Genomic DNA, 134,787 nt, shown 5'->3' on the forward strand with positions numbered 1-134,787 from the left:
CAGCTATATGAAGGGGTGTATCTCCATTTTGATCTCTTAAACAAACATTGGAGCCTCTATCAATAAGTCTTTTCACTAAGTCTAATTGGTTTGACAGCATAGCATAGTGCAAAATCGATTTTCCATCTGGACCAAATTTGTTTAGTTCAACATTAGAGATCACAAACTTTTCTACCACTTCCCATTTTTTTCTTGCACCTGCAAGGAGAAGTGGTGTGTTTCTAGTTTTGGTTTCAGCGTTTTTGTCCACTTCAGTGTTTTCCAAGAGCCAAAGAGCCACTTCCTCGCTGCATTCCGCGTCATCAATCGCCAGGTGAAGACAGCTTTCTCCATTGTTGGTTTCTTGGTCCGCTAGCTTGCTGTTCTTTTCGTGCACCATCTTGACCATTTCAAGGTGCCGCAAAGCGAAGTGCAAAGCGTTTTTGCCGTCTTCATCTTTTAATGAGAGATCAGGGTTCAGCAGCTCGAACATTTGTCTCAAATTCTCGCGGCAAATTTGGCTGACTAATTTCAAAGGGTTGGTAAATTTAGCAAATTCCTCAAAAGCCTTTGCGTAGGTGGCGTCCTTCCCCTTCTCCGTAGAAAAGAAAAGGTCAACGAACTTTCTGCACTGAACCAATTCATCATCAAACAGGGGTACCTCTTCAGGTCCTGGGTTTTTTAAACCGTATAAAAACTTTTGTGCAGTAAGAAATTCTGCAAACACTTGGTGAGTGAAATTTACTCTGCCATTGCAATATGTCACTACTCCAAAAGCGTTGATCTTCTCTAAATCTTCCTTTGTTACACTGCCTTGGTCGATCTTCACTCCTCTTACGAAACGGAAGGCCACCAATTGGATGAACTTCAATTTTTTGTCAACCCTCTCCTTTGCCACATATCTGCCTCCATTTTCTCTCACCAAACAAATTTCAACTTTGCGCCGCACTATTTTGTCAAAGATATCGTACAAGTTTCCATCACCTTTGTACTCGGCCAACAAGGTGAGATAGAGTGGGTTTCCCAGAATGTCTTGGTCTTTGAATAAATTCATCAATTGTTCGATTTCTTCCTGTTTCTTTTGGGCAACGATCTGCAAAAACTCGATCTGCTTTGCTTCATCAAGGGGTTCAATCTCAACTATCGTCGAGTTTTTTATCCTATCTTGAATGTGGTGCACTTCGTGGGGCCTGGTCCCGACAAAGAGTGGGACTCTTGCATTATTTAATGCAATCACAACTTTTAGGATTTTTTCTCTGAAATCTGGGCACACTTCGTCAAATCCGTCGAGGCAAACAACGACTTCTCCCTTTTTAATCCAGTTGTTGATGTCGTCATGTGAATTGCGAGTTGTCTTCGCGAGAAATTCTATTTCATTTACTTTTAATGCAGGCATGTCAAATATATATTGATAATATTTTTTTAGAGGAATTAGTAGTATTTTAAACCCTCCATCATTTTTGGTAAGTTGGTACCTCATTTCTTTGAGAACGGTCGATTTGCCTGCTCCAGCAACTGAATTAAACAACCAAACAATGCTCGCGTCAACTGAATCTTTCAGTGCAGAAATATCTTCTACGTTTTTTACTTGATGCGACTTTATCGAATATTCAGCATCGCTTGAAAATTTATTTTTCACCGTCTGAAGCTGACTCTCTATCGAATTTTTGTGTCTCTTACAATTAGTCAATCGGTAGGTCTTTTCCGTTGAAGCATTAAAATCTATGTTTGCCTCAATAGGAGATTTCGTTGAAATGTTGAAACCATCTATTTCGTCTTCGGTAATTTTTGTATTTTTCAGCTCAATTTCGGGCTTGACAAATGCTTGTGACCACTTTTGAAATTTCATGGAGTACTGCAAGGTAGAAACCAAGGGATTCACATCATCTCCATTGGACTCACGAGTTGGCAGAAGAGTATTATCGTCTTGCAGGCTATTCTCACAGATTTTTCCAAAGCGCTCAATCCCAAATGCAAACGATTTTTTGTTTTTCTCAATCAATTGTGTGGCATTTTTCAAGAACGTATCAAAATCCATCTTTTCCTCATCAGCAAATTTTGTTGAAATTTTAAAACTAACCATGTGATCAGGGGGGATTTTTGTATTTTTTAGCTTGAATTCTGGTTTAACAAACGTTCTTGGGAAAATAGGAAATTTGATGAGATACTGCAAAGTGGAATTGAGAAGAACCGCATCCTCTCTATTGGACTCACGAGTTAGCAGAGGCTCCAGAAGTTCTTGCAGGCTTTTCTCACCGATGTTTCCAATTAGTTCAATCAACTTCTCTAATTCGTCTGTGAAAACGTGTTTTAGTTATGCACACCTTTTAATAAAATACGTTATTTTGAAACTTACCTTCATATTTTAAAATCAAAACTAGCCAGCCACTGTGGTTTGTAGCAGAAACTTGCAAATCTTTTATGTCCACAGGGAACTAAAAATTTTAAGATGTGTATCAAATTCATATTTAGCATCGATTCGATTAGAGCTTACACTGTGCGTTTGAGGTACCTCCACGTTAACAACAAACAGAATTTTCGGCTTTCCTATCAATTTTTCGTTTTTAGGACCAACCAAGCTGTGCAGGATGTCAGTGACCCGAATCTCTCGATCCTTTTGCACGCGCACGCAAACCTCTTTCTGTTCGTTTTCACACACAGGGCCAAATATGCAGGTCAAAACGCAGCCCACGTCTGGTTCCAACTTAAACACTGCAAAACCATAATTAATTCATAAATTTAATTTAATTCATTTTATACTTACCTTCCTTCTTTTTTTTATCAGAATCATCGTCGTGACCTTTCAGTTCTGTAAGATTCATGTATGCAACTTCGAAGCCTAGGCTCTGAAGGACTGCTTTCATTTTTCGCTCTTGATCGCTTTTGACTAGAGATAAAATGAATCCGCTGCGACCCCTGATTTGATTTTTATCATCCGATTCCCAGGAGAAATATGGATCATCTTTGATCATGCCAGCAATATCATCAGTACTGCCACTAAGTTTTTCTGTGATGTTTGGCCTGAAAAAAATCGGTTGTATGAAGTGTTATACTGTTTGCTAACTTCTTAAGATTTATGTTTAGACAAATAGGATTGATTTTATAGAAATCTGTTCAATATAATGCTACTCACTTTGAGATTATGAATTTTCTGTCCTGTGTAAACATTTTGATTTCTGGTGTCTGCCCAAAAATATTGTACTTCTTGTTCCAGTAATGGAGAAGCGTTTCATGCCTTCGATTTTGAACAATGGTGAAGAATTTCAACAAGGTCTCATCATTTTTCAAGTAGTTCAAACACGTGCAGATATCTCGAACAAACCATGAACTCTTAGCTGCATCCCCGCGTGCCAATGTCGCTGATTAAGTTTTAAAAGAATTAGTAATACGAAAGGAGCAATCGTTGCCGTTAAAATTACTTTCAACTGTCGAATAGAACACGACAAAGTTGTGCATTCCTGGGCGAGTGGTAATTCTGCATGCATTCCTGTTTTCGTAGTTTTTGTACGATTTATTACTGTCGTACTTTGAATCCTCCAACTCCCCGCGACATGGCTGAAACATAAAAAATATTTTGATATTACTGGTCATTTTAAAAATTTTCCAGGTAAGGTTTATAATTGTGTTTGTAAAACTCACCGCAAAATTCACTATTTTCAGACAATTTTGGAATCTCTGTAGCCTCTGTAATGAGTCAAATACCTCATCTGTTGTGAAATATTCATCTTTGTTGGTCTTTATCTCTCCGTCTATTTTCCCATGGGCGAGAATAAAAAGCACGAAAGCAGAGGGCACGTCATCTGAAATTATGAAGTGATCATGAGTTAAGATAAATTTTAATTTGAATGTAATACCCTTTAAGTTGAAAAAATCCATAAGCTTTTGTTGATCGCCGAGGAGTTCGAGCAAAGTCCGTTTGTTCGGTGAATAATCACGGAAATTGCAATTTCGGTTTTTCTCGAAGATAGTCCTAAGGTCCTCTACGTCACAGGCGTTTCCATTTTTGATACATTTATCACGATCTTGGCACAGGTAGTTAATAACCAGGACACAAACACTAGAAAAGGCGAAATTATAGTTTCTAATTAGATGTAATTTCGGGGGAAATTACTTGTCTGCGTTTTGTCTGATGACACGTCCATCTATTTTAGATTCGAAATATCCTAGATTCGCTTTCCCTTTAGGTATATTGTATGTGTAGCCTGAAATAAACGAAATGATATTAAATTTCTGTAACTCTTAATGTCGGACGGGAATCTTTGTAGAAAATACGCGCATCAAAGAGAAGTGACTGTCTCTAAAGTTCGATGTCAATAAGACATAAAATATTTGCACACCTCCTTGAGATGTTGTTTTAGAGTTTGTCTCCTCCAAGCTTTTCAAGGCCGTTGAGCTATCTTGATTACTCGTTTGCTGATTGGATTCGATGCTCCTAAATTGGTCGTTATCCTGAAACATTGTCGTAGAAAATTTGTTTGTATCATTTTCTGAGTTTTGGATTCTAGACGTCATGATCAAATTAGAACCTATAATAATATAGTTTTCATAGAGAAAAATCTTGATGTACCTGCTGCGGCTCGTCGTGTTGTTGACTTCCTGAAGCGACAGTAAAATCCAAACGTCGGTATTTATTTGGAACTTCGATGTTGCTGTCTTTAATGTGCTTTTGAAGTTCTTGAACGGAGGAAGCAGTTGCTAAAACGACACATTCTTTATGCTCTGCCTCGGTGAGCAAGTGCTCGAAATCTTCGTCAGTCTTGGGTTTTTTGTCCAGGAAGGATCCATCGTCAGGGTCTACCTCCAAAGACTCGTGCCATGCTGATTGGAACACAGCTCCCCAGAAATGTTTTCCAAGAGTGTCCGAGGCAACTCCTGGGTTCAAATGTCTTGCTTTTGGTCTTGGATTCAAATATTTTGATGGTACAATGAAGTAATTTTTTCTGGTAGTTTTGTCCAAACAGTAAGCGAAATAATTTCCTTCTGTTGCCATCTTACTGGGATGACTACTACGCCGTTTTCACAAGCCGTTTGGTTTGCATTTCATTACGAAAACTGTAATCAAAGATAGTAACACACTGAGAGAATGTTCAAGTCCATCTTTGACGAAATTGTCGTGTAAACCAATCAATTCCTGAAGTTCCAATTCGGTTAGGTGACTGTTGTGACACTCTTTGGCCTGTTACTGACCTTAGAGGTGCCATGACCAGGCGCAAATATCGACAGTCAAGAGCACCGTATATTTTACAGGATTGGCATTTATTTTGGAAGCGTGAGACGAGCATTGTTTAACTTAAACGTGATTTTCGCGCCCTCAGCGCACGATTTGTCTGAACCAACCACTAGCTGACGCGTAAACTGGCAGCCAAATGCACCCTCCCCCGAGTGATCGGAGAGGCTGCATTTGGGCTTCCTCTGAGATGGTTTTCCGACCTCTGCCGAGCAACACCTAGCGTACGCGCCAGCCAGCCACAGTAATAAGTAAGCATTTTTGTCCAAGTCTCGTCTGCGTTTTAATAATTCACGTAACGGTAAATATGGCCAACATCGCGATTGAAAGCCTTTTTATAGAGTCACTTACGTTCCAATAAAACAAACCACATCATAAATCATTGTTAGACAGCAGTTAAATGGCGGTGTATAATTTCTACTTTTTCACTTGATAAATACAGAGAATTCCAAGATAATAACGTAATTAATAAAAAGAAGATTAATTTCAGTCAATCAGTTTGCAATTTTCACGGTTTACTAATTTTTGGAGAAACTGGACTATTTATTTGAGTTTAGAAGTTGCTGAGAATATTTAGTCGCGCGCTCTTGCCAGACCAGCAAGACGCAGATTTTATTCTAAGGATTTCGGACTGCTCACAAGCAGTGAGGCAATTAATATTTCTAAAGTCTCATAAATTATAATTTTCAGGAAAATTGTAGAGTCAATCAAAATTTCACTAGTGGAACTCAAATATCTAGCTCATTATTTAGAAATTTGGTAACATAAAGATTATAAATAGACGCTTGATTTGTGATGCATTTTATGAAATTTAAACAACGTTAAATGGGAATTAGAGGGTGCCTAATTTTCAGGATAGACATGTATTTACTCGATTTGCATGCTATGGATATCACTATTTGTTCTGTTCAACTCAGATGTACCATTATGAACCCCAGGAGATTTGCAAATGTAGATTTTGTGGCGAACAGTGTGGAAAATATCATATTTTGAAATTTTTAGTAAATAGAATTAGTTTAAGAGAAGAAGCAAAGACTTGTAAGAATTGATTGTATAGGATTAGTGTCGCACGCGTATGCGTTTAATAATAAATTCATTTCATATTAATTTCCACGCGAAGAATTCAAAGAATGGAGATCAAACTTTGACAGCGTAGCTCGTTCTCTCAGCCGAGCACTTTTGTGACTCGTTTATAGCCGGATAGATAAATTATTGGCCGGTATTGAAAGAAAAACGCTTTTGAATATTAATAAGCTTTTCTCAGATTTAAAATTATTTGATTGTAATTAACTTTACTACCCCTCTCGAAACGGTTGAAAACAAGAAACAGTTGAGCCGCGAATAAAATGTAGGCTTGGAGTCTATATTTGCCACGCCCCTTTTTTAATCGCGACGCGATATTAACATGCGCAAATATTAGACTTTGCCGCGGTGACGCCAATATGGCCGACAATGTTGCCGAGGCCAGCTCACGCCGCACACTTCCTGTCACCCTTCTTATCAGCCCAGCATTTTTATAGCAGTTTAGACTTTTCTTGCAATTTCAATAAATTCCAATGGTGATAATTCAACAATTTACATTTTCCATAAAATGTAGACAATTTTGATGAATATTAGACCGTAAGAGAGACTTTTCACCTTTTGTAAAAAGTCTATCTTCGGTAGGTTCATCGGTGATATATACATATAATAAATTGGCTGCGAGAACTTTTAAAATTATAATTTCCGAGATTAAATTACTTTTGTAAAATAAAACGCTACAATAAGACTTGGCAAATAGAGTAGGGCCAAATTGTTGTTTTTGTTTTTTTTTTGTTTTTTTGGACCCTACTTATATAATACTCATCGACAGGGGGGGCGGAGTTAAGGGGCGGGGAGGGGGGCCGAGGGGGGTCCGGGCCCGAGAGGTTTTTGGTCGCCGCCCCATAGGGGCCCGAGGAGCCCCCTCGAAGCAGGAGGCCTCCCTATGCTTCTGGGAAAAATCGCCAAAATGGGGCCGATCGGGCCGAAACTCGCGTGGTCGACGTAGGGTCGCCAACAAACGCATAAACAACGGAGAAACCCGCGATTCCTCCCATAGGCGAATTTAAAAAAAAAATAAAACCAAAATGGCCTTTTTGGGGGGGATGTGGGGTCGAAATTGGCGCCAACGTCCGCAGAATTTAACGGTGGATTTAACGAACACCGGTTTTGGCCCGCAACTCCCATAGGGGCCGAGATATAAAATTCTAAAGGCGCAAAAACGTGGTTTGGACAAGAATTATTTTTTTTGAGGAGCCCCCGCGAAGGCCTGCGACGTTCGACGGCCCGCCACGACCACTCATTCGAAAGAGGCTGCAATTAGCTTCATTTTGACGGGTAGCACCGCCATCCTACTTAAACCGCGCGGAAGGTGGAAGGGCCGAAAGGGTTAAAAACAGGCAAAAGTCGAAACTCCCATAAGATTAACACGGGAGCCCACATTGTTTGGGATCGAAATTCCAAGATAGCCAAAATTTAAGTTTGCCCAAAAAACTAAGGCACAGCGAGTATGAAATCCGGGTGACCTCCTCAGGGTCAACGGTGACCCTTCAAAGTTCGAAAACGCGATTTTTCGGTACTCGCGGCCCCCCCGCGAGATCCCTATGGACCCCAGCGCCCCCAAACTCGAGATTCGAGCAGGCGACCAGTGGACAAAGGCAACAGTGTGCGGAAAAGATTTTTTCGCCCCATAGCGAAAAAGTTATTAACCTGGAAAATTTTGCCCATTTTCCATTCCGTACCTTTCGGCAGGCATATCTTCGGACCTGGGCAAAAAAATGAAAAAAATGGCTAGATCATCGATGCGCAATTTATCTGCGAATATTTTAAGACCAAATTCGACCTGATCGGACCAGGATCCCCGGAGGAGTAGTCTTTGGCGCGCGGTGCGGAACGGTTTTCGCCGCCCATAAGCTTAACATGGGAATTTGGAATTCGGATTTCGGGCAGAAAAAAAAATCTTTTGGCCGCGACTGCTGTACCATACTCTTCCGCCCGGCCAACAGTCCCTGCAAACCGATTTTGGCGGAAATCCGGGCCATAGGCGAATTACGGCGGAGCATTGAAAAACCGCGTTTTGCCGTGCAGCATTACGCGAACATCCAGGCTGAAAATACGCGCGGCGCCGCAGCGGAGCCGCCGGGCATTTAATCTCGAATTTGACCATCGCATACCCACGACTGAGTGCGCGGGGGTCTGAAACCAAATTGTGACCATTGTAGCTCTCCCAAAATTCATTTTATAGGCGATTTTCGGTTTTTGGTGTGCAAATCTCGTGCACGCGGCAGAAGGATCGTGCGGTGCGGCACCGAGCCACACAGTTTTATTTTTGCCAAAATTCGAGTTTTCGCCGCAGCATCGACCGCGACCCCTCATTCGAAAGCGCCCGCCGAGCGCTTCAACCTGGCGTGCCCAAACGACCTTCCTCAGGGTCCCCCGACCTGAGACCCTTCCGCAGGCCGAATTTAATCGCGATTTCGGCGTTTTCAAGCAAGTTTGACGCTGCGTTGCGTTAACTAGCCGCACTTCAAACCACCAACCTTCCTCAGGTAGTCCACCCTGAGCACTTTTACTGCGCGATTCAGCCGGCCGCAACGACTCATTTCGCTTCCTTCGTCGCATTTAGAGTGCGTAAAAGTGCTTTTCGTATTCGCGAAAGCGGCGCAGCGTGCACCGCAGGCGCATTTCGCCCGCCGGAAAGACACATTCTAAATAATTTTTTTGCCAAAATTAGAGCGTTTGCCGCAGCGTCGACCGCGACCCCTGATTCGAAAGTGCCCGCCGAGATCTTCAACCCGCCGCTACCGGCCGACCTGAAAACCTCGGACGGTGCACCACGGTCTTCGTCGCCCGACGACCGGACCGGCGGAGCGATTTTCGCGCGCGAACCCTCCCCGGAGGCGTCTCGCCGGCGCGCGTACCCCCCAACCACCCCGCCGACCTTTCTCAGGATGGCCGCTCCGAAATCTCTCAGATAGCCGGCATTCTCGGCGTTTCCGGCGCCCCCGCCCGGAGTCGCCGCCCGCTCTGGGGCGACTCCGAGTTGGCTCCCGCCCCTAGTTAATAGGCAATCGAAGCTCAAATGCGAAGCGCTTGTTTTTGGTTCGAATATTGCAGGAAAGCACTATTTAAAAAAATCAATCCTATTGGTGCTTTCTGGCTCTGGGCGTAATTAAAAATAATCCAGATCCAAAACTGCTGGTTGGGAAAGGTGTAGCGCATCCACCCTTCACCCTTCCTTCAGGTTCGGCTCTCCCTCTCGACTCATAATTGCGCCTGCCACCTGTATTCTCTCGCTCTATGCGAAGAGTGAGACTTTTCATCGTTACGCCTGCGTTTATCCGCATCAATTAGGCTGCGCGTCAGTTTGTGGGAGGTAACCGCAGCTTGCTTCCCTCTCTCGGCGCCGCGATATTTTTAAAAAAACAAGCGCCGCCGAATCGTGCAATCTTAGCCGAACGCGACCTCTCATTGTCATAAACCAACTCATCCGCTCGACTTAAAAATACTCAAAAATTTGGGAGGCTCATTGTGGCTAGAACTTATAAACATTTTTTATCCACCCCCCAATCCCCGACAGTTCCTTTTTTTATTTATTCCGCTGTGACTTTCCTGACGATCTCTATTTAAAAGAACTTAACCCTTTGTTCACCATGGCGCACGTCCCAATTAGGCAAACAAAACCCTTCTGCATGCAAACTATGCTTCTAATTGAAAAATATTAAGCCATATTAAATGGTGAAAACAATTTTTTTATTAAAGGTCCGAATTGATGCGTTTAAATTCCCGTTTCTCGTCTTTTTCTTGTTGAAAAGCAGTTGCACATCCGCCGAATGTGCCTATCAAGACTAAATTTGCTTTTCCTTCGCTCGCACGACCTCAGTTCTGGACGCTTTTACAAACTCAAATGCCGGATGTGATTGTTGATTGGCCTTTTAATTGTTGCAGTCGGATTGCAGATGCTAAGAATATCGCAACGATAAAATGTGCTCTCCTGTATAGGCGTCGAAAGCCAGCAACGATGCGGAAAGTGATTTATAGTCACGCTTAAAATTAATTAGACAAGCGCAAATATTGCGAGGAAGGCGACACGAATTGCAAAGACAAAAAACTCTCCCTGTGGAAGCGAACAGCTGCGGCTTCGCGATAATTTCTCCGCGAAGGAGCTGCAGGAGAGCCGACCAGCCGGAAACCGAGACCAATTCGGCGCGAGCCAATAAATCAGACAAACGTAGAGTTGCTTTATTTCTTTCTAAATTTGCCAGCCCTCCCAGTTTGCAATTAATAATTTGGGAAGAGTTTGCACGCAAGCCAAAAATATTCTCGAGTTAATTTGAAGCAGAATTTCCTTGGGCAGAGGCAAACAAATGTCGTGAAAAAACAGAAGTGCTGGTGCAACTCGGCGAGCCGTATATTATTCCTTGGGGCCCCGCCTTGATTACTTTATAGAAATTGGTAATTTGGGCGAAAAGTGTATTTATTGTCGGCGCATAGATCACCGCAATCGGCCTTTTTAGAAGCCGACGGCAAAATCGTTTACGTATATTATTTGTTCAATTCAATTCAATTCGTTTTTATTTCTCCAAACAAGTCATTTTATGTTACAAACATTTAAAGTCATGAAAATTTGTTATCAACATTACAAATAATTTAAATTAACTGCACAATAATTGTGAAAAATATTTTTTTCCATCCCCGATTTAAAGTAATTTAATTGTAACTGTATACTACCCCTCTCGAAATTGTTGCAAAAACAAGAATCAGTACATTTTTGCTGCACGAATTGAGCCGAAAATCAAATGAATGCTTTTGTGGCCTATTTGCTGTGGCTCTTTTTCAAACGCGCGCCGCATCTAAAAGTTAGACTTTTCTGCGGTGACGACACGGCCCTAGGGGAACCCAGACAGCTTTTTCATCCCGTGTCCCTATCCCTTTTTTCTCTCGGGTTCGTCCTTGCTTAGTCCCGCCCTCGACCCCTTATCAGATTCGTAATTTTTAAAATCAGCCAATTTTTTTCAGTTAATAACAATTGGCGAATAACCAGCCCGTTGGCTCGCATTGTTCAGCGGCATTTCTCATGAGTGTCATGCAGCAATGAGAGGTATTTGAGCAATTCGGAGTTCTAATACTGGCCACCCAATGTCAGAGATGGCAAAAAAGTGGTTAGTTTAGTGACTCGAAATGCTCAAATTGCTCAACGGGCTGGTTTGCACCTTTCCAGCATGCGTGAATTAGCTTCACGGGACGAATGTCTAGCGTTTCAAAAAAAGTCCTCGGTGCAAGTGGCCCTTCAATGGGCTGGGTCCCTGCGTGCGGCCTCGTACGCTAATAATGTCCATTTGCGGTGTTATTGGCACTCGGAATTCAGCATTCGTGCCAGAGTGCAGTGCGCGCTCTTCCCGCTATGAGGACACGGATAAAAAGAGCAAAAAAAATATATGCAAATTGTAAACCTCGCAAGAGTGCTCACTTTTAAAAATAGGTCGGCCGAGACAGTAGCTTTTTACTATTAATTCTTCCTGGGTTTGCAAAAACCAGAATTTTGCCGGAAAACCTTGTTTTTTTGCGGATTTTTCTGCAAATTTTTTCTGCCAACACTTTCATTTCTACGGAAGGTAAAAATTCTCATGATGGATGACCAAAAATAGGAATTTTACAATAACGGAATAGCTGCCACTGGTTCAGTGTTCACCAATTTTGCAATGCGCAGCTGTTTTTTTGTGCACAAAAAAACACCAGTCTTAGGGTTTTTTATTGCTTTTTTCCGAATTCAGCTCTGAAAAAATCATATATTTCGGACAAATTATATTACTCTGTCGGAGTTAAATTCTGAAAAACGCGGATAAAACCAAAACTAGTGTTTTTTCCACCTGATTTTCGCGCAAAAAACCAGTGGTGAATTTTGCGTCATGCAAAATTAGCTTCCTTTCCTCCTTGAACCGACAAATTGAGAATCTTAAGGCTTTTAATGCTGTCCCAAAACACAAAATTCGTCCCGTCCCTGAGGGACGTCCCGTAATCCCTGTCCCTGGTCCCCTTTCTCCTTTCTCGGTCCGATAATGTTTTCAAGAGCAGCCCTCTAACAGCTGAGAAATTTTGTAAGTTGGACTTTTCTCGATATGAAAAGTCCACCGACAATTTCCGTTGGTAACAAATCAATAATTTACATCTTGAGTAGAGTGTATTTCAAGAACGAGACGAAAAAACAACACACCGCGCATTTCCGGTATTGTTCTTGTTTTGCCGGATTGTTTTTTCAAAATTAAATGCCAGAACAATACCAATCAATACTGGAAAAGGCAATACAAGAATATTGTTTTTTCCTCAATTCTTTATGGTGGTAGAGAAATTTTCATTGAAAAGTTCTGCTAAAGCAGTCAAGCATAAATATTAATCTTTTCGCGACAAGGAAATTTTGGTTGTTGAAACCTGCGCGATTTTTCCGGAATTAGGACGATGTATTGCTTTTAGGTTTCCCAAACAATATAATTAAAAAAAACTGCATTGTGAAAGACTTTTTCTGAAATTTTGTGCATTTTTCCGAAAAACGTGTAATTTTATGAAAGATATAAGATTTTTATAACGATGACCAAAAAGAGGGATTTTACAAAATCAGCATAAAAGCCACTCGTTCAGGGTTCGCCAATTTTGCAATACGCAAAAATGCATCACTTGGTTTTTTGCGCAAAAAATCAGTTGGAAAAACCGAATAGTTTTGGGTTATTTTACATTTCTCAAAAAGTCTACATTTCGCGTTAAAAAAGTCAGCTATTTTGGAACATTTCCGGTTGTCTCACTTTTAATGAAACAGTGGCGTTTTTACCGATTTTTAAAAATCCTTATTTTTGGTTGTTCATCCTGTGAAATTTTTACTGTCAATAAAAACTGCAGGAAAACCAGCAAAAAACGTTCGTTGCAATGCCGTGGGTTTTCCAAAATAATGCGGGGTTTTCGCAAACCCTGCACTGTTTCCACCAAGAAATAAAAAAATCTAAACGCCAATCGTAACTATCCAAAGTTTTTAACTTTTTGGCACGAAATATATTGTGACTTTTCTGGGGTTAAATTTGGAAAAATGCGGACAAAACCAAAACTAGTGAAATGTTGCCATTGTTGCGGATAAAACTGTCCCTCGTCCCGCTACAGTTTGTCCCTGTCCCGGCCCGTCCCTGTCCCGAAATTCAAAGTTCGTCCCGTCCCTGATTCCCTCTCTACATTGGAGCTGTACTCCTTTCGATATAGCTGAGAATATGCGGAATGAATCCATATTTTTTTTCAGCCGCGAATCAAATGCCTGTTAGCTGGGCCTCTCTTTTCAACGCACGCAGCAACTCCCAAAAAATGTTAGACTTTCCTGCGGCGATATCATTGGCCCTATTTTTCCTATTTTTATACAAGGTCGGCACGCGCTGCTTTTTCTATCTGCCTAGCAATTTTGTAAGTTGGACTTTCCTGGAAATGATTCCCATGGTAATAATTACAATTTTCGCAGGGAAATAAAAATTTAGACAGTTCAGATGAAAATTAGAGAATGCGAGACTTTTGTTCAGTTATGTTAATCGGTGATTAAATAAATTATTGGCCACAATGGATTTTCGAGTTGTAATTTATGATTTATAAAATTCCTATTTAATAACGCAACGCTTCTAAATAAATCGCATGGCCATGGCTTCTCGGCAGATAAATTTGGGCCAAAAGCGTCAAGGTGAGACTTTTTTATAAGCAGAAAACGTCTTGGTTCGAATACAACTCGACTGTAATCGAAATTAAGTTTTCCTTTCGACGCGAATGGAATCGGGATAATTAACAGACTGGCTTCAATTTTGCTCCTCTAGGTTAAAAATGCGATTAATTTGTGTTTTCTCGCTAACTTTGGATCGCGGCAGCGGCATCCAATCGCTAATTTCAGTGTCTGGCTGCTCGCGGGATTAACAGTGGGACTTTTTCGCTGTGAGGTGACGTCAGCGGACTTTTTTATTGTATTTTTATTTTGAGTGGTATTCGCTCAAATAAGGATCTACCAATCGAAGCAATATATTTTCAAATTATTCTTTAGATAAATAAAATGACAAGGTTTGTGAATTTTAGGAAATTTTCCATTTTTTTTAATGTTCGAATCATAGCGTGACCATCAAATGAGCACGAATCATGCAATTTTATGCCGTTTGAACTTTTTTGTGGTTAAGTTTCTCGAAAAATAATAAATATTTCTTTGCCTTAAACTTTGTAAATAATAGAGGCGACGCGCCGAGAAAATAGGAATTTTTCCAATTTCGTCATTTTTGCAACTCCAAATCTCGTGTTCTAATTATCAGATTTGAAAACACTAACCACCGTTGGACTTGCCTCGACCAGCCCTGGCCAGCTGAATGGTTGAGGGGGTGCTTACTCTCCACCCCTAAGGTGTTTTACTCTTATCGAGGAGGTTGAAGTATAGCAACTAAGTGGTGGAGGGTAAGCACCCTCTCAGCTCGTCAGGGCAGGGCGAGGCGGGTAGTTTTTTTTAATTTCTGATAGTTAGAACCAAAGACAATATTTGCAAAAAATAAATGTAATTTTCCATTAAATTTCAGCATGGTAATAAACAGTCGAAAATAGAAATAAACACTATCGTCCGAAACCGTCTAAATTTATCTAAAAATTCATCTAAATATACTATCGATTATTTTCCCGAAAATAACCGTTTTAAATTAACAGCCCTAAATGTGACACGGCTTCGGAAAATAAATTTGTGCCGAAATTTTGTTTAAGTTGCAGGCATAATAAATACTGTTTGAAAATCAATCATTTCGGCGCTTTCTGACTGGGCGTAATAAAAAATAATTCAGGTCCGGCAAGGAGATGCGAGAGCTGGAAAACTTACCAAAACTGCTGGTTGTGAGTGAGGAAGGTGGGAAAGGTGAAGCGCATCCGCCCTTCCTTCTGCTTTGGGTCTCCCTCTCGGCCTCCTTTCTTCTCTCGCGCGTCTCTCTGCGAAGAGTGACACTTTTCAGCGTTCATCCGCATCAGTTAGGCTATGCGCGTCAGTTTGTCGGAGGTAACCGCAGCTTGCTTCCCTCTCTCGGCGCCGCGATATTATTAAAAACGCAAGTGCCGGATCGTGCAATCGCAGCCGAACGCGACCTCTCATTTCCAAAAATCAACTCAACTTAAAAATATTCGAACATTTGGTAGGCTTATTGTGGCTAAAAATTTTTATTCATCCCCATGAGTTTTAATTATTCCGCTCTGACGGTCCTGCGACGACCTCTATTTAACCCTTTGTTCACCATGGCGCACGTCCCAATTAAGCAAATAAATACTTCTGCATTCAAACTATGCTTATTTTAATAGGAAAATACAAACAGTCACATATTTTCACGAATAAATTTTTTTAAAGGTCCGAATTGATGCATATTTTCCCGTTTCTCTTTAATTTTCTTGTTGAAAAACAGTTGCACATACGCCGAATGTGTCTATCGGGATTAAATTTGCTTTTGCTTCGCTCGCACGACCTCAGTTCTGGACGCTTTTAAAAACTCAAAATGCCGATTGTGATTGTTGCAGTCGGATTTTGGGGGATTGCAGGTGATAAGAAAAGAATATCACAACGATAAAATAAAATGTGCTCTCCTCTAAAGCCGTCGAAAGCCAGTTAGCAACGATTCGGAAAGTGATTTATAGTCACGCTTAAAATTAATTAGACAAGTGCAAATATTGCGAGGAAGGCGACAAGAATTGCAAAGACAAAAAACTCTCCATGTGGAAGCGAGCAGCTGCGGCTTCGCAATAATTTCTCCGCGAAGGAGCTGCAGGAGAGCCGACGGGCCGGAAACCGAGACCAATTCGGCGCGAGCCAATAAATAGACAAACGTAGAGTTGCTTTATTTCTTTCTAAATTTGCCAGCCCTCCCAGTGAACACCAGTTTGTAATTAATAATTTGTGAGGAGTTTGCACAGGCCAAAAACATTCACGAGTTGGTTTGAGGCAGGATTTCCTTGGACAGAGGCGGAAAAATGCGTCGTGAATAACAGAAGTGTTGGTGCAACTCGGCCAGCCTAATTATTTCTCTTATAGTTTGGTAATTTGGGCGATAATTGTATTTATTGTCGGCATGATCACCGCAAACGGCTTTTTTAATTGTTAGGTAAGTACTATCCCTCTCGAAATCGTTGCAAAAACAAGAATCAGACCATTTTTGCTGCATAAATTGAGCCGAAAATAAAAAAATGAATGCTTGCAGCCTATTTGCTGTGCCTCGATCTTTTCAAATAACTTCATCTAAAAGTGAGACATTCATTTGGTCACGTCGCGGCCCCAGGGAAACCCACTGCATTGAAAAAGAACTGTTTTTTGTGCCTTTTTCAACCATTTTACGCGGAACACATGCATTTTTATGGAAGATAAAAATTCCCATGATGGATGAACAAAAAAGGGATTTTACAAAATCCGCATAAAAGCCACTGGTTCAGGCTTCGTCAATTTTGCAATGTTCAAAAATGCACCTCTGTTTTTTGCGCAAAAAGACAGCAGGAAAAAAATACTAGTTTTGAGTTTTTCTACATTTTTCCGAATTTAACCCTGAAAAGTTCACATTTCGCGCTAAAAAAAGTCAGAAATTGTGGAAAATTGCGGTTTGTGTTACAATTGTCTGTCTTTTAGTGAAACCATACTTGCTATATATTAAACTGATTTTTAAAAATCCCTATTTTTGGTCATCCATCCTGTGAATTTATATAAATTTTAATTAAAATGCATGTGGTTCAGAAAAACCCGAGAAAAAATGATCGCTTATAATTTTTCAGGATTAAATTCGGAAAAAAATGCAGATAAAACCGAAACTAATGGTTTTCTAGTTGTTTTTCGCGTGGAAAACGAGTAGTGCATTTTTGCGCATTGCGAAATCGGCTTCCTTCCCTCCTCGCACCGACAAACTGAGAATCTTTGGGCTTTTAATGCTGCCGATTGTCCCTGTCCGAAAACACAAAATTTCCCTGGTCCATTTTCTAGGCCCTATAATTAATGTTTCCAAGGCAGCGCTTCTCGCGCCGCTATTTCTCTCAGCCGAGCGAGTTTGCGAGTCCGAAAAAAGTCTAACTATTTCCGGTGGTGATACACATTACAATTAAAAATTTGGATAAATTAGAATGGGAGACTTTTTCGCCGCAATAATTAAAGGGCCGCAAGAACCTTTCAAATTATAATTTCTGAAATTAAATAAACGTTTTTAAAAATAAATAATTTTTTTTCAATAATCGCTTCAAATTAAATTTTTTTAGTATATATTCTGGTTGTGCGTAATTAAAAATAATGCAGATTCGGCAAGTAGTTTCGAGTGCTGGATAACTGACCAAAATTGCTGGTTGTGAGTGAGAAAGGTGGGAAAGGTGAAGCTCGTCCGTCTCTCCTTCAGGTTTGGCTGTCGCTCTCGGCTGAAGGGCGTCTTCCTCCTTTTCCCTCTGGCTCTCAGCGAAGAGGGAAAACTCTTTCCCCAAGAAGAGACCTTTTTCACAATTAAAAAATGAGCTGGATGAGACCAGAAACGTTTGCACGTTGATCAGCTGACCAGCCAAACTTGGTGCAAAATCTTGAATAAAAAGAGATTCCATGCATTTTTTCCTGGAATTTTAGATCTGCGATTAAAAAACCACGCCGTCCTCACTACTGAACACAGGAAAAAGCTGTTTTAAAATAATTTTGCTGCACCTTTTCTGCTGCGAAATGGTTAAAAGCACCTCAATATCGAACGAAAAACACTAAATTAATTAAGCTGAGATAATTACGCTCTTTCAATAGGATTTGATAAGATTCATCATAACATATGTTTTTAAAATAATCTCTTTGCAAAATACTGCCTTCGAAACCGGCTCTAATCTTTTTGAAAATCGTCTGAAACCAACATTTAAATCGTAAAAATCATCACAAATTAAAAAAGTTAACTATTTAATTTTCTGAAAAATGATTCTCATCTGATTAAAAAATTTGCGTGGTGCAACACGCGACGTTTTATCTAATTATTTTTTATGGCTTCCGCTGCTCTGCACTTTTCTTTTTTATTTAATGACGCAATCCAAACACAGCTGCCCCCTCTTCCACAGAACAAAACGTGGTTTTTGCCAAGCTGCAGATAACTCTGGCAGTTGCTACCAGGGTTCGCAAAAACCCGCATTTTTCCGGAAAAACCCACTGCATTGCAAAAAACTGTTTTTTGCGAGTTTTTCTGCAATTTTGCGTATTTTTCCGAAACACAACATGCATTCTTATGAAAAAAAAATATTCTCATGATGGATGACTCAAAAATAGGTATTTTTCAAAATCACCAAAATCAGTATTAGAGCCACTGGTTACACCAAGAAACTGAAAATTTTAACTCTCAACGTAATTGTTCTGAAATTAGTAAACTTCTGAAGGTTAAACGGCACAGGGTAATATATTTTTTACTTATATATAATATCTGAATTAAAATTCCTTTTTAATAAAAAAAATCCCTTTCAGGAAGAGAAATAAATTTAGGCGACTTTGTTATTTTCCCACCGCGCTCATTGCGTTCTCACTGAAAGAACTTGAAAGGAAATTAATTAGAAAGGTAAATTCATCCTTTTTTCCCTCAGGTTTTGGACTAATTTGCGCCAGAGACAATTAAGCATAGGGCTTTTTATCGCTGCTGTGACGTCAAAAGGAGCAATAGTTAATATTGCTGCCGTTCGCCGTTCCCGCGCTTTACGATTCTCCTGCCACCTATCGGTTAATCAGCGAAATATAATCTCATGAAATTATATAGCTTTTCTTGTCGAGGCATTCTTGTCTACGACCATATCACGTTGAAAACACCGGTTCTCGTCCGATCACCGAAGTTAAGCAACATTGAGTGCAGTCAGTACTTGGATGGGTGACCGCCTGGGAACACTGCATGTTGTAGACGCATTTCACTTTTTGCTAATCGGCATTTTGTTAAAATTTAATTTCCATCTTAAAAATTCGTTTTATTTATTTTTAGGTAAAAGCTCTCAAGTCATCAAACTGAATTATTTATCAAATAGCGAGATTTATTTTTTCTCCTCAAGCACAAAAGACACTCACGCAGTCACTCTCGGACAAAGAAAAATAAATAAAATTTTCACAATTCCTCTTGGCTAGCGGGTCGCGTTTGTTTCGCTTTGAGCGCCTTGCTCATCGACGCAACGATTCCGTCCGGCGTCGGGTAAAAGTGCTTGTAGTTGGGGTTGCCCTGCTCGTTCTTGATCCCCTCAATCACCGCCCCTTCGGAGTCTGCAAATTCAAGATTTTTGTTGATTATCGGACATTTTAAAACACGAAAATCGAAAAAAAATAGCAAGAATTTCGGGGTCCAGATATATGCGATAAAATTGGTTCGCACTGCGCAGATCCAAGATGGCGTGCGAATGTGGGAAACAAAAAGCTCTCTTTGGAATGCCGTACGAATGTCAAGAGTTTGTTTTTACGATCCGAAAGACACAAATTATACGTCACAATATTGACCAAAACTTGTTTCTTTGCATTTTTCGCGCCATACTCCACCGGACGCCATATCTGCGCGTCGCACGAATCTGGCCCCCGCTGGTCAGTGTTAATAAACATCTTAAGTCGCTTTGGTGATTCAAATCTCACCCAAGAAGTAAATTCTAGGAACGTATTTTCCGTCCTCGGCGAATTTGGGGTCGGCCGGCTCGTCGTCGTCGCCGGCGATGATCATGACGAATTGCTGACTCAGCTTTTCAATGGCCGACGACGCGGCGAACTGCGGCTTAAGGGCTGTAAAGTAATAAAAATGTCAGCCAGAGATAAATAATCGTTTTATCTCTAGTTTAACCTTTGCAAGCGCCGCACCAGCTCTTGTGGATGAGCACCATGGCCGGCTTGCCAGAGTCCCTGGCTGCCAAGAGGCCGTCGTCCAAACTGTGCCACAAATACTTGCTGCCGAATCCTGCGGACCAACCACAAATAAATTAGTAAAATTAATTCCCCTTGATCGGAGTAGAGCTAAAAACCTGCATCGTCGACTTTTGCCGCCGCGAAAACCGCCAGCAGCGCCAAAAGCAGAAGCGTCGCTGATAAGGACGCCGTTCGCAGCATTTTCGCCAAAATTAGAGATCAAAATAACATCATCCACCGTGTTTTGACAGCTTTACTCCTGCCAGCGGTGCCGGTTTTCGCTTCCAACCGGTTAAATTCTCATTCACCTGGAATAAAAATCGTTTCTTTTCAAACCGGTAGGGGGCTGCATGAAAGAAAGTGATGTGGCGACTGCTCCCACACTGGATAGTAAGTTAAGGAGTAGTAGAGTATCAGCTCTGATGCCATTGTCGCCTGCTAGTATCTAATCTCTTTTCCTTACACTCTAGGGGGCCTGGAGAGCTGGCGCACCTGATTGGTCGCGACTCTAGAGTGTAAGGAAAGGAGAGTAGATACTAGCAGGTGACAATGGCATCAGAGCTGATACTCTACTACTCCTTAACTTTTACTTTTCTCCGTGGAGTGATGCTCGCTAGGGGGCCTAGAGAGTTGACGCATCTGATTGGTCGCTGGTTACGCCCACTTTTTCAGTCACAACACAACAACAAAATTCCGCATAACAAACAAAATTTGTTAACCTACGAGCCATTTAGTATTGATTAAAAAAGTGGGCGTGGCCAGCAACCAATCAACACGCTCGCCTTTTGAAGCTGAAGAGCAAGAAATCAACTCACTGAATTCTCGAACCTTTTAATTTTATTAATAAAAAATTCAATGAGGAAAACACAATTTTAAATGCAACCAAGTCCTACAATTAAATTTATTAATTTAAACACACAGATCACGAATTGGTCATCTTCTGGTAGTTGTTCTGTTTGCCGGAAAACAGGGCGATGAGGGCCTGCAGTTTTTGGCTTATCACAGCTGAAAATAAAAAATTAATCATAATCCTCCTCTATTTTTATTTTTAATTTTGATTCTACTACCAGAAGTGGCGAAGACGCCACCGACGACGGAGCACAGCTTGGCGAGCAGCTGGATCCACGAGTCGCGCTCCTCCGAGATGCTGACCCTGAGGGCGCTGCTGTCGTACTTGAAGTAGACGCCTGGCGTGCCGTGCGAGCCTTTGTCGTGCGAGATGACGCGCGCCACCTCGCGCACTGAGTACTGGTACGTCTGCACGTGCCGCCCGCGCACCCGCACCTCCGTAGGTACCACTGTAATGAAGTACTGGTACTGCATGTCCTCTGAAATCAAAGGCAGATATATATCATGGTTTTTGGCATGCGCAGATAGGTTTAGATGCGTTAAAACCATGCGCAGTGGGTGTGATTGGCTTAGAAATATGTTAAACTGAAGATTTAAATCAACTGCGCATGTGTAATGTGTTTACTTTTCTTCTGCGCATGCGTACAATGCGCACAAATTTCCTGCGCTAGGTCAGATTATTAAACTATTCGGCGATCTTTAATTAATTGCAAGTTAATTGGTTTAAGTAAACATTTTTTATAAATGTTGCTTGACTAGGAGCATGCGCAGTAGGTTTAGGTGTGTAAGCGCCATGCGCAGTGGGTGTTATTGGCTTGAAAATATGTTTGACTGAAGAATTAAACCAACTGCGCATGTGTGGTTCGTAAACATGCCTCTCGCGCATGCGTACAATGCGCACAAACTTTATGCGCAGGGACTAAAGATTGAAGCATCTGCAATCTTTAACCTTAATGATTGTCACCTAATTGATTCTAAACAACAATATAGTGTATATATGTAGCTTGACAAGGAGCATGCGCAGTATGTTCCAGAGTGTAATGCACATGCGCAATGGATTTTGAAAGCAGGAAAGAAGATTTTTCTGCGTTTTTCTGCCTCCGGTGCATGAGTTAGAAGCAAAATAATCATTCACCATGCACAGTGGAATTCTACTTGCTTCTGAGCATGCGCAATAGGCTTCTATGAGTCTCACGCATGCGCAGTAAAGCCATATTCTCTCCTTCATTATACCTTAAGTTTTATCAATTACATGCGCAGAATCAGTACGTTAACCTGCAATTTAAACATGCGCAGTGAGGAAAACATTACTTAAGACATGCATTTAAATCATAAATCATGTACTGCGCATGCGCAGTGAGCACACAGACCTATTGTGCATCTCCTTTTCAAAGGAAACGCGAGTGAAATTAAAGAAATCTCACCTTGCTGGGCGACCTTCTCGTCTCCCTCAAGAGGGTGGACGACGCCGTGGTCAGGTGGGCCGAACGAGAAGCGCGTGACCCTGTGCGAGAAGTTGAGGTTGTGCCGCATGGTGGCCAGGTGGACGTGTCCGCCGGGCAGCGGCAGGGTCTGTCCGGCGGCCACGTGCAGGTTCCCGGCAACCTTCGTCAGCTCGAGCGAGCCCCTGATGCGGCAGGCGTCGAAGGGTCGGCCGCCGCGGTCCGTAGCCTCTGGAAGGTCGTAGGTGCGGCTCAGGGCAGCCTTCCACAGGACTTGCTGCAGGGCGTGCGCCTCCTCGCGCAGGTACTCGTTGACGTACTTCAGGGAGGAGAAAAAGTCTCGCTGTCCTGCATCCAACTCGAACCTGAAAGGTGACTCCGGTAATGCGTGGGGGGTACAGTGTGCGGTTGGTTACGCACCAGGTGTCCTGGTACTCGAGCTGTCCGAACGAGGTGACGCCCTGTCCGGTGGAGTCGACGACGTCGGCCCCGATGGAGCGGCAGGGCATCGCCACGGTGACGTCCAGGTTGACGGCCATCTTTTCGTCCATCAACTCGTCCGGACTGAGCTGGAAGCTGAGCTTCGAGTCCCAGAAAAAGGCGAATTCCGAGTAGAAGAGCCACATAATCAGCACCACGCTCGCCACGGACACTGCAAAATGGTTCAAAAAATGTCCGAATTTATTTTTAGGGACACGTACTGCAGCCGCCGACGGCGCTGGGCTTGACGGACGCCTCCCTCAGCTTGGGGAAGGCGTCCAGCTGCGCCACCCGCTCCACCGGCGTCTTCGTCTTGCCGCGGAACCGCAGCTGCGGACCGCCGGACGCCATCTCCGTCCACGGGACACTCGTCAGCAACCAGCGGCGGACCAGGAACGCACCGGCATCGGAAAATGAAAACGAAAACACAGCTGATGGGGGTTTACCGGTTTTTTTGGGCAGTCAGAAATTCACCGAGTTTTAAGAGTTTGCATTTCAGCCCGACAGGTGGCAGGCCAGTACGGGAACAAGAATTTTTAGTGAAATAAAAGCGGTTTTTCTGTACGGGGATTAGAAGCGTTACCGGTTTTTTCATCTTTTCGTAAACTGAAATTCAGTGAGAATTCTTCAGATTTAACGGTTAAAGATGATTTGAAAGAGTAATTCTCCGATTGAACCAACAGGTGGCAGGCCAGAACGCGGGAACAAGAATTCTTAGTGAAATAACCGGTTTTTCTGCGCGTTGGATTGTTATGGGAATTAGAAGCGTTACCGGTTCTTTATCAGGGATTAAAATTCTTTCCTTAAGCGGAAATTCGGTGAGAATTCTTCAGATTTGGAATGAAAGATGCATGATTTAACGGTTACAGCTGATTCCAGTCATATTGAATGATTAATTCTCGGATTGAACCGACAGATGGTACCGGTTTTAGTGGCGGAATAATCGAAAGGCGATCGGCGGGAAGGAAAAGGCGCGAAAAGCACATTGCGCAAGGAGTGGCGTACATTACTGATTCACCGTTATTATAAATCACCACAATTTAGAGGTTTTGTCCGTGAGGACCAGTTAATCTAGCGGAGGATCGGCTTTGCTCGGCCGATCGGCTGATTAGCAATTCAAATGGACGCAATTATTTGTTGCGGAGTGAACTCGAGTGCGGTTCAAGGCTCGTCGGCGGCCGCGTCACCAAGAACAGCAGCTCTGATTCATTGCATTCCTAGATTTGTCCATTATTTCTTCATCGCAATGTGTCAGCCGTGCTAAAATGCATTTATTCCTCGAAGAAGAAGAAAAAATAAATAATAAATAATCGAACGGTGCGAAACTAGTGTTTAGGATTGGGAGTGTCGAGCGTTTGCCTCGAGGCACCGACGAATTATCTTTTCATTGCCACATATGTCTAGCTCTCCGCGAAATTCGAACCGAGTGACGCGTATTATTAAATCATCAGTTGGCCGCCTGCTCAATTACACGTTTTGCGTAGCGGTGTTTTTTATTTTTTATTAACTGACTGGAAATTCCTGTTGCTCTCTTTCTGTGTGCGTCGGATTAATTCGCACAATCTCTGCTGCTCTGCTCTTTAGGAATTCGCCAATCAAAGCGCGTGGCAATTAAAAGAGCAATAAACGGAGCGATCGACGCCGTCGATTGTTAAACTCGATCGTGCGCAACAAAACGCCAATTAGTCTCCAGAGCGGCTGGCATTGGAGCAGACGAAATGTTGCCTAATTTATTGCGCGCTCTAACTAAGCAAATTTTACTATGCATAATTGTGTCCGCTGGGTTTATGGTAGGCTTTAATTTGCTCCTTATGCAAATTTCGGTTCTGGAAACTAGAGAAGGAGAATTGTTACGATTTTTAGCGAATTTTATCGTTTGCTTACGGTTCAAGGGCGATTTTATGTGTCTCTAAAGTCATAAAATTATGATTACTTTCATGGGACCATCAAATCATGACGATTTTCGATTAAAACCAGATAATTGTTGATGCCCAGATTTAATTTTGGGTAGATTTTTATTAATTTCAGAGAGTTGCAATCGCAGTGAAAAAGTTTATGAAAACGTTTTTTATCGTTTTGCAATGCACAGGGTGGAAGGGGATGAGGGTTGACCACCCAAAAAACCATTCAGCTGGCTAGGGGAGGTTGAGACGAGTTGATTGGTGGGTATTTCATGCAATTCTGACTGTTAGAACTCGAGATTTGGTGATTACAATATTACCAAAAAATGAAATTTTCGATTTTTTTTTAATATTGCCAACGCTTAATCTCAGGTTCTAACTGTCAGAATTGCAAAAACTGGACACCGTTCGACTTGTCTCAACCTTCCCTAGAAAGCCGAATGGTTTAGGGGGTGATTTGATACCCACCAACCCCAATAAGCCTTTCTTCCCCCTCTTTAAAAATGCGATGAAATTTTTAATTTTTTTAAAATTTTATTTCTAACCTGTTCGCATTTAATTAAGGGTAAGAAGGGGTAGTTTGGGGGTGGATTTTTATAAATTTGTCTATTACTGAGTAAGTTTGCCGATAAAATCACATCAAGGCGATTTTTATCGATATTTCAATGCGTAGGGTTGAAGGGGGATGAGGGTTGATCACCCTGAAATTCAATTGGCTGTCTAGGGGAGGTTGAGACGAGTTGATTGGTGGGTATTTCATGCAATTCTGATAGTTAAAACTTGAGATATGGTGGCTACAATGTTATCAAAAAATGAATTTTATCGATTTTTTTTTAATATTGCCATCCCTTAATCTCGGGTTCTAACTATCAGAATTACAAAAACTACACACCTTTCGACTCGTATTAACCTCCCCTAGATAGCCAATGTAATTTAGGGGTGATAAATTTCTGAAAATTCTAAGCGACGCGATTTTTTTCGTTAATTTAATGCTTAAGGTGGAAGAGGGATGAGGGTTGACCACCCTTAAAATTAATTTTCTGTCTAGGGGAGGTTAAGACGAGTTGATTGGTGGGTATTTCATGCAATTCTGACAGTTACAACCCGAGATTTGGTGTTCACAAAATGGGCAAAAACGTCTTTCGTCGCTTATTAAAAAAATCTAAATTTTCATTTTTGCAAAAAAAGGTGGATTCTGAGCTGACGAAACGAGGTGGAAGCCGCGGCGTTTGGCATTGATCTTGATGAGAGAAAACGCGCTGCTCGCGTGTCACCGCGCGCGACTTTGAGGAATTTTTGGCGAGGCAAAGGTCGCTTGGGCAACGGCGAAAGCGGCCTCGGCTTCTTGCGTGGCCCGTGGGCCTCCGGCGGGCCGACCTTTTGCCAGCGTGCTCGTGGCCTCGGCTGACCGCCGGCCAGGCAAGAGGCCAGCCGACCGGCCGGCCGGCCGCTCTCATTCATTCATTCACTCTCGGCCGACATGACGCCCTGGACGCACGCGCTCACCCTCGCGCTCTTCGCCACCGCCACCGCCCACGCCTTCTCGGTCAGTTCACTCACACACTTTCTTTTATTTTGATTTAAACAATGGTGATTTTTAAATTTATTTTAGAAAATTTTAAAAATTAAGACCGCACGATATTTTACTTAAATTTAAAATGAAATGAAAATGAACATTCGTACAGTGGTTTTTTACCAGGAAAATTTTTAAATTTTAAAAGAATAATAAATTTAAATGAACCTGATTTTATTCCCAGCGTCAGATTTTGCGGACCAGGTAATTAAATGGCAAATTGTACAGAAATGCGACCGTCAGAATGTGTCCTTGAAACCGGTTAAGATGCCCGTAAAAATAAATTAATTATTATACGGCACCCATTTTTTTATTTATTTTAATTTTGCAGTCGTCGTTCGTTAAATTTCATCATCTCAAATCCGTAATTAATTCAAAGGCACGTCTGATTGTGAGTAATTGCTTTATTATTAGAACTGCGGCGATAGCATTGAACCCGGCGCGAGAGTGATATTGTCGTGGGAGCTGGCGATCTTATTTGCGCTGCCTACGCGCCAGATGGACTGAAATAATATAAATATGCACGTGCCTCGTCACCGCCGCTCGCATTTCGGTGCGTAATTCGATCTCGCTCGCTCGCTGCCGACTGCTTAATAACTGTAAAGCGCAAACCGCAAAATGCTCGCTCCCGACAAGTTCGTGCTCTCCGAAAATGATTTTTTATGTGGTTTGAAATAAACACTGCGCTGGCATTGCTCCTCGGATCTAGACGAAATTTTCTGAAGGGATTGCCCTGGTGGTTTTCTGCTAAACCTGAAAATTTTGGGCCGAAATTTGAAAAATTGCCTAATTTACAGGGGCTCAAAATTGGCGGTTTATTCAAAAAGTGATTTTTTTCAGATTGAGGTAAATTAATAAATTTGGTGTCAAAAACGTTATAAATTTAATTTCAAACAAGTTTTCCTGCGGAACCAAATTCGTAGGTCAAAGGACAAGGTCACGAAAATCAGGTTGAATTTTTCAAAAAATTCTGGTATTTTTTGTATTTAAAAATTTGAAATTCCAAAATAGCCGAAATGTGGTCTATGCACGTGGTAACAACATATTAAAATTTGGTTCAATTATTTAAAACGGTTTTTGAGAAAATAAAAATCAAAGTCGAAAAAACGTGTTTTTTCGCACCCTAAAAATCTAAAATATTTTTAAAATGAGGGATTTTAATTAAAATTATTTAAAAAAATATTAATATTTACTTCTGGAGGTCTTGGTATAGGGGTTGAAAGTTTAAACCCACCCCCTACCCCGGGGGTGAATTTTTTTACAAAATTTTTTAGAACTGGGCGTTCATGGGTGTCATTTCATATGTTTTCTGGCTCGGAAAACCCAATTCCGGACTTAATTTAATCATATCTCACTCCCTAAAGACTCTATATTTAACATTTTAATTTTTAGCGTCGGCAGATGCAGATTCCGAAGGGATTGCCGTTTCCGTGCGCGCACGCGGATCATTTCCGGTCGAAGGAGCGTCCGCAGTCGGTGCACCAGCTGATGCCCGGCGACATCGACGTGGTGGCAGCCATCGGCGACAGCCTGACCGCCGGCGTCGGCGCCCTGGCCGAGGACGTCTACAGCGTCATCCTGGTGGAGAACCGCGGCATGTCCTGGTCGATCGGTCAGGGCGTTTTTAAAAAAAATTCATGCAGGCGTTCAAGTCTCCACTCGGTTATCTAGGTGGGCAGGGGACGTGGCGCGAGTACCTGACCCTGCCGAACATCCTGAAGCAGTTCAACCGCAACCTGACGGGCTTTTCGGTCGGCGACGGACACTCGGAGAGCCGCAGCTCGCGCTTCAACGTCGCCGTCAACGGCGCCATGGACCAGGACGTCGAGTTCGCCGCCGCCACCCTCGTCAGGCGCATGCACGCCGACCACTCCATCGACTTCCAAAATGACTGGAAGGTCAGAATAAAATTTTATTAATTAAAAATAAAAACTTGGAGTTTTAAGACATTTTGGGCAAATCAGGGCGGTCAGGAAGCGCCCTGATGGCTTCTTAAGGGTTTAATTCTACATGTTCTGGAAGGTCTCGACTTGGTGGTTCTAAAGGTGTGCAGATTTTACATTTGGAACCATTACAGAGCCCGTCAGATGCCGTTAAATTTGCTAAAAATGCGAATTGAAGAATTTTAGGGCTGCCCTGACGTCAGGGTTCGATTTCTAAACCATCCTAATGGTGTTTTCTGACCTTCAGGGATGACCCAAAGCATGTTCCTAGGGCAGAAATGCAATTTTTAAAATTTTTTATTTTTTCACCTGAGCTCGAAAACGCCCGTTTTTTAACCTTTGTCCCTCTGTATCTTAAAAACTAAAGGTTAGACCGTCCTGAAAATTTCCATGCATGTTACATACATTTAGAGAAACATTTCTTCCAATTTTTAGAAAAATGTACCGTGCCGTTTTTTAATTATAAAAATAATAAAATAAATTGTTCCATGGGCCGATTGTCGGCTGTCAATTTTAATAACGATGATGCAATTTAATAAATTCATAACTCACTCTGGCTCAATTCAGATTATGCGGCGCGTGCAAAATTCTCATCTCGCGTCAGGGCAAACGGCTTTTTTGCCGATTTGGTCGCTAATTGGCCGCTGCCGGCTCTCGGAGGCTCTCGTTTCAATAATCGGAATGTCTCTCTCGCGAGTAAAAAGCGTGGGTTGCGCGCTGCAGCAGGTTCAGTGACATGTCCAGTGCGCGCAAAAAGTAAACACACACACACTGCGCTCTCTCGTCAGCACCGTTAATTCCTTTTGTAATTTATGCTCACAAATTTCTTTTTCACATCGATCGCCGCTTGCTTGACAACGCGCGCGAAATCGAAGGCCTTTCCGCCTTCGATCGCCTCTAATTAATTGCTCTCTCCGCAGCTTCCTCGATGTCTTTGTACTCGTCGAGGGTTGCATTTTTTTCGTTTCTTTCTAGAATGCTCTCGCTGCAAATCGTAATTTAAACTTGATACTAAAATGGTAAATTTTCTTTCACAGATGATCAACGTGTGGGTGGGCACGAACGACATCTGCAGCGACTTTTGCTACGACGCGAACCAGGGTCCCACCCAGCACTACCTCAACCTGCAGAAAACCCTGGATTACCTGCACCAGCACGTGCCCCGTGCCTTTGTCAACCTTGTTTCCGCACCCTGTGAGTCTTAAATACCTTATCAAACTGGGAATAAGGTCCTTTATTAAATGATATACACAGTAAAATAAATTAGGGGGGAAATTTTACCCTGAGTAAGGGGAAATTATTTGAAATTAACTGTGTAACGTTGAAAATTTAATATAAAATATGTTTTGTACGATATTTTAAACTATTTTCAGAATTTTTATAGAATGAGGGGAAATATTTTTACCCTGAGTAGAGTTAAGATGAATTTACCTTGATTTTTAATGTGGTTTTCACAATCTTTTAATCGAATGAAGGTTTAAATGTTTTAATTAAAATTATCAAGTGGCTTAAAATTTCGCGAATTTTTATCCTGAGTAAGGAGAGTGAATTTCAGGTCGAATTTATTTTTAAAAGAAATTAAATTAGCTCAACTCTAGATTTTTATGTCCTGAAAATTGGAATGATTCAACTTCGATGGGGTTAAAGCCGTGCACCGATTTTACCAACCATTCCAAAACAAATAAGGGGTAAAATGTTACCCTAAGTAAGGGGAAATTATTTCAAATTTACAGCAAAATGTTTAAAATCGAATATAGAACGTCTTCTTTTACATTACTTCAGCTATTCTTAATTAAATAAGAGGGGAAATTTTTACCCTGGGCAAGGGGAGTTAATTTCAGGTCGAATTAATTTTTCAAAATAGCTCTTTTCTCGATTTTAAATATTTTAAAGCCAGAATATCCTTCAAGAGAGGGGAAACTTACGTACCCTGAATAAGGGGAAATTTACTTTCCTTTCGAAATTCTCAGTTATTCCGGCGTACGCGCAGATGCGAGGGGACGAGCCGAGCACGTGCCTGACGATGCTGCCGTTCATGTGCTCGTGCCTGTTCGGAGGAAACCACGCCGAGAAGCTGAAAAACGTGACCAAGGCAACCCGCTACTTCCAGTTGGCCGAAGAGGCCCTGGTGCGTCCACCCTTTGCCCTATTTAGACTATTTTTTTGTTAATTTTGGTCATCGCAGGTGGAGAGCGGGCGGTACGACACGAGGCCGGACTTCACCGTGCAGTTTCAGCCGACCTTCAAGCACCTGAGCTTCCCGACGATGCGCGACGCCGCCACCAACGCCGAAGTCACCGACTACAGCTACCTCGCCTTCGACTGCTTCCACTACTCGCAGAAGTTCCACGCAGTCGGTAAGCAACACAGCAAAAACGTGTGTTTCAAACACGTTACAATAAAATCGCAAGACTGCAAAAATGACTGGTTTAACACACTCGGGTTTTATTTTAAAATAATTGAAACTCTGGAATTGTTGTGTACTAGTTATTCAGTTGGTTTATTTGCCAGTTTTACAAGATCCATGGTGTTGTTTGTGTAATGCAGCGGGAATGCACGCTCACTGTTTCAGCGGCGAACGCGTTTTGGAACAATTTGCTGGAGGCGCCGGGGCAGAAGAAGAGCAGCCTCGGCGCCGTGTTTGAGCATTTCGAGTGTCCCACGAAGCGGCGGCCATTCCTCGCCACGCACCTCAACATGTCGTGACATTTCCATCAGAGAGCTGCTTCTTTAAATCCTACTAATTTATCTATTTATTGATTCACCGTGAGCCCAAATCAAAATAAAGTTGTAGTGCCAAAATTTTCCTTTGTTTTTCTCTCCAATTGCGCTCGCGGGGAGGGGAATTTGAGCCTGTTGCAGGCCGTCTCGTGCTATGGTAACTAATTCGGGGCCTGCAGAGGTAGCGTTTTTCGTCCAATGGCACTCGTTCATTCGGGAGGGAGGGAGGGAGGGGAAGGGGGCAGGGGAGGGGTGGGGGTCCGAGTCGAGGGCCTCACGGCCCCCGCGGGCGGCCGAGCTGCGCGCCGGGGGCCGTCAGGGTCGAGTCGAGCCGCCGCCGCCGCTTTTCAGTTGAGGTTCTTCTGGATCCAGGGCAGGAAGCTCGTGACGCGCGTGTACACGCCAGGGTACTGGCCCTTTCCGCAGCCGATGCCCCAGCTGACCACGCCCACCTGCGTCCACCGCCCGGAGTTGACCATCAGCGGGCCGCCGCTGTCACCCTGCGCGAATAAAATAATTTTTGTAATATACATTTAAACACACTGTAAAAAATTCTACTCACGCTGCACGAGTCCTTGCCGGCCTGTCCTGCGCAGATGAAGTGGTCCACGATGCCTCCGGGCGCGGCGTTTCCGTACTTGGTGCGGCACTCGGAGTTGGTCCAAACGGGGATGCTGACTTCCTGCAACACCGAAGGTTGAGGGCCGCTCTCGCGAAGACTGCCCCAGCCAACCACAGTCGCGGTCTTGCCGTTGAACTGCTCGCCGCCGGAGGGCAGGCAGATCGGCCGGATCATCGAGTTGAACGTCACTGGCGAGTCCAGCGTCAAAATGGCGATGTCATTGTACTGGGAAAAGAGGTAAGAGTTTAAATGCGGCTGCGCAGTGGGTTTAAAATGGCTTCAAGCATGCGCAGTGGGTCTTGATAAAGTCAGGAGGATCAAAGGATTAAGATTCCATGCAGTGCGCAGGATTTCATTAACTGCGCATGCGTTCGATCCATGGAATGGAACTGCGCACGATAGTGTCTAAGTTTTAGCTTTGATGGCTGCGCAGAAGATTCCAGGCATGCGCGCTGCAATTAAATTTTAAAAATGTGGTCTGAGGAATACATTTTTACGAAGTGCGCACGCGTCAGTCAATGAGGAAGCTTCTGCGCAGCTTGGTTGCCACACATTATGCAATCAAACAGCGTCCTCTGTTCTCTTAGTAATTAATTAGTTTGATTTTCCCAATTAATGAACGCCAGGAGGGCCGAAGGTTAAATATTCTATGCAATGCGCATGGTATCGTTAAGAAGAACACTACTGCGCAGCTCTAATTTGCCTGCGCAGTAGAATTTAAGTAGAAGTACGCATGCGCAGTATGTTTAAGAATGATATAATTTGCGTATATTATGAGATTAACCCCACTGCGCATGCGTTCGTTATATGAAAAGACACTGCGCGCGATATTGCCCTCTATTTTAAGCTTTAGTGGCTGCGCAGAATGTTACTACGCATTTTAGATATGCGCACTAAATTTAAATTTTGAAAAAATAGTCTGAGGAGTAAATTGTGACTAAGTGCGCATACGTCAGTCAATAACAAAGCTTCTGCGCAGCTTGGTTGCCACACATTAAGCAATCAAACAGCGTTCTCTCATTAATTAATCAATTAATTGGATTTTCCCAATTAATAAACATCAGGAGGGCGAAAGGTTTATGATTCTATGCAATGCGCAGGATAGTATTGAGAAAAACACTACTGCGCAGCTGTAATTTTCATGCGCAGTAGAATTTAGGGAGAGGTACGCATGCGCAGTATGTTGTAGAATGATATTAATTGCTTATATTACGAGATTAACCTTACTGCGCATGCGTTAGATCCATGGAATGGCACTGCGCACGAGATTGCCCTCTATTTTTAGCTTTAGTGGCTGCGCAGAAGATTTCTACGCACTCCAGGCATGCGCACTACCTCGAATAAAGCAATCGAACGGTAAAGATAGCATAAATTCGATTTTAAATCAAATCCTAATTAATTACAAGTGAATTGTGCCATTTTGGGGGGTTGTATTTGAATTACCAGGGTGCGTGAGTCGAATCCGCGGTGGCGCACCAGGCGCTTCACCTTCTTCTCCACGTGTTTGGTCTCGGTGTTGCTCTTGATGTTGTAGTCGCCAAGGCGCACGGTCAGCCGCGACACGTCCCATGAGGTCATGCTGAAAAAACGCAGCAGCGACTCGTTCGAAAAGCGCTTCAACTGGAGCGGCGGCGGCGGCGGAGACAAGGCTGAGGCCTTGGCTGGACCCCCGGCCGCCCATTAATTCATTTCATTCTTTCTTTCTTTGCGTTTACTTTATTGTTCCACCTGCGCGGCGCGCGGACACGCGAGTGGAATGAGAACAAGCAGCAGCAGCAGCAGCAAACGCTCAACGCCCCGCCGAGTGAGGCTCTGCTGCCACTAAAGCGCTTTTCTTGTTTTTACCCATCGTAAATTTCGTCTTTTCCCACGACAATTTGTCACCATCGCCACGAAACAGGAAACTCTGATTTAATCTTATTTTGAGACAAGGAAAACTCCGAAGGAAGACAAATCGCCGCGGAGGCGATCAAAAAGAAAGAATGGTGGGGCGAGCGAAGAATAAAATTAATACTCACTGGGCGATGCAGTGGGCCGCCGACAAAATGTGCGTGTTGTCGATCAAGGAGCCGCCGCAAAATTGCCTGCCGCCGTTGAACAGCGCCGCCTAACAATCGCAATTAATTTGATTGATGCCAAACACACACACAAAGATGAGAACAACAATTTGCGGCTGCCAACCTCCGCTCAGATGATGTTACAAATTGGCCTCGCTCAGAAATTTATTCCGAAACAAAGAAAATATATAAAAACGTCTTGAATTAAATATTTCTATAAATAATGTGGAAAATGCACTCATAATTCAAGGCTGTTTAAAAGAGGGGAATTTATTTTTTACCCTGAGCAAGGTGAATAAGATTTTTTGAAATGTTGAATGTTGAAATAGGTGACTTTGCAATGTTTTAGGCGAAATTAAAATTTCTAAAATTCTAATCCAAGTCAGTGGCCAAAACGGACTATATAAAATTGAGGTTTATAAAAATCGACCTGAGGAATAGGGGAACATATATTTTACCCTGAAGAGGGTTATTATGATTTTATATTGAATTCTGGTCAAAATACAGTATTTTCCACGTGTTTGGATTTTGGAACACAAAAAAACAATTTATTCCCTGAACGAGGGGAGGAAGTATCAGGGTAAAATCGACCTGAGGAAAGGGTACTCACAATCCAAGGCCACTCGCCGAGATCCGCGTTGTGTCCGCCAACGATGCGTTCCTGGTCCTGGTCCTGGTCGCCGATGAGGGCCTTGGCGCCGCAGGAGGCGTCGGTGAGGACGGCGCCGCCGCTGGTTGGCGCCGGGGTCGGCGCCACGGGGGCGATGCTGGGCTGCTGGGCCGGGTAGACGGGGGCTGTGGGCGGCGCCGCGGGGGGGAAGGTTGGGCGGGGCGTCGTGCTGACGGTCGGCGCCGCCGGCTGCGTCGGCTGGAAGCCCGGCCAGCCGGGCGCCGGCGGGTGCGTCGCCGCCGTGTGGTCGGGCGGGTGCGTCGGCAGCGGCGGGATCGTCGGCGGCCAGTTTGGCGGCACGGGGTTGCCCGAATTGCTCGGCTCGACCGGCGCCACAACAGGCACGGGGGACTCGATCGGCGGCCTCACCGGTGGCGCCGGAGTAATCGGCGCCGGAGTCGGACGCGGCGGCTGCGTCGGACGCGGCGGCTCGGCGCCGGCGCCTGGGAAGGACGGGTTCACACAGCACACGCCGAACGCCTAATTCACGACCGTAAAAAAGTTAATTGAGGGAGGGGTTTCTCAGGGTAGGTAGGGGTAAGGGGGTTAATTTGTAAATTTACTATTTTTTATTTTCCATGTCAGACTAATGGGTCCCTAGAAACCAAATCCTCTCTCCCAAGCTTGTAACAAAAGGGGTAGATTTGACCCTGACGTCAGGTCCGGCCATTTTTCCGCATTCATTTTCCAGTTAAAAACTCAATAATTCCGATTTCTATCCGGTTGAAGTCCAAATTTGTATATAAAGGTTGATATTAAGTTCAGGGAAAGGACCCTGACGTCAGGTTCGACCATTTTTCCGCATTAGTTTTCCGGCTCAAACCTTATTAATTCCGATTTCTATCCGCTTGATGCCAAAATAGGCAAAGAAAGGTTAATATGTAGTTCAGGGAAAGGACCCTGACGTCAGGTTCGGCCATTTTTCCGCATTATTTTTCCGGCCCAAACCTCATTAACTTCGATTTCTATCCGGTTGAAGTCAAAATTGGCAAAGAAAGGTTAATCTTCATTTCAGGTAAGGAAACCTGATGTCAGGTTCAGTACCCTGAATTTTTTAAAAACTCCAGAAACGTAAAAAATTTGCGAAATTTTCTTTCTCGGGACATAAGACCAATTATTATTAGCAATCCAACCTTGAGAGGCGGAGCAAACGGTTCTGGAAAAAGCCAAATTTGATAAATATGTCAAATTCGAGGAAATCGGCGTAATGGCAATAAATCATGTGTGCCTCTAGTAGGATTATTTGTCCAAGGTTGTCGGGCCGAGCGAATTTCAGACGGGCTGAAAAATTGAAAGAGAACGCGGAACCGCGCGCACGAGCGCGGAAAAGAAATCCGGCTCGAATTATAATCCAAAGTGGATTAGGCTTACGCCTGGCAAGACAATCGATTTTATCTTTTGGGCAGGGCAGGGCTGACAACGCGGACGGACGGCAGCTGGAGATGATTGAGTGAGGCGAGAGAGACAAGGTCAGGTGGAATTGCGAGGAATCTGGTCCGCGGGCGTAGGAGGAAAGAGCCGGGCCGGCCGGCCGGCCGCGGGTTGACTGACCCCCGCCGCCGCCTCGCTGCTTTTTACATTTCGCGGCCCGCGCCGCAGCCAATATAAATTTATTATTCGATCGCAATAATGACACTCGTCTCTTTTCTTTTATTGCGCAGAGGGAGACGGCCTTTTTCGAAGACACCCACTGCCTTCGCGGCCGCTCCATTGTCTATTTTGCAACGCGTTCCATCTGATCGAGAGCCAATTTCGAGCACGAATTGCGCAGCAACGCGCTCGCAACGACCAAAAGCCACCTTCACACGTGGATCCGGGTTCAAATATCAAAATTAATCCGTCCTCACATTTTAATTCAAATTCTCAGGGTGGAGTGTCACCAAAAATATTCCAAAACTCGAAACTTTTCAGAAACTAGCTCTCGTCAGGTCTAAAATTTTCCGTACCTGGCGTCAGGGTCATAGTGAAACCCCTATATAATATCTATTTCATCAAATATCGGGCTAAAAACCCCCAAATTTCATGTCCTAATCACTTTTTCCTAAGGGGAGGGGGATTTCAGGGTAGTTTTTCGCACCTGTCGGCCGTGCGTGTTGAAGTAGCTGCAGGTGTCGTACATGCCGAGCACCCAGGTCTCCCAGTTGTTGAGGTCGGGCACCTTGAAGTAAGGGTAGCACTGGCGGAAGCTGGTGCAGCGGCCCAGTTGGCCGCGGGACGTGTAACAGGGGCCCACGGGCAGCACCGGCGGCCACTGCCGGCCCACATCGCGGCGGACCCTCTCGGGCCCTTCTGCAAACACACACGCACCACTTTTGCAAAACACTTTTTCCAAGATATGGTAAAATACGTATTTAGAAGATATCAGGTTAAAATAGGGGAAATTTTTACCCTGAGCATGATTTATGTTGAATTCGAAAATAGTTTTAAAGCACACGAAACAAAAATTCAGTTTTTTTACAGTAAAAATGGCTAGAGAATTTGAACATTTTTACCCTGATTGAGGGGAGTATGTTTCAGGATGAATTAAATACCAAAATGTAGAAAAAACAGAACTTTATATTCAAAATGATTTTATTGCGGATCAGCAGAACAATTTTATGTTATTTTTCCAGAACATATTTGCAACCCTGAGAGAGGGGAAGTTAACGTACCCTGAAAAAGTAGAATCGCAACTTTTCGAACAGTTTACTCTCGATTGACTGAGTAAATGCTGCGGTAAACCGGTTTGAAAAACTTTGAACTCGATTTGAGGGGAAGTTTCTTACCCTGAACACGGGGAAAGCGACCCAGGGTTGAAAAATTATGTTTTTTACGTCTAAAAACCTGATTATGTAAGCGGATTTGGCATGCGGAGGGTAGTGGCGAGTGGAAAGGTCGGTGTCCGCGCGACCTTGCACCGCCCGCCCCTCCCTGCTCGCGTTTTTTCACTTTCTCGGCTGAGTGTGTGTGCGAGTGTTTTGGCAAACGGCTCAGGGTCGGTGACTGGCGCCAAGGCCAGGCCAGGGCGTGAGCGCGATCGATCGAGAGAACGAGAGAGAGAGAGAGAGCAAAAGCTAGCGTACCTTCGGCTTCGACGACTACGGCATCGTCGGTGTGGTACACACGGGGGTCGACGGGGCGCAGCAGCACCACCACCAGCAGCAGCACCAACAGCGGAGCCATGGACGACGCTCGGGCTTCCACTGTCGTTCGCTTCTGCCAATAAACTGGTTAAGTAAGCAGAGCACAGTGGGGAGACACCTGGGCAGCCCCTTCCTTCCCGCCATTTCCCTCCCACCCACTCTCTCCTCGCCCGTCGCCTCCCCTCTGGAAAAACAAAACAAAAAATAATCATCTTTAACGGGACCAGCTGCTCTATTTCTTTTTTTTTTCGAGTGAGCGAAAACGCGCGGCCTCAGGTGCTTTTCGGCAAATTCCTCTTCGGATGCACCTGCCCTGAGAGGAAGGGTGTGGAAAATTTCGATTTCAAATTGTGGTGAAATCTCGGATTTCGTTTTATATCGCAATCCAAGATGGCCGCGTCCGGATTTAGGGTGCGAAAAAGGGCATCTGGGGCAGTCCCTCCGAGTCGAGATCAGGAATTCCCCGACGGAATTCGCTCGATCGGTGATTGCGCCTCATTTTCCTTGTGCGCGTCGCTTTATTTATTTATATGAGAAAAAAACGAGTTTTCACTTGTGCGTAACTGTAAAGCTGGCGGCTGCGGCGGCGATCGGATCATTTGTTGCGACGAGGAAGACGCGAAATCGAAAAATGGGTGTCCGAATCCGTCCAAGGCCTCTCGTGTGTGTGTGTGCGATTGTTGCAAGGGATTTTGGGGAAAAAGGGCCCCGCCCTGACCAAGTGCGCGGCTGCTGGCGATCGGCAGCCAAGGCCGCCGAGAGATGGATGCGGAGAGAAAGAAAGAGAGAAAGAGGCCCGCCCTGTACCCTGGCAGGTGAGAAAATCGCTCCGCAGCCGCCGCTTGCTCGGTTTTCGCTCTGATTGCAATTTGGTCGTGACTTGCGGAGGATGCGGACCTTGGCAGCCGCACACACGAGGCCTCAAGGCTGCCAGGGTGCGCCCACCCACCCACACCCACCCCCTACTACCCTGAAATCGGCCCCCCTCTCCAGCCGCTCCTCATCGTACTTTGATATCATGGGAAAATTCAGTTTATTTACTCCCATACTCACCCATGTTTCAGGTTCTTTATTTAATCACCTGAAACCAAACAAATCAGAGTTGAAAAAAATACGCTACTTACTGAGAAGTCAAGGCGACGACCGCTGCAGGGAGAAAAAATATGGAATGCCTGCGAGAGAGAGAGAGAATATTATACATACACACATTGAAGTGAAACAAATAAGGTTTTATCGCATTTATTACGAGACATTTTATCGGCACATAATATCGTGTTGGCAGCCAACGGAGTGAAACACAGACGCGCATTCCATTGTTTGGCCGATGCGACTGCCAGGTATGCAACGCCGCCGCACGCCTCTGTCACCACAACTGCCTAATTCGCAGGAATTATTTATTTGTAACGAGGTTATACTAATTAATATTTTACAGGCGGACTGGAACATTCGTTCGGCGTGATTTTGAACAATTTTGGTACGAATATAGTGCGGAACACGGCCATATTTCCAAAATGGCGTCATTTTTAGGGGTGTTTGATGAGGAGTACAGTTAAAGTAATGAGATTCTCCCGTCCAAATGTGCGGGGATGAATTTCTGAATTGTATTTAAAGGTTTTTTTATTTATTTAAACCAAAAAAATGATTTTCCAACCCCTAGACTAAATATTTTAAGAATTTTCCTGTTCTCCTCATTAAACACCCCTCTTTTACATGCAACTATTCAGTATGAATGCAAATTATACTTATCAGATGGACTGGAACACATGTTTGGCGTGAATTTAAACAATTTCGGGGATTCTCTTTGCGGAAAGCGGCCATGTTTCCAAAATGGCGTCATTTTGAGGGGTGTTCGATGAGGAGTACAGTTCAAGTAATGAGATTCTCCCGTCCAAATGTGCGGGGATGAAATCCTCAATCGTATTTAAACCAAAAAAATGATTTTCCAACCCCTAGACAGAATATTTAAAGAATTTTCTTGTCCTCCTCATTAAACACCCCTCTTTTACATACAATAAATTAAATAAATTATGCGAATTCGCTTCCGTTACAGGCTATTGGAAAGTAGAAACGCAATTTCCGCGTAAAAACCAGGAGAAATACATACACTCTGTCGGCTGGAAAGCGAGAAAGCGAGCTAGCTGTTCGGAGTTCCCGGAGTCTCGATTTCCCAATTTGCGTAATGGAGGCGGATGGATTTCGGGACGCAGGGCATGGCTGGATGCGGCACAGCCGGCCGTCGGGAGGTGCTCTCAGCTATGCCGACATCTTGCCTGGCCCTGGACGCGGCGGGTGTCGGTGTGGCGGCGGCTGGTGCCGCTCGGCAGCCTAAATGCGGGCCGCGAGCCGCTAATTAGTCAGCAGACGCTGCGTGATTAGCGCCCGGCAGCAGAGCACACGGCCGCCCGTTGTGTCCTGCCTTGCCTGCGACGGCTCGACGACGACAAAGCCCACCGAGCGCCGAGAGCCGCACCGATGGCGTCACCGGACGACGCCGACACGCGTGCCCCGAATCCAAATCGACGCCCGATTTCCTTTTTCCAACCGACGCACGCCTCAGCACCATTGTTTCCACTCGCTAGCTCTCTCCGTGGCTTGCCTATCGCCCCCCTCGAAAACACAACCGACAAATTCTAAAAAATTCCTTTGGTATTTTTTTAAAAAATGATTTAACCTGAAATCCTGCCAAAAATTTATTTTAAATTTACAAATTGAAGAATTTTAATAAAAGTCCCCGATGAAAAAAAATTCAATACTTAGAATTGACATTAAACTGTGTCAAGTGGCTGCGCGACGTGATTTGGCGTTCGCTCAAATTCGCGAACAAGTTTTTAGCCATAAACGCCGATGGTCAACAAAGCAGTTTTCTCCGAACAAAACCTTTAATTCCATTCCTATCCTGTTTCCGCCTAAGAGACTGAGATTTTTAGCCTTTTCAAAATAAAAAAAGGTTATAAAAATGTTTAAAATAATTAAATCCTGTCTGTTGAGGCGGCAAAATTGACCAAAAGACTAAAAAATGGTCAAATAATAGTCCTCAGGTCACGCGACCTGAGGGAGGTCGGTGCAATCAAGGATGAAATATCGCTAAATGTGCTCAAAAGTACTGAAAAAGCTTTAAATAAAAATCTCAGGTCGGAGTACCCTGAAAAAAGGTCGCCAGGGTAGCGCAGGTCAAAGCCCTATCCAAGACCTATCCAATAAGGGGTCGTGGTCACTAATCGGATAAACCACCGAATTTTAATCAAAATAAAACCTTTTTTTTTGAAAATTTTGACTTTTCCGAAAATTCAGCCGAAATAAGTTTGTAAAAATTCGTAGAAAGGTCCGATTTTTGAAAACCACACACGGACGGACGCGCCTCACCAAGGGACATCGGTTGAAACCCAAATAGGTGCTATTCGGCCCACAGGGCCCCTGAAAACTAGTGAGAAAGCGTTAAAAACCGGCCTCGGAACGGATCTCAGGACGGGATACCCTGAAAAAGGTCGCCAGGGTATGTAAATTCAAAGCCCCATTTAATACCTATCCGATGAGGGGTCGTGGTTAATCATCAGATGAACGGCCGAATTTTAATAAAAATAAAACCATTTTTTGAAAATTTGGACTTTTTTGAAAATTCAGCAGGAAAAAATTCTTTTAAATTCGAAAAATGGTCCGATTTTGAAAAACCGCATACGGGCAAACGCAATTCACCAAGGGGCATCGACTGGTACCAAAATCGGCCCCGTCGGGCCCATGGGACCCCGCCTGGGCCCCGAAAACAAAAGTTTGAAATGTCTCAAATCGCGTTTTTTTTACTTTAAAAATTCATAACTCGGCTTCTATGGGCCGTAGAGTAAAAAACCAAAGTTTATCAGACTCCCCTTAAAATTTTGCGTCTTTTGAGTCAAATTTCCGCTTCCGCCAAAGCTCCAGAAATCTGAAATATTTTTAAGTACTTGGTTTATTTTTTTTTTAAATTCTCCTATGGCTCGAATTCGGTTTCTGCTTTTTAAATACGCCTCCCCGCGACTAAATGCGTCGATTTCTCGAGTTTTGCGTCAAACTTTGCAACTTTTCCGGGTTTTTCCAGCCCGGAAATTCCCCCCGCAGACGCTGTCAAGCAGCTTTTTAATTTAATTAAATTAATTTTGCATATCCACCTGATTTATTTCGTATGTGAATAAATTATTGACAATTTGTTTGCCTTTCTCTTTGCAATTGAGGTCTAAAAAGGTCAAGTCGAAGTACCCTGACCTATGCATATATATCTTTTGGACACTTTTCTCCGCACTCTTCTGAGTGAGTGCGAGTAAACAAGAATTCGAGCGCTCCAGTTAAGAGAAAAAGCGGCGAGTCGCGTGTTTGGATTGATTTGTTGGGCAAACACGCGTTTTGAGCGTCGATCCTATTTATAGGAGGCTGGTGATAAACTGCACTTTTGCCCGGCCGGCGCTAATTACGCGACGAAAAAGGCCTGCGCCTCGCCGCTTATACGGACTCACAACTCGGCGAGTGTGTGAGCGGAATATTTGAGCCGCCGCCGCCGCCGCCGAGGATTAAAAAGCGATTCGTCAAACGCGACGCACGGGAAACCCCCGGCCGCGAAATTCGTCGTGACTCGCAGTTCTGCAGTTTATTTAATTGGAATTTATCTCTGTCTAATTAGAGCTTGTTAAACGAAACAATAGAGATTCTTCCACGCAAGAATGAGGAAAAACCAGCCTGATTAAAACCTATTCAGACTATTTTATTGCTTTTTTTTCTTTCATAATCATTAATCAACGTGAATATAATTTAAAACGGCTGAAACTGATGTCAAAGGCAAAGAATTTTCTGGAAAAACCGACCTCCTGTGCCAGAATAATGGTCGCTTTGTTGTCTCGAGCCTCTGAAATGCTGCACACGAAATAATATGCGACGTGCCCGCGCGCCGAATGAACGTCGATTAGGACGCTCGTGGAATGAATATTGCATATTTAGCAGCACAATGTCGCACTTGCGTGCCAAATCATAAAAAAAGCAATTTAAGAACATAAATCATCATCATTAATGGCCGATTTGCTGGGGTTGGCAGCCCTACCAGGGCCAAAAAGGGCTGAAAATGAGAAAATTCACGCTGTTACCGAATGCAAAACGCGCCAAAGTCGTCAAGGTACACTTTTTCGCCGCCAGGGACCTCTGTTAGTCGCTCCTAGGCAAGCGCTGCTAGCGCCGCCACGCTCAAGTACCGGTTTGTAGCACTTGCACTACATCAACGGCGCTGGTTAAGAATACCGGTTATATTTAAATTAAAAACTTTGTATTTTTCAAGAAAATACAACATTTTATAATTAATATCAATAAAAAACACTTTCTTAATTGGATAAAACCATTTTAATTGTGTTTTAGACTCTAATAAACAAGATATCCAGTTAAAACCTTAAAAAAACCGGTATTAATCTGCACGACCGGTATTCTTCTGACGTCACCGATCGGTGTTTCAGCCGATTATTGTTTTGCCTTGTTGCCCATTCGTGTCTGCGGCTGAGGTTCGAGTCGCCTGCGGATTTCGGACGCTTTCGGACCGGTCGGAAGGGCAAGGATGGCGCCCGTGCCGCTCGAGGGCCACCAGGCGGCCGTGGGCGGCGGCCAGGAGGCCCGCGGCGGCTCCGTATCGCTCAGCATGCTCATCGACTTCATGGTGCAGCGCACCTACCACGAACTCACCGTCCTCGCCGAACTGTAAGGCCCAATTTTGACCCTTTCCGGGACACACCGGACACTTGGAACTGGTTCTAATCTGTATTTTGACCATTTAACATGTAATTTTACCTCCTGACCATTAAAGTCGGTGGCCACCATCTGCAATTCTAACTTTTTCCACTGTCCGGTACTGTAATTTGACCATTTCTGATATTAATCAACCCTTTTCGGACAGCCTGCCGCGGAAGACGGACGTGGAGCGCAAGGTGGAGATCTACAACTTCAGCGCGCGGACGCGTCAGCTGTTCGTGCGGCTGCTGGCGCTGGTGAAATGGGCGTCGGGCGCGTCCAAGGTGGAAAAGTCGAACGTGATCATGCAGTTCCTGGACAAGCAGAGCCTGCTGCTGGTCGAGACGGCCGACCTGCTGACCCGCGTGGCCAGGGACACGCTGGTGCACGCGCGGCTGCCCAGCTTCCACATCCCGGCGGCCGTCGAGGTGCTCACCACCGGCACCTACGCCCGCCTGCCGGCCGTCGTCCGAGAACGAATCGTCCCGCCGGACCCAATTTCGGCCGCAGAGCGCAGACAGACCCTCCTGAGGCTCAACCAGGTCATCCAGCATCGCCTCGTCACCTCCGACATCCGCCCGCAGATGCGAAATCTCAAGGTTTGTCTCGGGAAGAGGGAATTTAATTAAAATATCGTGGAATTTAATTGAAGAATTGCTAGGTCAGGGACGCCCTTTGCAGGGCAGGGGCGGGGCACCGTGTTGTCATTCGAAATAAAAAATTTCAAAAATCTGGCCCATAGGGGCTCCGCCAGGGCCCATTGACCAAACCGTTCCCTATCTTCCTGTGTAAAAAAATTGGCAAAGTTGCGAATTTTGGCGCGAAATTCAAGCAACCGACGCGTTTTAATGCAGAAAAGCGTATTTGGAAGTCAGAATCTGAATCCGGCCCATAGGCGAATTTTAAAAAAAATAAACGAAAATCTTTTAAAATTTTCCGATTTCGGGGTCGTTGGTGGCTGTGGGAGCGGGCGGGGGTAGCTCTAGGGTTCATTCGACGCAGAACATTACGTCGAGTCTAAAGAACTTTGGTTTTTCAATCTACGACCCAAAGGAGCCGAGTTATTAATTTTTAAAATCGATTTGTGACATTTCAAACTTTTGCTTTCGGGGCCCAGACGGGGCCCTATGGACCGGAAGCCGCCGATTTAGATTTCTATCAATGCCCCTAGATTGGGCGCGTCCGCTCGTGTGCGGTTTTCCAAAATCGGATCATTTTTCGAATTTTTACGAATTATTTTCCGTTGATTTTTTGTAAAAGTCGAAATTTACACAAAAAATGTTTTATTTTTTATTAAAATTCGGCCGTTTGTCCAATCGTGGACCACGAACCCTCATCGGATAGGTCTTGTATAGGGCTTTGACCTGCACTACCCTGACGACCTTTTTCAGGGTACCCCCACCTGAGATCCGCTCCGAGGCCGGTTTTTAATGCTATTTTTAGTAATTTTGAGCACATTTGGCAATTTTATACCCTTGCATTTCACCGACCTTCCTCAGGTCGGTTCCTCTAAGACCGATGCCTTAATTGACATGAGAAATTCTAAAATCTAAAATTTCTGTCAGGTTTTAAAGTAATTTTCCGAGGAAAAAAAATATTTTTGAATTTGTTTGTCATTTTTTTAAAATTAAATGGCACTTATTAATTGTTGTAATTTATTCGCCAATTTAATAATTTTTGTAAACATTATTTCAGATCGAGGCTGGTCGGGTGACGTTCGTGGTGGACCGGGAGTTCGAAGTATGCCTGACGGTGATGGGCGAGGGCGAGAACGTGCCGTGGCGCCTGCTGTCGGTCAAGATTCTGGTGGCGGACAAGGAGACTGGCGAGGGCCGGCCCCTCGTCCACCCTTTGCAGACGCACTACCTTCACGAGGTGCTGCAATCTCGGCTCGTCGACGAAAAGCAGCCGCTTCACGAGGTACGATAAAAATCGAAACAAAAATTCAGAGAAGTTAAACTGATCTGAAAATTCAGGTTTACGACCTGCTGCACCACTTCTGCCTGTCGCTGCGGCTGGAGGTGTTGTACTGCCAGACGGTGCGGCTGTGTCGCGAGCGCCTCGAGGAGCACGTCCGCATCGAGGAGTACCGGCCGGGACGCACCCTGAGCGTCAGCTACTGGCGCCACCTGGCCGACCAGCCGCAGCACCGGCTCACGCTGCACGCCGACCCGCACGACGCGGCCAAACCGCTCGCCGTCGCCCACCTGCCCTCGCTGGCGCAGGCCGACGCCCACCTCGTCGAACAGGCGCTCGCCACCGAGCAGCTCAGTGTCGAGCGCCTCCTCGTCCACACCATCTACCTGCGCGCCAGGGCCAGACTCCAGGAACTTAACACCGAGCTCCTCGCAATTTGCCAGGACCTAGATTGTGAGTTTTTTCTTTGGAACCACTTTTGACCCCCCTTTGTCGGCCGGAGTTGCGGTTTTAGTGGTTGAGATTCCGTCTAGATCAAACTGGCGCTTGATTCGTCACCTTGAATCTGCGCAAAATGCTAAAAATCGAACTCCGGAATTAAATTAAATAAGCTCTGAAAAGTTTCTTATTTCCGGCGATGCAGAGGGATTTATAAGTGGGCGTGGCATAATATCGACCAACTGGAGATCCGCTAAAATCGCCACAAATTCATTTTATATGATTATTTCTGTATTTTTTTTCCATGGAACCACTTTTGACCCCCCTTGGTTGGCTGGAGGTGGGAATTTAGGGGTTGAAATTCCGTCTAGATTAAATTGGTTCTTGATTGGCCACCCTGAATCTGCTCAAAATGCTTCAATTTGGGACTCAAAGCGATGGATTGTATTTGGGACCACGCCCATTTTTTCTATCCCTCCGTATCGGGAAGACAGGCCAAGTTATCACAGGGTAGTTTGCGCTATAAGGTGGTCCTTAATGATTACTACTGCCTGGAATTAACTCCACTCTGAAAAAATGACTCGTCTCGGAGATACAGAGGGATTTAAAAGTGGGCGTGGCACATCGTAAATGCAGAATCGTTAAAAATCGCCACATTTTCGATACTCGACATTCCTAAATTTGGTTAAGCTTTTGATAATATAATTCTGTATTATTTTTACCACCACCTCCGGTCTGAGGACTGGGGTCCAGTGTGGTGTTGATAGTAAATCAGTGAATTTTTCGTTTCCGAAGGTGAACTTCAGGGTTCGCCAGCGGTTTTGTCGGTTGCCGTGTTGCAACCTTGTCTGCGCGCGGAGCTGATGCTGGTGAGCGTGGACACGCACTCCGGTCAGCTGCTGGTGCACGTGCCGCAGTGGGCGTCGTCGTCGCCGGCCGTGGTGACGGAGGTGCAGATGGCGCTGAACCACGACCGGACGCGGCTGCCGACGCTGCTGCCCGAGGTGCGCTTTTGGCTGGCGCAGCGCCGCTGCGAGAAGACCCTGCAGCACCTGCCCGCGTCGGCGCACGAGCGGCTGCCCCTGCTGCACGCCGCCGACCACCCCCTGACGCGACTCTCGCGCCACCGCATGTACGTGCGTCTGCACCGCCACCGCCGCGTCATCTTGCTCGTCGAACTGCTGCCCGCCGCCGGCTGCCGCATCCGCACCGCCTTCCACCTCCTCATGGTCAAGCCCGCCAGCATCGAGGACAGCCCTGACGACGATGGTGTCGAGACGGAATTCCCCAAGACGTATCTCAGGGTGAGTGTTACTTTGGCCCCCTCCTTAGACTGGAGGTGCTGAGGCTTTGTTTGGATTGTTTCTAGGGAGAGTGGGTGGATTTGTAGCTTACCTGAAAATTTCAGGTTGATATCTGAAATACCAACCGAGATATTGAAGGTTTAAAAAGGGGGCGTGGCGTTCGATCGGCCATTGTTGCCACGTTACTGATATCAAAATATGGCCGTATTTGGTGTCGATTTATATGTTTTCAACCCTCTGGAACTCAAATCTGGGGTCAATTTTGTGATATCTGATCAAAATTACGGTTTTTGTCAAATTTTTAACCTTTTGAATGAATAAAATTCGTGATTAGCCAACTTCACGACTTATTTATCCCACGATTCAATTCCAAAACATTTTATTATTTATACCTCTTTAGCAACACACGGACCCCCTTCCCAGATCGGAATTCTTCCGTTTTAAACCCCAGTCTTTACTTTGGGCCCTCCTCCTTGGACTGGAGGTGCCGAGGAATCGTTAGGATTGTTTTTAGTGAAAGTGGGTGGAATTATAGCCCACTTCAAAATTTCAGGCTGATATCCAAAATAGCAACCGAGATATTGAAGGTTAATTAAGGGGGCGTGGCGTTTGACCGGCCATTGTTACCACGTTACTGATATCAAAATATGGCCGTGTTTGGTATCGATTCCTATGTTTTCAACCCTCTAGAACTCAAATCTGGGGTTAATTTTGTAGTATCTTATCAAAATTACGGTTTTTGTTAAATTTTTTAACTTTTTGAATCACTGAAAATCATGATTAGCAGTCTGAAACAAGTTTTTATTTATTTTTACTCTCTGCCAACACACGGACCCCCTTCCCAGACCGGAAATCCTCCGTTTTAAGTCCCCTATTTGCTCAGGTTCAGCACATGGTGGAGTTGGACATGTACGTGGCAACACACGGGCCTTGCACGGCCGTGGACGAGAGCTGCGGCCAGAAGCGCAAGGCGGCCGAGGGCCCGGCGGCCAAACGGGCCAAGCACTCGGAATACTTCATCCCGGAACTATCTCACGTGGTGGCCATGTGCGACGAACGGCTGCCGTTGGTGACCGTGGCGGCCGAGCTGTCGAAACGCGGCATTCCGCACCAGGGCATCCAGGTGGAGGCCGGCGCGACGGCCGTCGTGCTGCGCATCGTCAAACTGCCCACGCGGTCGCCGGCCTTCGAGAAGCGGCTGCTGTCCGTGTCGCTGCGCATGCAGGGCAAGGGCGGCCGCGCCTGGCTGGCCGAGTTCGTGTTCCACGGCGCGCCGCTCCAGAGCACCCACCCCCGTGAGCAGACCTTCCGCAGGCCCGTCTACTTCCAGTACGAGCTCGGACTCGAGGAGCACGTCCCCGCCACCGTCGACGCCCTCCTCAGGGACTGGCACACCCTCGAGAACCTCTACCAGCTCGTTGATGACCTCGCTTTCTTTTTCAAAAACGGTAAGATTGCTTTTTTAATATTTATTCTACGCAGAATTTTATGGACAGTCTAAGGAACTTTGATTTTTTAATCTACGACCCATAGGAGCCGAGTTATTAATTTTAAAAGTTCAAAAAACGCGATTTGGGACATTTCAAACTTTAGTTTTTGGGTCCCACACGGGGCCCTTTGGGCCCGATGGTGCCGATTTTAATACCAATCGATGCCCCTTGGTAAAGCACGTCCGTCGGTATGCGGTTTTTCAAAATCGGACCATTTTTCGAATTTTTACGATTTTTTTCGGCCAAAAAGTTGAAATTTTTAAAAACATGGTTTTATTTTTGTTAAAATTCGGCCGTTTGTCCGATCTACTAACACGAACCCTCCAACCCTCATAAGATAAGTCTTAAACGGGGCTTTGACCTGGCATACCCTTGCGACCTTTTTCAGGGTACCGCGACCTGAAATCCGCTCCAAAGCCGGTTTTTAATTCTTTTTCAGCTATTTTCAGCACATTTGGCGATTTTTCATCATTGGTTGTCGCTGACCTTGCTCAGGTCGCTTGACCTGAGGACGTGTTTGTCATTTTTCCTTCGCCGACCCTTTTATTTTAATCTTTTGGTCAATTTCGCCGCCTTGACGAACTAGTTTTTATACTCGAAAATCGATCTATTTTCACACGGCGGAGAAATATGGATGTTCTGATTGGCTGGCGGCGGAATACGCTTTTTTAACCAATCAGAACGTTCGTGGTCCTCCGCCGGGCTTAAATAGATCGCTTTTCATGACTCGTAACCGAATCCTTAGAGAGAAACCCTAAAAGAAAAAATTTTCAGGTGACAAGTACGGCCTGTCAGGGTTGGTGACGATAAAATCGTACTCTTACAAACGCTTGGTGGTTTCGTACGGCGCGGAGCGCGCGTTGAGCGTCAGCGTGACCTGGAGTGCGGAGGAGCGGGCCTTCAAGCTGATCCTGAACCCGAGCACGAGCAACCCGCACTCGTTGGTGCGCGAGCAGCTGCAGGCGCACCTGAACCGGCACCGCGACCTGGCGCTGACCCTGGCCCTGGTGTGCGAGACGCAGGAGCCGCTGCAGGCGCTGGCCAAGCTGCCCGGCCTGCCGCAGCTCGGCGTCTTCCAGTCGAAGCTGCAGGTGGCCACTCAGGGCTTCACCTTGCTGCCCCAGTCACCGACGCACCTTCGCCTCGTCTACCAGGGCGTCTACTGCCTCGAGGTGCGCGTCCGCGGCCAGGGACTCGTCAGCATCCGCGACGGCTCCTACAGCCACCTCGACCGCACCCACATCCTCAGCGACCTGACGCCGACGCAGGGCCTCAAGGTCAGTGTGATTTCTATTTTTTTAAATTTTAGTGTCTGATGGGTCCTTCCTCAGGCGTTCCTGTCCAAGTACGTGGACGAGTCGGCCGTGTTCATGCGGCGCCGGTCGCAGTCCGAGGACGACAACCCTCCCTCCCCCGTGGTGGCGATGGAAAACCCGGCGTCCAACCCTGGAAGCGCGTCCGGACAGTCAGAGACGCAGAACACGAGCTCGCCGTCGGTGCCGTCGCCGTTCCTGGGCGGCCTCAGGCCCCAGAGCCCCGCCACGAGGGGCCCTGACGCGCCCACCCCTGCCGCCGTGATGCGTTTCCACCCCCCGCCGCACACGCCGCCCAGCAACCCGCACACCCCGGCCAGCCCCCATCCCGCCATGGTGAGTGCCGATTCTGAATTTTATAATTCTTCATTTTGCTGCCGCGGAAATTTGGCCGGTCGCTCGCCCCGCCCACTCTTATATACCTACGAGTCAGCTGACTGGTGCGTGCGATGCGGAGGGATATAAAAGTGGGCGGGGCGGTCACATTTCCGCGCCACGAACGAAATTTAATTACTGATCTCCGTCCTCAGGGTCACGGCTTTTCGCCGGCGTCCTTCTCCCTAGCGTCGCCTCCCCCGGCGGCCGGAGCGACGGCGCCACTGGTCAACCCTTCGCCGACGGTGCTGCCATCTCCGTCGCCCATCTTGCACTCGCCCAATCCGCTGCCGTCGCCGCTGCTGGCCCAGAGCTCGCCTCAGCAGGTCGTCGGACACTCTCCTGCCGCTGCTTTTCCTCAGGTACGCCTCCAGTTAAAAAATTTGCCCTATTAACGCGTTCGGACAGGTGACTTTGGCCGAGTCTAGCCCGTTCCCGTCCTCGCCGGCGGCGTCCAACTGGCCCGGAAGCCCGAGCGTGCCCCGCGGCTCCCCGGGGGCCGCTCGGGGGGCGCCGGGGCACAGTCCGGCCTTCACGCAGAGCCCGGACGCGGTGGGCGCCGCGGCGGCTGCCTCGAAGGCGGCGCCGCACATGTCGCGGGTGCTGCCGCAGCGGTCGTGGGCCGGCGCCGTGCCCACGCTGCTCACCTACGAGGCCCTCGACCTGCTGTGCACCCCTGGGCCGGGCCCCGCCCCCGTCAACCCCCTCCTGCACCCGTGCCCCCTGGAGCGCTTCCTCGGATCGCTCTACCTGCGAAGACAGCTGCAGAGGCACATCCAGTCGGACGAAGCGGTGAGTGCTCGGTTTTTCACCTCCCCTCTTTTATTTTTCTGTCCCTTTTTGTTTGTTTCGACAAATGATGCAGTTTTCGAACTCGCGGGCGAATTTGCAGCTGCACCCTGTGGCGAACCAGGAGCCGGGCGTGGTGCACATGAAGACGGACACGATGATGTGCCGCGTCTACCAGAACACGACGCACCTGCAGAGTCTGCACATGAAGCTGTCGCCGCTGGACGAGCACGACGAGAGCTCGTGGAGCGCCGAGGAGTTCCAGCTGCTCGAGAAGTACTTTGAGTCGAAGGTCGCCTGTCCGCCCTTCAAGCCGCAAGCGCTCATCTCGTTCGCGCGCATGCTCATCGTCCCGTACAACGTCCTCAAGGACGTCGTCCAGATCATCCGCTTCGAGATGGTGAGTCTCGAAATAGAAAATGCCACGCCCCCTTCTAAAACGCATTCCGATGGAAACTCAGGTGCCGCAGATCGGTCTGCAGCAGAACTGGCGGTGGTCGGTGCAGTGGCGGCTGCGCAACCCGCCCTCCGGCTACGGGCTCATCCCGATCGGGGTGGCCTCGTTCGTGATTTGCCGCCAGAAGATCCTCTTCTTCCTCAGCATCACGCGGCAGGGCGTGCAGTACCCGCCGGGCGTCGAGCCGCCCTCCACCATCTTGCCGCTCGTCTACGACATCATGACCAACGTCACGCAGCTCGCCCACAAACAGGAGCAGAACCAGGTCAGTGCTACACCCCCTTTTTTGGCGGGAAAGCAGGCCAAGCTTAATTAGAATTAGCATAAATCCGTTTAAACCACATTCTGCTTGAGCAATATTATGAGAAAGTAAAATTGGCGCCAAAGAATTTCAATTAAACGGCAGCCATCTTTGGTATTTCTGGTTTCGGGCCTCTGCCGGCGTTGTTAACAAGAAAAAAAGGTGAATAAAGAAAGGTTAGGTAGCGGGAAACAGAAAATTTGCACTTACTTACATTGTTTCAGAACCGAAAACGGAAATGAAAAGATTTTGAGAAATCGGCGGGATGGCGAACGGCGAATTTCTCGCGCAAGTTGGTGGGGTGGGGTCGCGTTCCGCGGGCGAGCGCTCTGATTGGTTGCTAGTCACGCCCACTTTTTCAATCAACAGGAACAAAATTCTTTGAAGCATTGAAATTGCGCTAAAATTGCTCATTATAGCTGAAAAATCCCCATAATTTCATTGTCGAATTGATTTTTGCCCTTTTTTTTGCAATTACGCGCAATTTGAACGCTACCGGCACCAATAAGTTTTTTAAATCGAAAAAGTGGGCGTGGCCAGCAAGGAGTCAGCGCGCTCGCCCGGCGCCATCTTGCATGAAATGAATTTGCCGATTTATTCTCGAAATCTAAGAATTTTATTGATTTTGACGTGCTTTTATTGGTGTCGCAGGTAATAACCTCTGCGCTGGCGGCCGCCAACATGCAGCTGAAGCGGTTCAGCGAGTCGCACGCCGGCTACGATCAGTGTTCCCTGCTTCCGGCCATCCGCGACCTGCTGGCCAACCTGGTGATGCCCAACGAGCCGCAGCCCCTGATGCCGCCCATGGCCGCCGCCCAGGTTTGTAGAAATCGTTGGAGCCGCGGTGCGGTGGCGCCCGTCGGTCTACAAATGGCGGAGTCTTGTTCGCAGGTGGTGGGTTCGCCGGCGATGCAGTCCCCGATGGGCCAGATGCACCACTCGCCGCTGCCCCCGGGGCCGCTCTACCCCCAGCAGCAGGCCTCGCCCATGATCAACCCGCACCCCATGATGCCGCAGTGAGCCTCAAATCTCATTCCACACAATCATGTACACTTTTGAGACTGTAAATAATAAAAACTACTCTTATTTAATTCAATATATGTACACCCTATATGCGTTATTAAAAATTCAATTGTCAATATATTATACTCATTGGAATCGACTTCGTTTTCCGTTTTATTTCATCCTGCACCTGATTTAAATTGAGATTAGTCAGAAATTTGGTAAATTTGTGATGGAAACTGCGTCTTTTTCGTCTTGCAGACCTAGAAATTGGTCAATTTTCGAAAATTTTAAAAATATTTTCAACGATTTACACGTGATAAGTAGGGAAATCTTTGGATTACCGGTGAAATTTTAAATTTTCCACATTTTTTAATTATTAATTTTCGTAATTTTTAACATCAATATAATTACCAATTTTACGCGCATTTTTTAGCGTATTTAAAATAATTTAATGATTTCCCATGAATTAAATTATGAAATAATTTACTAATAAACTAATTTCCAATTGAAATTTCGCTATAAAAGAGCAGAAAACTAATTGAGCGAATTATCTGAAGTGACCAGGCGTAATGTTCGCGTTCATTTGGCGCCAGTTTGGAGACGGCTCACGTGATTGGTCAATCGGTTCACCGGCTGATCGCAGCGGCCAATCATCATGCAGCTGTTTTCTCTGCATACATTTTTAGTCTTGCTTTCTGTGTGCGCGGACATTGATTGTTTTTGGACGGATTTTCAGGTGTTTTTCGCGAGTGCAGTGCCGAAAATATACTAAAAAGGTGCAGTGCGAGTGTTGTGTCGTCGGACGGTCCAGTTTGCGGCGCCGGGGACGTGACTTCGGAGCAGAAATTCCAGAAATGCCGGACCGGTGCGTGTTGACACTTTTATGTAAATTAAATTGATCTCCTTTTGCCAGCAGCCATGCGTATTTTGAAATTTGAGCCTCTATTTCAAATTTTAGCCAGTATTTAGTGCCCCTAAATTTGTCTTTCAATCATTTTATCTCGCAAAACGTGATCTGACGCACCTTTTTTGCGTTTCTTTTTTCACAAGAAAAATTTTAAAAGTGTCAATAGGCATGTTATGCATTGTTTGAGCTTACTCGATAAGACTATTCAGATAAGGCAGGGTTTTCCCTATTTTCTCGGCCATTTACGCGCCGGAATGAAATATTTCGCCTGAAAATTGGCTCCTTCCTGCCAGCTGGAATATTTATTTTATGTATTTTAAAATTTATTCCTTCTTCAAGTCAGATGAATAAATGATTTATTCGGCCTCGCAAACAAATTGGCACAGTTTTTGTGACTGAGGCGCAGGTGTTTGAGGCAATCTGCGCCATTCCTGTCGAGAACGCAGGGCTCTCGATCCTCTCCACATCTTCGAAAGGTCGCTGTGTCGGGGCACCTGCCTTACCTGTTGACGCTGTCCACTCCAATGTTGGTGCCCGCGAGTTCCAAATGTCGCCACCAGGCCAACCAGCAGCTGCGATTTTTAAATAAATAATGATTTTACGGGGATACCAAACTCTCATTTGAAGCAATCGTGAAGGCAACACGTTCTCATTGAGTAATTTTTATTTTTTATGCTTGACAGAGTGTAAAATAAATAATTTAATCTTGTGCGCAGGGATTAAAATCAAAATTATCAACCCCCTGCGTGTAGTATTGCCTTTCTGATTTTTAATTAAAATTTTTTGAGGGTTGGTGAACATGAGCTTGACGGCACTTCCTGTTCGCTCGGACCTTTCGAAGCGAGAATAAAATTTAATGCTACACTTTCCTCCTTAAACCAATTTTTTCATCGGCTTTTTTATTCATTTTGTCAATTTTCAATCAGTAGTTGGAACTCAGAAACAAAGTTGCTATTCATTAATTAATTATTAATTAAGAATTATCAGGGAATGAGAAGGCCAAAAGAAAAGCGGATGAAATTGCGGCCAGAAAGAGATTCTTTTCTCTCGTGCGGTGAGAGTGGAAAAAGCAAAAAGGCTCGCGCGCTCTTTGCGAGCTCAAAAAACGGAGAAATGTTTCCTCCTGTCGGATTTTCATGGAAATTTGAAAACCGAATGACCAGCTAGTTGAACGCTGCAAAAGGATTTCTAAATTTGTATAGTGAACAAAAAATCGCACATTTTTTGTACAATTATATTTTTATTTATGAAATTAATATTTGAATGACAGGAAGGCTTATAAAATAAATTCTGGTACAATTATTCGGTAAAATTACATGAAACGAAGCTTATGAGTTTTAATTACATTCAAGTATTAGTCATAGTCGATTTCAACAATTAATTTAATTTTTACATCTTTTCGAGAATGCGGTGCCTGTGAAGCGATGAAAAGTTTTGTGTTTTGATAAGGTTATTTCTTGTTTTCAGCCGCGGAGACGTCGTTTTGGAGCCATAATTCCAGGTGAGTGTTTACCTATTTTAAATATTCTGTTTTTTTACTTACAATCGGCCTCCAACGGCGATGGCCAAATTGATCGAAATGTGCTTGGAGCCTCCACAGATTTAAAATCGTACAGAAAAATCGTCTTTTTTATTTTGCAATGTGGTACAACGAGCCAAAATCGTGAAAATTCTGATAAAAAAAAGCCTAAATAAGAAACTCAGGGCATTCGACCTGAGCAAGGAAGGCCGAAGGAGATTTAAAGTTGTGGAAGAGAGAAGTTGAAAAATGTGCTGCAATTGCGACGGCAAATTAGTGGCTGCGGTTTCTGTCGATTCGCAGGTGGAGGCATTGGCGAGGGAAAGGGGCGTTGCCTCTGGCGACACCAAGCCCACCTGCCCCGCCATCCAGTTGTCCTTGCTCAGTCCTAAAAAACACTCAATTTCGAACGCCAAGCCGAACCACAAATGAAAAAGACCCGAATTTCAGCAAAACTGCACGCTCTCTGCTTCCAATGTGCCCTGGAATGTGTAATTTTCCTTCATTCGAGCCAAACGTGTCGATGCAGCTCTCCGCAAGGGCGAAATGCGCACAAAATGAGAGCGTTTTGGAACTTCTCTATTTAAATTTCCCCAATAACCACGGTCTTTATCATTGGCCACGTCCTCTGCCGTGCGGCCTTTGCTGTCCCTGGCTTCCAAGTCCACCCCTGCTTCATACACAAGGAAACGGAAAGGTTTTCTGCCTGACCATGTATAACTGTTGGAAGATAAGCGTTTGAAGTTGTTGTTCACCAAAATGTGCAGTGCAGTTTCTCCTTCATTTGTCGTTTCCTTCACCAGTTGAGGGTTAGTTAAGTGCAGGAGTTTGACCACTTCTGAATTGTTGTGCCAGTTAATGAAATCGATGAAAGTGCAGGCGAAGTGCAGGGCATTCCATCCTCTGGCGTCTTTGGCAGCCACGTCGGCGTCTTTCGCGATGAACTCGCGGACGAGCTGCAAATGTCTGTGCTGGGCGGCGCAGTGGAGAGGAGATTTTCCTCGCTCGTCCTTTTCCGTCAGGTCGCCTCGCAGCAGCAGGAAGTGGTCGTAGATGAAGTGATCGTGTTCGGTCCAACTTTGTGTCTCGCCTCTTGGAATGAAAGAACTCAGGTCATCGCCGATTTCTCTCGCCAGCCAGAGCACGAATTCTCCGAATCTACGGTCCACAGCCAGCTGCAAAGGACTCTTCCCCTCTCCTGTCCTGATGTGTTTCAAATGTGGACTCTTTGAGAGCAGGTACTCAGCAATTTCCTTTTTTCCGTAATAGACGGCATAGTGGAAAGCGTTGAAATCGCCATTGTACTCCTTCACTGTCTGAAAAATATTTGCCTCAAGCGTCACCTTATCTCGGGCCAATCCGCTAATTTCTTCCTCCACGAAAAGCTTGACAATGTCCAGCTGGCCGTGCTTCACAGCCACGTTCAAAGGGTCCCAAATTTTACGGCCATCAAAGTATTGTTTGGCGCCGTGTTTGAGGAGAATTTTAACGTACTTAAGTTTCCCCTCTCTGCAAGCACTGTAAAGGGTGTCTCCATACATAGAACGTTCTAAAGTATCTTTGCCGAATCCGTTTTCCAGGAACAATTCGAGAATCTCATAGTTATCATTAGCTACCGCTGTGCAACCGGCGCCGGCGTTGGAACTTGATTTTCTGAGCAGCTCGACGAAGTTGGGGAAAGTCTCTTTTAGCTGGTTGAACACGGAGGTTGCGTTGTAACAGGCGATTTCTATGAGGACCCAATCAATGTATTCTTCCAAGGTTCGTGAATCGATGGCGTTCATTTCCAACAGCTCGGTGAAGATTTCTTCGCTTCTTATCGCTTTGACCAGCAATTTAATAGCGTAATTCACGCAAATTGAAGAACGGTGTTTTTTACAACCAAGTACTTGAATATCAAACCTTAAATAATTGAAATAGTTTTCCATTTGCACGTCACAAAAAGTAATGTGTGGCTTCAGCACTTTAAAAATATGCTTGAGGTTTTTCTCGCAAACGTGATACAGAAACAGAGCAGATTTGTTTGAAATTTCCTCGGGCACTTTTATTTGCGTGTAAATCTTGATCTCTTCTTCGTTTTCCAAAGTCGAATAGAAAAGATCGAGAAACTTACTGACCTCTGCCATTCCCCAGCTGCCAATAAATTTAAAATCAAAATTGCTTGACTCTCCCACGTTTTTCAAAAAGTGTTGGGCGGCGAGAAATTCTGCAAATGTCTGGTGAAGGAAAGTAACCGTTTCTTGTTCCACGATTGCGACTCCATAGTCGTTCATCTTCGCCAAGTCTTCTCTCGTCACTCCATCCCCGACAAGCGGCTCGTTATTCATATAGCGAAACGCGATCAACGGAAGAGGGATCAGTTCCTTGTCAATACTTTCGTCTTCCACTTGTTTGCAGCCATATTTCCTCTCCAAACCCTTTTGTACCTTCTTCCTCACCACCTTGTCGTAAATTTGGAATAAATTTCCTTCGCCGCTGCACTGAGCAACTAACGACAGGTGCAGCGGGTTGACCAGAATCGTGTTCATATTTCCATGTCTATATTGTAGAGGTATATATATGGAGTTTGAAAGGCCTATTTGTTGGACGGCGTGAAGCACTCTTTTGATTTCTTCGTCGTTGTTATTGGTCTCTAACCGCAGAAACTCGATTTGCTTTGCTTCATCGAATGGCTCTATTTCAACAAGTGTAGCGTTTTTAATCGTTTCCTCGATCACTTTCGCTTCGTGCGGTCTCGTTGCCACGCAGAGTGGAACTCTTTTTTCTTTCAAAGCCCTCACTATTCCGAGAGCTTTGTCCCTGCTGTGCGGACAAATTTCGTCGAAACCGTCCAGGAAGACGACTACTTTTTTCTGAGCAATCCAATTGTTTATGTCTTCAGAGGAATTCCCCGTGGTTTTTGCTAGAAATTCGACTGCATCCACTCGACGTTTTGTTAATGTTTTAAAGTTTTTATTTAAGGAAATATTCAAAATTTTGGCATTTTGATCTGATTTACCGACTTGAAAAGCGATTTCTTTGAGTACAGTCGATTTTCCTGCGCCAGCCACCGAACTCAACAGCCAAACCTGGTTTTCTCGCAACATTTTCGCCTCTTTGATCAGATCCTTGAAGCAAATCTTTTTCTTGTTGCCTCTCACTGTCAGCTTGAAATCTGGTTTCACGAAAATCCTCGGCCAGTTAGGAAAATCAAGCAAGTACTGAAGCGTCGAGTTAAGCAAAGTTAGCTCTTTTTTAGTGCCAGTTGTGAGCAGCGGCACTAAAAGTTCTTGCAAACTTCTTCCTTTTTTAAGCTCATCTCCTTTGAAAATTTCGATCAATTTCTCCAGCAAGTCTGACAAAATACCAATTGTTTTGAACAGTTTTTAAAAAATGAACGAATGATGCGCTATACCTTTGTCCTTCAAAATCATGATAAGCCAGCCGCTGTGGTTCGTTGACGCGACCTTCAATGGGTACTTTGCTGAAGAGTGCTAAAATCGAACCAAGATTGAAAAATATGGAAATTAATAAAACAACGGAGCTCACAGAGTCGCATTTCAGCGGCTTTTGGTCAATAATGAAGAAGATTTTGGGCTTGCCGATCAATCTTTTATTTTTTGGTCCGACAAATTCGTGCACAATGCTCGTGATTGGAATATCTCTTCCGCCCACAAGCACGCAAACTTCTTTTGTCTCTTTTTTTTCGCTCACTTGGCCGAAAATGAAAGTCAAAACGCAGCCGACGTCGTGCTCCATCTCGCAAACTGTGAAGGCAAACGTTTATATTAATGTTTTTTTTTTAATTTTTGTTATATACCTTGTTCGGAATAACTTATTAAATTAGCATCATTCAACTTCCAAGTTCTGGTGTCAAAATCCAAGTTTTGCCGCAGAGCTTTTTCTGTTTCTTCAACTTTTTTTGTAAGCTGTTCGTAAAAGATGAAGGCTCGCCGGCCTCTGATGTTTTTTCCTTCGTCCGACTTCCAAGAAAAATATTCAGATGTTGATGTGATTGTTGCTGCTTTTTCCATTCGCGAATCAGTTCTTGAAATAGATTTTTCAGCAGTCAATGACCTAGAAACAAGCATGTTTGTTATTTAATTGTTGGCTCTGAATGAAATCACCTGGAGAAGGAAAAACTCCTGTCTAAGGGGAACATTTTGACCTCTGCCGTCTGACCAACAGGAAGTTTAGTTTCTGGGTCAATTCCTTCGAGCGACACTTTGTGCATGGCGTACTGGACTGACGTGAGGAATAACAACAAAGGTTTATCCTCGCTCATCTGGTTCAAAACATCGCACACTATTTTCACGAACCAGGAACCGTCTACACTTGTTGTAGCCGTGGTTGCTGAAAGAAGATAATAATTTAAATATTATTTTTTGAATATGAATTACGCTGTTAAATTATACTTTCGACTGTTGAATAAACGATGACTGTGTTTGGCATATCAGGAAACGACGTGATTCGGCAAGAATTACGGTTGTTGTAGCTGTATTTTTCCTTGTTTGGATCGAATTTTGCGTCATCTAGCTCTCCCCTACACGGCTGTGGAATTTTTACTTGCATAATTTGCGATTTTAGCAATGCTAGCCGCAAACTTACGCCAAAGTTGACAATCTTCAAACATTCCTTGAATTTGTCCAGTATTTCCAGGGAGTCGAAAACCTCTTTTGTCGTGAAGGAAATATATTTATTCCCGTCGAACACTGATCCCAAGTAATCAGTGTCGATCGATCCATTTCTGTGGCCGTGAGAGAGGATAAACAGCACGAAAACCGACGGAATGACTGAATTGCAATGGAAATAATGAAAATCGGACGTGACGTTTCTCTAAATTCCATTATTGCACACCTTTTGAGTTGAAATAACGCAAGAGCTTTTCCTGGCTGCCGAGAAGATCGAGCAAAATTTTCCGTGTCGGTCTATAAAGGCTGCGGAAATTACAATTTCGGTTGTCTCCAAAGGTCTTTTTCAAGTTCTCAACGTCTGCCTTGTCCCACATTCGATATTCTGGCGTGTTTTCGAAATCGTAATGGACGACAAGAACAAACACGCTGTAAAGAAACGACATTTAAAACGATATGGCGTTTAATAGATAAGAAAATTTACTTGTCTGCGTTTTTTGTCCTAATTTGCCCGTCTGATTCAAACTGGAAGAAACCTAGAGTCGATGGACCTTTTGGTAGACCTTGATCCTCCCCTGGAAAATCGGGGATTTGCCGTTAGGTTCGAGGGACTCGCAGTTAAACTTTGTACCAATGTGCCGGAAAAATTACCTTCTATTAAAATCTTCTCCATAGTATTTCGATCTCTCTGTAAAGTGCATTTTAAACCTTAATTAAATTGCAAATATCGAATAAAATTTTTATAACAATATTTTAACAATGTCGTTTGTAGCATAGTAATAATTGTACATTTTTTAAAGGCCCTATATTAGTCCTGGAATCGGACCTCGGTTCCGATCCTGTGATCGACGCGTGACACTTAAAATTTATTCAGTGCATGCAGCCACCGAGATGGCTGGACGGCTGGACCTGCAAACGTGCAAACTGGAAGATTTGCCTGTAAGACGTCCGTGTCGCCATCGAGAGAGACGAACAGTTTACCGTCCCCGTATTTGCGAATTTCCGTATAGGTTGGCATTGAATTATTCCACTAAAAGTAAAATTAAAGTTGTACAGATACCTTCTCCATCTTGATCTGGAGTTTGTCTCTTTCTTTTAATTCATGGAAGCAACCAACACGACAGACACTCCTAAATTAAAGCGGCAGCTCAATCTGGAAAAAATACCGAAAATAGGAGAATTATTTGTACAAATATAGTTACATTTTTAGCGACTCCTTGAACCATAAGGATTGCCGCGAAACCAGTAAATAATATGTGAAAATAAACATAATTATCGGCCAACAATAAAAGGAAAAGGCACAAATGGTGGCGGTGCACCTGCACCGGTATCGACGGTCAGGTGCCTGCATACTAAAACGCTTATTTGGGGAAGATCCAGTCTTCCGGATCGTGAGTGCACGCTAGCCATAGCTCGCCCGATTTTGCCTGCAAACTATAGCGGGCTGTTTTTTACGGGGTTTGAAAGATCGCGATTTTCTTCCTAAACAACGATTTAATGTCTTTATGCTGCTCACGAGTGCAAAGGGAGACTTTTTCGCCGCCTTTTTAAGTGGCAGCCGCTTAAATTAGGTTGTACCGATCGAAACAGCGATTCAGTTTCAAGAAAACTCATCCACGATCCTGCTTTTAAAAAGGCCAAGGCTAGCTTTTTACCTCCTTTTAAGATGGATCGTGCCAAAATGTCGTATTAAATAATTATTTTGCAGTCCCTAAACGTACAATGAAAGAAAAAAATTTATAAGCCTAGAAAATGCAGTGTTCCCAGTTGGTAACCCATCCAAGTACTGCGATTGCACTCAATGCTACTACTTCACTTTTTTGCGAAATATAATTCTGCACCTTTTGCACTCTCGCTATTTCCAATTTTTTTCCAACGTATTTTATTAATACTTCATAAACCCAATTGAAGTGCCAATTTTAAAAAAAATGAAAATAATAAAAAGTTAAACGTATTTAATTAATTTTGCTGGTTGGTCCTTAAATTCTTAAAAAAACACTCTGTATTGGCACTAGCGTATATTGTTTATTGTTTTAGTCGGTAAAACCTCAAACAAAAGTTGAAGTCTCAAACTAATATTTACCAGTGTGGAATGGAGTGGGTGCGCTGGCGTCCACTCTCGAGGGAGCGCGGAGATGCCACGCGAATTCACTCACTCGGCTCTGACTCACGAAAAATGAGCAGCCGCAACGCAAAGTGGCCTGCTGCCTTTCGCGGATCCGCCCTGAGTTGTGACGCTCTGCGGCCGGGCAAAGTGCGGCACCGACGGAACCTAATTTTAAGACAGAAAAAGGCGAAAAAGGGAATGGTTTAATAAAGTAAAAAGAATACAGTTCAGAAGAATTTTTAAAGCTAAGCATTGGAGAGATAATGACCCAAAATAACCCTAAAAATTGTATTTTTAGTCAGAATTAATTAGAGTCTTCTTTTATTTCTAGACAAGAGACCTGGAAATTTAATGTTGATCGTATTTCAACTTTTCTAACAAATTATAAATCGCACAGTTCGTGCCGATTGGAAGACTTGCAAGGAGAGAAAATATATATTCTGGTGTGGTAACAACTGAACTGAAACTCTTTCTTAGAGAGGCAAGCTGATGGCAAAACAGGCAATTGAATAATTTATTTAATCGCATACAAATTACCCTCGGTATTTTTAAAATACATATATTTTTGCTCTTTTTATCCGTGTCGTCGGATCGGGAAGGGCGCGCACTGCACTCTGGCACGAATGCTGAATTCCGAGTGCGAATATCACCGCGAACGGATATCATTATCTCACCAGGCCGCACATTTCAGGGACCCAGCCCACTCAAGGGCCACTTGCCTCCGTACCGAGGACTTTTTTTTTTGATTCGCTAGACATTCGTGTCCCGTGAAGCCAAATCACAAAAATGCTGGAAAGGTGCAAAAGCAGCCCGTTGAGCAATTCGAGCATTTCGAGTCACTAAACTAACCACTTTTTGCCATCTCTGACGCATTGGCTAGCCAGAATTAGATCTCCCAACTGCTCAAAATACCTCTCGTTGCTTTGACACTCCTGAGAATGCCGCTGAACAATGCGAGCCAACGGGCTGGTTTTATCAATATTATTACTTGAAATTGTTCCAACACATAGAATACAGGATCGGTTCACGCTTTGGGGCCCGAAAGGGGCGGGGGGTTTGGGAGTGGGATGTCTGCCAATGCTGCGACGGCTTCGACACTCGTCAAAATTCCGTAACATTGCGAGCCAACGGGCTGGTTCAAGATCTACAAAGGCGGTGGAGGCCCTAGTGCTTCAAACCTTGAACCTGCTCTGGTTTTCGGTTAAAAATAATTAATTGGTAAGCGAAGGAGCAAAAGAAGGAGTAGAAGAAAGAAAAAAATCGAATTTCCTGCTGGATTTTGAAAGGTTTCAACTATAAAATTGTCAGCAGGCCCACTTGGGTTTCGGTTTAATTTCAAAACTGATGACTGGAAAATAATTTTCCTTGACACGCACGATTAATTAAGGCACTTTTTGGTATATATTTCGGCACAAAAACGATAAACTGAAAAATGTGCCGATTATTCACTCTCCTCGAGCCATCAATGCCTGCTGTTGGTCGGCGAAACCGGTGACGCCGCGCGTGCAAGGAAAGTGTTAGTTGCTTCATTCTCTCGCGCTTTGCCTCTCTGCTCTTAATGCGCGGTGCCAGTGGTCTTTTTTGAACTGATGCGGGCTCGGAAGGGCCATTCTGTGCTTCATTTTAAGTAGTTCGATTCCCAATTTTGGCCATCTAATTGTTCTAATCACGCCGCGATAATCATTTATTTTATTTTTACTTTTGCCATTGCTAAAAAGGGTCAAAAGCTGCGGAAAATTAAATACACTTTTTTAATACGTTAGCTCAGTGATATATTGTTTAAGTAATAACACATTGACCTTAATTTTATTTGCTGGCCCAGTCCGACATAAAAATAGCTCGCCATCATTGTAATGGCAGTGACGCAAACGTAGACTTTAAACAAAGTCTAGCTTTTTCCCTGTTGCCAAGCCAGAAGCCCTCACGGCCGCGTTTATTTTTTTCCTTGCAGAAAAAAATATAACCACCGCATTGCAAAGAGGATTTTCGGCCTTGTACTGTTCATAAATTGATTGAAAATTTTTGAACGTTTGAAGTTTAGTTTTTAAATTTGGGTTTCATTTTCTTCAGGCACAATTTTGGAATAACGCGTCCTGTCCACGGACAAAATATTTGCCGGGTCCTTTTAGCGAAAAAAGTTATTGGGCGACTGACTGTCTTTGGTGCGAGAGGTCGCAACCCTTTCCTCGTGGCAGTCTCTCCGGCACTCTTTTCCTTTTTGCTGCACTCTGCACGCACTATTTTACACTCGCAGCTCGCGCGGCGCGAATTATTAGAAATAAATGGACAAGGGGATAATATGCACGTTATGGGAATCACAATTATTATTGCCTAATTTACAACAAATTCATTAAACCTTTGTTTCCCAAAGTGCGCAGGGAGAGGCAAGCTGACGGCAAAACATGCATTATATATCAGTGGCCGCGAATAAAAATTAATTTATTTGCAGCGCGACGCAAAATAGCATCCAAATGTTAGACTTTCCTGCGCGGCGATGTCACGGCGGGATAATAAATTCCAAGGCCAGCTCTATCAGACGGACAATTTTGCAAGTCGGACCCAATATATGAAAAGTGTAACACATTTTTTGGGAAAAAATCAATAAATTGGTTCCGTCCGAACACTATTTAAAAATCAAGCGACTTATGTGCGCGTGCCCCCTTTTTTCTCTTGCTTTTATTTGAAATTATAGCAACGAGTCAGACTTTTTATCGCTGCCTACGTTTGTCCGCATCAATTGTTTCGCGGCCGAGCAACTTCCCTCTCGCGGCGCCTCGTCTCAATAAAAAACCAAGCCGCCGGAAAAAAAGCACTCGCATTTTTTAATTATTCCGCTGGGACAGTCTTAACCTCTTTAAAAGAGCGTCCCTTTGCCTGTTTGCATCCGAACTCTGCGGTTCTAAATGAAACAAAAAAAGTGGCCGATTGTTGTGATAGGCCAAACGATTTCCAACTCTATTTTTTATATTTTAAAGTTAATCTCAGGTGGCAAGAGCAGAGAATCGTGAGCAAAGGGTGTTTCTAGCCATTTTTTTAAGAGAAGAGAAGTGATAAAAGCGTGTTGCAGTCGGATTTTGGCGGATTGCGCGAGTAAATTACCTGCTGTGTCGATTGATAAACAAGCATTTCTCACAGATGAAATTAAATGTGCTCTCCTTGCTTAAAAATAACATACAGACAAGTGCAAATATTGCGAGGAAGGCAAAAACTTGACGCGACACGAATTGCAAAGACAAAAAACTCTCCCTGTGGAAGCGAACAGCTGCGGCTTCGCGATAATTTCTCCGCGGAAGAGCTGCAGGAGAGCCGCGGAAACCGAGACCAATTCTTCTTTCTAAATTTGCCAGCCCTCCCAGTGAACCCCCAGTTTGCAATTAATAATTTGTGAAGAGCCAAAAATATTCACGAGCTGATTTTCTTGGCCAGGGGCTGAAAAATGTCGTGAAAAACAGAATTGTTGGTGCAACTCGGCCAGCCTTATTGTTCCTCCACAATTAAAACTCCAAATGTATGCATCGATTCCTTTTTTCTTTTCTTCTCTCCGCACGTCCGCCGAAAATGGGTCTAAAGGAAATATTTGGCTGTGGGCGCGTTTTTTCCAAACTGATTGTGTTCGGTCAAATAATTTTCAACTCGATTATTCGCATTTTAAAATCTAATTTCAGGAAGCAACAGCAGAGATTTGTGCTAGAAGCGTTTCTGCAGCCGAATTTTGTAGAGATAAAGCGGATCAATTTGATGTTAAACAATAATTAATGAGAGGCGAAGCGCGGACACGGCGGCGATTGCTCCAATTGACGTCGCAGCAGCGATAAAACTTTATTTATTTATTTCTGACTGTGACGGACCGAATAAGTCGACTGCGAGTGCAAATCTGGCTGCATTTCTAAATCATTTTCTTTCCAGCTGTGTCAATGAGAACGCAATGGTCGCGGCGGCCAACGGGAAAGCACTAGCATTAGGTCGAACTCTGACTTAGCGAAGAGAATCTCTTGGTTCTGAGTTTCTGGCCGGCTTTTGAAAGGTTTTTGTCAGGAATTTGAAATCTGAAGGCTGGAAAATGATTTTCCTTGTTAATTAAAGAACTTTTTAACCTCATTTTGGCAGAATTAATTTAAATTTCGAAAATCTGCCGATCGCTTGTCTCTCCTTGAACATGGACGCGTGCTTTTTAATTACACATTCTGCACAATTTCAGTATGCGCGAGTTAATTTTTAGAGAAAAGAAATTGTTGATCAGGCAACACCAATAATTGCAATGAAAATAGTCTCAGTTTCCAATTTGCTCTTGATTTGCAAGAGGAAGAGCAGAGCAGACGAGAGGCCCCGCAAGGAAAGTGTTGCTTCTCTCTCGTGTGCTTTTCGCGCCTCTCTTAAATGCGGTGCCGGTGGATGCTTTTTTTAGAACGGCGCGGATGCAAAGGGCTACTCTGCGCTTCATTTCAAGTAGTTTGTTTCGCATATAATATCAATATTGGCCATCTAATTCTTTTAATTATACTGATAATATTTTGATTTAAAACACAGTCTGCTTAATTTATTTGTTGGCCCAGCCTGACAAAAAATAACTAACATTCAAATGGCACTGGCAGTGACCCAGACGTAGAATTTTTACAAAGTCTAGCCTTTCCTCTGTTGCCAAGCATATTCTCAGAGGCCCTCTCACTTTTTTCCATGCAGAAAATAACCACCACTATAAAGAGGATTTGCGCTCTTCTTAACTGCTCATAAATTGATTAATTCAAAATAATATTCGTGATTAGCATGTCACGCATTGCTCACAACAAATTTCCCAATTTTAATTTGTTGCGTTAAATTTTTTAAATAATTAAAAAACCCAACTGGTTTGCCAAAATATCCTGTAAAATACTGAAAAAGAAACTTTTCAACGTCCTAAGTTTTAGTTTTTAATTTTGAGTTTGATTTTCTGCCGCTAAAATTAAAAGTTGCAATATAAAATTGCTACCAACACTCGGACATCTGCGGCAAGAGGAGACGCATATTTTCTTATTTCAAGTCGCGGAGCTGTGTAAATGTTTGATACCCAAAAATGCGGCGAATAATTAATTATTTGCGGGTCTTATGTCTTTCAGATGAACGTTTTTCAAATTTCCAAATCGCGGTTACATGTTCTGAAAAAGCATGATGCACATTCCCTTTGGAAAAATTGATTTTCTCGAGATGTTCGCGTCTTGCCAGAGGTGAAACGAAGAAAAGGAAGCCCATTGTTGCGACACCGCGAGTGAAATTCAATTAATTGCGGCAGTGCGATTTGATTTATTCTGCAGGCGGATGGAACACCGCACACGCAAAAGTGATTTTGGTTTTTTCAACTAGTAGTGTCAAGTGGGTTAAAACAAAGGTTGCGGAAAAAACCATTTCGTTAGTGCTGAAATCCCCACAAGTGGTGGAAAACTGTTAATTGCTGCAATCCCCGATCTGCCACTGCTTTCGACACTCCTGGAAATGCCGTGACAATGCGAGCCAAAAATAAATTCAGGAAAAAATAATATCTGGCGTGCTTTGCGTGGGACGCGCGTCTCTTTCTAATTCGATGAAATTTCAACATTCAGCACAAATTAAAATAATATTTAAAGAGTACAGGAATTTTATGCAGGTCTTTTTAACAAAGAGGGCTGATGGCAAAACAGGTTGTTTTTCAAATCTCGGGATTTTTAAATTAAGTAAATTTCAGATCAACATAATTTCCTCAAAAGATTTATACGCGGTTAATATTTTCGCCCTTCGCAGATTAAAATTAATTTCGTCGAATTAGGTGATGTACTACCGCTTGAAGGGACTGTTCATATTTAGCTCCACAAATCGAGCCGCGACTAAAATTAATTTATTTGTTTCACCTCTTTTTTAAACGCGACGCGATATTATGCAAATGTTAGACTTTCCTATTTGGTGATGTCGCGGGCGGATCATAAATTCCGATCAGCCCAGCAAACCCTCGATATAAAAAGTCTTTCTAATTCCGATAAAAATAATTTACAAATCCAGTTTGCTATTTTGAAAACTGTAGAAAAATTGAGAATGTAAGACTTTTCGCCTTGCAACAAGTAGGTTAATTGATGATAAATAACTGACTGGCCGCAATAAATAATTTCCGAAATAAAATTAAACAAAAAATGAGATGGCTTTGAAAAGAGTGTTGGGCCGAAATTTGTTTCAAATAATTGCAGGTATTTAAAATTCCATCCTTTTGGTGCTTATTTTGGCTGTGCGCGAAATAAAAATAATGCAGATGCGGCAAGTCGTTACGAGTGGTTGAAAACTGACCAAAAGTGCTGATTGTGAGTGAGAAAGGTGGAGCTCGTGCGTCGTTCCTTCAGGTTTGGCTGTCGCTTGCGGCTGACGAGCGGCTGCCTCTTTTTCCCTCTTGCTCTCCGGGAAGAGTGAGACTTTTCGTCGCTGACTGACAATGGGAGGCTGCGCGTGAGTGTGCGGCAACGAGCGACCATCTAGCTGCCCTCTCTCTGCGCCTCGTCTAAATAAAACATTAGGCAGAACAAAAAGCTCTCGTTTTCGCAAACCAACTCATCCGCTTGTTCTAAAAGGCTTAGATCGAGACTAAATCTTCAATTTGAACATTTTCATCCGCATCTGTTCCTTTGTTAATCATTCTTTGCCTGTTTAACCCTTTGGTTTAACGCGTGGTGCAATAAATATTTCTGCTCGCTCTCAAACACAACCTTTTGTGTATCGAAACTAAGCTTAGACCAATTGAATAATAAAAATCACGCATAAAATATAATTAAAGCAGGCAAATGACTCTCTCTTCAGTTCGAGCGTGCGAACGGGCTCTGAGAGAAAACGTTTCTCCGGCTGCACGGAATAAAAGGGTCTCCGGACAGCCAACTGGCTATCGAAATCGGGACTTTGCGGGCGTGGCTTTGTGGCATGAGCCAGGCTGGCTGGTAAAAAAGGGACTGATGAATCGGGAGAGTGGCTAATTCTAATTCAAAGCTGGCAGGAGAGATTTTTTGTTTCAATTCAGACATTTTATTAAGATTTAATTTATCAAACGGGCGCAAAATATTAAAAGGCCGCGTGGGAATTTACTGCCGGGGAGGAACTGAAACGAACCTAGAAGAAAATAGTTCTATATATTTTATTTATTAAAAAAAATATTCCCCGGGAAATCATAAAATTTAACCACGTGAAAAAAATACATTTATTAATGTGAATAATGTGCCCGTTTTCAGCTTGATTTGCAGCAAAACTTGCTCGAGATATTTTGCGTGTTTAGCAAAAGGTTGAGCTGGTAGGCAAAAATGTTGAGGCCGCACGCAAGGAAATAGTGTTGCTTCTCTCGCGCTTTGCGTGTCTCTCGCTTGCCTCTTTATTTGTTGTGCCCCTTTTTTAAACGCGAGACGCAAAATAACATGCAACTGTTAGACTTTTCCTGCGATGATTTCATGCGCCGATAATGTTTCGAAGGCCAGCAAGCGCCGCTTTTTCTATCAGCCAAGCAATTCCTCGATATAAAAAGTCCAACTAATTGCGATGCAAATCATTTAAAATACAAGTAAAAGGTTTTAAATATTGTAAAAAACTTTGGTGAAAAATTGAGAATGTGAAGCTTTTCACCTTTTGTACAAAGTCGCTTCGGCAGGATAAACGGCACTAAAAATAATGAGTGGCAGCAATAAATTAAAAAAATAATTAACGGTTTTAAAAATTGCACTGCTTCAGAAAATAAATAAAAAAAATTTTGAGGAATTTAAAATTTAATCATTTTAGTGCTTTCTGGCTGTGCGTCATTACAGATAATTCTAATCCGCCAAAGAGATGAGTTTTTGAAAACTTACAAAAAGTGCCGAGCGAGAGTAGTGAGAATAAGGGTGCAGCTCGTCCGCCTTTCCCTCTGGTTTTGCTCTCGCTCGCGAATTATGTGCCTCCTTTTCTCCCTTGCTCTCAGCGAAGAGTGAGACATTTTATCGCTGCCTGCATGATGCGAGTTTATCTATTAAATAATAGGCTGCGCGTTTTTGTGCGGTGGCCGAGCAGCTTCTTTTCCTCTCTCGGCGCCTAATAAAAAAGAACACAAAATCCGCGGATAATGCGCTCGCAGCCGCACATTTCCGCTAACCAACTCTCAACTTTTTCTAAATATGATAGGCCAGTTCTCCAATTTGAGCTTTTTATCCATCTTTTTCTGTTCTTTTTTGTAATTATTGCGCTGCGACTATGCTGATCTTTTTAAAAAAGCATTTGTTTGCCTTTTTAACCCTTTGTTCACCACGGCGCACGTCCCACTTGAGCAGATAAATATTCCTCCTTACTCAAACACAACCTTCTGCGTGCAAATTATGTTGATAATTGAAAAAGAAACCGGAAAAATAATCTCAGCAGCGAATCGTGCGCCAAGTGCTTTTGCAGCCGTGTGTTTTTCCAATTTTCTAGAGACAAAAGCAGTAAAAATATGATTGAAATTACTCTAATTTAAATACGCAGGGGCACACAGCACGAAAGCCGCTTTTAAATTATAATGTGTCTACAGAATCTGAACAAAAATACTTTAAATTGCAGAATTTTTTGCACAAATTATTGCCAAGAACAAGTGGCAGCCGCTCAGATTGTGTTCTACCAATCAAAACAGCGAATCAATATTTAGAAAATTTATCAATTGATCCTTTCACCTTAAAAATTGCTTTAAAAACTATTATTTGGCATTTATTAATTTCAAGAATTCAAAGCGTGTGGTTGAGACTTTTTATAAATGGAAAAAATGGTAAAACTCGATTATTCTCCAAAATAGTTTTTTTTTCGTTAATCGGGAACACGCGAATGCCTTGATTTTTGCTTCTCTAGCTAAAAAATGCGATTGATTCTCAATTTCTCAATTACTTAATGATCGCGGCTGCGGCACTCAAACAGGACTGTGAGTGTGACACACACTTCCGCGGCAATTTGACGTCAGCGGCCTTTTTTATTGCAATCACTGAGTGGCAGCCAGCCGCTCAGATTATTGGCTCTATCAACCGAAAGAGCGACTCAATTTAAACAAATATTAATTTTACTTCTGCCTTAAAAAGGCCAAAGGCTAGCTTTTTACCGCCTGAATAGATAAATCGTGCTAAATTGGTTGAATGTCATCTTAAATAATAATTATGCAGTCCCTAAATGCGCAACGAGAGCAACAAATTTTTAAACAGTTTACTTCTCAAATTAAATTACCCACGCAAGCCAATATTTTGAATATTTTAATAAACATTCACGGAGGAAGAAAACCCTGGTGCAAAAAAATCAACTGATCTATTATTAATTAATTGTTTGCCTATTACGCTGAAGTAATTTAACACAAATTTTTATATTAATAAACTTTATAGAAAAATATTTATGACAAAAAATGCTTTGATGATGGCAGTGCACATTCTCTTTGGGAAAATTGTTTTTCTCGAAATTTTCTCATGTGGCCAGAGGTGGAGGGAAAAAAGGAAGCCCATTCTTCCATCGTTGCGACGCCGCGAGTGCTCTTTTGCAATCGACACTCGCAAACTCATTAGCTTGCTGCTGCAATTTTCCAACTGCAGGCTGATGGAACAAGCAAAAGGCGATTCTTAGCCAAAACCCTACTGAGTTTTGTTTTCCTAGAGAAACTTTTTTAAAGATGATGCCGAAACCGGCAATAAATTAAAAGGTTTTTCAATCGCAAGTATTCCCCTCTGGATTTAGATCATATGTAAATTTTTATTAACGTTAAAGTGATAAATATTTTTGTAATCGCGGATTTCAAGTTTCAAGCGGCCGATTTTGAGAAACGGAATCAGTTTATTTATTTTGCTCGCCTAGTTGAGCCGCGAATAAAATTAATTTATTTCCAGCGCGACGCGATAACATTAAAATTGCTGCTGTCGTGTCGAGGGCCGATAATAATTTCGAAGGCCAATACGAGCCGATCTTTTCCTCAGCCTACAATTTTGTAACTCACATCGACTATTCTCCAGATGAAATGGTCTCATTAATTCCGTTGGGAATAATTCAATAATTTCTTTCAATAAATTTTGTAGTCATAATTTCTGGAAATTCCTTTTCAGTACTAAAGCGCTTTTGAAAATGAGACACGGCTTCGGGAAATAAATTTGGGCTGAAATTTGGTTTCAATTGCTGGAATAATATTTAAAAAATCAATCCTTTTGGTGCTTTGAGGCTGTGCGTAATTAAAAATAATTTAGTTTTGCTGGAAAACTTACCAAAATTGCCGAGTGCGAAGGGTGCAGCTCGATCCGTCTTTGCTTCTGACTTGTTTTCGCCTGCCTCCTTTTCTCTCTTGCTCTCAGCGGAGAGTCTGAGACTTTTTATCGCCGCCTGCGTTTGTCTATCAAACAGGCTGCTCGTGAGTGCGTGTGGTTTTCGATTAGCTTTTCCCTCTCTCGGCGCCTCGTTTAAATATAAAAAAAACACTCCTAGCCGAACGCGACCTCTGATTTTCGCAAACCAACTCAACCCCGCTGAACATGAAGCTTTTTCTACATTTCTCAGGCTTCAACTCCAATTTGAGCTTTTTTATCCATCCCCGTGATTTCCTTTTTCCAATTATTCTGCTGCGACTATGCTGACTTCTTTAAAAGAACATCTCTCTGCCTGTTTAACCCTTTGTTCGCCCCGGTGCACGCGTCCCAATGAAGCAAATAAATATTGCTCCTTACTCAAACCAACCTTCTGCATCCAAACTGGCTTAATAATTTAAAAATAATAATAAAATAAATAAAAATGCTCCAAATTGGAGAATCGATCGTAACAATTTATTTATTTTGAGCAAGGGTGAGAATTTTTATAAATTAATTTAATTTTAGTAAAACTTGAATAATCTGTAAAGTAGAATTATTTCTTTTCGATGCGAATTGAATGTGGAAGACTCACCGATGCCTTGAATTTAGTTCCTCTTAAGTTAAAATTGCGACAAATCTCACTTATGATGGCGGCAAACGCTATTTCAGTGTCCGATTGTGAATTTCTGCGCCTGCTGCTCACAATCAGGAGCGGCATATGTTGTGCGACTTTCGCGGCGAGTGGACGTCAGCGCACTTTTTTTTTAGTGCAAACAACAAGTGGCAGCCGCTCGAAGGCTAGCTTTTTACCGCCTTTGAAGGTAGAGCATGCCAAAAAAATTAAATAATAATTACTGACTGACTGCACTCAATGCTTCTTAGCCACGCTAATTTCGCCATCAGCATTTCCAGTTTTAAATTTTTACAATATTTTCTATGAATATTTTGATAAAATTGTTAAAAATTCACGTCTTTTCGAATGTTTCCAAGACTTTGGCTGGTTTGAAAGATATTTTAAAACACTCAAAAATCGCTCTGATTTGGCACTAGCTTGGCCGCCCACGCCTAATTGTGAGTCGGACAAAAAGTGTTGCTTTGTAATCAATTGCCAGTGTCGCGAACGAAGCGTCTCTCGCTTTCAATCGGGAGAGCGAGTGAGCGCGGAGATGCGGTGTTTGGATGCTGCAGCAGATGCGAGCCGAATCGCCTCTCGTCTCACGAAAAATGAGCAGCGGCAACGCAAAGTGGCTTGCTTCGCCTTTCCGCGTCGAGTAGTGACGCTTCTGGCCTCAAAGTGCCGCACCGAAAACGACCTGAGACGAAAAATAAGAAATATTCGTATAAAGAAAATATGCAAGTTGGAGCAACTCTTCGACCGAGCCAAAATTAATTCTCAAATGATATTTTCTGTTAGATTAATCTAGCCGTGTAGCAATTCATTTAGCCCTCTATAGAAAATAGAGACCTGCAGCGGTTAAATTTTTGCTAATTGCGTTTCGACGACTCTAACCAAACATAAGTTGCATAAATCGTGCCGGTTGGAAGGCGATTAATCTCTAAAAATCGAAGAGAGGCCGCACACAATTAAATAGATTGAATATCGCGACAAACTTATAACTTCAATATCACAATTTATTTCTTCTTCGAGTTTGAACAATATTATTTAGGCCTCGCAAACAAATTTGCACAGTTTTTGTGATTGAGGCGCAGGTGTTTGAGGCAATCTGCGCCATTCCTGTCGAGAACGCAGGGCTCTCGATCCTCTCCGCACCTTCGAAAGGTCGCTGTGTCGGGGCACCAGCCTTACCTGTTGACGCTGTCCACTCCAATGTTGGTGCTCGAGTTCCAAATGTCGCCACCAGGCCAACCAGCAGCTGCGATTTTTTAAATAAATAATGATTTTACGGGGATACCAAACTCTCATCTGAAGTAATCGTGAAGGCAACACGTTCTCATTGAGTAATTTATATTTTTTATGCTTGACAGTGTAAAATAAATAGTTTAATCTTGCGCGCAGGGATTAAAATCCAAATTATCAACCTCCTGCATGTGAGCATTGCCTTTCTGATTTTTAATTAAAATGTTTTGAGGGTTGGTGAACATGAGCTTGACGGCACTTCCTGTTCGCTCGGACCTTTCGAAGCGAGATTAAAATTTAATGCTACACTTTCCTCCTTAAACCAATTTTTTTATCGGCTTTTTTATTCATTTTGTCAATTTTCAATCAGTAGTTGGAACTCAGAAACAAAGTTGCTATTCATTAATTAATTATTAATTAAGAATTATCAGGGAATGAGAAGGCCAAAAGAAAAGCGGATAAAATTGCGGCCAGAAAGAGATTCTTTTCTCTCGTTTGTTGAGAGTGGAAAAAGCAAAAAGGCTCGCGCGCTCTTCTTTGCGAGCTCAAAAAACGGAGAAATGTTTCCTCCTGTCGGATTTTCATGCAAATTTGAAAGCCGAATGACCAGCTAGTTGAACGCTGCAAAAGGATTTGAAAATTTGCATAATAAACAAAAAATTGCACATTTTTTGTACAATTATATTTTTATTTATAAAATTAATATTTGAATGACAGGAAGGCTTATAAAATAAATTCTGGTACAATTATTCGGTAAAATTACATGAAACGAAGCTTATCAGTTTTAATTACATTTTAGTATTAGTCCTATAATCAATTTCAACAGTTAATTTAATTTTTACATCTTTTCGCGAATGCAGTGCCTTGTGAAGCGTTGCAAAGTATTTTGTTTTGATAAGGTTATTTCTTGTTTTCAGCTGCGGAGACGTCGTTTCGGAGCCATAATTCCAGGTGAGTGTTTACCTATTTTAAATATTCTGTTTTTTACTTACAATCGGCCTCCAACGGCGATGGCCAAATTGATCGAAATGTGCTTGGAGCCTCCACAGATTTAAAATCGTCTATTTTATTTTGCAATGTGGTACAACGAGCCAAAATCGTGAAAATTCTGATAAAAACAGCCCAAAGAAGAAGCTCAGGGCATTCGACCTGAGCGAGGAAGGCCGAAGGAGATTTAAAATAAAGTTGTGGAAGAGAGAAGTTGAAAAATGTGCTGCAATTGCGACGACAAATTAGTGGCTGCGGTTTCTGTCGATTCGCGGGTGCAGGCATTGGCGAGGGAAAGGGGGCGTTGCCTCTGGCGACACCAAGCCCACCTGCCCCACCATCCAGTTGTCCTTGCTCAACATTGAAATAGACACTCAATTTCGAACGCCAAGCCGAACCACAAAGCAAAAAGACCCGAATTTCAGCAAAACTGCACGCTCTCTGCTTCCAATGTGCCCTGGAATGTGTAATTTCCCTTCATTCGAGCCAAACGTGTCGATGCAGCTCTCCGCAAGGGCGAAATGCGCACAAGATGAGAGCGTTTTGGAACTCGGAGGAGCTGGAAAAATCCTCAGGGAGTGCGACCTGAGGAAGGACGGTGACAGGTGAGGCTGAAGTAAATACGATCACTGAAAAAGCATTAAAATGCGGCCTGGGAAAGGATGCCAGGTCGGGGCACCCTGATAAAGGTCGGTAGGGTGTCCCAGGTAAAAGGTCGATTCAAACACCTGTCCAATCAGGAGGCCATCCGACAAACGACCGATTTTTAACTGAAAGAACGGCCGGGCGTTCACGTTGCACATCTCTGCGAGTGCAAAACCGGAAAAACCTCTAATTGTAATTCATTAACATTTGAAATTTACAGAAACAAGAAGTGGGAGAAATCTTCGTTTTCCGAAATGAGTAAAGTCTGTCAAGGAAAAAGTTTGTCATCGACGTAGTGGCAAAGGCGGCGGCCAGGGCGTGTCGCTACAAAGCGCAGAGGCCGCCGCCACGGCAGGCTTTTCCGTCTGCTTCGAAACCACATTGGCGCGGAGGTTTAGTTTTGAACCTTTTGAAAGAATTCCGGCGAGAGGTCCGAAATAGGGAAATTGAAAATTCTCGCCAGCATTAAATGGTCACAAGTTTGATTGCATTTTGTGGTCTGTTATGCTAAATTCTATTTCTTTTTAATTTTAAGAAAAAAATTGCCATTTGATTAAATCACTGACTTAAAATATAATGGTAAATAATGGATAAAGTAACGCCAGAATTAAAAAACGTGAAAGCACAAAATGTTTTGATGAAATTAGTGAATTTATTAATTTTTCCGAGATAATATATATGATGTGTCCTTTAATTAACTCATTTAGAGCTCAAGATTCCCAATTTTCTCTTACCCTTAACCTATTAATTATGCCTGATTAATCTTCATCTTCTTCACTTAAATATCCCCAATAACGACGGTCTTTATCATTGGCAACGTCCTCTGCCGTGCGGCCTTTGCTGTCCCTGGCTTCCAAGTCCACCCCTGCTTCATACACAAGGAAACGGAAAGGTTTTGTGCCTGACATTCTACAAGTGTTGGAAGATAAGCGCTCGAAGTTATTGTTCACCAAAATATGCAGTGCAGTTTCTCCTTCATTTGTCGTTTCCTTCGCCAGTTGAGGGTTAGTTAAGTGCAGGAGTCTGACCACTTCTGAATTGTCGTGCCAGTTAATGAAATCGGTGAAGGTGCAGGCGAAGTGCAAGGCGTTCCATCCTCTGGCGTCTTTGGCAGCCACGTCGGCGCCTTTCGCGATGAACTCGCGGACGAGTTGCAAATGTCCGTGCTGGGCGGCGCAGTGGAGAAGGGTTTTGCCTCGCTCTTTCTTTTTCGTCAGGTCGCCTCGCAGCAGCAGAAAGTGATCGTAGATGAAGTGATCGTGTTTGGTCCAATCTTGTCGCTTGCCCTTCGGAATCAAAGAACTCAGGTCATCGCCGACTTCTCTCGCCAGCCAGAGCACGAATTCTCCGAATCTACGGTCCACAGCCAGCTGCAAAGGACTCTTCCCCTCTCTTGTCGTGATGTGTTTCAAATCTGGACTTTTTGAGAGCAGGTACTCAGCTATTTCCTTTTTTCTGTAATAGACCGCACAGTGGAAGGCGTTGAAATCGCCATTGTACTCCTTCACTGTCTGAAAAATATTTGCCTCAAGCGTCACCTTATCTCGAGCCAATCCGCTAATTTCTTCCTCCACGAAAAGCTTGACAATGTCCAGCTGGCCCCATTTCACAGCCACGTTCAAAGGGTCCCAAATTTTATGGCCATCAAAGGCTTGTTTGGCGCCGTGTTTGAGGAGAATTTTAACGTACTTGAGTCTCCCCTCTCTGCAAGCACGTTCAAGGGTGCGTCCATACATAAAATGTTCTAAAAAATCTTTGCCGAATCCGTTTTCCAGCATCAATTCGATAATCTCATCGTTATCATTAGCTACCGCTATGCAACCGGCGACGTCGCTGATACTTGATTTTCTGAGCAGCTCGACGAAGTTGGGGAAAGTCTCTTTTAGCTGGTTGAACACGGAGATTGCGTTGTAACGGGCGATTTCTTTGAGGACATCATCCATATTATTTTCCAAGATTCGTGAATCGATGGCGTTCATTTCCAACAGCTCGGTGAAGATTTCTTCGCTTCTTATCGAATTGATCAGCAATTTAATAGCGTAATTAACGCAAATGGAAGAACGGTGTTTTCTACAACCATCAAGTTCTTTATTATAAAACGTTAAATTTAAATATTTTTCCATTTGCTCGTCACAAAAAGTAATGTGTGGCTTCAACACTTTAAAAATATGCTTGAGGTTTTTCTCGCAAACGAGATTCAGAAACAGAGCAGATTCGTTTGAAATTTCCTCGGGCACTTTTATTTGCGTGTAAATCTCGATTTCTTCTTCGTTTTCCAAAGTCGAGTAGAAAAGATCGACAAACTTGCTGACCTCTTCCATTTTCCATTTGCCAATAAATTCAATATCAAAAATGCCTGACTCTTCCACGTTTTTCAAAAAGTGTTGGGCGGCGAGGAATTCTGCGAATGTCTGGTGGAGGAAAGTAACCGTTTCTTGTTCCACGGTTGCGACTCCATAGTCGTTCATCTTCGCCAAATCTTCTCTCGTCACTCCATCCCCGACAAGCGGATCGTCATTTATATAGCGAAACGCGATCAACAGAAGAGGGATCAGTTCTTTGTCAATACTATCGTCTTCCACTTGTTTGCAGCCATATTTCCTCTCCAAACACAGTTGTACCTTCTTCCTCACCACCTTGTCGTAAATTTGGAATAAATTTCCTTCGCCGCTGCACTGAGCAACTAACGACAGGTGCAGCGGGTTAACCAGAATCGTGTCCAGATTTCCAAGTCTATATCTGGAGTTTGAATGGCCTATTTGTTTGACGGCGAGAAGCACTCTTTTGATTTCTTCGTCGTTGTTATTGGTCTCTAGCCGCAGAAACTCGATTTGCTTTGCTTCATCGAATGGCTCTATTTCGACAAGTTTTGCGTTGCCAACTGCTTCCTCGATCACTTTCGCTTCGTGAGGTCTCGTTGCCACGCAGAGTGGAACTCTTTTTTCTTTCAAAGCCCTCACTATTCCGAGAGCTTTGTCCCTGCTGTGCGGACAAATTTCGTCGAAACCGTCCAGGAAGGTGACTACTTTTTTCTGAGCAATCCAATTTTTTATGTCTTCAGTGGAATTCCCAGTGGTTTTTGCTAGAAATTCTACTGCATCCACTCGAGGTTTTGTTAATGTTTTAAAGTTTTTATTTAAGGAGATATTCAAAACTCTCGCGTCTTGATCCGATTTTCCGATTTGGAATGCGATTTCTTTGAGTACGGTCGATTTTCCCGCGCCAGCAACCAAACTCAACAGCCAAACCTGGTTTTCTCGCAAATTTTTCGCCTCTCCGATCAGATCCTCGAAGCAAATCTTTTTCCTGTTGCCTCCCAGCTTGAAATCTGGTTTCACGAAAGTCCTCGGCCAGTCGGGAAAATCAAGTAAGTACTGAAGGGTTGAGTTTAGCAGAGTTAATTCTTTGTTAGTTCCAGTTGTAAGGAGAGGCACTAAAAGTTCTTGCAAACTTCTCCTTTTTTTCAGCTCATCTCCTTTGAAGATTCCGATCAATTTCTCCAGCAAGTCTGACAAAATACCAATTGTTTTGAACAGTTTTTAAAAAATTAACGAATGATGCGCTATACCTTTGTCCTTCAAAATCATGATAAGCCAGCCGCTGTGGTTCGTTGACGCGACCTTCAATGGGTACTTTGCTGAAGAGTGCTAAAATCGAACCAAGATTGAAAAATATGGAAATTAATAAAACAACGGAGCTCACAGAGTCGCATTTCAGCGGCTTTTGGTCAATAATGAAGAAGATTTTGGGCTTGCCGATCAATCTTTTATTTTTTGGTCCGACAAATTCGTGCACAATGCTCGTGATTGGAATATCTCTTCCGCCCACAAGCACGCAAACTTCTTTTGTCTCTTTTTTTTCGCTCACTTGGCCGAAAATGAAAGTCAAAACGCAGCCGACGTCGTGCTCCATCTCGCAAACTGTGAAGGCAAACGTTTATATTAATGTATGTTTTTTTAATTCTTGTTATCTACCTTGTTCGGAATAACTTATTAAATTAGCATCATTCAACTTCCAAGTTCTTGTCTCAAAATCCAAGTTTTTCCGCAGAGCTTTTTCCGTTTCTTCAACTTCTCTTGTTTGCTGTTCACAAAAGATGAAGGCGTGCCGGCCTCTGATGTTTTTTCCTTCGTCCGACTTCCAAGAAAAATATTCAGACGACGTGATTGTTGCTGCTTTTTCCATGCGCGAATCAGTTCTTGAAACAGATTTTGACCTGGAAATCATCACGATTTTTATTAAATTTTTGGAAGAGTACCAAATCACCTCGAAAAGTAAAAACTCGTTTCTAAAGAGAACATTTTGACCTCTGGCGTCTGACCAACAGGAAGTTTAGTTTCAGGGTCAAGTTCTTTGAGCGACATTTTGTGCATTTTGTGTTGGACTGACGTGAGAGCTAACAACAAAGGTTTATCCTCGCTCATCTGGTTCAAAACTTCGCACACTTTTATCACGAACCAGGAACCGTCTTTTCTTGTTGTAGCCGTGGTTGCTGAAAGAAGATCATTTAAATAATATATTTTGAACATAAATTACGCTGTGAAATTATACTTTCGACTGTTGAATAAACGATGACTGTGTTTGGCATATCAGGAGACGACGTGATTCGGCAAGAATTGCGGTTTTCGTAGCTGTATTTTTCCTTGTTTGGATCGAACTTTGCGTCATCTAGCTCTCCCCTACACGGCTGTGGAATTTTTACTTGCATAATTTGCGATTTTAGCAATGCTAGCCGCACACTTACGCCAAAGTTGACAATTTTCAAACATTTCTTGAATCCATCCAGTTTTTCCAGGGACTCGAAAACCTCTTTTGTCGTGAAGGAAATAAAATCATTGAGTGTCTCGCTCCAGTAATCAGTGTAGATGACTCCATTTTCGTTGCCGTGAGACAGGAAAAACAGCACGAAAATTGACGGGATATCTGAATGACAATCAAAATAATAGAAACCGGACTTTACTATTTACAAATTCCTTAACCTTTTGAGGAGAAAAAACGCAAGAGCTTTTCCTGGTTGCCGAGAAGATGGAGAAAAATTTCCTTTTTCGGTCTATGAAGGCTGCGGAAATTACAGTTTCGGTTGTCTCCAAAGGTCGTTTTCAAGTTCTTAACGTCTCCCTCGTCCCACTTTCGTTCCTCTTCTTTTATGTTTTTGAAATCGTAATGGACGACAAGAAAAAACACGCTATAAAGAACATATGTATGTGTTTAAAGCGAAATGGCGTTTAAGACAATTTACTTTTTTGCTTTTTCTGTCCTGATTTGCCGGTCTGATTCAAACTGGAAGAATCCTAGATTCGATGGACCTTTTGGTAGACCTTGATCCTCCCCTGGAAAATCGGGGATTTGCCGTTAGGTTCAAGGGACTCACAGTTAAACTTTGTAACAATGTGCCGGATATAATTACCTTCTATTAAAATCTCCTCCATAGTATCGCGATCTCTCTGTAAAGTGCATTTTAAACCTTAATTAAATTGCAAATATCCAATCAAATTTTTGAAATTAATATTTAAGAATGGCATTTGTAAAGCAGTAATAATCATACAGTTTGAAAAGGCCGTATTATTCCTGGAATAGGACCTCGGTTCCGATCCTGTGACGTGTGACACTTAAAATTATATTGAGTTCAAAATAATTATGCCCTTCGGCTTGTTCTTCTCGCGCTTACATAAACTACATTTTGCGTCAAACAATGACAATCCCAACACACAACAGTCACATCTCATTTTTTGAGGAGCAAACATTTTATAGAGGAAGGATACTGCAAAAGCCTGGAAAATGCTTGTTGCCAATGCATAAACTCATCCCTAAGGAATCAGTTAAAGCCTAAATTGACCTAAGAAGCGCTGTAATTTTTTGAGAAAATTGGCTGGAAAGTTACTGTGCTTTTCAAATGGTAATGGCTGTCTCCTTACTTTAGTTTCAAAATTTAAGTTTATTATGGGCTGACAGGGCAACTCTGCCCCAAATCAGCACACATCCATAAAGTAATGATACAATTATGTAGGAACAACATTTGGAAGGAAGTAATAATTAATGGTAGCTTGAGAATATTGCTTCTTCAATTTTCTTCTTTAAATCCGATTTTATTTCAAAACCAAGAGTTTCCCCAATAAGTGGCCTACACAATTGGACAGATCTCGACGAGAGTAGAGTCCTTGTATTAGAGAGTTGTGCGGAAGGGATATACGAACGCGCCTACGCCTCGCGCATCTCGGCCGTCCTATCTTGCCCCATGTTAAAATGAGTTTGCGCCGGTGGCTCTGTGGTAGCTTTATTGAATGCCGCCCACCGCGAAATTGGTGTCAAACGAAAGAGCACGAGTTAAACTACGTTTATAGTCGGAACCACGCTTGAAAACCAAATGGTGTTCGAGAAATCCGCTTCGCAAAAACGCTATTTTGGCTGCACGCTCCAGCTGCGGGAGCTGCCCTCCAGCGCCACGACGGTGCCGCCGGCGAACGGAAATAACGACGTTCCCACTACCGCCAGAAACCGGCGCGACGATTTCGCGCGATCTCATTGGTCGGCTGCCTCCCACTTCAGTAGTTTCAGATAGTGTGGGGAGATCTCCCCACAGGGAAATCGTCGCGCCGGTTTCTGGTGGTAGTGGGAACGTCGTTATTTCCGTTCGCCGGCGGCACCGTCGTGGCGCTGGAGGGCAGCTCCCGCAGCTGGAGCGTGCAGCCAAAATAGCGTTTTTGCGAAGCGGATTTCTCGAACACCATTTGGTTTTCAAGCGTGGTTCCGACTATAAACGTAGTTTAACTCGTGCTCTTTCGTTTGACACCAATTTTGCGGTGGGCGGCATTCAATAAAGCTACCACAGAGCCACCGGCGCAAACTCATTTTAACATGGGGCAAGATAGGACGGCCGAGATGCGCGAGGCGTAGGCGCGTTCGTATATCCCTTCCGCACAACTCTCTAATACAAGGACTCTAGACGAGAGGAATCGGAATATATGCCAAGAAAATATGTTCAAGCACTCGAAATTTTGGAGAAAATTGGCAAAATTTGAATTTTTACTGTAGGAAGGTCCTTTTTTACTATTGCAAATTGTTCAACAAATTGTTTATTGATCAATTGTTTATGGCATCCAACAATTCAAATATTTTTCAATTGTTGCCCTGTATCATTCCACTTTAAAGGGACACGACATAACTAAAAAATATAAGAATTCACGCAGCCACCGCGTCAGCTGGACCAGCTAACTGGTGGATGTGTCTGTAAGACGTCCGTCGCCATCGCGAGAGACGAACAGGTTACCGTCCCCGTTTTAGCAAAGGTCGGTCATAGAATTATTCCACTAAAGGTAAAATTAAAGTTGTTACCTTCCCCATCTGGATCTGGAGAAGGCCCCTTTCTTTTGTTGGACGCATCCCACACGACAGCCTTTCCTAAATTAAAGCGGCAGCTCAATCTGGAAAAAAATCCTGAAAATACCCTGCGAAAAATCTTCATTAGCCAATAATACCAATGATAATTTAATCATAAGCATTATTGGAATAATGTTAATAAATGATGAATAAAAAATGATTGCAACACAATGTTGCGGTAATATTAAAAAAATAATGAAAAACAAATGTAAATAAGTTATTATCTTAATCTTGTTTTAATATTACACCAATGTTAATTCAATGATATCAGTGCGCATGCGTGAATGCGTGCGCATCCATGAGTCGCACACTCTGCTACTCCGTCCGCCATCACCGCATCAAGAAACAAACACTGAACGGCTAACGGCTACGCTTCGCGCAATTTTCGTTTTGTTCTTCGTTCTGCGAGTCGTTTGTCTGCTCTTAAGAGTTTAAAATACACCCATGTAAGGATCCTTGATGTTATCAACACACGCACCGTTCAGCAAATATTACAGGTAATGAGAATTATTCGTTTTTTACTTTGTTTTCATTCCAATTCGCGGTTTCAAATTTTTACTGCTGCACGCAGTGAGAAAACGAGCCGTAACTTTGATACAACATCGAATTTTGATGCAATTTTTCGTTGACAGGCCGGGCGAGGATGGCTTCGACCCTGTGGAGCAGACGATGAACGAGCTGGAAGAGGGACAAGGACAATGCGCGGCTGGACAAGAAGATGGCGAAGTTCGTCGGCTTTGAGCCGGGCCACTTTTCACGTCGCCGCCTGGTGCCCAAGGACATCCACGACCCGCACCCGTTTACCTTGTGGACTTTCTCCTCATGTTGCTGCCCTAATCGTCTTTTCTGATCGAGAACTACCCTAGCTCCATGAACATCCACCCTCCACGAAAGTGGCCCCACGTACCGCCACACCAAACTACTTTGGAACTCAAAATAATTAATTTTATGTCCTTGCGTCATGCGTTCATGCAGAATTGCATTTGTATTCACCCGGTATTTTTCTCCACTGGTTTTTAACTGCTGTTTGAGCAACTCAATTTTTACCAATTTATTGCGCATTAAATTGACTTTTGTCATTTCCTCCTAGGTATTAATATTATATAAAATTAGAGGTCGGAGTGGTCAAAATTTACAAGTAGATATTTCCTTTTAAATTTTCATTTGCCTCAATTTCTCAATAAATTTATCTCAGACAATTTTTCTAGTCGCATGAACAATTTAGAAAAATATTGAAAACTTAAGTGAAAACATGGCCTGCAAGAGACTGGTGAAAATCGATAAAAAAAAACCTTATTGCTACCACTTCACTGCATTTTTTTTAATTTGGGCGTTTTGGAACCTTTGGTCCTTGACTTAAAAAATATTAATGACTTTTATGAGCACTGGCACCAAAAAGGGCGGTCAGAAATTGATGAGGTACTTGTCATGTGTGGTAATGGCCTGAACTTTATATTATACAGAGCCGCCATTATTGTTTCCCATTTTTGTCACTGTCAATGCGGCCCGTCGGGCCGAACGATTTGACAAAATCAAAAGTGGCACTCTAATTAAAATTAATTTTGCATTTAAATTTTTCAAAATTCGTTAATAACAAAGCTAGAACTGACAGTTATTATTAAATGCCAAATTAATTTTAATTAGTGTGTCACTTTTGAGTTTGTCGAATCGTTCGGCCCGACGGGCCGCATTGACAGTGACAAAAATGGGAAACAATAATGGCCGCTCTGTATAATATAAAGTTCAGGCCATCAGCACACATGACAAGTCCCTCATCAATTTCTGACCACCCCTTATTCATGCCAGTGTCGACGTCGCTCTGTGTCCCGACAGGACGACGATTTGACTAAGTGGCCAACATGTATTATGTAGTGCTGATTTTAAGTATTTCCCTACTTAAACCCAACGACTTTGTCTCAATCCATGCTGTGCACTTCAATGTATATTGTAAAACTAGAATGCTGTGACTAGAGAGAAACCCAACTGTTTTATGTGAAATGACGTATAAATAATTTTTTATAAGTTATATAACTCTTGTGTGACTTATAAGTGTTACAAAAATTTGTCTAGATATAATAAAAAAATAAAATAATTAAATTAAACTATGTATCTCATTCAGAAAACCCCTAATTACCAATATTCTACGGAAATTAGGACATCATTTAATTTCCATTTGAAATTAATAATAACGCAATGATAGTGGCCAATATTGGTGCCAATATTAGAACAATATTGAAAAAAGTCACATTTTCACATTGATATAACATTAGACGCCAATATTAAAACAATAATGGTTATTGGGAAATAATGTTACCCTAATATTAAAACAATGAAGATTTTTCGCAGGGTAGGAGAACTGTTTGTACAGTATATATAGCTATTATATTTTTTGAAATTGAACTCTTTAACCAATAAGATTGCCTTGATAGCAATAAATAACAAGTGAGAATAAACATAATTATCAGCCAACAATAAAAGGAAGGCACACATAAATTTCAAGCACACGTAGAAAAATAAAAAAACTGATAATAAAGCAATTCATGTCTCGACTAAAACACGGAGGGTAAAATCAAGGGGTGCGCGTTGACTATTTGGACTTATGGTAGTTCGGGGGGTTGATACGCCACCCCTCGAAAACCCCTGACCAAAAAATTCAAATCATGAGGGTGATTTCTTTTATAAATCGAAAAAGTTTTAAATTGGTGATAATTTATTTCGATGTGAATAGAATCTGGAAAACTCACCGATGCCTTGAATTTTGTTCCTCTATAGGTCCTACTCGGTATTAAGCAAACTCACCCACGATCCTTCTTTTAAAAAGGCCAAGGCTAGCTTCTTACCGCCTTTTAAGATTGATCGTGCCAAAATGTCATATTAAATAATTATTTTGCAGTCCCTAAATGCACAATAAAAGAAAAAAATTTATAAGCCTAGAAAATGCAGTGTTCCCAGTTGGTAACCTATCCAAGTACTGCGATTGAACTCAATGCTACTACTTACCTTCGCGGTACTCTTGCTATTTCCAATTTTTTTGCAACGTATTTTATTAATACTTCATAAACCCAATTGAATTGCCAATTTTAAAAAAATTGAAAATAATAAAAAGTTAAACGTTTTTCATTAACTTTGCTGGTTGGTCTTTAAATTCTTAAAAAATCGCTCTGTATTGGCACTAGCGTATATTGTTAGTGGGTGAAACCTCAGACAAAAGTTGAAGTCTCAAACTATATTTACCAGTGTGGAATGGAGTGGGTGCGCTGGCGTCCTCTCTCGAGGGAGCGCGGAGATGCCACGCGAATTCACTCACTCGGCTCTGACTCACGAAAAATGAGCAGCCGCAACGCAAAGTGGCCTGCTGCCTTTCGCGGATCCGCCCTGAGTTGTGACGCTCCCAGTCGGGCAAAGTGCGGCACCGACGCAACCTAATTGTAAGACAGAAAAAGGCGAAATGGTTTATTAAAGTAAAAAAAATGCAGTTCAGAAGAATTTGTAAAGTTAAGCATTGGAGAGAAACCGAGCCAAAATAACCCTAAGAATTGTATTTTTAGTCAGAATTAATTAGAGTCTTCTTTTATTTCTAGACAAGAGACCTGGAAATTTAATGTTGATCGTATTTCGACTTTTCTAACAAATTATAAATCGCACAGTTCGTGCCGATTGGAAGACTTGCAAGGAGAGAAAATATATATTCTGGTGTGGTAACAACTGAACTTAAACTCTTTCTTAGAGAGGCAAGCTGATGGCAAAACAGGCAATTGAATAATTTATTTAATCGCATACAAATTACCCTCGGTATTTTTAAAATACATATATTTTTGAATGAAATATTTATTAAACACCAAAAGGTGTACAACAGACATAAAATACAGAGTAATTAAATCACATATCAATGCTCGTTTTTGCTTTGGCGGCTTGGCACAACGTCAGATTGTTCTTAACACATTCAAAAAAATGGTAAAAGTTAATTTGTTTAATATCACAGAATTTGCACTCGCAGTCCTCACTCGCGCAGGAGTGATAGGTCAATTTATTACAGATCAAATAGTGAAAACCGTGACAAGCGTGTCTCGTGAACATATGTCTGTTAATAAACATGGCTCCCTTCCAATTTTGGTTGACAATGGCGGGGGTGACGAAAAACCCCGGGTCGATTTCGGAGGCCTTAAAATCCTGGTTAGCCATGAACTTTTTAAATGAATCAGTCTCCGGCAGTGAAAATCTCGTTTGCAATTCTTTTACAAGGAAATCAGTGTCTGCTAATTTATATGTCAGCCTGGATTTCATTAATTTGGATACGGAAAGAGCTCTTTTTAGAAATCTTGATTTGGAGGATTCTAATTTATTAAAGTCTTTGAGATTTAAAAATGGCCAAATCGCCTCTATTCCGTAACTTGCGATTGGAGCTATTGCAAGATTGAAAAGTTTCAAAGCAGTGCTGACTGATGATCTGGGGAGAGAGTTTAGTTTGGAGGTGGCTAGAATTGAAGCTCTCACTTTTTTCTCAATATGTTTAGAAAAAGAAATTCCGGAAGACTGAAACGTTACTCCTAAATAGGTAAATTCGGTGACGAAATCGACGACCTCATTTCTCACTACTAATTTGTCAGTTTGCTTCAGCCTCTATATATTTTTGCTCTTTTTATCCGTGTCGTCAGATCGGGAAGGGCGCGCACTGCACTGGCACGAATGCTGAATTCCGAGTGCGAATATCACCGCGAACGGATATCATTATCTCACCAGGCCGCACATTTCAGGGACCCAGCCCACTCGAGGGCCACTTGCCTCCGTACCGAGGACTTTTTTTTTTGATTCGCTAGACATTCGTGTCCCGTGAAGCCAAATCACAAAAATGCTGGAAAGGTGCAAAAGCAGCCCGTTGAGCAATTCGAGCATTTCGAGTCACTAAACTAACCACTTTTTGCCATCTCTGACGCATTGGGTAGCCAGAATTAGATCTCCCAACTGCTCAAATACCTCCCGTTGCTTTGACACTCCCGAGAATGCCGCTGAACAATGCGAGCCAACGGGCTGGTTTTATCAATATTATTACTTGAAATTGTTCCAACACATAGAATACAGGATCGGTTCACGCTTTGGGGCCCGAAAGGGGCGGGGGGTTTGGGAGTGGGATGTCTGCCAGTGCCAATGCTGCGACGGCTTCGACACTCGTCAAAATTCCGTAACTTTGCGAGCCAACGGGCTGGTTCAAGATCTACAAAGGCGCTGGAGGCCCTAGTGCTTCAAACCTTGAACCTGCTCTGGTTTTCGGTTAAAAATAATTAATTGGCAAGTGAAGGAGCAAAGAAGAAGTAGAAGAAAGAAAAGTCGAATTTCCTGCTGGATTTTCAAAGGTTTCAACTATAAAATTGTCAGCAGGCCCACTTGGGTTTCGGTTTAATTTCAAAACTGATGACTGGAAAATAATTTTCCTTGACACGCACGATTAATTAAGGCACTTTTTGGTATATATTTCGGCACAAAAATGATAAACTGAAAAATGTGCCGATTATTCACTCTCCTCGAGCCATCAATGCCTGCTGTTGGTCGGCGAAACCGGTGACGCCGCGCGTGCAAGGAAAGTGTTAGTTGCTTCATTCTCTCGCGCTTTGCCTCTCTGCTCTTAATGCGCGGTGCCAGTGGTCTTTTTTGAACTGATGCGGGCTCGGAAGGGCCATTCTGTGCTTCATTTTAAGTAGTTCGATTCCCAATTTTGGCCATCTAATTGTTCTAATCACGCCGCGATAATCATTTATTTTATTTTTACTTTTGCCATTGCTAAAAAGGGTCAAAAGCTGCGGAAAATTAAATACACTTTTTTAATACGTTAGCTCAGTGATATATTGTTTAAGTAATAACACATTGACCTTAATTTTATTTGCTGGCCCAGTCCGACATAAAAATAGCTCGCCATCATTGTAATGGCAGTGACGCAAACGTAGACTTTAAACAAAGTCTAGCTTTTGCTCTGTTGCCAAGCCAGAAGCCCTCACGGCCGCGTTTATTTTTTTCCTTGCAGAAAAAAATATAACCACCGCATTGCAAAGAGGATTTTCGGCCTTGTACTGTTCATAAATTGATTGAAAATTTTTGAACGTTTGAAGTTTAGTTTTTAAATTTGGGTTTCATTTTCTTCAGGCACAATTTTGGAATAACGCGTCCTGTCCACGGACAAAATATTTGCCGGGTCCTTTTAGCAAAAAAAGTTATTGGGCGACTGACTGTCTTTGGTGCGAGAGGTCGCAACCCTTTCCTCGTGGCAGTCTCTCCGGCACTCTTTTCCTTTTTGCTGCACTCTGCACGCACTATTTTACACTCGCAGCTCGCGCGGCGCGAATTATTAGAAATAAATGGACAAGGGGATAATATGCACGTTATGGGAATCACAATTATTATTGCCTAATTTACAACAAATTCATTAAACCTTTGTTTCCCAAAGTGCGCAGGGAGAGGCAAGCTGACGGCAAAACATGCATTATATATCAGTGGCCGCGAATAAAAATTAATTTATTTGCAGCGCGACGCAAAATAGCATCCAAATGTTAGACTTTCCTGCGCGGCGATGTCACGGCGGGATAATAAATTCCAAGGCCAGCTCTATCAGACGGACAATTTTGCAAGTCGGACCCAATATATGAAAAGTGTAACACATTTTTTGGGAAAAAATCAATAAATTGGTTCCGTCCGAACGCTATTTAAAAATCAAGCGACTTATGTGCGCGTGCCCCCTTTTTTCTCTTGCTTTTATTTGAAATATAGCAACGAGTCAGACTTTTTATCGCTGCCTGTGTGTTTATCCGAGTCAATTGTTTCGTGGCCGAGCAACTTCCCTCTCGCGGCGACTCGTCTCAATAAAAAACCAAGCCGCCGGAATAAAAAGCACTCGCATTTTTTTTAATTATTCCGCTGGGACAGTCTTAACCTCTTTAAAAGAGCGTCCCTTTGCCTGTTTGCATCCGAACTCTGCGGTTCTAAATGAAACAAAAAAAGTGGCCGATTGTTGTGATAGGCCAAACAATTTCCAACTCTATTTTTTACATTTTAAAGTTCATCTCAGGTGGCAAGAGCAGCAAAGGGTGTATGGAGCCATTTTTTTTTAAGAGAGGAGAGAAGTGATAAAAGCGTGTTGCAGTCGGATTTTGGCGGATTGCGCGAGTGAATTACCCGCTGTGTCGATTGATATATAACAAGCATTTCTCACAGATGAAATGAAATTTGCTCTCGCTCTCCTTGCTTAAAAATAATAGACAAGTGCAAAAACTTGACGCGACACGAATTGCAAAGACAAAAAACTCTCCCTGTGGAAGCGAGCAGCTGCGGCTTCGCGATAATTTCTCCGCGAAGGAGCTGCGGGAGAGCCGGAAACCGAGACCAATTCGGCGCGAGCCAAATAGACAAACGTAGAGTTGCTTTATTTCTTTCTAAATTTGCCAGCCCTCCCGGTGAACCCCAGTTTGCAATTAATAATTTGTGAAGAGCCAAAAATATTCACGAGCTGATTTGAAGCAGGATTTCCTTGGACAGAGGCGGAAAAATGCGTCGTGAATAACAGAAGTGTTGGTGCATCTCGGCCAGCCTTATTATTTCTCTTATAGTTTGGTAATTTGGGCGATAATTGTATTTACTGTCGGCATGATCACCGCAAACGGCTTTTTTAATTGTTTTTAATTGTACTGTCCCTCTAGAAATTGTTGCAAAAAGCCAGAATCAGACCATTTTTTCTGCACAAATTCAGCCGAAAATAAAAAATGAATACTTGCAGCCTATTTGCTGTGCCTCGATCTTTTCAAACGCGCGCAATAACTTCATCTAAAAGTGAGACATTCATTTGGTTACGTCACGGCCCTAGGGGAACCCATTGCATTGAAAAAAAACTGTTTTTTTTGTGGCTTTTTCTGCCATTTAACGTATTTTTGCGAAACACATGCATTTTTATAAAAGATAAAAATTCTCATGATTGATGACCAAAAAAGGGATTTTACAAAATTTTGCAAACCCCGAAAAGTTCACATTTCGCGCTAAAAAAATGCCAAAAATGATGTAAAATTGCGGTTTGTCTTTTAGTGAAACCGCAGTGGCTTATACACTGATTTTTAATGAGCTGGATGATATCAGAAACGTCCAACTGGGCTGTTTGGACGTTGATCAGCTGACCAGCCAAATTTCGTGAAAAAATCTCGAACAAAAAAAGAATCGAATTTTTCCTGGAATTTTAACTGCAAGTCAAAAACCACGCCGTACCCGCTTCTGAACATTGGAAAAAGCTGTTCTGAAATACTTTTGCTGCTTTTCTGCTGCGAAATGGCTAAAAGCACCTCTCAGTATCGGACGAAAAACACTGAATTATTCAGCCTGAGATAATTACTCCCTTTCAATGTGATTTGATAAGATTCTTGTAAAACTATTTTTGCCTGATTTCCAAAATACCTCTGGATAAAATTGGAAACGAGTTTATTATATGAATAATTTTTTTAAAATCTCTTCGCAAAATACTGCCTTGAAAACCGGTCCTAATTTTTTTTAAACCGTCCGAGACCAACATTTTCATCTTAAATATTAATCAAAAATTAAAAAAGTGGACTATTTCATTTTCTGAAAAATGATTCTCATCTGATTAAAACTTTTGCGTGGTGCAACACGCAACGTTTTTTTTTCTAATTAATTTTTATGGCTGAGGTGACCGCAGCTGGCTTCCCTCTCTCGGCGCCGCGATTTTATTAAAAACACAAACGCCGAATCGTGCAATCGCAACATTTTTTATGGAAGATTAAAAATTGCCATGATGGATGACCAAAAAAAGGGATTTTACAAAATCCGTATAAAAGCCACTGGTTCAGACTTCGCCAATTTCAACCCCGAAAAGTTCACATTTCGCGCTAAAAAAATCGGAAATTATGGAAAATTGCGATTTCAACTGATTTTTAAAAATCCCTAATTTTGTTCATCCGTCGTGTGAAACTTGGAATTTCAATAAAATTGCATGTGTTTCGGAAAAATGTTGAAGAAGCCGCAAAAGAGTTTTGCTATGCAGTGTGGTTTTTTTCGAACCCTGCACTGGTTTCACCAAGAGACCGAAAACTTAATCTCTCATCGTAATTTTCCGAAATGTCTGACTTTTGTTACACGAAATATAATATAGCTCTTCAGAGGGTTCAGTTGTTTTTCGCGCAAAAAAGCAGTGGTGCATTTTTGCGCATTCCACAATTGGCTTCTTTTCCAAATTTGATTGATAGAAGCACTGCTTACTTGTACAAAAATCGAAAACTTAGTTATTAACGGACCAAAAACAACAGAATCTCCTCTCTCTATATGCTGCAGAGTTGAATTGGCAGCGTAAAAAGTCGTTCTTATTTACTCTCTGTGTCAAAAGGAAAAAGGCTCTGCGTGCCCCGCTAAAAATACGTATCCGGAGTTAGTCTTTCAACCATCTGGTAGTGTTGTCAGGCAATGGTAGTGGTGCAATCTCTCGCCGCGCTGAGCCACATTTATTATTATTTCGACATTAAAACTGCTTTTGAATAATAAATAATAAAAAGCTTTTAAAAAACCACACGGCTCCGGAAAATAAATATGGGCCGGAATTTTGTTTTTATTGAAGGAATGGTATTTAAAAATCAATCCTTTTGCTGCTCTCTAGTTATGCGTTATTAAAAATAATTCTAATGCGGCAAAGAACTTACAGAAAGTGCCGAGTGAGAAAAGTGCAGCTCGTTCCTCTTTCCCTCTGGTTATGCTCTCGCTTTCAACTTATTTGCGCCTGCCTCCGTTTCTCTCTTGCTCTCCGGGAAGAGTCTGAGACTTTCTAATCTTCGAATCATAGCGGGACCATCAAATGAGCATGAATCATGCAGTTTTATGCTGTTTGCAACATTCTTAATACCGTCTAAATCCGACTTTTTCGAGGAAAAATTTCTTGAAAATTAATTAATATTTTTTTGCCTCGCACTTTCTAATTAATAGCGGCCACGCTCCGAGAAAATATAGGAATTTTTCCAATTTCGTCATTTTTGCAACTCCAAATCTCGGGTTCTAATTTATTATCAGATTTGAAAACACTAACCACCGTTGGACTTGCCTCGACCAGCCCTGGCCAGCTGAATGGTTTAGGGGGTGCTTAACTTCCACCCCTCTAAGATGCTAATTTTTTTACTTTTATCGAGGGGGTTGAAGTATAGCAACTTAGGAGTGGAGGGTAAGCATCCCTAAACCTTTCAGCTGGTCGGGGCAGGTCGAGACGAGTCCAATGGCGGGTAGATTTTTAATTTCTGATGATTAGAACCGAAGACTTGGCTCTTCAATTTAAGAGCGTTTTTAACAGTGAATACTTTTGCTGAAAGTGCAAAACGACGCGATTTTTCTCGTTACTTTAATACACGGGTGGAAGGGGGATGAGGGTTGATCACAATCAAAACATTTTTGCTATGCAGGGAAGATTAAGACGAAATGAATGGTATGCAGTATTTGCAATTCTGATTTGCGGTGTTGTAAAAATAGCGATATATTTGAAAAATTCCTATTTTCCTGCGTGCGCTGCTATTATTTAGAAAGCTTGAGGAAAACATTCAAAGCACACCACTGGAGAGCTCGTTTAATTTCCTAGAGTATGCGATGCATGACATGTGAGGTTACAGATCAAATTCCGCAGTGAATCACGAATAAAAAAAATTAAAAGCGAACGCATGACGTCGCTTTGTTCTGTGCGCGGCGCCGAACGAGAACAGAATTTAGAATAGATTTCGTTAATTTCGTTTATCTTGCGTTTTTGCGAGAGTAGCTCTTGAATGCTATCAAATTCATGCAAGTTTCGGCACCCAGCCAACCAATAAAAAAGGATTTGACGTCTTTGGCTCTCATTGGCCAGCTGGAGTCTCGTCGGGTGACGGCAGAGGCGTGGCACGCGTGGAAAAGGAAAAACATTGCCTCGCCCATTTCGCCGTCTCTGGCTCACCGTGGAAAAACGCAAATAATAAATGTATATTTTCCATTGAATTTAAACATGGTCGAAAATGTAAATGAAAAAAATTGCCCAAAACCGTTTAAATGTATCCAAAATTATGTGTAAATATAAACGATTATTTTCCCGAAAATAACCGTTTTAAATTCACAGCCCGAAATGTGACACGGCTTCGGAAAATAAATTTTGGCCGAAATTTTGTTCAAGTTGCAGCATAATACTGTTTGAAAATCAATCTTTTTTGCGCTTTCTGACTGGGCGAAATAAAAAATAATTCAGGTCCGGCAAGGAGATGCGAGAGCTGGAAAACTTACCAAAACTGCTGGTTGTGAGTGAGAAAGGTGGGAAAGGTGAAGCGCATCCGCCCTTCCTTCTGCTTTGGCTTTGGCTGCGTCGGCTGGAGCAGAGCGCCTGCCTCCTTTCTTCTCTCGCGCGTCTCTCTGCGAAGAGTGACACTTTTCAGCGTTCATCCGAATCAGTTTGTCGGAGGTAACCGCAGCTTGCTTCCCTCTCTCGGCGCCGCGATATTTTTAAAAACGCAAACGCCGAATCGTGCAATCGCAGCCGAACACGCGACCTCTCATTTTCATAAACCAACTCATCCGCTCGACTTAAAAATACTCGAAAATTTGGGAGGCTCATTGTGGCTAGAACTTATAAACATTTTTCATCCACCTCCCAATCCCCGACAGTTCCTTTTTTATTTATTCCGCTGTGACTTTCCTGACGATCTCTATTTAAAAGAACTTAACCCTTTGTTCACCATGGCGCACGTCCCAATTAGGCAAATAAAAATTTCTGCTAACTCAAACACAACCCTTCTGCATGCAAACTATGCTTCTAATTGCAAAATATTAAGCCATATTAAATGGTGAATAAATTTTTTTATTAAAGGTCCGAATTGATGCGTTTAAATTCCCATTTCTCGTCTTTTTCTTGTTGAAAAGCAGTTGCACATCCGCCGAATGTGGCTATCAAGACGAAATTTGCTTTTCCTTCGCTCGCACGACCTCAGTTCTGGACGCTTTTAAAAAATCAAAATGCCGATTGTGATTGTTGCAGTCGGATTTTGGCGGATTGCAGGTGATAAGAATATCGGAACGATAAAATTAAATGTGCTCTCCGGTATAGCCGCCGAAAGCCAGTTCGAAAAGGGATTCATAGTCACTCTTAAAATTAATTAGACAAGTGCAAATATTGCGAGGAAGGCGACAAGAATTGCAAAGACAAAAAACTCTCCATGTGGAAGCGAACAGCTGCGGCTTCGCAATAATTTCTCCGCGAAGGAGCTGCAGGAGAGCCGACGGGCCGGAAACCGAGACCAATTCGGCGCGAGCCAATAAATCAGACAAACGTAGAGTTGCTTTATTTCTTTCTAAATTTGCCAGCCCTCCCAGTGAAACCCAGTTTGCAATTGATATAATTTGTGAAGAGCCAAAAATATTCACGAGCTGATTTTCTTGGCCCGAGGCTGAAAAATGTCGTGAAAAACAGAATTGTTGGTGCAACTCGGCCAGCCTTATTGTTCCTCCACAATTAAAATTCCAAATGTATGCATCGATTCCTTTTTTCTTTTCTTTTCTCCGCACGTCCGCCGAAAATGGCTCTAAAGGAAATACATGGCTGTGGCCGCGTTTTTTCCAAACTGATTGTGTTCGGTCAAATAATTTTCAACTCGATTATTCGCATTTTAAAATTTAATTTCAGCAAGCAACGGCAGAGATTCGTGCTAGAAGCGTTTCTGCAGCCGAATTTTGTAGAGATAAAGCGGATCAATTTGATGTTAAACAATAATTAATGAGAGGCGAAGCGCGGACACGGCGGCGATTGCTCCAATTGACGTCACAGCAGCGATAAAACTTTATTTATTTATTTCTGACTGTGTGACGGATCGAATAAGTCGACTGCGAGTGCAAATCTGGCTGCATTTCTAATTCATTTCTTTCCAGCTGTGTCAATGAGAACGCAATGGTCGCGGCGGCCAACGGGAAAGCAAAAGCACTCCCCGTTTTTTTTTTTTTAATTTTAGGTCGAACTCTGACTTAGCGAAGAGAATCTCTTGGTTCTGAGTTTCTGGCCGGCTTTTGAAAGGTTTTTGTCAGGAATTTCAAATCTGAAGGCTGGAAAATGGTTTTCCTTGTTAATTAAAGAACTTTTTGACCTCATTTTGGCAGAATAAATTTAAATTTAAAAATCTGCCGATCGCTTGCCTCTCCTTGAACATGGACGCGTGCTTTTTAATTACACATTCTGCACAATTTCAGTATGCGCGGTTAATTTTTAGAGAAAATAAATTGTTGATCAGGCAACACTTATAATTGGAATGAAAATAGTCTCAGTTTCCAATTTGCTCGCGATTTGCAAGAGGAAGAGCAGAGCAGACGAGAGGCCCCGCAAGGAAAGTGTTGCTTCTCTCTCGTGCGCTTTTCGCGCCTCTCTTAAATGCGGTGCCGGTGGATGCTTTTTTTAGAACGGCGGATGCAAAGGGCTACTCTGCGCTTAATTTCAAGTAGTTTGTTTCGCATATAATATCAATATTGGCCATCTAATTCTTTTAATTATACTGATAATATTTTGATTTAAAACACAGTCTGCTTAATTTATTTGTTGGCCCAGCCTGACAAAAAATAACTAACATTCAAATGGCACTGGCAGTGACCCAGACGTAGAATTTTTACAAAGTCTAGCCTTTCCTCTGTTGCCAAGCATATTCTCAGAGGCCCTCTCACTTTTTTCCATGCAGAAAATAACCACCACTATAAAGAGGATTTGCGCTCTTCTTAACTGCTCATAAATGGATTAATTCAAAATAATATTCGTGATTAGCATGTCACGCATTGCTCACAACAAATTTCCCAATTTTAATTTGTTGCGTTAAATTTTTTAAATAGTTAAAAAACCCAACTGGTTTGCCAAAATATCCTGTAAAATACTGAAAAAGAAATTTTTCAACGTCCGAAGTTTTAGTTTTTAAATTTGAGTGCGATTTTCTGCCGCACAAATTGAAAGTTGCAATATAAAATTGCTACCAACACTCGGACATCTGCGGCAAGAGGAGACGCATATTTTCTTATTTCAAGTCGCGGAGCTGTGTAAATGTTTGATACCCAAAAATGCGGCGAATAATTAATTATTTGCGGGTCTTGTCTTTCAGATGAACGTTTTTCAAATTTCCAAATCGCGGTTACATGTTCTGAAAAAGCATCACGCACATTCCCTTTGGAAAAATTGATTTTGTCGAGATGTTCGCGTCTTGCCAGAGGTGAAACGAAGAAAAGGAAGCCCGTTTGATGCGACACCGCGAGTGAAATTCAATTAATTGCGGCAGTGCGATTTGATTTATTCTGCAGGCGGATGGAACACCGCACAGGCAAAAGTGATTTTGGTTTTTTCAACTAGTATTGTCAAGTGGGTTAAAACAAAGGTTGCAGAAAAAACCATTTTGTTAGTGCTGAAACCCCCACAAGTGGTGGAAAACTGTTAATTGCTGCAATCCCCGATCTGCCACTGCTTTGACACTCCTGGAAATGCCGTAACAATGCGAGCCAAAAATAAATTCAGGAAAAAATAATATCTGGCGTGCTTTGCGTGGGACGCGCGTCTCTTTCTAATTCGCTGAAATTTCAACATTCAGCACAAATTAAAATAATATTTAAAGAGTACAGGAATTTTATGCAAGTCTTTTTAACAAAGAGGGCTGATGGCAAAACAGGTTGTTTTTCAAATCTCGGGATTTTTAAATTAAGTAAATTTCAGATCAACATAATTTCCTCAAAAGATTTATACGCGATTAATATTTTCGCCCTTCGCAGATTAAAATTAATTTCGTCGAATCAGGTGATGTACTACCGCTTGAAGGGACTGTTCATATTTAGCTCCACAAATCGAGCCGCGACTAAAATTAAATTATTTGTTTCGCCTCTTTTTTAAACGCGACGCGATAAGATGCAAATGTTAGACTTTCCTATTTGGTGATGTCGCGGGCGGATCATAAATTCCGAGGCCAGCAAGCGCCGCTCTTTCTTTCAGCCCAGCGAACCCTCGATATAAAAAGTCTTTCTAATTCCGATAAAAATAATTTACAAATCCAGTTAGCTATTTTGAAAAGTGTAGAAAAATTGAGAATGTAAGACTTTTCGCCTTGCAACAAGTAGGTTAATTGATGATAAATAACTGACTGGCCGCAATAAATAATTTCCGAAATAAAATTAAACAAAAATGAGATGGCTTTGAAAAGAGTGTTGGGCCGAAATTTGTTTCAAATAATTGCAGGTATTTAAAATTCCATCCTTTTGGTGCTTATTTTGGCTGTGCGCGAAATAAAAATAATGCAGATGCGGCAAGTCGTTACGAGTGGTTGAAAACTGACCAAAAGTGCTGATTGTGAGTGAGAAAGGTGGAGCTCGTGCGTCGTTCCTTCAGGTTTGGCTGTCGCTTGCGGCTGACGAGCGCCTGCCTCTTTTTCCCTCTTGCTCTCCGGGAAGAGTGAGACTTTTCGTCGCTGACTGACAATGGGAGGCTGCGCGTGAGTGTGCGGCAAGGAGCGACCATCTAGCTGCCCTCTCTCTGCGCCTCGTCTAAACAAAACATTAGGCAGAACAAAAAGCTCTCGTTTTCGCAAACCAACTCATCCGCTTGTTCTAAAAGGCTTAGATCGAGACTAAATCTTCAATTTGAACATTTTCATCCGCATCTCTTCCTTTTTTAATCATTCTTTGCCTGTTTAACCCTTTGGTTTAACGCGTGGTGCAATAAATATTTCTGCTCGCTCTCAAACACAACCTTTTGTGTATCGAAACTAAGCTTAGACCAATTGAATAATAAAAATCACGCATAAAATATAATTAAAGCAGGCAAATGACTCTCTCTTCAGTTCGAGCGTGCGAACGGGCTCTGAGAGAAAACGTTTCTCCGGCTGCACGGACTAAAAGGGTCTCCGGGCAGCCAACTGGCTATCGAAATCGGGACTTTGCGGGCGTGGCTTTGTGGCATGAGCCAGGCTGGCTGGTAAAAAAGGGCCTGATGAATCGGGAGAGTGGCTAATTCTAATTCAAAGCTGGCAGGAGAGATTTTTTGTTTCAATTCAGACATTTTATTAAAATTTAATTTATCAAACGGGCGCAAAAAATTAAAAGGCCGTGTGGGAATTTACTGCCGGGGAGGAACTGAAACGAACCTAGAAGAAAATAGTTTTATATATTTTATTTATTTAAAAAAATATTCCCCGGGAAATCATAAAATTTAACTTCGTGAAAAAAATGCATTTATTAATGTGAATAATGTGCCCGTTTCCAACTTGATTTGCAGCAAAACTTGCTCGAGATATTTTGCGCGTTTAGCAAAAGGTTGAGCTGGTAGGCAAAAATGTTGAGGCCGCACGCTAGGAAATAGTGTTGCTTCTCTCGCGCTTTGCGTCTCTCTTGCTTGCCTCTTTCTTTGTTGCGCCCCTTTTTTAAACGCGAGACGCAAAATAACATGCAACTGTTAGACTTTTCCTGCCGAAGCGCCTCCTAGCCCGTTGAGCTATTTGAGCATTTCCAGTCACGTTTAGCAAACCCAGCTTTAGCAATTTGTGACATTGGGCCAGCTCAAATATCTCCGATTGCTTCGACACTCCTGAAATTTCCTTAAAATTTGAGCGAACGGGCTGCTTGATTTTTCCGGGAAAAAAATATTTTGTGATGCTAAAAAATTTATTGAAATTCTTTCTTAGTTAGAGAGAAAAGCTGATGGCAAAACAGCCAATTAATTGTTTTTTATCAGTATTATTACTTCATATTGAAGTAATTAAAATCCAATTAAAGTGTCCTGCTCCTACCGAAGCGGTTGATTATTGTGAGAAGTGGAATCAGTCCCTTTTTAACTCCTCAAGTTGGGCCGCGAATAAAATTAATTTATTTCCAGCGCGACGCAATGATCCAATGACATTAAAATTGCTGCTGTCGCGTCGAGGGCCGATGATAATTTCGAAGGCCAATACGAGCCGATCTTTTCCTCAGCCTACAATTTTGTAGGCCACATCGACTATTCTCCTTATGAAATGGTCTAATTAATTCCGTTGGGAATAATTCAATAATATCTTTCAATAAATTTTGAGGTCATAATTTCTGGAAATTCCTTTTCATTTGTAAAACGCTTTTGAAAATCAGACACGGCTTCGGGAAATAAATTTGGGCTGAAATTTTGTTTCAATTTCTGGAATAATATTTAAAAAATCAATCCTCTTGGTGCTTTGTGGCTTGAGCGTAATTAAAAATAATTCAGTTTTGCTGGAAAACTTACCAAAAGTGCCAAAAGTGCGAAGGGTGCAGCTCATCCGTCTTTGCTTCTCACTTGTTTTCGCCTGCCTCCTTTTCTCTCTTGCTCTCAGCGGAGAGTCTGAGACTTTTTATCGCTTCCTGCGTTTTTCTATTCAACAGGCTGCTCGTGAGTGCGTGTGGTTTTCGATTAGCTTCCCTCTCTCGGCGCCTCGTCTAAATAATAAAAAACACTCGTAGCCGAACGCGACCTCTCATTTTCGCAAACCAACTCAACCCCGCTGAACATGAAGCTTTTTCTACATTTCTCAGGCTTCAACTCCAATTTGAGCTTTTTTATCCATCCCCGTGAGTTCCTTTTTCTAATTATTCTGCTGTGACTATGCTGACTTCTTTAAAAGAGCATCTCTTTGCCTGTTTCACCCTTTGTTCGCCCCGGTGCACGCGTCCCAATTAAGCAAATAAATATTGCTCCTTAACTCAAACCAACCTTCTGCATCCAAACTGTGTTAATAATTGAAAAATAATAATAAAATTAATAAAAATGCTCCAAATTGGAGAATTGATCGTAACAATTTATTTATTTTGAGCAAGGGTGGGAATTTTTATAAATTAATTTAATTTTGGTAAAACTTGAATAATCTGTAAAATAGAATTATTTCTTTTCGATGCGAATTGAATGTGGAAGACTCACCGATGCCTTGAATTTAGTTCCTCTTAAGTTGAAATTGCGATAAATCTCACTCACGATGGCGGCAAAGAAATCCAAACGCTATTTCAGTGTCGGACTGTGAATTTGAGATTTTCTGCGCCTCCTGCTCACAATGTTGTGCGACTTTCGCGGCGAGTGGACGTCAGCGCACTTTTTTTAGTGCAAAACAACGAGTGGCAGCCGCTTGAAGGCTAGCTTTTTACCGCCTTTGAAGGTAAAGCATGCCAAAATAATTAAATAATAATTACTGACTGACTGCACTGAATGCTTCTAAGCCACGGTAATTTCGCCATCAGCATTTCCAGTTTTAAATTTTTACAATATTTTCTATAAATATTTTGATAAAATTGTTAAAAATTCAAGTCTATTCGAATGTTTCTAAGACTTTGGCTGGTTTTGAAGATATTTTAAAACACTCAAAAATCGCTCAGATTTGGCACTAGCTTAGCCGCTGACGCCTAATTGTGAGTCGGACAAAAAGTGTTGCTTTGTAATCAATTGCCAGTGTCGCGAACGAAGCGTCTCTCGCTTTCAATCGGGAGAGAGAGCGAGCGCGGAGATGCGGTGTTTGGAATTTTGGATGCTGCAGCAGATGCGAGCCGAATCGCCTCTCGTCTCACGAAAAATGAGCAGCGGCAACGCAAAGTGGCTTGCTTCGCCTTTCCGCGTCGAGTAGTGACGCTTCTGGCCGCACCGAAAACGACCTGAGACGAAAAAGAAGAAATATTCGTGTAAAGAAAATATGCAAGTTGGAGCAACTCTTAAAGCGAGGCAAAATTAATTCTCAAATGATATTTTCTGTTAGATTAATCTAGCCGTGTAGCAATTCATTTAGCCCTCTATAGAAAATAGAGACCTGCGGGGGTTAAATTTTTGCTAATTGTGTTTCGACGACGCTAACCAAATATAAATTGCATAAATCGTGCCGGTTTGAAGGCGATTAATCTCTAAAAATCGAGAGAGGCCGCACACAATTAAATAGATTGAATATCGCGACAAACTTATAACTTCAATATCACAATTTATTTCTTCTTCGAGTTTGAACAATATTATTTAGGCTACGCAAACAAATTGGCACAGTTTTTGTGATTGAGGCGCAGGTGTTGGAGGGAATCTGCGCCATTCCTGTCGAGAACGCAGGGCTCTCGATCCTCTCCGCACCTTCGAAAGGTCGCTGTGTCGGGGCACCAGCCTTTTACCTGTTGACGCTGTCCACTCCAATATTGGTGCCCGCGAGGTCCAAATGTCGCCACCAGGCCAACCAGCAGCTCCGATTTTTTAAATAAATAATGATTTTACGGGGATACCAAACTCTCATTTGAAGCAATCGTGAAGGCAACACGTTCTGATTGAGTAATTTATATTTTTTATGCTTGACAGAGTGTAAAATAAATAATTTAATCTTGCGCGCAGGGAATAAAATCGAAATTATCAACCCCCTGCATGCGAGCATTGCCTTTCTGATTTTTAATTAAAATCTTTTGAGGGTTGGTGAACATGAGCTTGACGACACTTCCTGTTCGCTTGGACCTTTCGAAGCGAGAATAAAATTTAATGCTACACTTTCCACCTTAAACAAATTTATTATTTTTTATACATTCCTCTTTCGCTCGGCTTTTTTTATTAATTTTGTCAATTTTCAATCAGTAGTTGGAAACAAAGTTGCTATTAATTAACTAATTATTAATTCAGAATTATCATGAAATGAGAAGGCCAAAAGAAAAGCGGATGAAATTGCGGCCAGAAAGAGATTCTTTTATCTCGTGTGTTGAGAGTGGAAAAAGCAAAAAGGCTCGCGCGCTCTTCTTTGCGAGCTCAAAAAACGGAGAAATGTTTCCTCCTGTGGGATTTTCAAGGAAATTTGAAAACCGAATGACCAGCTAGTTGAACGCTGCAAAAGGATTTATAAATTTGCATAATGAACAAAAAATCGCACATTTTTTTGTTCAATTATATTTTTATTTATAAAATTAATATTTGAATGACAGAAAGGCTTATCAAATAAATTCTGGTACAATTATTCGGTAAAATTACATGAAACGAAGCTTATCAGTTTTAATTACATTCTAGTATTAGTCCTATAGTCAATTTCAACAGTTAATTTAATTTTTACATCTTTTCGTGAATGTGGTTCCTGTGAAGCGTTGCAAAGTATTGTGTTTTGATAAGGTGATTTCTTGTTTTCAGCCGCGGAGACGTCGTTTCGGAGCCATAATTCCAGGTGAGTGTTTACCTATTTTAAATATTCTGTTTTTTACTTACAATCGGCATCCAACGGGGCTATTCAATCGAATCGAAATGTACTTGGAGCCTCCACAGATTTAAAATCGTACAGAAAAATCGTCCTTTTTATTTTGCAATGTGGTACAACGAGCCAAAATCGTGAATAATCTGATAAAAACAGCCTAAATAGAAAGCTCAGGGCATTCGACCTGAGCAAGGAAGGCCGAAGGAGATTTAAAATAAAGTTGTGGAAGAGAGAAGTCGAAAAATGTGCTGCAATTGCGACGACAAATTAGTGGCTGCGGTTTCTGTCGATTCGCGGGTGCAGGCATTGGCGAGGGAAAGGGGGCGTGGCCTCGGATGACACCACGCCCACCTGCCCCGCCATCCAGTTGTCCTTGCTCAGTCCTAAAAAACACTCAATTTCGAACGCCAAGCCGAAGCACAAAGCAAAAAGTCACGAATTTCAGCAAAACTGCACTTTCTGGTCGCACGCACGTGCCCTGGAAATTCATATTTTTCCGTCTGCTTCGAAACCACATTGGCGCGGAGGTTTAGTTTTAAACCTTTTGAAAGTATTCCGGCAAGAAGCCCGAAATAGGGAAATTGAAAATAAGTTTGATTGCATTTTTGTGGCCTGCTATGCTAAATTCTATTTCTTTTTAATTTTAAGAAAAAAAAATTGCCATTTGATTAAATCACTGACTTAAAATATAATGGTAAATAATGGATAAAGTAACGCCAGAATTAAAAAAACGTGAAAGCACAAAATTTTTTGATGAAATAAGTGAATTTATTATTTTTGCCGTGATAATATATGATATTTCCTTTAATTAACTCATTTAGAGCGACAGGATTCCCAATTTTCTCTTATCTTAACCTAAGAATTCTGCCAGAATAATCTTTATCTTCTTAATCTTCTTCACTTAAATGTCCCCAATAACCACACTCTAAATCATTGGCAACGTCCTCTGCCGTGCGGCCTTTGCTGTCCCTGGCTTCCAAGTCCACCCCTGCTTCATACACAAGGAAACGGAAAGGTTTTGTGCCTGACCATCTAAAATCGTAGTAAGAATAGCGTTCGAAGTTGTTGTTCACCAAAATATGCAGTGCAGTTTCTCCTTTATTTGTCGTTTCCTTCACCAGTCGAGGGTTAGTTAAGTGCAGGAGTTTGACCACTTCGGAATTGTCGTGCCTGTTAATGAATTTGAGGAAGCTGCAGGCGAAGTGCAGAGCGTTCCATCCTCTGGCGTCTTTGGCAGCCACGTCGGCGCCTTTCGCGATGAACTCGCGGACGAGCTGCAAATTTCCGTGCTGGGCGGCGCAGTGGAGAAGGGTTTTACCTCGCTCGTCCGTTTTCGTCAGGTCGCCTCGCAGCAGCAGGAAGTGATCGTAAATGAAGTGATCGTGTTCGGTCCAACTTTTTGTCTCGCCTCTTGGAATGAAAGAACTCAGGTCGTCGCCGATTTCTTTCGCCAGCCAGACCAGGAACTCTCCGAATCGGCGGTCCACAGCGAGCTGCAAAGGACTCTTCCCCTTTCCTGTCTTGATGTGTTTCAAATCTGGACTCTTTGAGAGCAGGTACTCAGCAATTTTCTTTTTATTGTAATAGACGGCATAGTGGAAACCGTTGAATTTGTCACTTTCCTCGTCACTTTCTTCGTCACTGTCCTCGTCACTGAACTCTAAATTGTATTCCATGACCGCATTCTCCTCGTCTGTCTGAAAAATATCTGCCTCAAACGTCACTTTATCTCGGGGAAAACCGCTGATTTCTTCCTCCACGAAAAGCTTGACAATGTCCAGGTGGCCGTGCATCACAGCTACGTTCAAAGGGTCACAAATTTCATTTAAAAAAATGGCTTGTTTGGCGCCGTGTTTGAGGAGAATTTTAACGTACTTGAGTTTCCCGTCTCTGCAAGCACGGCAAAGGGCGCGTCCATGCATAAAACGTTCTAAAGTATCTTTGCCGAATCCGTTTTCCAGGAACAATTCGAGAATCTCATCGTTATCATTATAAACAGCTGTGTAACCGGCGTCGGCGTTGGAACTTGATTTTCTGAGCAGCTCGACGAAGTTGAGGAAAGTCTCTTTTAGCTGGTTGAACACGGAGATCGCGTTGTAACAGGCGATTTCTGTGAGGACTACATCCATGCATTTTTCCAAGGTTCGTGAATCGATGGCGTTCATTTTCAACAGCTCGATGGCGATTTCTTCGCTTCTTATCGCTTTGACCAGCAATACTATGGGGTAGTTCACGCAAATGGAAGAAGAGTGTTTTATACAACCAAGTTCTCTATCATCCCCGCATGAGGAACTTTCCATTTGCTCGTCACAAAAAATAATGTGTGGTTTCATCACTTTAAAAATATGCTTGAGGTTTTTCTTGCAAACATGATTCAGAAACAGAGCAGATTTATATGAATTTTTCTCGGGCACTTTTATTTGCGTGTAAATCTCGATCTCTTCTCCGTTTTTCAAAGTCGAGTAGAAAAGATCGACAAACTTGCTGACCTCTTCCATATTCCATTGGCCAATAAATTCAAAATCAAAAATACTTGACTCTTCCACGTTTTTCAAAAACTGTTGGGCGGCGAGGAATTCTGCAAATGTCTGGTGGAGGAAAGTGACCGTTTCTTCCTCCACGGTTGCGACTCCATAGTCGTTCATCTTCGCCAAATCTTCTCTCGTCACTCCATCCCCGACAAGCGGCTCGTTATTCATATAGCGAAACGCGATCAACAGAAGAGGGATCAGTTCTTTGTCAATACTATCGTCTTCCACTTGTTTGCAGCCATATTTCCTCTCCAAACCCTTTTGTACCTTCTTCCTCACCACCTTGTCGTAAATTTGGAATAAATTTCCTTCGCCGCTGCACTGAGCCACTAACGACAGGTGCAGGGGGTTGACCAGAATCGTGTCCTCATCTCTACGACTTGAAAGGCCTATTTGTTTGACGGCGTGAAGAACTCTTTTGATTTCTTCCTCGTTGTTATCGGTCTCTAACTGCAGAAACTCGATTTGCTTTGCTTCGTCGAATGGCTCTATTTCAACAAGTGTTGCGTTTTTAATCGTTTCCTCGATCACTTTCGCTTCGTGCGGTCTCGTTGCCACGCAGAGTGGAACTCTTTTTTCTTGCAAAGCCCTCAATATTCCGAGAGCTTTGTCCCTGCTGTGCGGACAAATTTCGTCGAAACCGTCCAGGAAGACTACTACCTTTTTCTGAGCAATCCAATTGTTTATGTCTTCAGAGGAATTCCCCGTGGTTTTTGCCAGAAATTCGACTGCATCCACTCGAGGTTTTGTTAATGTTTTAAAGTGTTTATTTAATGAGATATTCAAAACTCTCGCGTCTTGATCCGATTTACCGAGTTGAAAAGCGATTTCTTTGAGAACGGTCGTTTTTCCAGCACCGGCAACCGAACTCAAAAGCCAAACCTGGTTTTCTCGCAACATTTTCGCCTCTCCGATCAGATCCTCGAAGCAAATCTTTTTCCTGTTGCCTCCCAGCTTGAAATCTGGTTTCACGAATGTCCTCGGCCAGTCGGGAAAATCAAGTAAGTACTGAAGCGTTGTGTTTAGCAGAGTTAATTCTTTTTTAGTACCAGTTGTAAGCAGGGGAACTAAAAGCTCTTGCAAACTTCTCCCTTTTTTCAGCTCATCTCCTTTGAAGATTCCGATCAATTGGTCCAGCAAGTCTGCGAAATAAACCGTGTTGGATTAACCTGTAAGTTAAAAAATGAACTAATTGGGCGCTACCTTTGTCCTTCAAAATCATGACAAGCCAGCCGCTGTGGTTCGTTGACGACACCTCAAATTTGCTCTTTGATGATTTGAGCTAAAATCGAACCAAGAATAAAGGTTATAGAATAATAGGAATTTATAAGGAGCTCACGTTGTCGCTTTCCATCGCCTTTTGGTCAATGATGAAAAATATCTTGGGCTTTCCGATCAATCTGTCATTTTTCGGGCCGATAAATCCATGCAAAATGTCGGTAATTGGAATTTCTCTTCCGTTCACAAGCACGCAAACTTCTTTTGTCTCTTTGTTTACGCTCACTTGGCCGAAAATGCAAGTCACAACGCAGCCAACATCATGCTCCATCTTGCTAACTACAAAGTTAAATGCTTAGATAATGCTTAATTTTTTTGTTCTTGTTATATACCTTGTGTGATATACAGTTTCAAAGAATCGTCATTCAATTTCCAAAGTCTGGTATCAAAATCCAAGTTCTGCCGCAGAGCTTTTTCCATATCTTGAACTTCTAACGTTTGCCGTTCGTAAAAGATGAAGGCGCGGCGACCTCTGATATTTTTTCCCTCGCGTGACTTCCAAGGAAAAGATTCAGACGTTGACGTGATTGTTGCTGCTTTTTCCATGAGTGAATCATTTCTTGAAACAGATTTTGCAGCATTCAATGCCCTGGAAACGAACACGATTTTTATTTAATTTTTTGATATAATCTAAATCACCTTGAGAAGAAAAAACTTGTGTCTAAGGGGAACATTTTGACCTCTGGCGTCTGACCAAGATGAAGGTTTGTTGCGAAGTCAGGTCCAGCGATGGACGCTTTGTGCACTTTGTGCTGGACTGACGTGAGGAATAACAACAAAGGCTTATCCTCGTTGATCTGGCTCAAAACATCGCACAGGAATGTCACAAACCAGGAACCGCGTTCACTTGTGTTAGCCATGGTTGCTGTAACACGAGATCATTGAAATGGTTTATTCTGTAAATAATTCATGAAGTTAAATTTTACTTTCGACTGTTGAATAAACGATGACTGTGTTAGGTAAATCAGGAGCCGAATAAGTGATTCGGCAAGAATTTTGGTTGTTGTAGCTCTTGTAATCCTCTTTTCGGTCGAACTTTGCGTCATCTAGATTTCCCCTACACGGCTGTTCAATTTTTACTTTTATTATTTCGTCTTGTAGCAATTTCGACCGCAAACTTACGCCAAAGTTGACAAGCTTCAAACATTTCTCAAATCCATCCAGTTTTTTCAGAGAGTTGAAAACGTCTTCTGTCGTGAAGGAAATAAAATCTTTCAGTGTCTCGCTCCAGTGATCAGTGTAGATGACTCCATTTTCGTTGCCGTGAGAGAGGAAAAAGAGCACGAAAACCGACGGAATGTCTGAAGGACAATGAAAATTATGAAAACCGGAATTGACGAAATATGAATTTAATTATTGCACACCTTTTGAGGAGAAATAACGCAAGAGCTTTTCCTGGCTGCCGAGAAGATCGAGCAAAATTTCCTTTTCTGGTCTATAAAGGTTGCGGAAATTACAGTTCCGGTTCTTTCCAAAGGTCGTTTTCAGTTTCTCCACGTCTGGTGCGTCACAGTTTCGAAATTTGTTCGTTTTTTCGAAATTGCGGTAGTGGATGAGAAGAACAAACACGCTGTAAAGAATTTACATTTAAAACGGTATGGCTTTTACTAAATAAGAAAATTTACTTGTCTGCGTTTTGTTTTCCTGATTCAAACTGAAAGAAACCAAGATCCGCTGGACCTCTTGGTCGACCTTGAGCCTCACCTGGAAAATCGGTGATTTGCCGTTAGGTTAGAGAAATTTTTTAGCGAGCTGTAAAAGTTTACCTTGTCTTAAAATCTTTTCCATCTCGTCCATAGTTCGATGCCTAACTTTCTTCCTTTTCTGTGGAATTTTAAGCGTTAATTAAATTTTAAATAGTCCATAAAAGGGTTATTAATTTTTATGAATTGTGTTTATAAGAGAAATAATATGTTTCGTAAAGGCCCTGAAAGTCCTGAAATCGGACCAATGTTCCGTTCCTGTGACGCCTGATTTGACATCTGAGCCAGTTTAGATTTTGCTTCGCTTTCACTTTTTTATATTTATTATTTATTGAAGCAGAAAAATATATTGCTTTAGTGTTCCTTCCATCAGCAGCACGTGAAGGCGCGCTCGGCCTTTCAATTTTAGGATCAATTATTAAAATAAAGGACACTTTGATCAGCGGCTGGCTTTGCGGCGCCGAGCCGTCAAATTTTCGTCGGCTCGGCTGGCGGCTGGCTTGCAGCTAGGCTATAAGTGCTATTTAAGCAGGGCACAAAAAATCCCGAATTTTTTTCCAACACTGCATTGCAAAAAAACTTATGATGCGGCTTTTTAAGACAATCGACTTTTTGAGTATGAGAACTATACTTCAGGAAAATATCCATGAAATAGAAAAACGGCGCGAAAATTTTTAACTCGGGGCATGTGAAAATGAAACAGTGGGCTCGTGATACAACCTGATAATGTTCCAAATTATGGATGGCTGGCTCAAAATCAGATGTGTATGCCAGACATTTGAAATTCTACTCCGTTCAAAATAATTACGCCCTGGCTTGTTCATCTCTTGTTTACAAAAACGTTTTTCCCAACTACATTTTGCGTCAAACAATGATGGCAATCCCAACACACAACAATCTCATTTTTTTTAGGAGCAAACATTATAAAGGGACACGACTAGAGCCCTGCACGGGTGGATTTTTTTTCACGGATTACCTTGAAAGCGTTAAATTGGCATCACGTATTATTTTAATTCATTGTGAGTTCCTTAAACTGTCCTTTTACGCGTGCCGCGGTGAAAGAGCTCGCATCCTAGGGGAGGTCTTTTACGGGGGTTAATCACCATTTTCACCCTCGAAAAACGAATCGATGCCTCTCGCCGAACCGCAACTTTCGAGACTCATTGTAGTTCATTGGGGCCAAGGCCAATGGGGCCCCGCAAAAAATTATATCCATTTTTCGCATTTTGTGGGGCCCGGAGTGCCCCATGGACTTTAATAGGGTCCATTAAAACCGTTCAACGTAGAATTTTATGTGCTTTTTTCAATCTCGGTTTGGCTCGTTTGGTCCCAATGGGCCGGAACTATATACATTTTCTGTTTTTTTTTTCTATTGTTCGTGTTTGCAGGGTCCGTAGGGCCCTTGCTACTCCGCGTTCTCAGCAGCGTTATAAAAAGTCAGGGCTAAGGGTAAATTAAAAAAATCTCCCGTAATCCTGCGTCTAAACATTTCGAAAACATTAACACCCGCAACCTAAACTAAAACACTTTGGCATATTGCGAGTCCTCTCCTAGAGGAAGAAGCCTCCTGGAGTCTCATTTGAGCTCCGGGTGAATTTTTGAAAATTGCTTATATTTATGGGCAGGGTTTTTGCTTCAAGGGCACAAGCACTGAGGGTCCGAAAGAGCTTGCAACGACGCGTCAAACGAACTGCGGAAATCCGAAATTGGCCGGTGGAGAAAAATAACTCACTTGGTGCAAATTTTTAAACCTAAGTACCTCCTAAGAGGGATATCAAATAATCAGGATCGATAGTTTAAAAATCGGCTCCATATTTTCCACGTCTTTTTGCACCTAGTTCATTAATTTATTTGAAGAATTGAAGGATTAGATAGGTTCTGAACACGATAATATGTATTGCAAAATCGAAAAACCGTCTTTTACGGGAATTCCTTAAGGGTGAGAGTATAGCCCCTTTATTGCTCGTCTTGTGGCACCAAGATTTCCAAAATAGCTTCGAAAATAGCCAAGTTAATAAGGGTTTGAAGTTTGGAAAAAATACATTTTTTCCCCATCTTCCATTTGATTAGCATTAAAAGCAACATGTTTTCGAGATTTTCAGCTTCCCGTCGGAATTTTTCAGGATTTTTTCTCACGTCTCGATTAAAGACAGGGAGGGTAAAATCAAGGGGTGTGCGTGGACTGTTGAGACTTTTGGTGGTTGGGGGGATGCACCACCCTTCGAGCACCCCCGGCCAAAAGTTTGGCCCCACGGGGCCTGCTTGTTTTAAATTTTAAACCGCGAGGGTTAAACTATTAATAAATGAAAAAATTTTAATATGGTAAACATTAAAATAGATTGATTTTGATTCGAATCGGGAAATCTCACCGACACCTTAAATTTTGTTCCTATCGAGGTCAAAATAAGCGATTGATTGTTCTTTTCACAATTATTATCGCGGCAGCGGCACCAAAACGTTATCAGTATCTGACATTGCGAGTGAGAAGGGAGACTTTCGGCGCCTGCTGCTCACGAGCAGAGAGAGACTTTTTTGCGGCCTTTTATAGTGAAAAGTCCAACTTAAAACGGGTGCGGCGTAAGAGCAAATAATGCCGGAAAGTAAAACATTTGGATTGATCGCGTCGCGTTCAAGAGGTGCGGCGATTGAAGAGGAAGGCATTCATTCGATTATGAGAGTAGTACAGCTGCAGTGAAATTACTCTGAATAAGTGATGGCAAAATGTGATGCGAAGTTGGACTTTTCACGTATTGCTCGCAAAAAAAGACACAGCGCTCTCTCCATTTGTCCGAGTAACTTTGAAAATTTGCAAATTTCAATTTTCGCCACATTTTCTATGAATATTTAATAAACCCAATGGGATCGCCATTTCCTACAAAAAATGGAGGCGACGTTTAGTTTGTGCACCAGATGCCAGGCGAATTGACCCTCTCATACCTGCTCTTATTGATTCACGAAAAAATGAGCAGCCGCAAAGTGGCCTCTTGCCTTTGGGGGTTTTTCTTAATTTAGTTTAAATTAAATTTGTGAGTTTAAAGCATTCAATAGACGCATACGAGACCAGAGGACGATTATTTTAATCTCAAATATGCGTCTAACAGAGGAAAAATTATTTATATCTGGAATTTTCAAGGGTTCATAGAGGTCTCCATCTGTTTGAAATTTGACTTCTCAAAATTAAAACTTTCCATGAATGGATTATTAGCTAGGTAATGGGACAAAAAGAAAATAAAACTGTGATAGATAACGATGGATAAGCGACGAACGATATTTTTAATAAATGGTTTAAAAAATCAGGCCGTGTATGTTTATTATTAAATGAAAAGAAAGAAAAATAATATATTGAATTGATCTAGCGCGCGACTTGACTCACGCAAAATGCACTTACCACTCAGAATCAGAATCAGGCATTCGCGTTGGCGTGCGGATGGGTGCTCCGTGTTTCCTCCCCAGTCGAGTGGGTGGTTTTCCGCCCTCGCGGTGTGACCGCGAGTTGACCTGGTAGGTCACTGCGACCTCTACGATGCCGTAGCCAGGCTCCAAGCGGGCCTTTTTTCTTGACTTTAGGGACACTAAACGGCCCTTCTAGTGGTTCACCAATAAATGGCCAATTAATAAAAGACGAGAAGCAAGAGACTAACCGGATGCGCGAGCGGTGTGCTCGACGAGAGAAGCGAGCGAGAGAGGCACACTAAAAGACGTGCGTCTCGCGTGAGTGATAGCCGCAAATTGATAAGGATTCGAACGAGCAAAACTCCCTCCCCCAAAAAGCACCTTTATCTGGCGCTGCAATGTTTGAGTTGCACACACTAATCTCTCGTATTTATCGCTATTTTACAATAACAGAGTGCATTTATTGACGTATTCTTTTTGGGGCAGAAAATGTCGTGTATTTGGCTGACCGGTGAATCCCTTAAATCGATCTTATATCTTTCAACCTAGCATATTTCGATGGAAAACTTAAAAAATCATTGAAATTAATGGAAATCTCAACGTGAAAATTGGAACTTTGTAATAATCATTTTTCTGTGCTTTTTTACTTCGATTGGGATATTCAACGTCCCGGCCTCGTATGTATTATAGTGTACCAGGTTGCAATTTGGCCTCCAGCTCTCATTTCCACCTTAATTTTTGATTGCAACATTTTCTTTAAATATTTAATAAATCTACCTGGCTCGCCAATTTAAAAACTCATGGTTCATTAATGCAACCGAACGCAATTAAATTGTGAAAATCGAAGAAATGCAATTTTTAAGTCAATAAAATTGTTTTTTTTTAATTATTTCACTGGTTTGAAGATTAAAAATCTCTCTTTGTCTCTTTATTGTCAATGGTTTGGTCGGTGACGCCCAAGTGAGAGAAAAAAATCTAAATTTGTAAACAGTATAAATATTGATAGCTTTGAATTATGGAGTTGCTTGCTCTCTCGCCTGCACCAGAGAGCGAAAAAGTGCGAGCGAAGGAGCGATAACGAGGATTATTTGTTTGGATGCTGCACCGCAGATGCCACGCGAATTCACTCTTTCGTCTCACGAAAAAATGAGCAGCCGCAACGCAAAGTGGCCTGCTGCCTTTCGGGGATCCGCGGTGAGTTGTGCGAGAAAAAAGCGCAACTTGTGACGCTCCGGCCGGGCAAAGCGCCGCACTGATTGTGAGTGAGCACGACCCACGACAGAAAAAGGGAAAATATGCAGTTGGACGAACATTTCGAGCTAGGCATAAGATTCTTGCAATATTTTTTTTAATTAAATTAAAAATAGAGTCAAGGCATGCAATTATTTATATTATTACGTATTATATTATTTTTTAAGAATTAATTTGAAACTTCGTTCAATTCAAACCTGGCAGGCGACGACATTTCTGTTTCTGTGGCTGCAGATTCTGTCTCTGATTGGTTTCTCTAGGTTTGCAGGTGGAGGCAGGGCTCTCGGGGGGCTGGCGTCTTCGAGGGGTCGGGGGCGCGGCCCTGGACTGCACCACGCCCACCTGGCCCAGCCGTGTCCAGTAGTTCTTCTTGAACGTCCAGTTGTCTTTGCTCACAATCAGCCCCGAAAAGCACTCAATTTTGATCGCAGAGCCGAACCACAAAGCAGAGAGACCAAAATTGCAGCAAATCTCCATGCTTCCGCGTGCTGTGTGATAAATGCACTTCTGATACTTTAATTTTTAATTACGAGAAATTTGGGAAAAAAGGAATATTTTCCACAGACTGTAATCCGTCTTTCAAAATTCATTCGCACACATGTTTATTTTGTTTCCTCTAATTAACCAATTTATTTGATCACATCAATGTGCAGTGTAAATATAAAAGTCAACAGTTTGCAGACACGAAAAGTGGGTAAAATCTTTGGTTTACCGGCGAAACTTTAAATTTGCATCATCTTCAATTTGATTACTTTCTTAAAATTAAAATTTGTTCAATCAATTTTGATTTTATGGCTGATTTTCCACACATTTTTGTAAAATATTTATTTGAGCAAGATACATTTTACTAATTATGTAAAATGTAGTGAAAGAAAAGTGGGAGTCTTTTTCGTCTCGTGTAAAGCGTCCATCTTGATTAAGTGAATCAGCGACGACATGCAGCGATTAAGATATTATTGGCAGTAAGTACAAACGGTTTTAAAAATGCCTCATCTTCGGAAAATGAGTTTGGGCAACGATTTGTTTCAATTTGAGGAATTTAAAAAGTCGATCCTTTCGGTGCTCTCTGTGGTTGTGCGTAATTACAGATAATTCAGATCCGGTTAATAGTTGAGTAGCGAGTGCTGGAAAACTAAAAACAAATCCGCTGATTAAAAAAGTGTTGCTCTCGTTTTCGACTTCTTTTTCTCTCTTGCTCTCGCAATCAGCGAAGAGTTAGAGTTTCCATCGCTGCCTGGCCTGCGTTTTTGTCCGTCGAGTGGCAAAGAGGCTGCGCGTGAGTGTGCATGCGGTGGCCGATCGAGCAGCTTCTTCTTTCCCTCCCTCGGCACCTCGTCCAAATAAGAAACACACAGGCCGGAAAGCACTCGCAACCCGCAGCCGCACGCGCCACCTCTCATTTTTGCAAACCAACTGAACCCCGCTCAACCTGACCTGAAGCTTTTTCTACATTTCTCAGGCTTGTAACAAGGCTAGGACTCCAATTTGAGCTTTTTTATCCATCTTTTTCTTTTTTTTGTAATTATTGCACTGCGACGATCCTGATCTTTTTAAAAAAGTATTTGTTTGCCTTTTTAACCCTTTGTTCAGCACGGCGCACGTCCAGCTTGAGCAAACTAATATTCCTCCTTGCTCAAACTCAACCTTCTGCGTGCAAATTATGTTGATAATTGAAAAAGAAACCGGAAAAATAATCTCAGCAGCGAATCGTGCGCCAAGTGCTTTTGCAGCCGTTTGTTTTTCCAATTTTCTAGAGACAAAAGCAGTAAAAAAAATGATTAAAATTACTCTAATTTAAATACGCGGGGACACACAGCACGAAAGCCGCTTTTAAATTATAATGTGTCAACAGAATCTGAACAAAAATACTTTAAATTGCCGAATTTTTTGCACAAATTATTGCCAAGAACAAGTGGCAGCCGCTCAGATTGTGTTCTACCAATCAAAACAGCGAATCAATATATAAAAAATGTTGCAATTGATCCTTTCACCTTAAAAATTGCTTTAGAAACTATTATTTGGCATTTATTAAATTCAAGAATTCAAAGCGTGTGGTTGACTTTTTATAAATAGAAAAAATGGTAAAACTCGACTATTCTCCAAACTAGGTTTCCTTTTCGGTAATGGGAACACGCGATGCCTCGAATTTTGCTCCTCTAGCTTAAAAATGCGATAAATTTATGTTTTTTATTTACTTGCAATTATATGATCGCGGCTGCGGCACTCAAACGGGACTGTGAGTGCGACACACACTTCCGCGGCAATTTGACGTCAGCGGCCTTTTTTATTGCAATCACTGAGTGGCAGCCAGCCGCTCTGATTATTGGCTCTATATCAACCGAAAGAGCGACTCAATTTAAACAAATATTAATTTTACTTCTGCTTTGAAAAGGCCAAAGGCCAGCTTTTTACCGCCTGAATATATAAATCGTGCTAAATTGTTTGAATTTCATCTTAAATAATAATTATGCAGTCCCTAAATGCGCAACGAGAAGAACAAATTTTTAAACAGTGTAAATTCTCAAATTAAATTACCCACGCAAGCCAATATTTCGAATATTTTAATAAACATTCACGGAGGAAGAAAACCCTGGTGCACAAAATCAACTGATCTATTTATTAATTAATTGTTTGCCTATTACGCTAAAGTAAATTAACACAAAATTTTATGTTAATAAATTTTATAGAAAAATATTTATGACAAAAAATGCTTTGATGATGGCAGTGCACATTCTCTTTGGGAAAATTGATTTTCGCATCTAGCCAGATGTGGAGCGAAAAAAAGGAAGCCCATTCTTCCATCGTTGCGACGCCGCGAGTGCTCTTTTGCAATCGAAACTCGCAAACTCATTAGCTTGCTGCTGCAATTTTCCAACTGCAGGCTGATGGAACAAGCAAAAGGCGATTGTCAGCCAAAACCCTACTGAGTTTTGTTTTCCTAGAGAAAATTTTTTAAAGATGCATCTTTAAAAAATCATGATGGCAAAACCGGCAATTAATTAAAGTTTTTTCAATCGCAAAAATTCTCCACTGGATTTAGAAAATAAATTTTTACTAACGTTATTGTGATAAATATTTTTGTAATCGCGAATTTCAAGCGGCTGATTGTGAGAAACGGAATCAGTTTATTTATTTTGCTCGCCAAGTTGAGCCGCGAATAAAATAAATTTATTTCCAGCGCGACGCAATGACATTAAAATTGCTGCTGTCGTGTCGAGGGCCGATAATAATTTCGAAGGCCGATCTTTTCCTCATCCTACAATTTTGTAGGTCACATCGACTATTCCCCATATGAAATGGTCTCATTAATTCCGTTGGGAATAATTCAATAATTTCTTTCAATAAATTTTGTAGTCATAATTTCTGGATATTCCTTTTCAGTACTAAAGCGCTTTTGAAAATGAGACACGGCTTCGGGAAATAAATTTGGGCTGAAATTTTGTTTCAATTGCTGGAATAATATTTAAAAAATCAATCCTTTTGGTGCTTTGTGCCTGTGCGTAATTAAAAATAATTCAGTTTTGCTGGAAAACTTACCAAAATTGCCGAGTGCGAAGGGTGCAGCTCGATCCGTCTTTGCTTCTGACTTGTTTTCGCCTGCCTCTTTTTCTCTCTCGCTCTCAGCGAAGAGTCTGAGCCTTTTCGTCGCAACCTGCGTTTGTCTATTAAACAGGCTGCTCGTGAGTGCGTGTGGTTTTCGATTAGCTTCCCTCTCACGGCGCCTCGTTTAAATAAAAAAACACTCGTAGCCGAACGCGACCTCTCATTTTCGCAAACCAACTCAACCCCGCTGAACATGAAGCTTTTTCTACATTTCTCAGGCTTCAACTCCAATTTGAGCTTTTTTATCCATCCCCGTGAGTTCCTTTTTCTAATTATTCTGCTGCGACTATGCTCACTTCTTTAAAAGAGCATCTCTTTGCCTGTTTCGCCCTTTGTTCGCCCCGGTGCACGCGTCCCAATCAAGCAAATAAATATTGCTCCTTGCTCAAACCAACCTTCTGCATCCAAACTGGGTTAAAATAATTGAAAAATAATAATAAAATAAATTAAAATGCTCCAAATTGGAGAATCGATCGTAACAATTTATTTATTTTGAGCAAGGGTGAGAATTTTTATAAATTAATTTGATTTTGGTAAAACTTGAATAATCTGTAAAGTAGAATTATTTCTTTTCGATGCGAATTGAATGTGGAAGACTCACCGATGCCTTGAATTTAGTTCCTCTTAAGTTGAAATTGCGATAAATCTCACTCACGATGGCGGCAAACGCTATTTCAGTGTCCGACTGTGAATTTGAGATTTTCTGCGCCTGCTGCTCACAATGTTGTGCGACTTTCGCGGCGAGTGGACGTCAGCGCACTTTTTTTAGTGCAAACAACGAGTGGCAGCCGCTCGAAGGCTAGCTTTTTACCGCCTTTGAAGGTAAAGCATGCCAAAATAATTAAATAATAATTACTGACTGACTGCACTCAATGCTCCTTAACCACGGTAATTTCGCCATCAGCATTTCCAGTTTTAAATTTTTACAATATTTTCTATAAATATTTTGATAAAATTGTTAAAAATTGAAGTCTATTCGAATGTTTCTAAGACTTTGGCTGGTTTTGAAGATATTTTAAAACACTAAAAAATCGCTCTGATTTGGCACTAGCTTGGCCGCTGACGCCTAATTGTGAGTCGGACAAAAAGTGTTGCTTTGTAATCAATTGCCAGTGTCGCGAACGAAGCGTCTCTCGCTTTCAATCGGGAGAGAGAGCGAGCGCGGAGATGCGGTGTTTGGAATTTTGGATGGTGCAGCAGATGCGAGCCGAATTGCCTCTCGTCTCACGAAAAATGAGCAGCGGCAACGCAAAGTGGCTTGCTTCGCCTTTCCGCGTCGAGTAGTGACGCTTCTGGCCGCAAAGTGCCGCACCGAAAACGACCTGAGACGAAAAAGAAGAAATATTCGTATAAAGAAAATATGCAAGTTGGAGCAACTCTTCAAGCGAGACAAAATTAATTCTCAAATGATATTTTCTGTTAGATTAATCTAGCTGTGTAGCAATTCATTTAGTCCTCTATAGAAAATAGAGACCTGCAGCGGTTAAATTTTTGCTAATTGCGTTTCGACGACTCTAACCAAATATAAGTTGCATAAATCGTGCCGGTTGGAAGGCGATTAATCTCTAAAAATCGAGAGAGGCCGCACACAATTAAATAGATTGAATATCGCGACAAACTTATAACTTCAATATCACAATTTATTTCTTCTTCGAGTTTGAAGAATTTTATTTAGGCTACGCAAACAAATTGGCACAGTTTTTGTGATTGAGGCGCAGGTGTTTGAGGGAATCTGCGCCATTCCTGTCGAGAACGCAGCAGGGCTCTCGATCCTCTCCACACCTTCGAAAGGTCGCTGTGTCGGGGCACCAGCCTTACCTGTTGACGCTGTCCACTCCAATGTTGGTGCCCGCGAGGTCCAATTGTAGCCACCAGGCCAACCAGCAGCTCCGATTTTTTAAATAAATAATGATTTTACGGGGATACCAAACTCTCATTTGAAGTAATCGTGAAGGCAACACGTTCTCGTTGAGTAATTTATATTTTTTTATGCTTGACAGTGTAAAATAAATCATTTAATCTTGCGCGCAGGGATTAAAATCGAAATTATCAACCCCCTGCATGCGAGCATTGCCTTTCTGATTTTTAATTAAAATTTTTTGAGGGTTGGTGAACATGAGCTTGACGGCACTTCCTGTTCGCTTGGACCTTCGAAGCGAGATTAAAATTTAATGCTAGACTTTCCTCCTTAAACAAATTTATTATTTTTTTGTACATTCCTCTTTCGCTCGGCTTTTTCCATTCATTTTGTCAATTTTCAATCAGTAGTTGGAACTTGGAAACAAAGTTGCTATTCATTGATTAATTATTAATTCAGAATTACGAGGAAATGAGAAGGCCAAAAGAAAAGCGGATGAAATGCGGCCAGAAAGAGATTCTTTTCTCTCGTGCGGTGAGAGCGAAAAAAGCAAAAAGGCTCGCGCGCTCTTCTTTGCGAGCTCAAAAAACGGAGAAATGTTTCCTCCTGTGGGATTTTCATGGAAATTTGAAAACCGAGTGTCCAGCTAGTTGAACGCTGCAAAAGGATTTCTAAATTTGCAGAATGAACAAAAAATCGCACATTTTTTTGTACAATTATATTTTTATTTATAAAATTAATATATCAATGACAGGAAGGCTTATCAAATAAATTCTGGTACAATTATTCGGTAAAATTACATGAAACGAAGCTTATCAGTTTTAATTACATTCAAGTATTAGTCCCATAGTCGATTTCAACAATTAATTTAATTTTTACATCTTTTGGCGAATGCGGTGCCTGTGAAGCGATGAAAAGTATTGTGTTTTGATAAGGTTATTTCTTGTTTTCAGCCGCGGAGACGTCGTTTCGGAGCCATAATTCCAGGTGAGTGTTTACCTTTTTTAAATATTCTGTTTTTTACTTACAATCGGCTTCCAACGGGGCTATTTAATTTGATCGAAATGTACTTGGAGCCTCCACAGATTTATAATCGTCTTTTTTATTTTGCAATGTGGTTCAACGAGCCAAAATCGTGAAAATTCTGTCAAAAAGCCTAAATAAGAAACTCAGGGCATTCGACCTGAGCAAGGAAGGCCGAAGGAGATTTAAAATAAAGTTGTGGAAGAGAGAAGTCGAAAAATGTGCTGCAATTGCGACGACAAATTAGTGGCTGCGGTTTCTGTCGATTCGCGGGTGCAGGCATTGGCGAGGGAAAGGGGGCGTGGCCTCGGGCAGCACCACGCCCCACCTGCCCCGCCATCCAGTTGTCCTTGCTCAGCCCTGAAATAGACACTCAATTTCGAACGCCAAACCGAACCACAAATGAAAAAGATAAAAAAAAGTAAATTCTTCCCGCACTTTCCCAACTTTTCGCCGCCTTTTAAAAATCCGTTAATGAAGACTTAAAATCACATAAGCCCAATAATTTTGATTCGTATCAATAAAAATAAAAATTACGCACATTTTTCGCGCTCTTCAAAGCCGAGCACGAGTTTTTGTACGAGCCCTCACTTGCCTGGATAAAATTTTGAATTTAAACCTGTTTGAAAATAAGAAAATGGCGACCTCGCCCAAAAGAATGGAAGTTTCAAGGCGAAGGTACAAATTTGCTGAAAAGGCCAAAGCTTTTTGCGCTACTTTCCCGCTAATTCCCTGCCGAATCGACAAATCGAGGTCGGTATTTTTCCCGCACCCCGCGAAAAAGCAGTGCTCAGGTGGTGCGACCTGAGGAAGGATGGTGACAGGTGAGGCTGACGAAAAAGCATTAAAATGCGGCCTGGGAAAGGATGTCAGGTCGGGGCACCCTGATAAAGGTCGGTAGGGTGGCCCAGGTAAAAGGTCGATTCCAACACCTGTCCAATCAGGAGGCCATCCGACAAACGACCGAATTTTAACTGAAAGAACGGCCGGGCGTTCACGTTGCACATCTCTGCGAGTGCAAAACCGGAAAAACCTGGTAAGTCATTTACATTTAAAATTGACAGAAACAAGAAGTCGGAGAAATCTTTGTTTTCCGAAATGAGTCTAATCTGTCAAGGAAAAAGTTTGTCATCGACGTAGTGGCAAAGGCGGCGGCCAGGGCGTGTCGCTTCAAAGCGCAGAAGCCGCCGCCACGGCAGGCTTTTCCGTCTGCTTAAACAACACATTGGCGCGGAACTAGTTTTGAGCCTTTTAAAAGAATTCCGGCAAGAGGCCCGAAATGCGGAAATCGAAAAGTCTCGCATTAAAATATGATCAAAAGATGGATTTTGCATTTTTATGGCCTGCTATGCTAAATTTTATTATTTTTTTAGTATTAAGAAGCCGCATTTGATGATGATCAAATCACTGACATAAAATATAATTGGAAATAATGGATAGGGAAACGCCAGAATAAAAAACCTGAAAACGAACTTTGTATGAAATAAATGAATTTATTAATTTTTCCGAGATAATATATGATATTTCCTTTGATTAACTCATTCAGAGCTACTGGATCCAATTTTCTCTTACCAAACCCCATAAATTCTGCCTGAATTATCTTCATCTTCTTCACTTAAATGTTCCCAATAATCACGGTCTTTATCATCGGCCACGTCCTCTGCCGTGCGGCCTTTGCTGTCCCTGGCTTCCAAGTCCACCCCTGCTTCATACACAAGGAAACGGAAAGATTTTGTGCCTGATATTCTATAATCGTAGCGAGATAGGCGTTCGAAGTTGTTGTTCACCAAAATATGCAGTGCAGTTTCTCCTTTTTTTGTCGTTTCCTTCACCAGTCGAGGGTTAGTTTTGTGCAGGAGTTTGACCACTTCCGAATTGTCGTGCCAGTTAATGAAATCGGTGAAGGTGCAGGCGAAGTGCAGAGCGTTCCATCCTCTGGCGTCTTTGGCAGCCACGTCGGCGCCTTTCGCGATGAACTCGCGGACGAGCTGCAAATGTCCGTGCTGGGCAGCGCAGTGGAGAAGGGTTTTACCTCGCTCGTCCGTTTTCGTCAGGTCGCCTCGCAGCAGCAGGAAGTGATCGTAGTAGAAGTGATCGTGTTCGGTCCAACTTTGTGTCTCGCCTCTTGGAATGAAAGAACTCAGGTCGTCGCCGACTTCTCTCGCCAGCCAGAGCACGAATTCTCCGAATCTACGGTCCACAGCCATCTGCAAAGGACTCTTCCCCTCTCCTGTCCTGATGTGTTTCAAATCTGGACTCTTTGAGAGCAGGTACTCAGCAATTTCCTTTTTATTGTAATAGACGGCATAGTGGAAAGCGTTGAATTTGTCACTTTCCTCGCCACTGAACTCTCGATTGTATTGCTTGACCGCATTCTCCTCGTCTGTCTGAAAAATATCTGCCTCAAACGTCACCGCATCTCGGGCAAATCCGCTAATTTCTTCCTCCACGAAAAGCTTGACAATGTCCAGGTGGCCATATTTTACAGCTACGTTCAGAGGATCCCAAAAGCTTTTGTAATAATAACAAATGGCTTGTTTGGCGCCGTGTTTGAGGAGAATTTTAACGTACTTGAGTCTACCCAATATGCAAGCACTGTTAAGGGTGCTTCCATACATAAAATGTTCTAAAGTATCTTTGCCGAATCCGTTTTCCAGGAACAATTCGAGAATCTCATCGTTTCCATTAGCTACCGCTACGCAACAGGCGTTGCATTTTGATTTTCTGAGCAGCTCGACGAAGTTGGGGAAAGTCTCTTTTAGCTGGTTGAACACGGAGATTGCGTTGTAACAGGCGATTACTACGAGGACATCATCAATGTTTTTTTCCAAGGTTCGTGAATCGATGGCGTTCATTTTCAACAGCTCGATGGCGATTTCTTCGCTTTTTATCGAATCGACCAGCAATTTAATAGCGTAATTCACGCAAATGGAAGGACTGTGTTTTATACAACCAAGTTTTCTATAAAAATCCCAGGAACAGGAATAATTTTCCATTTGCTCGTCACAAAAAGTAATGTGTGGCTTCAGCACTTTAAAAATATGCCTGAGGTTTTCCTCGCAAACATTAATCAGAAATGGAGCCGATTTGGTTGAATTTAAATAGGAAACAATTATTTCCGTGTGGAACTCGATCTCTTCCTCCTTTTCCAAAGTCGAGTAGAAAAGATCGACAAACTTTCTGACCTCTTCCATATTCCATTGGCCAATAAATTCAAAATCAAAATTGCCTGACTCTTCCACGTTTTTCAAAAAGTGTTGGGCGGCGAGGAATTCTGCAAATGTCTGGTGGAGGAAAGTGACCCTTTCTTGCTCCACGGTTGCGACTCCAAAGTCGTTCATGCGTTCCAAGTCTCCGCTCTTAATATCTTTGCCGTCGACCAGCTTCTCGTTTTCTAAGAATCGATACGCGATCAGCCGCAGACGTTTCAGGGCGATTTCAATTTTCACTTTTGTCACTTTTTCGTTGCCATCTTCTCTCACCAAACACCGTTTTACCATCTTCCTCACCACCTTGTCGTAAATTTTGAATAAATTTCCTTCGCCGCTGCACTGAGCAACTAACGACAGGTGCAGCGGGTTAGCCAGAATCGTATCCTGATTTTCATGTCTATATCGTTTAGGTATATTTCTGGAGCTTGAAAGGCCTATTTGTTGGACGGCGTGAAGAACTCTTTTGATTTCTTCCTCGTTCTTGTTTGACACGGACCGCAGAAACTCGACTTGCTTTGTTTCATCGAGTGGCTCTATTTCGACAAGTTTTGCGTTGCCAACTGCTTCCTCGATCACTTTCGCTTCATGTGGTCTCGTTGCTACGCAAAGTGGAACTCTTCTTTCTTTCAAAGCCCTCACTAATTTGAGAACTTCATCCCTGCTGTGCGGACAAACTTCGTCGAAACCGTCCAGGAAGACAAGGACTCTTTTCTGAGCAATCCAATTTGTTATGTCTTCAGAAGAATTCCCTGTGGTTTTTGCTAGAAATTCGACTACATCTATTCGGGGATTTTTTAATATGTAAAAGTTGTGTTTTGTCAAAGAGATATTCAAAATTTTTGCATTTTGATTGGATTTTCCGAGTTGAAAAGCGATTTCTTTGAGAACGGTCGTTTTTCCAGCACCGGCAACCGAACTCAAAAGCCAAACCTGGTTTTCTCGCAACATTTTCGCCTCTTTGATCAGATCCTCGAAGCCAATCTTTTTCCTGTTGCCTCTCAACTTGAAATCTGGTTTCACGAATGTCTTCGGCCAGTCGGGAAAATCAAGTAAGTACTGAAGCGTCGAGTTAAGCAAAGTTAGCTCTTTTTTAGTGCCAGTTGTAAGAAGGGGCACTAAAAGTTCTTGCAAACTTCTCCCTTTTTTCAGCTCATCTCCTTTGAAGATTCCGATCAATTGGTCCAGCAAATCTGCGAAATAAACCGTGTTGGATTAACCTTTAAGTTAAAAAAATGAACGAATTGGGCGCTACCTTTGTCTTTCAAAATCATGACAAGCCAGCCGCTGTGGTTCGTTGAGGACACATCTAATTTGCTCTTTGATGAATTGTGCTAAAATCGAACCAAGAATACAAAATATTGAACAAAAGAGAACAACTAAGCTCACTGAGTCGCATTCCATCGCCTTTTGGTCAACGATGAAAAAGATTTTCGGCTTTCCGATCAATCTGTCATTTTTCGGGCCGATAAATCCGTGTAAAATGTCGGCGATTGGTTTTTCTTCTCCGTTCACAAGCACGCAAACTTCTCCTGTCCTTTCTTTTTCGCTCACTTGGCCGAAAATGCAAGTCAAAACGCAACCTACGTCATGCTCCATCTCGCGAACTATGAACGCAAACGTTTACAAGTGTGCATCTTTTTTGGTTCTTGTAATACCACCTTGATTGAAATAAACGTCCAAAGATTCTTTTTTCCACTTCCAAAGTCTTGTATCAAAATCCAAGTTTTGCCGCAGAGCTTTTTCCATTTCTTCAACTTCTTTCGTTAGCCGCTCATAAAAGATGAAGGCTCGCCGACCTCTGATGTTTTGTCCTTCGTTCGACTTCCACGAAAAAAATTCAGACGTTGACGTGATTGTTGCTGCTTTTTCCATGCGCGAATCAGTTCTTGAAACAGATTTTGCAGCAGTTAATGTTCTGGAAAGCAACACGTTTATTAATTAACAATTTGAAGAGAGTCAAATCACCTTGAGAAGAAAAAATTGCCTTCTAAAGGGAACATTTTGACCTCTAACGTCTGTCCAAGAGGAAGGTTTGTTGCCAAGTCCATCATTGCGAGCGACGCTTTGTGCATTTTGTGCTGGACTGACGTGAGGAATAACAACAAAGGCTTGTCCTCTCTTATTTGGCTCAAAACATCGCACAGGATGGTCACAAACCAGGAACCGCGTTCACTTGTGTTAGCCATGGTTGCTGAAAGACGATATCATATATAAATGCTATTTATTTAGTGAATATATTGCGCTGTGATATTACTCTCGACTGTCGAATAAACGATGACTGTGTTTGGCATTTCAGGAGCCGACTTGATTCTGCAAGAGTTTTTGTTTTCGTAGTCCTTGTAATCCTTTTTTCGGTCGAATTTTGCGTCATCTAGATTTCCCCTACACGGCTGTGGAATTTTGCTTTGATTATTTGCATTTTTAGCAATGCTAACCGAAAACATACGCCAAAGTTGACAAGTTTCAAGCTTTTCTCGAATCCAGGCAGTTTTTTCAGGGAGTCGAAAACGTCTTCTGTCGTGAATGAAATAAAATCATTGAGTTGCTCGCTCCAGTAATCAGTGTAGATGACTCCATTTTCGTTGCCGTGAGACAGGAAAAAGAGCACGAAAACCGACGGAATGTCTGAAGGACAATGGAAATTATGAAAACCGGAATTGACGAAATATAAATTTAATTATTGCACACCTCTTGAGGAGAAATAACGCAAGAGCTTTTCCTGGTTGCCAAGAAGATGGAGCAAAATTTCCCGTGTCGGTCTATAAAGGCTGCGGAAATTACAGTTCCGGTTCTTTCCAAAGGTCGCTTCCAGGTTCTTCACGTCTCGCGCGTCACAGTTTCGAAATTTTTTACATTGATCTTTGAAATCGTAATGGATGGCAAGAACGAATACGCTGTAAAGAAAGGTGTTTAAAACGAAATGGGATTTAACAAGAAAATTTACTTGTCTGCGTTTTGTTTTCCTGATTCAGACTGAAAGAAACCAAGATTCGCTGGACCTGTTGGACGACCTTTAGCCTCACCTGGAAAATCGGTGGTTTTGCCGTCATTTTAGAGGAAACTAGTTAATTTATGTTGCGAGCCTCAATAAATTACCTCGCTTTAAAATGTCCTCCATCTCAATAGTTCGATTTTCGCTCACGTTCCTCGTTTGCTATGTGGAGTGAATTTTAAACGTTAATTTAATTGCAAATATGAAGTCATGTAGTTAATTAATTTGCTAGAAGTTTCAGAACGTTGATTAATTGCTACAGTAATTATCAAACATTTTAAAATCTAAATTCTATTGCGAGATCTAACAGGATAGTCAAATTGCAGGCGTTGTGCCCCGCTGCGTGAGCACAGCCCCTGAACGGCCGCAGCGTACGCCTCCAGGAGAAGCGACGCGTGAAGGTGGCAGGTGCTCGCCTTAATTCGCCTGAGTGCCGTAAAATTGTCAAATTCTGTTGCCTATCGCAATCATTTTTGGTCGATTAGAAGAGGATAGGCAAGTAATCGTGGCTGATTTAAAATAATAATTCAAACAAAATCCCAAAATTATTACTTACCATGTTATCCTTATGAGAAAAGGAAAAAAATCACGTTTTTTAACTGTCTAGTCCTAGGATTTTGTTCTGATCGACTCGAATTTGGTCTTCAAATGACACCAGAGATATATTCCGCGTTGAATCTCGAGCCATTTTTATTCATTATTACCCAGAGCTGGAGTTAGCCCTGACGGAAGGTACTCAGGGTGAAAAACGGGCAACCTTTCCGACCCTATATGGGCGCACACAGTTATAGCTTAGTTTCGGTGAGAACAAACCGATAATTAACTGATCAAACCGCGTTTTTTCGATTTTAAAAATTAATAACTCGTCTCCTACGGATTCCACGGTGAAAAACCAAAGCTATTTAGACTCGCCCTAAAATTCTGCGTCTCTAAGGGTTTTTGCCGCCCTCGCCCAAGAGAGATAAAGACAGGGGGAGGGAGACAAGTAAAAGCGACAGCGGCGTGTTGGGCCGCTGTGAGTGTGGAGTGGAGAGCTCCTGCCTTTACTCCGGGGAAAAACACGTTGCAAAGAGCATTGAAGCACGTGTGCTGCCGCGGGGATTGATTAGAACGGACTTGACATGTTTTTCGGTGCGAGCGAGCGAGCGAAAGCGATAACGAGAAGATAATGCGTTTTAATGTGAACCAGTCATTGCCTCTCGTCGGCTTTGATTCACGAAAAAACAAACAGCCGCAAAGTGGCCTCTTGCTTTTCGTAATTTATTTTTAATGAAATTTAAAGCTTTGAGCTTGAGCGTCGTTAGGGGGGCAGGTTCGACCCCCCAACCCCGCGGGAGCCCGGCGGCTCCGGAAAAACGGCAAAATCCCCCTCGGAAGAAAACGCTGAAAAAGGTCGCCAGGGTGGCGAGGCTCTGCGAGAACTTTTTAGGGACGGGTCACGACTGATAATACATAAAATTGTCGTTGCGTGAATTTACGTACAATAATGTTATTCTGAATTAATTGCGAAAGCTGAAAAGAGTTGGTGAAGCTCCTTGCTGCGCCGCACAACGAAAATTAGATAAGGAGTTTTGGTGGCGCCGCGCGTGTCTGCGTTACAGCGCGAGTGCAAATTCTGCATTGAGAAACTCAAAAGAAGCAAAGGAACAAGCAGAACAGCACAAAGAGACGTTAGGTGGCGCGACCTGAGGAAGGCCGGGGACAGGCGAGGTTGAAAAATCGTCGCCGTGTGTCGTCAACTTTGCCGGAATTCGCGAAAAAGCATTAATATTCGGCCTGGGAAAGGGTTTCAGGTCAGGGTAAGCTGAAAAAAGGTCGGTCGGGCAGGTCAGGTGAAAGCCCTTCCCGAGACGCGTCTGATGCGGGGTCGTGGTCAACGATGCGACTAACGGTCGAATTTTTGAAAAAATAAATTAATTAAATGCCGGCCGTAATCCTGTGTGCACGCTACACAGCTCCGCGAGTGCGAAATTCACGTTAGATGAGCATTAAAATGAACCGAAAAGAAGCGTAAAGACAGATCTCAGGTGGCGCGACCTGAGGAAGGTCAGTGGGGGCGAGGGTGAAAAATCGCCGCCGAGGAATGTCACATGTGCTCTGGGAGAAGCATTAAAATTCTACTTGGGCAAGGATCTCAGGTCGAGGTACCCTGAGAAAGGTTGTTTGGGCAACCCAGGTCGACGCCCTCGCCGAGACCTGTCGAATGAGGGGTCGTGGTCGACGATTGCACCAACAGTCGAATTTTCACAAAATTAAAACCATTTTTGTCGATGAAGCGGCCGACAGCATTTCACACACACGCGCGTGTGTGAAACCAAAAAACCCGGTTAAAAATCAATTTTGGCCAAGCAACATTGCTGTAAATCTAGATTTTGGCTTCTTTCCACTTCCGAGAAGAATATTGGATAATGATTTGGCGCGTGAAAGATGTACTTACCACTGACGATGAGGCATTCGCGTTGACGTGGGTGCTCCCGTCGACTGGGGGCTTTTCCGCCCTCGAGTTGACCTCTGGTAGGTCACTGCGACCTCTTCGACGCCGCAGCCCGGCTCCAAGCGGGCCTTTTTTCTTGACCTTAGAGAAACTAATCGGCCAATTAGCTTCAGGGCAAGACGAGACGGGCGTGGCAAGAGACTAACCGGGTGCGAGCGGTGTAGTCGGTGAGAGAAGCGACAAAGTCACGCTACGCACAAGACGTGCGTTTTTATGGGCCACAAAATGATAGATAAAAACCGAGCTCACTTGAAACGAGCAAAGTTCGCTCCCAGAAAGGAACCTCAATCTGGCGGTGCGAATGCACTTTTTGAGTTGCACACGACATCAATCTTGTTAATCTTCCTCTTGAAAATGTGAATCATAGATTACAGCAATCTCTCGCACATCTCATTAGCGTACACTTACTTTGGGCCAGAAGTAAATCAGTTATAAAAATTAATTAAAAAGTCAATTATTATTTTCCACAATTTTCGTTTATTTGGCTCACCGATGAAACCCTTTAATTTATCTTATATATTTAACCCTACCATTTGACGATGGAAAATAAAAAAAACATTAACATCCATGCAAATTCCAACGCACAATTTTTATTCTCGATTGCAATTTTCTGTTAATCGGTATATAATTTCTAAATCACCAAGTTCTTCGCCTTCATCGTCCGTCTAATTAAACATTTTCCGAGCTTTTTCACCTCGATTTTGGATATTCAACGTCCCGGCCTCGTCGTGCACCGTGTTATAATTTAGCCTGCAGCACTAAAACTTTTTGCCACATTTTTTGATAAAAAAAATTATAAACTGTCAGAGGGACGCGAAACGCAACCAACCGCAGAAGGTTCAGCGCGATTTCAATCCTCTCCTCTGCCACTTTTTCGTAGCCATTTTCCCTTTCCAAACACATTTCTATCTTCCTCCTCACCACCTTGTCGTAAATTTGGAATAAATTTAGTTCGTCACTGCACTGAGCAACTAACGACAAGTGAAGAGGGTTACTGAGAATTTGGTCCCGATATTTAAGATGTGTAAATATTCTCTTGATTTCTTCCTCATTCTTATCAGTCACTAACCACAGAAAATGGATGGATGGATCCATGTCAATTCCAACGTACAATTTTTATTCTCGATTGCAATTTTTTGTTAATCGGTATATAATTTCTAAATCACCAAGTTCCTCGCCTTCATCGTCCGTCTAATTAAACATTTTCCGAGCTTTTTCACCTCGATTTTGGATATTCAACGTCCCGGCCTCGTCGTGCACCGTGTTATAATTTAGCCTGCAGCACTAAAACTTTTTGCCACATTTTTTTATAAAAAAAATTATAAACTGTCAGAGGGACGCGAAAGGAAGGCGAGCTCTCGCGAGGGCCCGGCAGCTTCCGTCAGGGTAAACCTACCCTGACAGAATGGTTTTAGGAATTTTTCTGGCCAGAAAAATATTTAAAATTACCCAAAAATCGCTGTCTATTCGCACTTACTTGGCCGGTGATGTCTACCAGATAAAAAAGTCTTATTTTTTTACAGCATTATAGCTCTGATAAAAATTATCAGTTTAGAATGGGTGCGGGTGCGTTTTATCTCTCGAAAGAGGTGTTTTTGGATCGGGCACCAGATGTCAGCCGAATTCAATCTCGTCTCTCGACAAAAATGAGCCGCAACGCAAGGTGGCCTGCTGCCGGCGCCTCTCGCCTTTCGGGCATCCGCGTTGAGCTGAGCAAAATGCCACCCCGAACACGGAAAAACATTAAGATTGTGGAACTTTTAAAAATAAATTTAAAAGAGAATGGCCAATAATTATAATTAATTAATTATATAAATATCAACGATATCATTTGATAGATAAAATAAAGACAGAGACCTGGGATTAAAATTTGAGTTTGATTTGTCGAGGCAAATTTAATATTTAATTATTAAAAGGCCGCGCATATAAAATTAATAAGAGCGAGTTAGAAGCGATAATTTTGTTGTGTGTGTTAGGAGAGCTAAAGTTGCGGCTAAAGTTGGTTTACTAGTTATTTTCGAAGATAGTACGGAGTTCGTTAAAATGTCGCGAATAATGAGCACCGGCATCGTGTTTTCCTGATTTCAGCGGTTGGGAGCGAGAGCTGTATGACTTTGCAGCCGAAATTCGAGGGTCAGGTTGGCCTTGCTCGGCTCTAAAAACACTCCATTTCGAATGCCGAGCTGAACCACAAAGCAAAACGACCCAAATTGCAAAAAATGCACGCTTTGGTCCCACGTGAGGAGTTTTGAAAAAGAAAATTTTCCCGCGTGGCTGCAATAATCCACTTTCCGTACTTCAAAATTCCGTTCTTGTCCATTAATGAAAGATTGAAAATTGCGAGCTGAGTAATTTTGCATTTTGCTCTTCTCTGTATTTTTCATCCCGGCGGCCTCTTGGTGTTAAAAATTGTAATTTTTCCTGCAGCACTCGAACCATTTCCAATTTTATTTTGCCATCTTTTCTTTATTTTATAAGACAAAATGGATCGCCAACTTTAAATATTGTTAAAAATGCAGAAAAAGCAAAAAGCTGTTAATTAACTTCGCTGGGTTTGAAGATACATTTACATTAAAATAGTAAAAAATCGGCCTGTATTTTTTTACTAGTTTGGTTGGTGGCGCCAAAGTGAGACACACGGCAGAAATATTTCAACAGTACAACTCTCAAATTAATTACCATCGTGTGTAGAACGGAGCGCCGGCTTGCTCTCTCGCTTCGAGAGTGAAAGAGCGCTGAAATGCTGTTTGGATGATGCTCCAGATGCCATATTCAATCTCGTCTCACGCCAAAAATGAGCAGCCGCAACGCAAAGTGGCATCTCTCTCATCGCCTTTCGGGCATCCGCGTTGAGTTGCGCGACGATAAAGTACAACTTTTGACGCTTCGGCCGTGCAAATTACTCTTTATTTGGTTCACTTCAAGGAATTCGTTGCTCAGTCGACGAGGAAATCAAAGTGAATACGTGGGTTGACCGCTCTTGCGCTTGCGTGTCCCAGAAAAATGTGGGCGGTCGTTGATTTTTTGCTGGACAACAAACCGCACCGAGGTGGGAAAACAAAATTAAACTAAATTAAATGAATGGCTAATCATAAACTTATTTATTATTAAAATTATCATTGGTGCCTGTAAATAACATGAAAAATGAGTGAAAGCTTCAGTAAAATTATTTTCTTAATTAAAATTTGTTCAAACAATTTTGATTTTATGGCTGATTTTTCCACACATTTTTGTAAAATATTTATTTGAGCAAGGTACATTTTACTAATTATCTAAAATGGAAATGAAATTTGTCATCTTTAAAAGAGTAGAAAACATAATGAGCGCATCTGAAGTCAGCGCAGGCGCAATGCTTGCGTGTTCGTTTAGCGCCAAGAACTGAGACGGCTGATCGGATCATTATCCAAAAATGATTTTGTCGTGCATGCATTTTCAGATTTTCAGTCTTGCTTTCTGTGTGCGAGGACGTTGAGTGTTTTAAGACTGATTTTCAGGTGACATCCGAGTGTCCGGTTTGCGGCGCCGGTGACGTGCTTTTTGGAGCAGATAATCCGGGAAAGCCGGACCGCTGTGTGCGTTGACACTTTTATGTAAATTGTCCTCGTGAGTTAAATTTTGTTCTCACCTTGCCAGCAGTTATTTGAAATTTGAGCCACTGGTAAAATTTGTTACCAGTTTTGTGCGACCAGTTCGGTTCGCGATCATTTTATTTTGCGAAACGTGATCTGATCCGACGCACAGCTTTTTGCCCTTTTTATAAGAAAATGAAAAAGGTGTTGTCCATTAATTCGAGCTTACTCGATAAGATGACCTTCGCTGGATGTGGCAGGTTTTTTCCTATTTTTCTCGGCCATTCATAGCTGGAATAAAATATTTCGCCTAAAATTAGGCACCTACCTGCGGCAGCTGGAATATTTATTTTGTTTTCAATTTATTTCTTCTGCAAGTTTGATAAATAAATTATTTATTAGGCTTCGCAAACAATTTTGCACAGTTTTTGTGATTGAGGAAAAATTGCTGCCAAAATAACGAGGCAGATTTCGACGCAAGGCGAGCTGGGCTCTCCTTTCCTCCACACCTGAGAAAGGTCGCTGTGTCGGGGCGGGGCACCTGCCTTGCATGATGACGCTGTCGACTCCATTATGTTGGTGCCCCAGGTCCAATCTGTTTGGAATTTTTCTGTTTTGAAATCGTAATGGACGACAAGGACAAACACGCTGCAAAGTAAAGAAATGACGTTTAAAGCGAAATGGCATGTGTGAAAATGTACTTTTCTGCGTTTTGATTCGTGATTTTCCCGTCCGACTCGAACTGAAAGAAACCAAGATCCGCTGGACGTGTTTGACGACCTTGAGCCTCACCTAGAAAATCGGTGATTAGCTGTCACAATCAGTTAAAAAGCCTCAAAAATTAGCTCGTGCTAAAATCTCCTCCATCTCCATAGCTTGATGTTGCTTTTCTCCGTTTTCTGTGAAGTGAATTGTAATTATGACACAAATTGCAAAAATGCAGTTAAATGGTTCATTCAGATTTAATTTGTAACAGTATTTTTATTGTGACAACATTTTGAATAGGCCTGGAAAGTCCTCTTTTCTATTCCTAGTGACGCGTGTGATACTTAAAATTCGTCTCTGTTCAAAACAATGAAGCCCTGACTTGTTGGGCATTCAATTTCAATATTAGATCCCTAAACTGCTCAAATGTGTCCCAATGCTGCGATTCCTTCGCCGCTCCTGAAAACACCGCGCGTAACATTTTGCGAGCTAACGGGCTGGTTGAATTATTCGGTTAAAAGATACTATTTTCTGGCGTGCATCATCCGTGTAGGAAACGTCTGATTCTAATCTTATTTTGCAACATTAATTAGGAATTAAAATATGGTTTCTGTGTTATAGTTAAAAAATTAATAAGAAAGTCTTACTTAGAGAAATAGCTGACGGCAAAACAGGCAATTTTTAATTTTAAAAATTCTAAAAAAATGCGATGCTTGGATCGTGCACCGCAGATGCCACGCGAATTCACTCTCCTCCCTAAAAAAAATGAACAGCCGCAAAATGTTTATATTTATATTAAATTAATTGCTAGACAATCGAGACGTGGGAATTTAATGTTGCTCGTGATTTGACGCCTCTAGCAAATTGTAATTTGCATAATTCGTGTCAGGTAGAAAGCGAGAAAATATATTCAACTGCCTAAAATAGCCCTTTTTGCATTAGTTTCTCCAAAAAGCCAGCAAAAAAAGAATTCTCCCGTCAGGACTGGCGGCTGATATATAATTTTGTACGTCTGGATTTTTGTTTTTTAATTTTAAGTCTGATTTCTTTGGGCGCATTTGTTCTCTGTAGAGAAAAAAGGAGGCAAGACCGTGCATACATAAAATTAAAAGCGTGTTTTAGGAGCTAAAACTGCGATAAACACTCGGATGTCTGCGGCTAGAGGAGACTTTAATTTCACCAGGCTGACAATATATTTTTTCATCTGGAAATCACCAATATTATTTTACTAGTTTTGGCCTTTAAAAAGGTGCTATTCAATAAAAAGAAAAAAAATCAAGCAAAAATGATTTTTGCTACATAGTTATTTTCAAATGACTAAAAATTGTTGAAAAAGTTGTGCACTGATGTCGCTTTTTTCCTGTTGTCAGCGTTAGTGAAATAGTATATGCGTCGCGATATTGTTCTGAACTTTTGAATTTTTGATAAAACGTGCAAACAAATTGCTCTCTAGTAATTAAATGATTCTTACATATTTCTAAAATCTTTCTCCACATGAACACACTAATAAAATGCTAACTCCATGTGCCTCACGATCACTGGATCGCCAGCGCCAGCTTAAAAAATTCTGAAAAATACAAGAAATGCAAACTGTTTTTAATAATTTTGCTGGCTCGAAAGATGCATTAAAATGCTCTCAAATCGCTCTGAGTTTTGGCACTAATTTGGTTGGTGACGCCAGAGTGAGACAAACGGCATCAAATTTTAAACAGAAAAACTCTCAAATTAATTTAAAAAAAACTCTGTGAAATCCTGTCGTTCTAAAAAAACGCCGTTAACTAAGGCTTGATCGCGATGCCAAAATTTTATTGAATTTGAGAAATCGCGAAAATGCTCTGTCCTCGCACTAAAAATCGGTTAGCTGACAGTAATTACAAAAGATCTTGGCGGGGAATAGTACCGAAATATCGATGGATGGTCGAGGACGTTAAAATAGAATTGAACGAAAGTTTGATTTGCAAACGAGCAGGAGCAATAAAATTTTACTGCAGCCACTGCCACCGAACAACAAAAGTGGATAAAAAAGAGTTTTCAGTGTTTTCACTGTAACAGTGTTGGGATTGGAATTTTTGGGGGGGCGTGTTTAAATATTGATCACTATTTTATCTGGTTATGC

At 42.5% G+C, this 134,787-nt stretch overlaps 10 protein-coding genes, 1 long non-coding RNA gene and 1 other non-coding gene across 15 annotated transcripts; 4 read left to right on the plus strand and 8 right to left on the minus strand.

The window, feature by feature from the left end:
• Nucleotides 1-19,009: 19,009 nt before the first annotated feature.
• Nucleotides 19,010-19,128, plus strand: LOC135944828 (5S ribosomal RNA). Its single transcript, XR_010575373.1, has one exon. It is a non-coding gene; the product is annotated as a 5S ribosomal RNA (ribosomal RNA).
• A 103-nt stretch (nt 19,129-19,231) lies between these two features.
• Nucleotides 19,232-20,376, minus strand: LOC135942115 (thioredoxin domain-containing protein 12-like). The gene is made up of 4 exons (XM_065488066.1): nt 20,216-20,376; nt 20,038-20,151; nt 19,836-19,979; nt 19,232-19,475 (listed from the first exon to the last, which is right to left on the minus strand). The coding sequence occupies exons 1-4, from the start codon at nt 20,298-20,300 to the stop codon at nt 19,324-19,326; spliced, it is 495 nt and encodes a 164-aa protein (XP_065344138.1). The 5' UTR covers nt 20,301-20,376; the 3' UTR covers nt 19,232-19,323.
• A 593-nt stretch (nt 20,377-20,969) lies between these two features.
• Nucleotides 20,970-23,310, minus strand: LOC135942114 (endoplasmic reticulum-Golgi intermediate compartment protein 2). The gene is made up of 5 exons (XM_065488065.1): nt 23,092-23,310; nt 22,811-23,042; nt 22,373-22,755; nt 21,167-21,427; nt 20,970-21,104 (listed from the first exon to the last, which is right to left on the minus strand). Exons 1-5 carry the CDS (start codon nt 23,219-23,221, stop codon nt 21,022-21,024), a joined length of 1,089 nt encoding a protein of 362 aa, XP_065344137.1. The 5' UTR covers nt 23,222-23,310; the 3' UTR covers nt 20,970-21,021.
• Nucleotides 23,311-25,957: 2,647 nt separating this feature from the next.
• Nucleotides 25,958-30,993, plus strand: LOC135943896 (phospholipase B1, membrane-associated-like). The gene is made up of 7 exons (XM_065490565.1): nt 25,958-26,317; nt 27,737-27,956; nt 28,016-28,242; nt 29,325-29,481; nt 30,258-30,415; nt 30,473-30,664; nt 30,799-30,993. Exons 1-7 carry the CDS (start codon nt 26,252-26,254, stop codon nt 30,991-30,993), a joined length of 1,215 nt encoding a protein of 404 aa, XP_065346637.1. The 5' UTR covers nt 25,958-26,251.
• On the minus strand, nt 30,761-37,614 carry LOC135942112 (serine protease 27-like). The gene is made up of 7 exons (XM_065488064.1): nt 37,420-37,614; nt 36,435-36,646; nt 34,298-34,837; nt 33,649-33,737; nt 33,074-33,209; nt 31,571-31,855; nt 30,761-31,508 (listed from the first exon to the last, which is right to left on the minus strand). The coding sequence occupies exons 1-7, from the start codon at nt 37,517-37,519 to the stop codon at nt 31,356-31,358; spliced, it is 1,515 nt and encodes a 504-aa protein (XP_065344136.1). The 5' UTR covers nt 37,520-37,614; the 3' UTR covers nt 30,761-31,355.
• Nucleotides 37,615-42,868: 5,254 nt separating this feature from the next.
• MED14 (mediator complex subunit 14) lies at nt 42,869-52,758 on the plus strand. 2 transcript variants are annotated; one of them, XM_065488055.1, is made up of 14 exons: nt 42,869-43,182; nt 43,379-43,811; nt 44,908-45,132; nt 45,189-45,582; nt 46,363-46,871; nt 47,755-48,319; nt 49,136-49,638; nt 49,693-50,010; nt 50,205-50,411; nt 50,458-50,841; nt 50,915-51,238; nt 51,300-51,560; nt 52,248-52,415; nt 52,488-52,758. In XM_065488055.1, exons 1-14 carry the CDS (start codon nt 43,043-43,045, stop codon nt 52,614-52,616), a joined length of 4,560 nt encoding a protein of 1,519 aa, XP_065344127.1. In that variant the 5' UTR covers nt 42,869-43,042; the 3' UTR covers nt 52,617-52,758. The 2 variants fall into 2 exon arrangements, with proteins under 2 accessions (XP_065344127.1, XP_065344128.1); XM_065488056.1 differs by having other exon boundaries at nt 42,956-43,182; nt 50,942-51,238.
• Nucleotides 52,759-54,743: 1,985 nt separating this feature from the next.
• LOC135942108 (uncharacterized) lies at nt 54,744-68,146 on the minus strand. The gene is made up of 13 exons (XM_065488058.1): nt 68,030-68,146; nt 61,721-61,909; nt 60,698-60,790; nt 60,289-60,325; nt 60,122-60,212; nt 59,864-60,066; nt 59,615-59,799; nt 59,422-59,557; nt 59,134-59,359; nt 58,827-59,083; nt 58,556-58,773; nt 58,422-58,500; nt 54,744-58,361 (listed from the first exon to the last, which is right to left on the minus strand). Exons 3-13 carry the CDS (start codon nt 60,704-60,706, stop codon nt 55,474-55,476), a joined length of 4,329 nt encoding a protein of 1,442 aa, XP_065344130.1. The 5' UTR covers nt 60,707-60,790; nt 61,721-61,909; nt 68,030-68,146; the 3' UTR covers nt 54,744-55,473.
• Nucleotides 68,147-76,146: 8,000 nt separating this feature from the next.
• LOC135942109 (uncharacterized) lies at nt 76,147-98,317 on the minus strand. Of its 3 annotated transcripts, none has more exons than XM_065488060.1 (14): nt 98,212-98,317; nt 94,157-94,282; nt 86,126-86,313; nt 82,847-82,935; nt 80,922-80,958; nt 80,754-80,844; nt 80,494-80,699; nt 80,259-80,437; nt 80,066-80,201; nt 79,781-80,006; nt 79,489-79,730; nt 79,217-79,434; nt 79,083-79,161; nt 76,147-79,022 (listed from the first exon to the last, which is right to left on the minus strand). In XM_065488060.1, exons 4-14 carry the CDS (start codon nt 82,892-82,894, stop codon nt 76,273-76,275), a joined length of 4,212 nt encoding a protein of 1,403 aa, XP_065344132.1. In that variant the 5' UTR covers nt 82,895-82,935; nt 86,126-86,313; nt 94,157-94,282; nt 98,212-98,317; the 3' UTR covers nt 76,147-76,272. The 3 variants fall into 3 exon arrangements, with proteins under 3 accessions (XP_065344132.1, XP_065344131.1, XP_065344133.1); XM_065488059.1 differs by having other exon boundaries at nt 82,847-82,948; XM_065488061.1 differs by lacking the exon at nt 94,157-94,282 and having other exon boundaries at nt 82,847-82,948; nt 98,212-98,315.
• On the plus strand, nt 82,968-84,415 carry LOC135942118 (uncharacterized). Its single transcript, XR_010575053.1, has 2 exons — nt 82,968-83,388; nt 83,524-84,415. It is a non-coding gene; the product is annotated as an uncharacterized LOC135942118 (long non-coding RNA).
• Nucleotides 98,318-103,326: 5,009 nt separating the features above from the next.
• Nucleotides 103,327-108,665, minus strand: LOC135943897 (uncharacterized). Its single transcript, XM_065490566.1, has 11 exons — nt 108,635-108,665; nt 108,494-108,572; nt 108,233-108,438; nt 107,991-108,169; nt 107,795-107,933; nt 107,508-107,733; nt 107,201-107,457; nt 106,930-107,147; nt 106,794-106,872; nt 103,979-106,732; nt 103,327-103,442 (listed from the first exon to the last, which is right to left on the minus strand). The coding sequence occupies exons 1-11, from the start codon at nt 108,663-108,665 to the stop codon at nt 103,327-103,329; spliced, it is 4,284 nt and encodes a 1,427-aa protein (XP_065346638.1).
• Nucleotides 108,666-119,393: 10,728 nt separating this feature from the next.
• Nucleotides 119,394-124,511, minus strand: LOC135942110 (uncharacterized). The gene is made up of 3 exons (XM_065488062.1): nt 124,298-124,511; nt 124,164-124,242; nt 119,394-124,101 (listed from the first exon to the last, which is right to left on the minus strand). Exons 1-3 carry the CDS (start codon nt 124,505-124,507, stop codon nt 121,268-121,270), a joined length of 3,123 nt encoding a protein of 1,040 aa, XP_065344134.1. The 5' UTR covers nt 124,508-124,511; the 3' UTR covers nt 119,394-121,267.
• A 307-nt stretch (nt 124,512-124,818) lies between these two features.
• On the minus strand, nt 124,819-126,029 carry LOC135943898 (uncharacterized). Its single transcript, XM_065490567.1, has 7 exons — nt 126,008-126,029; nt 125,856-125,934; nt 125,600-125,805; nt 125,358-125,536; nt 125,166-125,301; nt 124,896-125,102; nt 124,819-124,826 (listed from the first exon to the last, which is right to left on the minus strand). Exons 1-7 carry the CDS (start codon nt 126,027-126,029, stop codon nt 124,819-124,821), a joined length of 837 nt encoding a protein of 278 aa, XP_065346639.1.
• Nucleotides 126,030-134,787: the final 8,758 nt, after the last annotated feature.

The sequence above is a fragment of the Cloeon dipterum genome, chromosome 4, assembly GCF_949628265.1.
Source record: "Cloeon dipterum chromosome 4, ieCloDipt1.1, whole genome shotgun sequence".
In the NCBI taxonomy this organism is placed as follows: Eukaryota; Metazoa; Arthropoda; class Insecta; order Ephemeroptera; family Baetidae; genus Cloeon; species Cloeon dipterum.

Excerpts from the sequence above, each read along its gene's own strand:
- LOC135942115 (XM_065488066.1), bottom strand. The coding sequence starts at position 20,300 with ATGCTGCGAACGGCGTCCTTATCAGCGACGCTTCTGCTTTTGGCGCTG. Across the intron at positions 20,152-20,215 it reads GGCAAAAGTCGACGATGCAG|GATTCGGCAGCAAGTATTTG; the intron begins GTTTTTAGCTCT and ends GTTGGTCCGCAG. Across the intron at positions 19,980-20,037 it reads CTGGTGCGGCGCTTGCAAAG|CCCTTAAGCCGCAGTTCGCC; the intron begins GTTAAACTAGAG and ends ATTACTTTACAG.
- LOC135942114 (XM_065488065.1), bottom strand. The coding sequence starts at position 23,221 with ATGGCGTCCGGCGGTCCGCAGCTGCGGTTCCGCGGCAAGACGAAGACG. Across the intron at positions 23,043-23,091 it reads CAGCGCCGTCGGCGGCTGCA|TGTCCGTGGCGAGCGTGGTG; the intron begins GTACGTGTCCCT and ends ACCATTTTGCAG. Across the intron at positions 22,756-22,810 it reads CTCGAGTACCAGGACACCTG|GTTCGAGTTGGATGCAGGAC; the intron begins GTGCGTAACCAA and ends GTCACCTTTCAG.
- LOC135943896 (XM_065490565.1), top strand. The coding sequence starts at position 26,252 with ATGACGCCCTGGACGCACGCGCTCACCCTCGCGCTCTTCGCCACCGCC. Across the intron at positions 27,957-28,015 it reads CGGCATGTCCTGGTCGATCG|GTGGGCAGGGGACGTGGCGC; the intron begins GTCAGGGCGTTT and ends TCGGTTATCTAG. Across the intron at positions 28,243-29,324 it reads ACTTCCAAAATGACTGGAAG|ATGATCAACGTGTGGGTGGG; the intron begins GTCAGAATAAAA and ends TTTCTTTCACAG.
- LOC135942112 (XM_065488064.1), bottom strand. The coding sequence starts at position 37,519 with ATGGCTCCGCTGTTGGTGCTGCTGCTGGTGGTGGTGCTGCTGCGCCCC. Across the intron at positions 36,647-37,419 it reads CGTAGTCGTCGAAGCCGAAG|AAGGGCCCGAGAGGGTCCGC; the intron begins GTACGCTAGCTT and ends GTGTGTTTGCAG. Across the intron at positions 31,856-33,073 it reads GATTCGACTCACGCACCCTG|TACAATGACATCGCCATTTT; the intron begins GTAATTCAAATA and ends CTCTTTTCCCAG.
- MED14 (XM_065488055.1), top strand. The coding sequence starts at position 43,043 with ATGGCGCCCGTGCCGCTCGAGGGCCACCAGGCGGCCGTGGGCGGCGGC. Across the intron at positions 45,583-46,362 it reads AATTTGCCAGGACCTAGATT|GTGAACTTCAGGGTTCGCCA; the intron begins GTGAGTTTTTTC and ends TCGTTTCCGAAG. Across the intron at positions 51,561-52,247 it reads ACAAACAGGAGCAGAACCAG|GTAATAACCTCTGCGCTGGC; the intron begins GTCAGTGCTACA and ends TTGGTGTCGCAG.
- LOC135942108 (XM_065488058.1), bottom strand. Across the intron at positions 60,067-60,121 it reads AGGACAAAAAACGCAGACAA|CGTGTTTGTTCTTGTCGTCC; the intron begins GTAAATTTTCTT and ends GTTTCTTTACAG. Across the intron at positions 59,360-59,421 it reads CGTTTATTCAACAGTCGAAA|CAACCACGGCTACAACAAGT; the intron begins GTATAATTTAAC and ends ATCTTCTTTCAG.
- LOC135942109 (XM_065488060.1), bottom strand. The coding sequence starts at position 82,894 with ATGCGTCCAACAAAAGAAAGGGGCCTTCTCCAGATCCAGATGGGGAAG. Across the intron at positions 80,845-80,921 it reads GGAGGAGATTTTAATAGAAG|GGGAGGATCAAGGTCTACCA; the intron begins GTAATTATATCC and ends CCGATTTTCCAG. Across the intron at positions 79,162-79,216 it reads AGCCGCTGAAATGCGACTCT|CACTCTTCAGCAAAGTACCC; the intron begins GTGAGCTCCGTT and ends GTTCGATTTTAG.
- LOC135943897 (XM_065490566.1), bottom strand. The coding sequence starts at position 108,665 with ATGGACGAGATGGAAAAGATTTTAAGACAAG. Across the intron at positions 108,439-108,493 it reads GGAAAACAAAACGCAGACAA|CGTGTTTGTTCTTCTCATCC; the intron begins GTAAATTTTCTT and ends AATTCTTTACAG. Across the intron at positions 107,458-107,507 it reads ACAAGTTTTTTCTTCTCAAG|GGCATTGAATGCTGCAAAAT; the intron begins GTGATTTAGATT and ends GTTCGTTTCCAG.
- LOC135942110 (XM_065488062.1), bottom strand. The coding sequence starts at position 124,507 with ATGGAGCATGACGTAGGTTGCGTTTTGACTTGCATTTTCGGCCAAGTG. Across the intron at positions 124,243-124,297 it reads AGGCGATGGAATGCGACTCA|CACAATTCATCAAAGAGCAA; the intron begins GTGAGCTTAGTT and ends GTTCGATTTTAG. Across the intron at positions 124,102-124,163 it reads CATGATTTTGAAAGACAAAG|ATTTGCTGGACCAATTGATC; the intron begins GTAGCGCCCAAT and ends TTTATTTCGCAG.
- LOC135943898 (XM_065490567.1), bottom strand. The coding sequence starts at position 126,029 with ATGGAGGACATTTTAAAGCGAG. Across the intron at positions 125,935-126,007 it reads GGAGGACATTTTAAAGCGAG|GTGAGGCTAAAGGTCGTCCA; the intron begins GTAATTTATTGA and ends CCGATTTTCCAG. Across the intron at positions 125,302-125,357 it reads TGAAACTTGTCAACTTTGGC|CCGTGTAGGGGAAATCTAGA; the intron begins GTATGTTTTCGG and ends AAAATTCCACAG.